This window comes from Perognathus longimembris, chromosome 2 (genome assembly GCF_023159225.1).
Source record: "Perognathus longimembris pacificus isolate PPM17 chromosome 2, ASM2315922v1, whole genome shotgun sequence".
Lineage (NCBI taxonomy): Eukaryota > Metazoa > Chordata > Mammalia > Rodentia > Heteromyidae > Perognathus > Perognathus longimembris.
Genome location: NC_063162.1, coordinates 82,505,918 through 82,616,052, shown reverse-complemented (window position 1 = coordinate 82,616,052; position 110,135 = coordinate 82,505,918). Strand labels below are relative to the sequence as shown.

At 41.7% G+C, this 110,135-nt stretch overlaps 1 protein-coding gene and 1 long non-coding RNA gene across 2 annotated transcripts; one reads left to right on the top strand and one right to left on the bottom strand.

The window, feature by feature from the left end:
• The first annotated feature begins 2,673 nt into the window (after positions 1-2,673).
• Positions 2,674-88,244, top strand: Vopp1 (VOPP1 WW domain binding protein). The gene is made up of 5 exons (XM_048339594.1): positions 2,674-2,895; positions 47,717-47,775; positions 68,358-68,435; positions 79,396-79,532; positions 86,608-88,244. Exons 1-5 carry the CDS (start codon positions 2,842-2,844, stop codon positions 86,796-86,798), a joined length of 519 nt encoding a protein of 172 aa, XP_048195551.1. The 5' UTR covers positions 2,674-2,841; the 3' UTR covers positions 86,799-88,244.
• On the bottom strand, positions 55,129-55,554 carry LOC125346763. The gene is made up of 2 exons (XR_007210029.1): positions 55,445-55,554; positions 55,129-55,204 (listed from the first exon to the last, which is right to left on the bottom strand). It is a non-coding gene; the product is annotated as an uncharacterized LOC125346763 (long non-coding RNA).
• Positions 88,245-110,135: the final 21,891 nt, after the last annotated feature.

Below are 110,135 nucleotides of genomic sequence, written 5' to 3'. Positions count from 1 at the left end.
TCTCAGAAATTAACACCAGAGAGGGGTTTGGTTTTCTTCTTTGGAGTAGATCTGCTTGAAACAAAAACTTATTGAAGACTGATTTCCCAGAAGTTACTGCTTTTAGTCAGACAAGGGGTTTTCTGAGAAGATAGCATTCCACATCCATTGAAATTATAAAAATCTAATACCTGGATAAATACTTTCACTCTCCTATCACCTCACCACACACACACACACACACAATTGGGAAGGCTTTTAAGGTGCTCTTGCCGGGCACTGTTGCTCATGCCTGTAATCCTAGCTACTGAGGAGGCTGAGATTTGAGGATGGCAGATCTGGACCTCATCTTTGGGTTCAGATCTCATCCTGGTGCCATTGGCTCATGCCTGTAATCCTGGCTAGTCAGGATCACACTTCATGACCTGGGACTTTTCTCCTCAATTTACCACCAAACAGCCCAAAGTGAAGTATTACTCAAGTGATAGAGTGCTAGCATTGAGCAGAAAATTTGAAAGCCCTGGATTTAAGTCATAGGTCCAGGGCACGTGCGAGCACACTTGGACACACATACACACACACACACACACAGTCATGGCTCTTCATAATAAAGATAATATATGAGAATGAAATGTAAGAGTTTCAAGCTTCTTTCTGCTAGTATTCCCATCAGTGTCATCATTTTTGTAATGCTAGAATACGTTTTAAAAGGGTTTTCTATGATTTTTCTTCAAAAAGTGATGAGTAATAACAAGAGATGGAATTTAAAAGAGCCATTTTCTTCCTACTTACTTTTTTAGTATAGAACCAGCATTTTTACTGTCACAGATACAATTTTCAAAAGTTCTGTCACGTCTCTGAATTCAACATCATTCAATACAAAAGCCCACACATCATCACAGAGCCACGTGTATTTGGAGAGACCCTCTGAGCCAATGCTGAATCTACACACAAAAAAAAACAAAAAACAAAAACAAACTTGAAGGGCAAGTTAGGGAGTGACCTGTTGTGATGTAAGATCTAATCTAGGCTCTCTTGAAGATTATTGCCCAAAGTGGTCTTTCTGGATAACTGGTATGAAGAGGAAGAAACTTTTTTTCTTCAGGCTAGCATAGATGTGCACTCGCTGAGGGAGAAGGCACTTCCACCATGGATGGTGGGTCTCAGATCTGGAAGGAATGGCGCTGCCATGGGCAGGGTGGAGGCATCTATCTCCTCTGCCCACCATATTGTCACCTGACACAGAAAACCATGGAGCCAGACTGGTAGCCCACAAGTGCAAAGGGTTTCTTTTAACACCAATTCAGTCAACTAGAAAGTTGTTTGAGTAAATTGATTTTTCATCTGCTTCTTGTTTCAGGAATACTTGGTGCCCTTTTAATTCGTACACAAGGAACCAGCCTGGCTAGGCCTTCTATTCGCATCCCATTCTCTGTGCAGCTACTGCCTCTTAAGGGCCCAGAGACTACAAAAGAGTTATGAGATTGGGAGAAAGCATAGTCAATTCTAACTTTATGCCAATTATAGGCAAAAGTAAAGCTCTCCATATAGTAAAACTCTCCAGTGAAACAGAAAATAAAAAGAAATTCAAGACATGAGATTGACAGGTTATATAGAGACCTATTTAAGGTTCTTAGGTGGGCAGTGATTATTTGTATTTTATTACTTTTTTTCTGCTATCCTGGTCTCTGCATTCAACACTATGTACCTTTGTTGTGTAAATGTTTGATTTTTTTTTCTCCCTTCAGGTTTTTTCTCACCCCCCACTCCATTCCTTTTTGTTCTTCACAAGAAGTTTTTTGTTTTTTTTTTTTTTGCCATTTGTACATACTCAGCCTACAGCTCAGGCTCTTGGCACGGTGTTATCAGTTCCACAAATGCTTTCCTAAAAACTTCATGAATGTAACATGGCATCTGACTTGTAAAAAAATTAGCGCATCGGCAAGGAAGTCCGTGGCTGAAGAGGGTCCTTCAAAGTGGGGTCAACTGTGGTTGAATTCACAGTCAGGCGGGAAGATGCTGGCATAGATACACCAGCATCTAAAATGAAAGATGAGGTGTAGAAAGCAGCTTTCCATTTCTCAGTTGGTCAGGCTTTGGGTCTTCCTGTGACACATCCCCCAAGAGGAGGACACAAACTGCAAGGGAGGTTCTTCTAGAAGCCCCAGGAAAGCTGTGTGTGCAAGTGTGTATGTGTTACTGTAGTGGGGCTTGAATTTAGGGCCTGGGTGCTCAATGTTGGTGGCTCTGCCATTTGAGCCAGAGCTCCACTTCTGGCTTTTTGGTAGTTTATTGGAGACAAGAGTTTCACAGACTTTCTTGCCTGGGCTGGCTTTGAACCTGGATCTTCAGATTCTCAGCCTTCTGCAGAGCTAGGATTACAGGCCTGAGCGGCATCCTGCTGATCCCGCATCTTAAAAAAACCTTCCTAGATCTTCCTGTGGTCAAGGGGTGAGATGATCTCCCTGCGAAGTGGAGACCCTGCGAATGGGCTCCTGCTCGCCGGGCGGTGGGATCCCTCCTGTCCTAGGGCACTCACCCCTGGGCTCCGACTCTCTGCTGGGGACTCCCTGCCTTCCTAGCACTCCGGGCTGCCTTCTGGGTTCCTGGACACTTAGGCTCCTGAGCTAGCGGCGGTCGGGCGCGCACAGAGGTCCGGCGCGCGCCACCGTGGCGGCAGGGCACGCGCAGAAGTCGGGCGCGCGCCTGGGCGGTAGAGGGCGGAGCGCCTCACAGCCACCGGCTCGCACGCACTGGGCTCTCGGCTTCGAGCCCTCCCGCTCGTCTGTCGCGCCGGGCACCCGGCCCCACTCCGCCCCGGCGACCGGGCAAGCAGCCTCCGGGGGAGGACGTGGAGGAGCCATGGGCCGCTGGCCCCGGAGGGCGGCGGCGCTGCTGCTCGGGCTGCTGGTGAAGGTAGGAGTCGCGCCGCTCCCGGCGCCGCCGCCAACAATGCGGGGATCCCTGGGGAAGCCGACCCGAGCACCCGGTTCCCGGGAGGAGCCGCGGTCCCCACATCCGCGTGTGTTTCCCGCTCCCAGGGAGGAGCCGCGAGCCCTCGGACCCGCGCGTGTCCGGTGATGGAAGGCGTCGGAACCCGGCGGCCGGGGTGCCCCCTGGAGCTTCCTCTTCCCCGCCCATCCTCCCGGGCGCCGGTTCCCCCGGCCCCCTGCCCCCCTGTGCTGCGCCCGGGAGTGACCTTTGTGCGGCCCGGGGCCGGAGATCCAAGTTCAAGGTTCCCAGGAGCGGCCCCGGTATTAAGGGCCGGAGCGCGCAGCCCGTCAGGCTGGTGTAGCCCGTAGGCGGCCTCCGTGGGAGCCGAGGTTCTAGTAGGGAGGGAAGTGAGAAACGTAAGGGAGGACTGAGAAATTGCCAAGATGGACGAACACAGACCTGCTTTGGAGAAGCAAGCGCAGTCCTTGACATGCCACCGGAGTCTCCGAGGCGCGCGAGTGTAAGTGCGCAGCGCCGATGCCGGGGAGCCCGGGGGCTGGCCGGGGGTGGCCGCCGCCTCGGCTGCAGAAGTTCCATCCCGGGATGCCGGCCACCCTTGGGGCTAAAAAGCGAGTTCTTTCAGATGATGGCAAGCGGATCTCTGGATTGGCTCTGCAGTACTCAGCCTCATTTTGGGGGGAAAGATTTGCATTGGTGGAGGCAGTGGCAATGGGCAGTGGTTAATTTACAATCTCTCTGCCCTCTGCTTTGGAGAATTGCTAAAAAAAAAAAAAAAAAAAAAAAGCACAAAAAAAGCCAACCAACCAAACACAACACCAAACTCCTTTAGCCGAGTAGTGCTGGAAATGATTGGCTTATTTCAGGTTTTCCAGGTATTATAAGGTAGTTGTTAGTCATTGCTGGAGAAGCTGGGTGCTAGTGGCTCACTCTTGTAATCCTAGCTACTCAGGAGGCTGAGATATGAGAACGGCAGGAAGACATATCCAAGAGTCTCTTGTCTTCAATCACTAAAGGCTTGAAGTAGAGTTGTGGATCAAGTTAATAGAGCACCAGTCTAGAGCAGCTAAAGCTAGGGTAGGGGACAGTGCTCAGGCCCCGAGTTTAAGCCCCCCAGTACAGGCACATATTCACAAAAATAAAAAAATTGTTGGAGAAAATCTTAGTTCTCTCTCTCTCTCTCTCTCTCTCTCTCTCTCTCTCTCTCACACACACACACACACACACACACACACACACACACACAACACACCCTCTCATTGTTGCTGGGGATGAACCTGTGAACATGCTGGACATGTACTGTGCTACCAAATCCAGCCTCTTGTTGTTTTATTTTGTCTCTGCTGGGCCTCCTGTGTATTGGTCAGACACTCTACCTCTGCGCTACATCCCAGCCTTAAAAATCTTTTAGTTGTCTGGAACCTGAAGTTGATGAAAGTTTGTCTTTCTCCAGACTCTGTCATAGCAAAGGTTTCCTGTTTCTGTTCAAACTGTTGCCCTTGATTGGTATTTAATGTTGTGGTGGTGGTGGTGGTTTTTTTTTAAGGTGATATTCAGAGGTGGGGTTATTTTTTTTAAGTGCCTCAACACTTGCATTCTTTTCATTTGTTCAGAATTCTAAAACTTTATGATTCACATCCCTTCCAAGATACTGGAGAACAGTGGAGAAGTGAGTCACTGGTAGCTATTTATATAAAAAACAATCATGTACGGCTGAACGTTGGTGGCACACATCTATAAACCTAGGCTGAGATCTGAGGATCATGGTTCAATTCCATCTGGGCAGATAGAGACTCTTCAGTTAACTAGCAAGAAGCTGGATGTATAGCTCAACTGGCAGAGCATCAGCCTTGAGCAGAAAAAGCTAAACCCTACAACAACAACAAAAAGTGCATGTTCATTCTGAGAGTACTTGTTGAATGTTTTGCCTTATGCCAGGAACTGTTGTAAACAGTTTAAACACTTTAACTCATTAATCCACTTAGCAAGACCTTTTGTTCCTATTGTTATTTCCAGTTGGAGATGTTAAGTAGCTTGTCACCAGCCTGACTGCTATAAAGTGAGACTATGCTGGGATGTAAACTCAAGCAGACTGGTTTTCTGTGCCCTCTCCATGCTCTACTTCCTCTCCAAACTGGGCCTGTATTTCAGGCTAGGAGGGAATTTGGACATTGCATATCCCTAGGCAGTGGTGGACTTGTGGAAGTGTGTGGCCCCAACCAGCAAAACCCCTAGAGAAACTCAACTACTCCTGACTAGAGGGCCCATCTAATTTAGCACTGAAAAGAATGCTGCGTGGGAAAGTTAAGTTGAATGTGTGCCTGATAGCAGACACCAAGGGACCTTGGGAAACCTGTGTATTCTTAATCCCCAAAGCCCAGACAGAAATCTTAAAGCAACAGCACTGTTCCTCTCTTAGGGCTGCCTCTTGGAATGCATTACAAGGGACCAGAGCCACAAATATGGGGAAGCTGGCCACAGGCTCTGATTCCATGAGTTAGAAGAAGCCCAAAGCCCTTTTGGAGACATAAAATTCACTTATTTATTATTTGTGCCAGGAGGGAGATTTGAGTACAGGACATTGCACTCTCGCTCAGATTGTTTGCTCCTACTTGGTGCTCTACTACTTGAACCATGTCTTTTTTTTTTTTTTTTTGGCCAGTCCTGGGGCTTGGACGCAGGGCCTAAGCACTGTCCCTGGCTTCTTCTTGCTCAAGGCTAGCACTCTGCCACTTGAGCCACAGCGCCACTTCTGGCCATTTTCTGTATATGTGGTGCTGGGGAATCAAACCCAGGGCCTCATGTATACAAGGCAAGCACTCTTGCCACTAGGCCATATCCCCAGCCCCTTGAACCATGTCTTTACTTCAGGCTTTTTGTTAGGTTATTGAGGTTAAGAGTCTCATGAATTTGTTTGCCCCAACTAGTTTCAAATCTCCATCCTCGGATCACAGCCTCCTTAGGAGCTAGGGTTATAGACCACAGGTGCCTGGCTTGAGTCATAAAATTCTAAGGTTCAGAGCTTCTGTTCTGCCAGCTGGCTGATGACAACTCCCATAAACAGTCCTTACAGGAAGCTAGCTCCTACAGGCCTGGAGGAGTAATTCCCAGCGGCCTTCACTGAGCCACAGCAGAAAATGAAAAACAACTGAGGGGAAAAAGCAAAACAAAAGTCACGTATGCACAACACACACACACACACACACATACACACACACACACACAAACAAAATGAAACTCCAGATTGGACTTTGGTTGAAATTGAAGAGTAATTAGATCCTGAGCATTTGGAGCTTCTACCATCTCCTCAGGGTCTTTTCCTCCCATCACATAGTTTTCTAAATGTCTCGTGAAGTCTCTTTCTAGGGGTTAGGTTGTTGACACTTTTGAAGTGTACTCATCCTGCTGAGAAGGGCTTTCTGCTACTGGAATAAACCTAGAAATTTTATTTTGTTATCTTATTTTCCTTTTATGATACTTGGGCTTGAGCAGAGTGCCTCAGTGCTTGACTAAACAAATGCCCTACCACATCTAGTTTGCTTTTAGTATTTTGTTCTAAGTAACATCTCAAGTTTTACCTGGCTGATTTTCTGACCTTTGCCTTCTGAATAACTTGGATTGAAGGCATTAATTACCATGCTTCTTTTAAAACAACAACAACAACAACAACCACCACTGGGTGTCACTGGGTTTTTGCTCTGAGTAGCCTCTTCTTTCCAGATACATGGAATTACAGATGTGTACTACCGCTCTTGAACAAGTGCCTTGTGTTTTCTACAACAAACCACCCTTATTGGACTGGAAAAGGTGTGGTTATCTATAGAAGAGAGAGCTAGGAAGTGAACATTATCTTTTATTTGAGGGTCAGCACTGAAGCTTGAGCTCATAGCCTGGGCCCTGTCCCTTAACTTTGTTGATCAAGATGAGTGCTTTGCCATTTGAACCACAGGTTGAGTTCTGGCTCTTTGGTGATTAATTGGAGCTGAGAGTCTCATAGACTTCCCTACTCAGGCTGGCTTCAGATCATGATCCTTGTATCTCAGCCTCCTGAATAGCTAGGATTATAGCATGAGCCACCAGGGCCCCGCTGAACATTGTTTTTTGAAGCTAGGAAAAATTAGAGGATTACTGTGTATTTTTCTACAGGCCTGTGTATTTTGATACCAAGGAATCTAGAAATTAGCACCAAACTCTGTTTAAGATATGCTTGCATGGCTCCTTCTTTCCTTCGTTCCCTCCTTTCTTCCTCCCTTCTTCCCTCCCTTCCTTCTCCCTTTCTCCCTTCCTCTTTCCCTTCCTCCCTTTTCCTTTGTCTTGCCAAATTTTTCATGCTCTAGAATTCCAACAAATGTGGCAGCCCTTGGCTGCCAAGTTTCTGAAATAAGCCTTTTCATCCCTCCTACTCCTAGAGTTTTTAGAATCTGTACAATCTGAATGAAAAAGGAGCCTGTGGAGATTTATCTCAGGAAGCAGCAAGGAGGCTGGGTGCTCATGGGTGAGGTGGCAGTGACAAATGAATCAATTGAAACGTAAGGCAGGGGCATCATTCTGAAGTGCAGAAAGCTGCTGGCCAGGTGTTTGGGAAGGGCCTGGAGGGTCATGCAAAGCCAGGGCTCTACTGAATCTTTGCTTTCATTTAGCTTGTGCAAATGAAGTCTAACTGGGGCAAAGTAACTCCAGAAATACATAACAAGGACAAGACTGGAGTAACAATCATTTATTTAATCCCAGGATGCAAGTAATTTTTGTAGAACCCATTTTTTCATGTCTTGTGGATCAACACTTTCAAATGCCTCAGTGAGGCCTATATGGAAGTCATTTAAACTTTCTGGACCAGCTCCTCTCCCAGTCTACCTAATTTTGATCAGTAAATAACCTCCGTTCCCAATTTCCCAGTATCTATCACTTTTAAGATTACAGTGTAGTGCAATTTACCTTCTGTCTTTGTTGCTTTTTATTTTTAGTGCCACGGCTTGTACTCAGTGCCTAGGCACTGTCCTTGAGCTTTTCCACTCAGGACTAGAACTCTACCACTTGAGCCAAACTTTTACTTCAAGCTTTCTGGTGGTTAATTACAGCTAAAAGTCCCATGGATTTTCCTGCCCAGGTTCACTTCAAACTTCAGTCTTCAGCATCCAGAGTAGCTAGGATTACAGAGGTGAGCCACTGGTGCCCAGCTTACCTTCTGTCTTTTTTCTGAATAATTACTTATTTATTGTCAAAGTGATGTACAGAGGGGTTATAGTTTCATACGTAAGTAAGGCAGTGGGTACAATTCTTGTACAATTTGTTACCTCCTCTATCATTCTCCCCTCCCCCTTACCTTCTGTCTTAAAAGCATTTTAGGAGCAAAGATTTTAATACTTTTTTTTTTTTAACCTGAAACACCCTCAGATCTTAGAATAGTGCCTAATATACTAAGGGACTCAGTGAATATTTGGGTGAATAAGTTGATCATTAGGAAATAGTGATTAGTAGTAAATAATTCTAAGGGAAAGAGCTGGGTAGAAATGTAATAGGAGAGTAGAAGTTGAATGATTAGTTATGGGCTGTCAAGAGGGGCCACTTGTGCTAGGTGCAAGCATAAATATAACTCAGAATCATTTCAGTTACAATTCCAGAGCTCTGTAAAACAAGTGTTACCATAAAGCAAGCCACATGATTTTTTGTTTTCCTAGTGCATATAAAGTTTGTGTTCATAACTATATTATTATAGTATATCAAGTATGCACATGTGTGTTTATGGACATGTGTGTCTTTAGTTTGTTTTTAGTTCTGTTAGAGTTTGGATCTAGAATGCCCCCCAAAGACCCATGTGTTGAAGGGTTGGTCCTTATCATGGTGCTACTGGCAGAATATTTAATAGGAGAGGTCTACTGGGAGTAATAGGCTCCTTCCAGGATGTATTGTATCACTATTTCCCAAGCATCAGGGACAAGTCACTATGGAATTAACCATTTGAAACCATGAAGCAATATAAAATTTTCCTTTTAAGTTTATTTACCTCAGGTATTTGTTACACAAATAGAAAACGGACTCACACAATGTCTTTTGGAGAGGAGAGGTGCTGTACTAGGGTTTGTGTCCTGGGCACAGTCCCTTTTTCATTCAAGGCTAATGCTCAAACACTTGAGCCACAGCTCCACTCTGGCTTTTTGGTGGTTAACTGGAAATAAGAGTTGTATGGACTTTTCTGCCTGGGCTGGCTTTGAGCCATGATCCTCTGATTTCAACCTCCTCAGGAGCTAGGGTTGCAGTTGTGAATCACCAGCAACCAACTAGGTGATCATTGGTGAATCATTTCACCAATCTCATAACTAAAGTTTGAAAATTTTCCAGCACTCAACTGTTGTCAGAGAATCCCAATTGTCTTGAAAGAATTGGTCCTAGGAAAAGGCTACTCAAAATGAGTCCTCTTGGACCCAGTTCAAAATGTGGTTAGTAGTTGAGCAAAAAATTAATTTGATCTTTAGTTTGAAAAAAACAAACAAAACCCATTAGTCATAAAACTAATTGCATCTTGATCACTCATTTGTAGGAGAATGGGTCAGTTTGTGGGCAGAGTCTCATTCTGTGGTGCAGAATACTTTAGTGGCATGCCACAGGGAACTTTCCCCACTGTCTCCAAGCACCTCTTAGAGAATATTCATATCATTATCCTTGGGGCACCTGTTGTGTTTTTTTTTTTTCTTTTTGCCGGTCCTGGGGCTTAAACTCAAGGCTTGGGTGTTGTCTGTGAGCCTCTTTTGCCCTGGGATAGCACTCTACCATTTGAGCTACAGCGCCCCTTCTGGCTTTTTTTTTTGCCAGTCCTGGGCCTGGATTCAGGGCCTGAGCGCTGAGCGCTGTCCCTGGCTTCCTTTTTGCTCAAGGCTAGCACTGTGCCACTTGAGCCACAGCGCCACTTCTGGCCGTTTTCTGTATATGTGGTGCTGGAGAATCAAACCCAGGGCCTCATGTATACGAGGCAAGCTCTCTCACCACTATGCCATATCCCCAGCAACACTTCTGGCTTCTTTTTTGAGTAGTTTATTAGAGATCAGAGCCTCACAGATGTTTCTGGCTTCGAACCATGGTTCTCCAAGCTCAGCCTCCTGAGTAGCTAGGATTACAGGCATGAGCCATTAGCACCCATGGCCTAGCTGCCATGTTAATTTGTCCTTTTGTTCACTTTGTGATTGTACTGTACCTTGGTGCTATCTGCAAGACTGCCTATGTCTGTTTGTCTTAGACTCTTTCATGACCCTGTGATTGTGTTTGCTTTTGGAGCTAAGGGCTACAGGGGAATTGCTGGTGAATTTTTAGAAGGAATAAGGGCATTGCCAAGCATATTTTGTTTAAGGAATTCCTGTGGGCACTTATTTGAATAAACACACTGTGTTCTGTAAGTAAGATCTGATTAACATTGTCATTATGAGGGAGAGGAAAAAATGGGAGAGATTAGGCAGAGAGGGAGAGGCACTGTCCCAGGCGTGGGACACCCTCTTCTCTTCCTGGGGACCCTCATGCAGATAACACCTCTTTTCTTCCAGAAGATTTCTAGGAAATTGAGATGAAAGCTCTAACAAAAGTAAAGTCCTAGAGCAGGGCACCAGTGTCTGACTCCAGTAATCCTAGTTACACAGAAGGCTGAGATCTGAGGATTGTGGTTTGAAGCCAGACTTGGCAGGAAAGTCTGTGAGACTCTTATTTACAATTAATTTAAAAAAAGCTGAAAGTGGCACTGTGAGCAGGGAAGGGCTTAGTGAAGTCAAGAAAGTAGGATTGTATACTTCAAAGCTTTTGATAAGAACACTCTTGATGAATTACTTTCTTGAAGCACAGGGGTTATCTGGGTAGTAGTAAAGTCCCATGTTTTGATGGCAACACAACCACATATTATAGGATTTCTGTTCTTTGTATATTGTCTGAGCCCTTACGTGTTGCTTAGGACAACAAGGTCTTTCCAACTTCATTGATTCTTTTATAAAAAGAGAAATGCCTTAGTATTGATGGAAGCTCTCAAGAAAATCCCCGACTTGGATTTTAACTGATGCCACAGGTTGGATTGAGAAATTAAGAATATAGGCAATCATTCCCAGCAGAATTCCTGTTCCTAATTCCCTGCCAAGACATAGCTGTACATCTGTGCAGAAAGGAAGCTTGAGTTACCCTATGGTTTAATGACTTTGTTTTTTCGAATGTCAGTGACTGAGAAGGGTGAGGGGAAGCCTGGTCTTACCTACCCATATCAAGGATTCTTAATTTCTGCTCTGGGTAAAACACTAAAAGAGTACCATTTAGGGCTGGGGATATGGCATATATAGAAAATGGCCAGAAGTGGCGCTGTGGCTCAAGTGGCAGAATGCTAGCCTTGAGCAAAAAAGAAGCCCAGGACAGTGCTCAGGCCCTGAGTTCACGGCCTAGGACTGGCCAAAAAAAAAAAAAAAAAAAAAAAAAAAGAATCAACATAGGAGGTTATAGAGAGAATGAGAACTGGTCTTAAATCTTTATGGGACTGAGTGGGGCAGGGGGATGGGGGTTGTTCTTGTGATACTGCTTCTGTGGAAAAGTTCTCATTCTTGGTTTCACTTCCTTTAAATGAATAAAAAAAGTTGAGTCTGGATTCCTACATATAGCCAAGGGCACATTTACTACTAAAACAGCAGCTTCCTTTAGATAAGTTGTTTAAGCTCTCTCCATTGCCCTCACCACAAATTCCAAACACTTCCACAGGTCTTAGAATCTGTTCAGAAGTCTCCCTCCCTTCCTCCTACCTTCCACTCCTCCCTTCCTCCTTCTTCCGTTCCTTTCTTTCTTCCTTCCTTTCTCCACCCCCCCTTCCTTCTTTCCTTTCCTCCTCCCTGCAACTCTCCTTCATTTTTCCTTCCCTCTTGCTCCCCTCCCTTCTTTCCCATTTCCTCTTTCCCCGTCTCTCCGCCTTCTTTCTTTCTTCTTTCCTTCCTTCTTTCTTCTTCCTTTCCCCCATTCCTTTTTTCTTTCTTCTTTTTCCTCCCCTTCTTCCTCCTTCCCATCTTCTTTCTTTTTTCCCTCAGAGCTTCCCCCCTTCTCTTTCTTCTTCCTTCCCCTCCTCCTCCATTGATCTCTCCCTTCCTTCTTTTAGTTCAGCTTTTATCAGCTTTTCTTTGGCTCTGAAGGGGTAAAAAGTTTTGTATATTCTCTTAAGTAATTTTCAGGTGTTCTATTCCCATGAACATAGCTTTAAGTTGAGTATGTAACCTTTTTTATCATTGATTTTTAAATGGTTGCAATGGATTTAATTCCACATGTAGAGACATGTTTGAAATTAAACTGTAACATCATTTTTTAAGTTTATTCTGTGTAATGTAAATGCCATTAGCAATTTGATGCTCATTATCCTTCCTTTAAAAATATGCAGACAGGGCTGGGAATATGGCCTAGTGGTAAAAAGTGCTCGCCTCGTGTATACAAAGCCCTGGGTTCGATTCCTCAGCACCACATATATAGAAAAAGCCAGAAGTGGCGCTGTGGCTCAAGTGGCAGAGTGCTAGACGTGAGCAAAAAGAAGCCAGGGACAGTGCTCAGGCCCTGAGTTCAAGCCCCAGGACTGGCAAAAAACAAAACAAAAGAAAAATATGCAGACATCTTCTGTAATACAGAACTATTATAGCATTTCCCTTACTAGTTGAACTTGTGCTTTCTCTACAGAATTTTATTCTGAGAAAATATATATTTATGCCTGAAAGTCTGTTTTTTTTTTTTTTTTTTTTGGCCAGTCCTGGGGCTTGGACTCAGGGCCGGAGCACTGTCCCTGGCTTCTTCTTGCTTAAGGCTAGCGCTCTGCCACTTGAGCCACAGCGCCACTTCTGGCCATTTTCTGTATATGTGGTGCTGGGGAATCGAACCCAGGGCCTCATGTATACGAGGCAAGCACTCTTGCCACTAGGCCATATCCCCAGCCCCTGAAAGTCTGTTTTTGATCTGTCAATTTTGTTAAAACATGTCTGAATTAGTTTTTAAGACATTTCTTCAAATAGTACTACCACGTGGTCAGCACTTTGTAGAAGTCTTGAGTCCTAAGGCAGGTGTGTTGTAGGCAAGATGACCCATCCTAGTAGAAAATCCATAAATGGAGTCCTTTGATAGCCTGCTATTAGAATGACCTGGAAAGGTTTTAACCAATGGCCTTGCCCTAGTCCCCAATTCAGATTAGTGGTATTCACATCTCTGGATATGGACAGTTTCCAGTTCATCTTTACTTTTTCACAGGTGAACAGATGAAGATTGAGGATCATTATCTAGCCCACCCAAACTAAACTGCTCATTGTGGGTTGCTGAAGGCACCACATTTTCTTTGACTATTTCCTTTTCTTCTGACTTTGCCATTTTATCTTGCATAATACCATAAAATCTTAGAAAATGATTTCCAGGAAGGCAAATCTGTTTTTCCCTCAGCTGTAACTCCATCTGCGCCAGCGACTCCCTGTATTCGTGGATATCTGCCTATTGTTAGCTGTAAACTCTTTCGACTGTAAGCTCCTAGAGGGCCTTCTTGGTTCAGAAAGTCTTGGGTGTGAAGGCCTCAGTCTCTGAGCCTCATCAGCCTTTCATTTCAATTCCCACAGTTTGTTTCTTTCCCTTTCTGCTACTTCTCCAAAGTCTGTAGGCAGACTGGTCATTTATTTTAAGGCTGGTTCTATTTTGAAAGTCTGTTTCACTGTGTAGCTTCAGTCTCAGGAGGGATTTACTTTGGGCTTAGAAACATATTCGAATGAAATGATTGGATTTGAAAGCAGCAAGGTCTGCCTCCTTAGTGGCTTCTCCTTCTCCTCAGTCCTCTGGTTTGAGCCTGGTTATGATGTTTCCTAGGCTTGGGTGAGGACTCGCTCTTCTTCTGTGATGATCCCTAAGGTATATCATCCACACCTAGAAATCCAATGACAATATTTATGCGATTGTCTTCTAAATCTGTATTTCTAATCCCCAATTCCTGCTGGATCTTTGTAGATCCAACTAACAAATGGAAGTCTACCAGGTGGGCTAGTAGCCTGCCTTCTCTGAAAGCCTATCTTAATTTCTTGGTCACTGATATTGATGCCCACCCAGAATGTGCTCCAGAAGTGAGGAATGTCCAATTCTACCGTCCCTGTACTCCCTGAAATCTGCTGTAGAACTGCCTTACTAAAGTTTCTAAAGGATTTCTCTCCTGGCCCCCATTTCTTTATACCTGTCTCCTGTGTATTGCTCTTGAGAATAGTTCTTTCCTCTATGTGCCTCCATAATCATTTGAAACTCTGATCACATTTGTCCCCTCCCTACTTGAATTCCATTAATGGTGTGTCCTATTCACCTAAGCAAAAATTTCCAACTAACCTTAGATTCGTTCAGGGTGGTCTTCCCTGGTCTGGGAATTCCTAGATGAATACTTTCTGATTGATTTCATGCACCTTTTCTTCTTGTCTTGTCCTCATCTAGGTGCTATGTTGATAGCAATGTGGTATAGCCTTGCCCTCAACCAAGTGCTATGTATACAAGCATCACAATAAACATTTTTTTTCAGCTGGTTGCTGGTGGCTCATTCTTGTAATCATAGCTACACAGGAGATTTGAGGATTGCAGTTTAAAGCCAACCCAGGCAGGAAAGTCTGTGAGAATCTTATCTTCAATTAAATACTAGAAAACTGGAAGTGGAGTTGTGGCTCAGAGTGGTAGAGTGCTATCCTTGAGCAGAAAAATCTCAGGGACAGTGCACAGGCCCTGAGTCCAAGCCATATGGCTGACAAAAAAAGTCAACTTACACAATAATTATACATACTTATGGGATACTGTGATGTGTCAGTACATGTGTACAATGTGTAATGATCAGATCACAGCAATTGGAATAATTACCAGTCTTAATTATAATTTCTTTACAATGTATTTTGAAATATACAAAAAATTATTGCCAACCATAGTATTCCTTCAGTGGTACAGAACATTAAAAATGTTCTCCTATCCAGCTTCATCTCTATACGAAATAACCATCTTCTCTCCAACTCCCCCTCCCCACCCCAGGCTCCAACTCCAGCACAGTTCTTAGGCTTTGGTAACAAATATTTTAGTCTCTACTTCTATGAGATCAATTTTCTACCTTTCATATGTATGTGTGAGAAGAGATAATATTTGTCTTCCTGTGCCAGCTTATATTACTTAAAAAAATCTTCCAGTTTCTTCCATGTTTCTGCAAATTATGAAGTTCCATTGTTTTTATGGCCAAATAGTACTCCATTGTGTTTCTGTTTCCTGTTTTCTCTGCTTGTTTGCTGGTGGGCACTGAGATCTGTTGTGTATTTTGGCTGTTGGGAGTAGTGCTGCAGTAGACATGCAGATGCCTAGGCTTGGCTTCCTTCCTTTTTGGGTAGGCTCAGCAGTGGAATGGCCATGTCATCTGGCTGTTGCTGTAGCTCTAGCTTTTGTGAGAACCTCTATATATTTGCCATAAAAGCTGTATCAGTTTACAGCCTCACCAACAGTGTGCTTTCAACACATCCTGTGCAGCATTTGCTGTTTATGTCTTTTTGATAACAGCTATTCTAACTGGGGTAAGTTGCTGTGTCATTATTATTGTTTTGCGTTTCCCTGATGATCATTAAGGAGCATTTTTTCATATACTTGTTGGCTGTTTGTCTTTTCTAAAAAAATGTCCATTCAGGCTATTTGCCTATTTTAAAAGTCTATTTTAAATTGGGTTTTGCATTTAGGTCGAGTAATATATAATACATATATAATATAATATGTAATAAATATAGATATATACACATAGTCATGATATAGATGAATAGTTTGCACATGTGTTATATATTATATAAATATATACATTTATGTGTATTATGTATAAATATGTAGTCAGAATGTTAATCCTTTATTAGACAAATAGTTTACAATGTGTTATATATGGGTATATAAATATATACATATTATATAAGTAAATACATAAATTTATACATTTATATTTATTATATCTATAAATATATAGTCAGGATATTGATCTTTCAGTAGATGCGTAGCTTATACATATGTTCTGCAGTCTATAAGTTCTCTTTTCATTCTCTGGATGGTTTCTTTTGCTACATCACTATTGTAACCTTGATGCATCTTATAAGAACTGGCCAGTAACTTTAATCAAAGTTTTAGGTTCTATTTTGTCAGCAGTAAATGGGCATGAAGAAGTATCCTGTGGGTAGTGCTGACTCTTTTTACTAGTAACATTAATTTTGGAGAGCTTTTGGATTTTGAAACTCACAGATGATGAAAACAACAGAGATTCAAGATCACAAGTCACCACTGGAGTGGCCAAGACTCCTTCATCATTTGAATCTTCCTAATTTAGTATTTGCAATTGGCACTGCCTGAGTCATGTAGCCTATGAGGCTGAGGCTGAAAAGAATAAACCTGAGTGTAGTAGATTGTTGGGGTTTGAGGACAGCAAATGGGAGTTTCTGGCAGGGTTCAGGGTTGAAAACATTTACTTTTTTTTTGTCAGTCATGAGGCTTGAACTCAGAGCCAAGGCGCTGTCCCTGAGCTCTTTTTGCTAAGCCCACTTTGAGCCACAGTGCCATTTCCGGTTTTCTGGTGGTTAATGGACTTTCTTGCCCAAGTTGGCTTTGACTGTGATCCTGAAACCTTAGCCTCCTGAGTAGCTAGGATTACAGATGTGAGTCACTGGTGTCCAGCTAAAAGCACTTACTTTTGAACCCTTCCCACTTTGCTTTATTGGTTTCTTTGCAATAAATATTTAAAATAAAATCTAATCATTAGCTTGGTTCTGTGGTGTAAATATTAAGTTTTGTAATCAGAGAGTTGGGTTCATCACCAAACAGTCATCTCTGTGTATCTAGCATTGGCGAACATTCCTTAGCTTTTTATGCTAATCTTATTTGGGAAACAGACCCTTTATAATGATTTTTACTAGTAACTCCTGTCTATAAGAGCTACAGAAGTAGAAATGAAAATGTATACTCAATGAGAAAATGAGGGGGTAACAGTGTTCAAAAAGAAATGGACTGATTACTTATGTAACTGTAACCCCCATTCATCACCATTACAATAAGTAATAATAATACTAATAATGAAAATGTAAAGAAGAAAATGTATCCCTGAGAAAATTTTGTTAGGTGGTAAAAATAATCACTAAGAATGATACTGAAAACTGTTCCTCCTAAACTTCTCATATTTGACAAAATCAATTAGTCCCATATTTAAAAATAGTTCATGTAACAGATGAACTGCAGTTTCTTTCTAACAATGCCTTATGCTAGGTTAATACATATATTGGGAATTAGGTTATGAGATACAAATTAACTTGTGTTACTATACTCTTCCCCTTTGAATGTTTCCAGGTTTATTTTAGGAAGATTGATACTTGTAATTATATTTTCAAAGTGTTGTCACTTTTGCTGCAGCAATAACAACCAGATTGATTAGAATAGTACTAGGGACAAATTTCGGATGTCTTCCCGAAGTATTTGAGCCTTTGTTGTCTCTTTGCATTCTTCAGTCTATCTAAATCCCAACCCTCCCCACCAGGCTCAAAAGTACAGACTAAGAAATCCTACTTTGTTTATATCTTTAAGTGGCTCAGCCCCCATGAGATCTCTTGGGGAGACAAAGCTCCAATGTGCAGCCTTATGTCTTGCCTCTGAGTCTTGGACACCTGGGAGTTCAGATTTCTGCCTTATGGGGGAGATGGGGTGATGTGACTCAAGTACCTACCTGCTATTTAGAGGTGGTATAATGTGGTAGGAAAAGGACAACTTTTATGCCACCTGTGTTAGGTTTTTAAAGTAGATAGCTGGTAAAGGAGAATGCCATGCGGTATTCAGGCAGGAAAGAAAGTTTATTACCGAACTGCTGGCCTGTGGCCAAGATGATCCATGGCCGGAGAGAAGGGAGAGAGAGAGAGTGACCCCCACCCAGCCCTGCCTTATATCTAGGGCAGGGGCAAGGGGTGTAGCCAGGTGGATTAGGATGTGACCTCAGAGAAAGGGGAGGTAACTGCCTCCAGGTCTGCAGGTTACCCAGGTAACTGGGTGGAGACTTAATGAGGTGGGGGCATCTACATGGAGCCCTCAGGAAGAGGACCTAACATTCCAGCCTTTTAATAGTTATGAAAAAGGACAAAGACTCTCTCTGGCTGCTTCCTGCTGGTAAGGGGCATTGGCATTAGGGGTAAAAGGCAGAAATGTGGCCTCTCCTGGAGAAGGCGAGCAGCAGGGTCCTTTGGTGGTAGATGCCAGTCCTTGAATGAAGCCTGGAAGAAGTCTCATGAGGCAGGGGCTGGGCAAAAAAAAATATTAAGGCAAAAGGAAGGGTTTAGGGCACAAAATTAAAAATTGGATGACTTGGACAGTTGTTATACTCAGGCATGGACATTAGATGGACAAGCTACTATCTCTTGATCCCCCGGCTCTGATTAATTTTGAAAGGGCGAGACAAAGTGACTCCATTTAGGATGTGATCATTCCTCTTACTCCTTTCCATGATACTTGTTCCTGGAACTGGCTGAGTCCCAGTGGTCTAGGTGCTTGTTGCTGGGATGGCTTGCCCCCGTTGGCATTCACAGGATTTGAACTCAGGGCCTGGGCACTGTCCCTGAGCACTTCTGCTCAAGGCTAGCGCTCTACCACTTGAGCTCCACTTCCAGCATTTGGCTGGTAAGAGAAGTCTCTTCAGCCATGCTTCCAGCCTGGCTCTTCGCTGATTAATTGGGAGATGGAGTTTGAGAGAGATTTTCAGCCCTGGCTGGCTTTGAACTGCAATCCAAGGAGTCTTTGCCACAAAAGCCCTTTTTGATTTCCAATTAAAACAAGGAGACCAAGGGGACTAGAGCTTACCTGTACCTTGTCAAGAACTGACCAAATACTTGCCAGAATTCTGCAATGACAAAACTCAGTATATGTGATGAGTTTTAGCACGGATATATAGCTAGATGGACATACTAACAAATGATGTTTACACATACATACACACGGAACACACATACACACTGTGCACATAGGTTTTACAGCATGCAAAAATGAATTTCAGCAGTAGACTCTTTCGGAATTCCAATAGTAAATGACATTTTGTCCAATATTTTAGAACCACGTGGTCGGTTAGAAAAGCAATTTTGCTAGCAAACAACAATTTTCAGATTATAAAATGGAGAAACCATATTTTGATAAACTCCAGTGGGATGCAATGTTGAGGGGAGTGGTAGGAGGACACAAACACACTAATAGAGAACACATGGCATGGCATAATGGCGCCTGAGCTGATGCCTGTTAAACCTAATATCCACCACGTGGTCAATGCTAGAGAAAAGAACTTTTAGATATCTTTGCTGACAAAGCACATTGGTGGTCAAGCCTCAGTTTCGGAGGTCTGTGAAAAGAGGCAGCTTTGTGAGCAAGGCACACAAGGATGGTACTACTTGGGAATTTTATAAAGTAAGCAAGTAAGCAGGAAGATGAGAGAGGGAGAAAAAGGAAGAGAAAGAGAGATAAAGAGAAAAAGAGAAAGAGCCTGAATATAAGTGACTTCTAACCATTTACCATTGCAGTGGTAAAAACTGTATCTGTTTGAATATTTCGAGCAGGCCTCATTGCTGTCAAGAGGCGTGCTAGCAGTGTCCCGGCTCGGGTGTGACTGTGATGCAAAACCCAAAAACCACGGGAGGGAGGCACCTGGTGAGTGGATGAGCTTACCGGGCAGAAGCAGCAGAAGCGGCGGACGGAGCAGCAGAGAACCAGAGAACCGGAGCAGCAGCAGTTTCACTCACCAGGATAGACAAGTGGTGTGGAGGTGGAGGTGGAGGTGAAGGCCAGCAATGGTATTAGTGAAAAGTCCCACGTGGTCACTCGCAGCAGTTCGGTTCTCAGAAAAAGGGCTGTCAGGACTGGGGATACTCCCAGAAAAAGGAGGAAAATAGAAGGGAATTCCACCTGTCCTAACTCTTAAGCCCTATCCTGGGTTTCGGCACCATATATGTTAGGTTTTTAAAGTAGGTAGCTGGTAAAGGAGAACACCACGCAGTATTCAGGCAGGAAAGAAAGTTTATTACCGAACTGCTGGCCTGTGGCCAAGATGATCCATGGCCTGAGAGAAGGGAGAGAGAGAGAGAGAGACCCCCCCACCCCAGCCTGCAAGGGGTGTGGCCAGGTGGATTAGGATGTGACCTCAGAGAAAGGGGAGGTAACTGCCTCCAGGTCTGCAGGTTACCCAGGTAACTGGGTGGAGACTTAATGAGGTGGGGGCATCTGCATGTAGCCCTCAGGGAGAGGACCTAACAACCTGGACCTGATTTTAGTACTTTCTTCTTGAGACACAAGTCACCTGTCTTTTTCCTGGACTTACTTGTAGCATTGGGAAAATGATGCCTGTCTTTCAGAGGCAAATCTTAGACATTGTTGATATGATAAATAATGGATACCTGGTCAATGATAGTTGTTGTCCTTTAATATGTGTCATGTACTTTCTAAGATCAGGCTCTTAATTTGAGGTGAGAATGGTGAAATATTTTCCACTTCATCCTTAGACAAAATGAAGAGAACAGCCCGTTAAAGCAATTAGTGACTCTTGGGAAAGGAGACATTTGAGGGTTTTAAAATCAGCTAACTTACTTGAACTTCCTTGTTGCCATGTCTAAATCCAAAAGGTACTGGTAGAAAGTAAACACTTTCTTTTTTCTTTTTTGCCAGTTCTGGAGCTTGGACTCAGGGCCTGAGCACTGTCCCTGGCTTCTTTTTGCTCAAGGCTAGGTACTCTGCCACTTGAACCACAGCGCCACTTCTGGGTTTTTCTATATATGTGGTGCTGAGGAATCGAACCCAGGGCTTCATGTATACGAGGCAAGCACTCTTGCTGCTAGGCCATATTCCCATTCCCAGAAAGTAAACACTGTGTAAATACTTTCAACCCCCTTTTGCTCACCAGAGTTATGGCCCCAGTCATGTTGGCCTAGACTACATCCTGTCTTTTCCAACTTAATCTCTCTCTCTGGTTTTTAAAATTAGTCTGAGATGGCTTTGAACTTAGAATCTTTCTGCCTTAGCTTCCCAACAAAACCCCTATGTTATATTTGAAGTAGAGTGGGGGTTCGCTACAATGAAACAGGGTTCCCCCCAAGGGAAGGGATTCCTGGTTCTCCCAAGAGTCCACCACACAGTCTCCAGCTACAAGGTGACAAAAAGACAGTTTTATTGGGGAAGTAAAAAGTGAACAAAAAGTGAACCGACAGGCCTTGGTCGCAGCCCGGACTCGGGAGCCGAAACTGCCAACCACGTGTGGAGCCCAGACTCGGGAGCTGGGCTTGTACACACCTGGGCGGCCCAGACTCGGAAGCTGGGACCGCCCCCGTGTGGCCTTCCAGCCTGGTTATAAGGCAAACATCACAGACAAACTTGTCACACGCAGGTGACCAATGAAGATACAACACTTACAGAGCATGCTAGGCCGCACGCAGGTGGCCAATAGAGTTACAGTCTGTCTCATAATATTCATTTGAACTAACCTATCATTCTAGTTAGAATGACGCATGGATTTGGCGGGGCACACATGATGCAGGCGGATATGCCTATTCATAGCTGGTTTCCTTGAAGCTCCCAGGCCTCAGGTGGTTAATCTACATAACTTATCATAATAAAGAGGAGGACACAGGTTCCCTTGAAGCTCCCAGGCCTCAGGTAGTCAATCTACATAGTAAAGGGAGCTTCCCTGAATAGGGTGGGGGAGGGCTTAGTGGAGATGGAGTTGGCTTCTGCTCTAATCTGAGCTGGAGTCAATCTGAAGTCCCTCCACAGCTATTGATGGCACTGGGCAGATCTGGCCTCCCCATTACAATATTCATTCTTCATGAATTTCAGTTTTCTCCTCCAGTGTTTTTTCTCCACTTCTGCTCTGATTGGTCAGCTCTTTGTTTCACATATACACAGTGTTTCTTCCCTTAGGAAGATGGATTTAGACCTCTCTCCTCCCTGTCATTGTTTATGTACATTTTTGCTTCAGATGGTGTGCTTGGGAGCACTCAGAATTTGATTTTGCTCTAAGCATATTTTGTGCTCTATCCACACTGTGGTATTTGTCGTGGGGCTTGAACTCAGGGCCTTGGCACTGAGCTTTTCTGCTCAAGCTAATACTTTATCACTTTGAGCCACAGCTCCACTTTCCGTTTACTCATGGTTACCTGAATAGTATCATGGACTTCCTTGCCCAGGTTGGCTTTGGTTGTGATCCTCTGATCTCTGCCTCTTGAGTAGTTAGGATTATAGGTATGCCTGCCAAGCCAGCCAGCAGTGAAAAGGAAAAATACAAGACAAGAGGAAAAAGACAAGAGGCAAAGATGGGGTACAGGAGGTCTGCATCTCGAGATTGAAACTCAAGACTGCAGCGATGTTTATTCTTAACTTCCAGCTTATATGCAGTTTGAAAACCAGGAAACAGCATAGGCTTAAAATTCCAGAACACAAAAAGGCTTGGAGTTAGCAATATCTGATGATAGCTAAGACAGGATGAGATTGGTTAACATAAGAATGGACTCCAGAGCAATATCTGATGGTAGCTAAGACAGGATGAGGTTGGTTAAAGTAAGAATGGGCTCATGGCAGACATAGTAAAGCATTTCCGATTTTCCATTAAGCCATGTCCTTGCATGTCCTTGAAAACACAGCCAGAGGTCAGGAAGAATTTAGCTGCTAGCTCGGCTCCCAACAGGTATGAGCCACCAGCACCTGGCTTATGGTTAATTTTTAAATTTAGAAATGGTATGTTTACTGTCCATGTTGGTATCGGGTGTTCTGAGCTCTAATATCCCAAGACATCACTTTGATCTAAATGAAAACTTTTGACTGGGTGCCGGTGGCTCATACTTACAAATCCTAGCTACTCAGGAGACTGAGATATGAGGATCCCAGGCCATAAGTGCTATCTCTTACCTTTTTTTGCTCAAGGAAGGCACTCTGCCACTTGAGATACAGCTCCCCTTGCATCTTTTTGGTAGTTAGTTGGAAATAAGAGTCTCATGGACTTTCTTGCCCAGGCTGGCTTCAAACCATAATTCTCAGATCTCAGCCTCCTGAGTAGCTAGGAATACAGGTGTTATAGGAATTAAATAAAACACATCCATGCATGGCTAGTTGGAGATCACCATCCAAATTCAGTTTCCAGTAGGTGTGTCAGTTCATCAAGGATGGAATTATTAATACACTTAGTTCTTTGTGTGCTGAGCTGTCTGGAAAAGTGTTTACCTGCTTTCTTGAGTTTATATGAGATTCCACAACTTCCCAGAGGTTGCAGATTTATAGGGACACAGAGGCTTAGGTTTAAACTGAAGGTCCCTATCCTTAAATGTCAGACATGTGTGAGGTTTTACTATAAAATGAGCTATCTTGGTGTTTGTATGTCTTTTATTTGGCTTCAGAAACTACCAGGCTGCCCTTCCACTCTCATTCTGCCCTGAGTGTAGGCAGGGAGAAGCCTTGGCCCTGCAAGCATCTTGTCTGGTTCCTGGAGTTTTCTTAGTCCACTGCCTCAGCCTCCACGGCAGGACAGGGTTGAGACTGGATGTGAGCACACTTTAGGTGAGAACGTGGAGTCAATATCCACTTCCCCACGACTTCTGATAATCACATGGACTTTTCTTGAGGCTCCACTGCTCACTTGGACCTGCTAGAACCCAGATTAAAAAGATAATCACGTGCCTATTCTTTGCCAGACTGTGCAGCTGGAGTAACCTGGTCAAGGACACGCTGCTCCTGGAGCAACTGCAGAATAATCTCTGCTTCCACCGTTTCATTCATTTGTAAGCTTTAAGCTTCTTCTGGGTTTCAGAGGCATGCTGGGTCAAGTGCCTGAAACCCGTATTTTTTGTCAGGGGAGCTGAGGAAGCCATCAGGCTTCTTCACACAATCTGTACACAATCTGTACATAATATTAGCAAATGTTACCAAATATTACCACATCTGCACCTAATATTACCTTCAAGGCACTAAGTGAACTCAGCTGTCAGCCTCTGCCGCCCCTTTGGTTTTCTGCATTTCAAAGCCAGTGGGTCTTTAATATTTAGTGAAGGAAGGGCATAATAGATATGGATTTATTTTTGTCTGTTTGTGTGTCAGTCCTGGGGCTTGAACTCAGGGCCTGAGCTTATTTTGTTTGTTTTCCTCAAGACTAGTGCTCTACCACTTGAGCCCAAAGCTCCACTTCAGGCTCTTTTGGTGGTTAATTGGCAACAAGTCTCACAGACTTTCCTGCCTAAGCTGGCTTTGAACCGTGATCCTCAGATCTCAGCCTCCTGAGTAGGCATGAGCCACTGGTGCCCAACATATGAATGTTTTTGTAATTAAGTTTTAATTTTAGACCTATGGAAAAATTAGCGTGCCTTACAGAATCCTTGTATGGCTATTACCCTACTTCTACTAATTGACATTTTACATTGCTAAGCTGTATCTGCTTAAAAAAAAAAAGAAACTAGTATCAGGAATGTACAGCTGTCTTTGTTTAAGGAAAAGAAAAAAATCCAAAGGAAATTATCTGTAGACTTGGAAATGATGACAGTAAAGCATTATACATTGTCAACTGAAACTACTTAACTGATGGCTGTAGTGATTTCTGTAAACATCACTAGCTTTCTTCAGATATTTTCTTCAACTGGCATCTTTACCATTATTGGTGGGGAACCTTCCCTGAGCTCATGAGATAATGGTTCATTAATGAGTCTATTATAACAATTAGAACATGGCTAGCTCCCGTGGTACTTTCCATTCCAGTATGGAGTCCATTTCGGGATCCTTTAGGGGTTTCTGTGACTAGAGCTTCTATGGTTCACAGAGAGGCTCTTCCAGAAGTATTCAATTGATCAGTTCTTACAGTCTTTGTGGATTAGGGAATCCTTTTTCAGTCATATTCACAGAATCTCCTGGCTAAGAGAATTTTGTTAGAATTTAAAATAATTGAAAATTTAGATAGTTGAATTTAGATAATTTTCTCAACTATCAAAGATCCTTTATCACTTGCTTCTCTCTCTTTCCTCTGTGTGTGTGTGTGCGCGCGCGCGCGTGTGTGTTTCTTTTACTGAGGATTGAGCCCGGAACTTTGTACTTGCTTACTTGCTGCATTCTACCACTGTAACTACACCTGTAGTCCTCTTGTTTTTATTTTGTTTCTGAGTCAAGGTTTAACTGCTAGAACTTGTGATCTTTCTGCCTCTGTCTCCTGTGGGCCACGCTCATAGGCATGTACTATTCCCCCTGCCAACATCTGCCTCCTTAGCAGGGTCATTGCGGGAATTTTGAGAGTTCCTTTGTAATTTCTGTCTTTATTAGCTGGAGTTAATGAGTCCAGGACTGAAATGCACCGAAGCAGGACACAAAACCTCTAAAAACAATCCTCTTCAGCAACTCTTACAGCTCTCAGAGTATCTATATTCCTGTCAGTTCAAGTACTTGACATCACTTGTCCTAAAAACCCACAGCACAGCAACTTATTTTCAACACAAGAGCTTCAACTGATACATCTGTCACCTTTGGAAATAAATACTGCTGAGAACAAATGCATGTGTGGCACTTGTCAGACCAGAAGGCTGAGAAGCAAGCCAGTCAAAGCAAGCCAGTGGGATATTCCAATATCAGAAATACTGTGTTGTTTTTTTTAATGTGATAAGATGCTATGATGCCATGACCCACAAGCACTGTCTGTTGTCACATTTGGTTCATTTTCTAATTGTACTGGGGTGCAATCACACCTGTATTTCCCTTCAGGTGAATTTGGCTATCTACGCTGGTCCAGAAAGATCCCAACAGTGAAAAATCCACTTCCTGCTTTCCAGGCAAGGCACTTTGGGGCGTGTCAGTTCTGACAAGTGTCAGTCATATACTGCTGTGTGTTTAGGGTGGTTAGACACTGATGCCAGGAGACAGGACTGATGGGAAGCATGTACTCCTTCTTCTAAACACCAGGGCCTGGTGAATGTCCCTGGATGGGTGTTTTTCTCCTGGGAAGGATTCAACAGGTACTGGATCAAAGAAATGGTGATCATAGATAATGTTGACATGAGCAACTTTTTCTGTATAACAAGTTAATTTTTGTGTGTGAATGTGGGCCAGTCCTGGGGCTGTGCCAGGGCCTGGGTTCTGTCCCTGACCTCCATTGGAGATTAGAGTCTCATGGACTTTCCTGCCCAGTCTGACTTCAAACCACAATCCTCAGATTTCAGTCTGAGTAGCTAGGATTACAGGTATGAGCCGCTGGTGCCTCTCTTTTAATTTAATTAAAAAATTACTTTTTAGTTTAAACACATGCATATATGTTGAAAATTTGATAGTACCAAAGTACAAACTATACACAGCATGTGAATAAATATAATAAAGTATAAACTACGTAGCATATAGTATAAACTATACATAGGAGTCCCTCTTCTATACCTTGCTTCTTAGAGCAACTATTTTCAATTATTTTAGCTGATTCTTGGAGATTTACCTCCAAAATTTAAAATAAGATATACACTCACTGTTATGCCAAGTCGCGAAACCACCACCAAGAAGACCATCGAGACTCAGACATTCCGAAATGCAAAAGCAAGGCAAGGCTTTATTTAAGCGAGCTGCAACTCGGGCCTCGTCCTACCCACCGACACAGCGGAGGTTAGGAGGGAGCCCCGAGCTGTGATTACACAGGGCTTATAAAGGCAAAGAACAAGGTTACAACAATCAGGTGTTCAAGCAAGCAAGATTAGGACACAGGTACAAATCTGATTGGCTCAGGGTTCAGTTCTAAAATGGGGTTCACGTGGTAAAATGGAGTTCACGTGGTAAAATGGTGCCTGACTTCAAAGTCTGGCACTTCACTCACTTATAGGTCTTGATTGAAGAGTGTCACTAAATCTTTCTTTTGTATTGTCCCTGTATATTTGATAATATCAATACAAATACAATAAACTACTATATACACTATAACATATACTATATTTATATGCATACATGTAAATAACATACCACATGAGTATATATAATTATGCACATATTTGTAATATGCATATATAATATTTTTTAAACCTATACTCATTATTATGAATTTAAACTTTGTTGACTCTTGAGCTATATATATTATTACTGTTTCTTTTCTTTTTGTATACAACCTTTTGGTATTTTCTTGACTTCAAAATGACCTCCTGTTTTCATTAACTGGCTATAACTCACATGTTTGGATGAGTTCCCAAAGTCTCCACTCGCTGCACAAAATCCTTCAATGTAGTTTTCCAAAGTTAAATGTCAGCTTATCTCTGGCAGTTCCAGTTTTCTTCTGGTGAGCTCCTTCCTGAAACCATTCACTCTTCCATGACATTTGGGACTATGTTCTCTTTGGGAAAACAAGGGAAATTTCCATTGCATTTCAAGATCACAAAGACTATTGTCTCTTTTTATGTTTTTCTTTCATGTGGTACATACTACGATGTTGATTGAAAGTGTTTCCTGTTTGAGTAACCTCCTTCCTCATGAGCCCTTCTGCCCTTAATGCTACAACCCTGCTGTTTCATGCTCTTAATTTTTCCCATTTTCATCATGTTTTCCCTTTTCTTATTGTCTCTTGGGTCAGTTGTCATCTTTTATAAAAAATAATGTATTTTATGTATTAACATAAAAATTAATGGTAGTTTTTCTTGTGTCTAAAAGATAGCTTTTTTATTAAAATTTTGTTTTGGTACCAGCCCTGGGGTTTGAACTCTGGGCTGGGTGTTGTCCTTAAGCTTTTTTTTGCTCAAGGTCAGTGCTCTACCACCCGAGCCACAGTTCTACTTCCAGCTTTTTGGTGGTTAATTGGAGATCAGAATCTCATGGTCTTTTCTTCCTAGGCTACCTTTGAACTATGACCTGCAGATCTTAGCCTCCTAAGTTGCTAAGTAAGGCATCAATTGCCAGCATTCAGCTAAAAGCTAGTTTTTTGGTGTTATTTTTTATTTATTTATTTATTTTTGCCAGTCCTGGGACTTGAAATCAGGGCCTGTCCCTGGCTTCTTTTTGCTCAAGGCTAGCACTTTACCACTTGAGCCACAGCGCCAATTCTGGCTTTTTTCTATATATGTGGTGCTGAGGAATCAAACCCAGGGCTTCATGTATATGAGGCAAGCACTTTTACCACTAGGCCATATTCCCAGCCCCAAAGCTAGCTTTTTATTTATTTTTATTTTTTAAATTAAATTTTATTGATAAGGTGATGTACAGAGAGGGTATAGTTACATAATAAGGTAGTGAGTACATTTCTTGTTATATTTGTTATACCCTACTTCATTTTTCTTTCCCCAAAGCTAGTTTTTTAAAGATATAATTTATTTTACCCATTTAAAATACACTCTTCAGAAGTTTTCAGTATATTCACATGATTGTGCTACCTTCACTGCAAATAATCTTTAAAACATGTTTCCCTTTGCGTATACCATGTGTCCATCAGCATTCACTACTTTGCCTACTTTTAGTGGGCCATATTTTATTATTCCATAGTAAAATTTCTTTAAATAAGGCCCCTTTTCAGCCATATGATTCTTTCATCATCCTGTTAGTTATTGTTTTATTTTTTCTTCCCTTTCCCTCTGGGCATCAAACCCAAGGATTCCTAAAATGCTGAGCAGGCCTTTTGCCGCTGAGCCCTAACCTTTTTTATTTTCCTAATGGTATTGTTTTCATCCTGTATTGTTGAATTCTTCTTATTTTTTACTTTATGAACTTCAAAAGGTTGTACAAGGCGATTATAATTGAACATGTTTATCTAAGTGTCCAGTGCTTTTTGATTAGTCATCTCTTATCATTCATCCCCATCATATCTGTTCCCTCCCACCCATCAGATTCCTTTTACATTTCCCACTTCCTTTATTACATATGTACATGGACTATTCTGGCTATATTTGTCTCCTATTTCCTTTCCTATTCAACCACCCCCTCCCACTAACCCCTCCTCAATGTCTATTCAGTTTCCTTATACTCATTTTGTTAAATAGTCTGTTAATTGTTCAAGGGGTTTACTGCATGGAGTTTCACTCCTGTGTGTACTATACTTTAGTCAACTAAATTGTGTTATAAGCATATGCCTCTCTGTGTGTTTACATGAGAGATTATATTTTGGCTCTAACATCTACACAGGAGAGAAAATGTACCCTTTGTCTTTTGAGGCCTTGCGTAACTTCACAGTATAATTTTCAAATCCATCTAGTTCTTTGCAAATGACAAAATTTCAGTCTTTCTAATGGCTGCATAAAATTCCACTGTGTATACATCTATCTCACTTTTTTTTTTTGATCCATTCACCCACTGTAAGATATCTGAGCTATTTCTGTTTGGTTATTTTGAACTATGCTGCAATGAACATAGGTATGCAGGTGCCTTTGCTGAAGCTTGTATTGTTTTCTGTATTGTCTTTTTTTTTTCAGTACTTTCATGATTAGTGTCATGTCTTTTTCCTTGTATTTTCAGTTGTTATTTGTATCTGTAAGCCTCCTTAGACCCTTTTGGAATGATAAGCCACACATTAAAATAAAATAAGATCATCTGCTGGGGATATGGCCTAGTGGCAAGAGTGTTTGCCTTGTATACATGAGGCCCTGGGTTCAATTCCCCAGCACCACATATACAGAAAAAACGGCCAGAAGTGGCGCTGTGGCTCAGGTGGCAGAGTGCTAGCCTTGAGCAAAAAGAAGCCAGGGACAGTGCTCAGGCCATGAGTCCAAGCCCCAGGACTGGCCAAAAAAAAAAGACCATCTAAGACTGGCCTTCAGTCTGTCTCAGAGTCACCCTGGCAGTGAACTCAGTAGTAGATTTCCCTATATTGTTGATTCAGTGGGTGTGAAGGTCTGATTGATGTTGTTGCACAGGGGCTTTCAATCCTGTGGCTTCAGAGCCCTTAACAATTGTAGCAGGCCAGATTGGAGAATAAAGGGATTAAACTGTGTAAACTCTCTGTGTATGTGTGTGTGTGTGTGTGTGTGTGTGTGTGTCTTGAAAGCAAGTATAACCTGGGATAAGGTTAAGTAAGCCCTTAAGCTTTAATCGTTATCCACCAACTTTAATCCTTGAGGCTGATGAAGACAGACCTGAGGTGACATCAGTGGCTGAGACTGGCCACAGCCTTCCTGAATCGCGGTCTCTCCCTTCTGCACAGAGATGGGCGGAAGGAATAAGTGCAGGCATAAGATCCCTCAGCCAACACTTCTGCTAGAAATGATAAGGCAGAATAGGATTTAAATTGCTTTAGGGCTAGACAGACATCTGGTAGATAACTAGAAATGTATACCATCATTTCTGTGAGAAAATGAGCACCAAATTCTAAGTCACAGATTTGAAAATGCATTTGTGTTAATTCATTAGTGTTCTTTTCAGTAGCTGTTTGTTTTCCCACATTGCGGGGGTGGGGGGGTATGAACCATGAGTATGTGTATCAGTACCCTGAATTTACATTATATAACAAGTACATGTCCACACATGTGCTTTTTAATTTGTCTCAGTTATTTTATAGTTAGCTTAGTATCCATTTTATTGAGCCTTTCATAGGCCTATGGCTCGGAAGCATACTGGTATGGGTACCTCACAACTCACATTTCTGTCAGGGTGAACATGTACCCCTTCGTGTCCAAGGGCTGGGTCCTTGTCAGGACTTAGCTCACTCATGATAGAGCTCATTATCCATTTGTGAATTGTTCAGATCTTTTTTCCCCTCTTCTTTTCAGCCTCACATCTGGCCTTTTCACAGCCCAGTAGTTCTGTTTTGTTGTTGATGATGATGATAGTGATGATGAAGAAGAGGAGGAGAATGACAATAGAGAGGAAGAGGGAAGAATAGGGCAAAACTGGATTTGGTTTATTTAAAGCTTTGTTGTAAAGGGGTATATGTAGAATTCAGTGCTACTGTTAGGTAGTCTAGGTATTTTACCCATGTTGATCTTGTGATTGTTTCTTTTTTCTATGATAATTAATTTGATTATTTTAATTTTTTAGACAACAGGAATTTATTTATATACTTTTTTTTTTAAGAAAAGAGGAATGACCAAAATGTGTGGGCCCTACTCTTTCCCAAAAACATATCCTTAACCTTAGACCCACACTGAAGAGGAAGCTCTTATCAAGCTTCTTGTGTAGCCCTCTGAAATTTTTGCATGTTTAAAATTCACAGATGGGAATATATTGTACATCATCTTCTTTCTTTCTTAAGAATTGTTGCTTGGAAATACTTTCATTTCTGTAGAACAAGACTACTACATTCTTCCACAAAAAATTTTGTTCCTTTATATATATATGGTCCTAACTTTTTAAAATCAGCCATCTCCTGATGGGCAGTTAAGTAGTTTGTAGTTTCTAGAACTTTCTTTTTTCTCTCTCTCTTTTTCTTTATCTCTTTCTCTCTTTCTTCCCTTCCCTTCCCTTCCCTGGGGCTTGGACTCAGGGCCTGAGCACTGTCCCTGCCTTCTTTTTGTTCAAGGTTAGCACTCTTTCTCTTGAGCCACAGTGCCACTTCTGTTTTTTTCTGGTTATGTGGCAAGCATTCTACCTCTAAGCCAGATTCCCAGCCTCTAGATCTTTTATATTATATGTAAAACCTTGTGAAACTCTTCGGAAAGTGTCTATTTTAGGTGACTGTTTTCTTGCAAGTTTGAATTGATGGATTCTTAGGTTTGCCACTAAGTGCAAAGGGTCAAAGTTGACGTACAGTGACTGTTAGCTGTGCTGAACTGTGAGCTTTCGACTGTAAGGTGCTTCATTGTGTGTTGTTTGTATACAGCCCAGCAAGAAAGGCTTGTGTTCAGCTTTTGGGAACATGTAAGCACTGTTAAGGAAAGGTCAGTTTTAGAAACCAGGCTAAATAAGGTATTCGATTTAGACACCTTTATGAAGATTTGATGGCTATAAGGACCATGACTAAATCTGCATCTGGACTTTGAAAAGGATTAGAGTGAGTAGCTAGTTTGGAGAAGAGAAATCCAAGTAACAAAGGGATTTCCAAAGTGTAAAGGACATAAGCAATAGTTATTATGCCCAAGTCGCAAGAAGACCACCAAGAAGACCACCGAGAGCCAGATGTTCCGAAATGCAAAAGCAAGGCTTTATTCAGGTGAGCTGCAAGTCGGGCCTCGTCCTACACTCCGACACAGCAGAGGTAAGGAGGAAGGCCCTGAGCTGAGATTTCACAGGGCTTATAAAGGCAAAAAACCAAGTTACAGCAATCAGGTGTTCAAGCAAAATTAGGATAAGGGTACAAATCTGATTGGCTCAGGGCTAGAGACATTCCGGGACGGTTAGAGTTAAGCATTCCCAGGCAGTTGGAGTTAGTTTTCTGACCGTCTGGGCCTTGTTCTGCTAGCCGGGATAATTGGTGGCCTGGGTTACTCATAGTTTAAACAATCAACAAAATGGGGGCTGCCTGAAAATGGGGTTTACTTTAACTCTTCATAGTATTTGAAAATGTCTCTCCATCCTGGTTTATAGCAAAAGGGACTTTGCAATAGCTTGTATTCCAGAAACAATTTTGCTATGAAAGGGGCTTGGAGATGTGTTTGTAAGAGTGGATGAGCTGCAAAAGTTCTCCCCACATCTGTGGGAGAAAGAGACCCTTGAAGTCCTAGCCGAAGAAGGCAGCTGGATGTCACAGGTAGGCAAATGTGGCGACATTGTGTCTACCTGTGTCTACCTTCAGTGCAGTGTACCTCCCTGCTCTGTGCTTTCTGCTGGCTATGGGCAGGTGCTGATTTATTAGTGGCCCTGGCATTTTTTAGTATTCAGTAGATAGATTTTGGGAAAATGAACTTTTACATGTGGTTTGAAAACTGGAATTTTGTCTCAGTAGTTTTTGTTTTTGTTTTGTTTTTTTGCCAGTCCTGGGCCTTGGACTCAGGGCCTGCGCACTGTCCCTGGCTTCCTTTTGCTCAAGGCTAGCACTCTGCCACTTGAGCCACAGCGCCACTTCTGGCCATTTTCCATATATGTGGTACTGGGGAATTGAACCCAGGGCTTCATGTATACGAGGCAGGCTCTCTTGCCACTAGGCCATATTCCCAGCCCCAGTAGTTTTTAATAGTTGAAATGGGAAGGGAAAGGCTATGGGAGAGGTGATGCATTTCATAATAAGCTGGGAAAGAAGGGAGGACAGGTGTGTGTGTGTGTGTGTGTGAGAGAGAGAGAGAGAGAGAGAGAGAGAGAGAGAGAGAGAGAGAGATTTGGATTCTTGAAGCAGCCTCAGTGAGAGAGATGATAGTATCAGCATTTAGGTCAGAGTTTTCCTTGTATATGTTTGTATTATAATTGGATTGGTGAGAAACACATTCATCCTCCCAAAGCTCAAAGAATGGACTCAGAGACATGGAGCACAGTGAAAGTGAGAATTTAATTGTTGACTCAGTCTTGCAAGACTGGGTTTCTTGTGAACAAGCCTATCCAGTGCAGTCACTGTACGTGTTATCCTCATTCTGTGCAGGCCTCTCCCCTGATTCCTCAATGATGGACTACTATGGGGTGTCTAGTCTTCCTGGATGTTGCCTAAGTTTCATTATTTTCTATTGGGTCACTTTTCTTAAAATTCTTACAGTTCTTAAAATTGGTTGCATTTTCAAAATGGGCTCTCCTTGTCCCACCCACTCTCAGTTCTCTTTTGAATGAAAGGCTTTTGTAGGTTTTTGCTTTGGGGCATATACACAGTTTTTACTTTCTCATCTTATCCCTCTGCTAGCTGGCCCCCTTCTAGGGTCCAGTTTGTTTTGATTGCCACTATGAACTCAGGGTCAGATCAGATCCACAGCTTTGCAAATGGAATGCCAACAATTCTTCCTTGCAGTTTCATTCCTGTGGCTGAGTCAGTGGCACATAACAAGAGGTTCTGGTCGCTCTCCTTGGCTTGTAAGTTTCCTAGAACCCTTGTGACACTGAGCAGAACACAAAGAATATTCTCACATACTTCAATGGTTGGCTGATGGTTGAACTTTCTGAAGCCTGGCTCAGAGTTTAGGATATGGTTCTAAAAAAGAAAAGTGCTATTGGGGGTGTCCAATGTGATGTTATAGAAAACTAAGACATGAAACATTTTTAAACTGTATGCCTCTACTGCTCAAAAGCAAGGAGGTCTTGGGGCTCCTTGGAATGCTGGAGCTTTCCCATGTCTCCTGGTCTCTAATTGTATCTTCTTCCTCTTTCACCAGCCACTTTCATCTTCTGGCCACTGATGCCATCAAGGGTGATTTCCTTAATGGCAAGACAGGACAGTGAGGAAAGAGATAGGATGTAGTAGAAAGAGGAGGGGATACAGATGCCATTTGGCTGGATGGTATAAGGAAGTATGTAGCATGCTTTTCCCTGAAGGGAGAGCATTTGATTGGGTGGAAGCTGCCAGTTTTGGTGATGTCTGGTATGGAGTTCCTGTTAGAAGATTCCACATACCTGGAATAAAGGTCCCTTTTCATACCTGGAAAAAGGTCTCTTTGGCTCAACAAAAGGACTAAGCCATAGGTGACCATCACTAGATTGTGCACTGACCAAGGCTAGACGTGTAAAAACCTCTTACAAGAAGTGAAGCAATAGGACTAGGCACTTTGGCTCATGCCTATAATCCCAGCAAATAGGGAAGCAGAAATAGGAGGATTGCAGTATAAGGCCAGCTCTGGCAAAAGGTGATAAGACTATATCTCAAACAAGTCAGGTGTGGTGTTTCACACCTGTAATCCTGTTATATGAGAAGCATACACAGGAGGAGAATCTTGGTCTGAGGCCAGCCCAAACAAAAGCATGAAGCCTAATCTGAAAAATAACTAAAGCAAAAAGGGCTGGAGGTGTGGCTTAAATGGGAAGCTCTAAGTTAAAAAAAAAATACTAGTAAGGCCAAGTGCCTTGGCTCACACTATAATACAATCTAATCTGAAGGTGGAGGTCAGTGAGATTTTAGGCCAGTCTGGAAAAAAGCTTAGTAAGACAGCTGTGGTGGTGTAGGCCTGTAATCTCAACTATTCAGAAGGTCATAGATGTGAGAGGATCATTGTCCAAGGCTAGCCCTAGGCAAAAATATGAGACTGGAGACAGCAGCAGACAGACAGATAGATAATGGGCTGGGTGCATGGCTTATGTGGTAGAATGTCTGCCTAGCAAGAATGAGACTCTTAAGTTGAGACCCCAGTACTGTCAAAAATAAATAAATAAACAAACAAAGAAGCAAATGATTATCTTTTCACATCTTTGTCAACAGAATCTAGTATGTAACTAGCAAAAGCCAATGGATGTCTATCTAATGTGTTTCTAGAAAGTTTTGTAATCTTTATATTTTCATTTTCACTTTGCTGCCATGTTAGCCTTTTTCCTCTCCATCCCTTAAAGAAAAGCAGTGAAAATAATTTCCACCTCAGATTTTAACAAGGTAGATACAGTGACTACTATTAGAACGATTAGCAAATGGAGCTGAGAGAGTTATGGTCTTTGAGAAATGGCTTGTTTGGGGCATCACAAACCATTGCTTATTTATATCAAAGCAAACTTCCTGAGGATTGTCTCCCTCTTCCCTATGTACCCACCACACGCACTCAGTAGGAGAAAAAGTGAAACAGGGGAGGGTTAGAGAGAACCAAGGTCAGTAACCAAAACAGTTACAAGTGGGCAAGATCATGAGGCTCAGAAATGTGAGTGGGAAGGGGTGGAGAAGGGCCCTTTGGCTATGTGTTCAGGATGACATGACTTTTTTTCATTCTTCAAACACTGGTCATTGGTTTCCTTTTTTGGAGAATAAGAGGAAAGAGCAGAAATGAACACCTTTTATTAGTGCATTTTCTGTTGCTATAACAAATGACTTAAGGCTGAATATGTATCTAGCTCACAGCTTCGAGGCCAAAAGTGCAGGACCAGGCAGCCCTATCTTTTCAAACTCAGTGGAGAAGGCTCCTTTGTCCATAACACAAATAGTGACAACAAAGGCTCCCTTGTGTACATCAGGACATAATGGCAAAGTAGGGAGAGAAACAGATGTGTGCAGAAGTGGCCACATAGTGAGACAGGAAGCCATATAGGGCTTCAGGGACCAGAGTTGATCTTTGCGAATAACCTACTCTCATGGGAACTAATGGGGTACTATGAGTATATTTATAACTACATTAATTTCTTATGAAGGTAGTGCCCCAAATGACCTAATTATCTACTTCTATACTCCATGTCTTCAAAGGTCCACTACTTCTCACATCACCACTGTGGGGATCCAACTACCTCTCACGAACTTTTGGACGATAAATGTATACCATATTCAAACCAGTGCAACACTCAGCTGCTGAATGCATAGCAATTATAGGAAATTTTTAAATGTTTCAAATGTTAGGGACCCAGATGGCTTGAGGGAAGGAAAGTGGTCATTAATATTCTTGGTAGATTTATGTTTACAAAGAAATTTGATGAGTACAAAGCAGTTAGATGAAATTGATGTGTGGTACAATTGATGGTTTGATATAGAGGTGCATTCATAACTCTAAGGTCTAGGAAACAAGAGTTTTTGGGGAGACGGGGAAGCGTCTGGAAGTGTGTAGCCTGAGATGAGGCATCTGAAGTATCCACACAGGCCAGTCTTGTATCCAGGAGTCCTGAGAAACCCTAGAGATAGGTGTCAGGCCAGTGGTACATGGGAGTGAACATCTTGAGGATTGCTTTTTTTTTTTTTTTTTTTGTTAGTTGGGCTTGGATTCGGGGCCTGGGCCTTGTACCTGAGCTCTTTTGATCAAGGCTAGTGCTCTACCACTTCTGGCATTTTGGGTGGTTATTTGGAGATGAGAATTTCCTGCCTGGGCCGGATTCAAACCTCTATCCTTAGACCTCAGCCTCCTGAGTAGCTAGGATTACAGGTGTGAGCCACTGATGCTTGGTTTAGCTAGTTTTTAGGAAGCACTCCTGTGAGTTTATGTCAAACAGAAATGATTCCATTGATGTGTTCAAGATCCAGACAGAACTGGCACTGGATGTGTTCAGTCTTCATATTGAGGCATCTGTATGCACAACACTTAAGAAATGACTCAAGGAAGGTGTCTGTCCCCCTGTCTCTTTTCTGCAATTCCACTGTGCATAGGTTCAGACACCTTGTAGCACAGGAGTGTGAAAGAGCCACATAGTACAGTAAGGTTTTTTGAGAGAGAAAGGAGTAAACTAAATTCACATGTTTATTCCAGTGCACTGTTATAATTGTTTTATTCTATTATTAGTTGTTGTAAATCTTTCATGTTTCCACATTGATCAGTTGAACTCTTTCATAGACATAGGAAAAACACACTATATCTAGAGTATATATTGTATATTCCACTAGCATATATATCTTGGAACTTTACCATGGTTTCAGGCATCCCCTGGAAGTCTTGACTTATAACCACAGAGAAATGAGAATGATTCTATTTTCAAATCCATAGTATTTGAGGACGACATTGAACTGACCCTTTCTTTTCCCCCAAATCTGTTTGTGAAAACATATTCCCTTAACATTTATACTTAAATCAATTTAAGGTAGGAAGTATCTCAGGTCCCAGGAAATAGCTTTCTATCTTCGGTTTAGATATTACCAGATACCGTCCCTTCCTAGCCTTTAGGCTAAGATCTAGTGTAGGTAATATTACCCGATTTTCAGAATTGAGGGGATATAGAGCTTGTTAGTAGTGAAAAAGAAAGAGGATGCCATGTGTTTCCCACACCTTCTTGGGAAGATGGTAGTAGCAAGGTGTGTCATAAACCAACGCAAGTTTTATTGAAATGGAAATGGAACTTTGAGTCACATTTTTCCCATATGGGGATGAATGGGATCTGTTACTGTGCTAGAGGCTGCCTAAGCCGTGTGGTAACTAGCACAACTCCTTCTAATTCACTATAGTGGCCCTTGCACGTTCTGTGCTACTGCTATTCATGGAGACAGTAGCAAGTTTTAATTTCAACAGGTAGGATTTTACTTAACCATGATTCTCATAATCCTTCCAGTGAGAGGATTTATTATGAATTTATATGTCAGCAGAGACTCTGATATACTTTCTGAAATAGAAGCCACATGATTAGGGCAGTGCACATCTTGTTAGGAACCTTCATACTTTTTTTTGTTTTGTTTTGTTTTCTTTTTTGGCATTTTCTTCTTGGATCTGTAGTACTTCTTAATCTTTCTAGGTATTTCTGTTTACCAAAAATGGAAAGTTGATAATTGTCCCTTAGTCTGACGATGAAGATTTAGATTTGCTGGCAGGGCTCAAAGGCCCAACTGGAGAGGAGTGGATATGTAGTATTCTATTTTGGGGACACAGTAGATGGAAATAAATAGCCTTGTTAATATCTTCCTGCCCTTTAATGACAAATCCAGATTTATCAAGTTTTCAAATAAGCCTTCTTGGACTTTTCAGTCTCTTTCTGTGGTATCACCAAAGATCATGTCAGGTGTTTACAGAGTGAGATCTTTTCCTTAATGTGTCCTTATACTCATGCCATAAAACTCAAAAGGGGAGGGGCTTTCTAGTTCTTAGGGAGACATCTGAAAGTTTGGTCTCTGTTCAGTGCTTTTGTCCAGTTGGGTGCATAATTAAGGTTGATTATATTTATTTATTGCCAGCAAATAATAACAGTAACACTATCATTTCCATCTGTTATTACTGTTTGCAGACCATTTTAATTAAATCTTCCAGTCATCAGGATTTGAATGAATGACATTTTGCAGCATTTGGAAAAATTGTCACATAAACCCTTTTGGCTGAAGCTCATACATTCATTTCACATTGTTCTGTGACCTAAGTTGTATTTCTAAGTATTTTTAGCAATTTAAAACTTTTTCTGAGAGTTTCTGAGAGATGATTTTTTTTTCATGAGTTGCCTCATGCACGAGCTTTAGACTTTTCTTTAGACTTTTCTTCTGTTCATTTGTGATATAGTCATTTTGAGCAGAGATGTAGCCTTTTTAGTGAAGATTTTAGGCACCCACGTGAGCCTTGTTTTTGTACTTGAAGATACAGTAGAAATGATAACAGTAAGAATTGAAGGGTGCTGCATGATCATTTCTAATAAGCCAAAAGGATTATATTGTGTGGTTCAGAGGTGTTGGGTTTTTTATATAGATATGAACATCATTTTTAGGTACTGAAAATATAATTATAGTAAATCTCAGTTTCCTATGCAAGATTTAGCAGACATTCCAAAGGTCAACATTATGGATTATGATGACACAGGAGATTGCAACATACATTTCCTGTCAGAGAAAATACACACAGACATTGAAAACCACAGACCTTAAATCTAATCCCAGTTGTGCATGCTTCCTATGTTATCTTTGGCAGTTATTTCACCTTTCTGAGATCTTTATTTATACATGGATGTTCTAAATAGTTTCTAGGATGGTCATGAAATCTCATATAAAAGCATCTGTGGATAATAGACATTCTGTATTTAAAGCAGCTACTATTTTTTTTTAATCTACTAGAAAGAGAGGAGGGCTAAGGAACAGGGTAAATGAGGATGACTATAGCGAACATAGTTGATATGCATGCATGAAATTAGAATAATGAAACCTGTTGAAGTTATTTCAAGAAGAGAGTGGAGGGGGCTGGGGATATAGCCTAGTGGCAAGAGTGCCTGCCTCGGATACACGAGGCCCTAAGTTCGATTCCCCAGCACCACATATACAGAAAACGGCCAGAAGCGGCGCTGTGGCTCAAGTGGCAGAGTGCTAGCCTTGAGCGGGAAGAAGCCAGGGACAGTGCTCAGGCCCTGAGTCCAAGGCCCAGGACTGGCCAAAAAAAAAAAAAAAATAAGAGAGCGGAAGAGCAGAGAGTAATAGAGGGGGTGAAGTAGACTGGGATATATTGCAAACATATGCAGGAATGTCACAGTGAACCCTGCTCTTGTACAACTAAGGTATGCTAATAAAAAGCAGACTGTCCATAAATCCCAGGATCAAGTAATTAACATTTAGCAAACTGATAAGAATTCCAGTATGAGAATTTAAGGCATGATTACTCCTATTTATTAATTGAAGTTTGGAGATCCTGAGACAATTATGTGCCATCCCCTGCATAAATTCTTGTCTTCTGTCTCTATTCCTCCAATGACTAAGTGTTTGTCATGTGTTTGGGTCATGGGGAGGAAGGACCCTTCCTAATGGAGCTGGAACTGAGTGCAGCTGGGATCTCCTTGCCTTTGTGTCAGGTTCAGCTTTTGATGGATGGGAAAATGGTTGTGTGGCACAGCAAGGAGCTGCTGCCCTTGGACAATGCCTGTGTCAGGGGGACGTCCCCTCTGGGGCTGTCCCACCATCTCAAAGCAAATCATGGACTCCCTAGTCTAGGACAGACTGTGGCTAAAATGATTGCCATAATCAGTAAAATAAGAAGCCTTTCTTTCTAAATGCCAGAGGGCCCCATTCTTTAATGAACCACTGTTTTTTTTAGTTTGTCTGCTATTCATCTGTAGGTCCTACCTCATCTCATGCACTGAATCAAAGGAGAAAAGGTGGAATTTAGATTTAAATCTACTTTGGTTTGAATTTCTTAGACCTGACTCTTCAGTCTTGTGTGTCCCAAAGTCACAGGCTTCAGTTCTCACAAAGTCAGTTAATCATGTCTTACTGTGGAAGAACTGTTTGTGTGTGTATGCACATGCGTGTGAGTGTGAGTGTGTGCTGGTACTAAGGCTTGAACTCACAATCTAAGCACTGTCAACTTAGCTTTTTAATTCAAGGCTGGCACTCTACCACTTTAGCCACAACTCCACTTAATGGCTTTTTGTTTGTTCTTTGGACTTTGCTGTCCAGAATAGTTCAAACTCACGATTCTTATATCTCAGCCTCCTGAGTAGCTAGGATTACAGGTAGGTGTGAGCCGTCATTACTGCCTTATTCTCTTAATTGGGGATTGGGAGAGGACTCACTGTTTTATGACATTGACATCATGGGTCCTCACATATTCTGCACACACAGATGGAGAAGAGTTTCTGTCAATATGAGGATTACTGTTGGAGATGAGCAAGGATTTTTCTTCGGGGTTTATTTAGATCCTACCTAAATATGGAAAGCTATCTTTAGGATGGCTTATCTACATCTCTGGATATCCCAGTTCTTTCTTCCCTGCATACAAGCATATTTGAAAGACCATCCCAGGTGAAACTGTAGATTCCTTCAGTTGAGTTGCTCCTGACCAGAGGATTCCCTCAGGATCCTGGATGATTTGTTAATAATTAATGTGTTGGAAACCGCTATGCTAGGATTATGTCCATAGTAAAAGTAAAGAAATATTACACTGTTTTACCCAGAGCCTATTTCAATGTGGTAGCCACTGACACTGCCCCCTAAGTAACAGAGACAGACAAATCTATGCTCTGTTTATGTAGCTGGGCAGTCCTTTAGGAAATGCTGGTAGTATCTTATAAAAGGTGTGGATTTTGGAGAGTAAGCCAAATACCTAGAAATTGACTGAATTTCTTCTTAGCTTATATAATTTTTAATTTTTTGTGGAAAGGGGTTTGTTCTTTTTAGAAATACTTGGAAAATTGAATACTAAATAAATGTAAAGTGTGTGGTTAAACTTTTTATCCAATCAAAATAACAATTTCTTTTTTTAATTGTCAGAGTGATGTACAGAGAGGTTACAGTTTCATACGTTAGGCATTGGATACATTTCTTGTACTGTTTGTTGCCTCCTCCCTCATTCCTCAAAATAAGTTCTTAAGTTTCTAGTTAAATAGGAGCTGCTAAGGCTGTTCTGATAGCTCTTTGAAACTTATCTGTGAGCAATTGTACATAGGATTTGCCATTTAACAAAGCCGTTTATGAATACAGTGCATCTTGATTAATGTCACCCCTTTCAATCTTTGTCCTTTAAAAAAAAAGCAACTTAGGGGGGCTGGGAATGTGGCCTAGTGGCTAGAGTGCTTGCCTCAGATACATGAAGCCCTGGGTTCGATTCCTCAGCACCACATATATAGAAAACGGCCAGAAGTGGCGCTGTGGCTCAAGTGGTAGAGTGCTAGCAAAAAGAAGCCAGGGACAGTGCTCAGGCCCTGAGTTCAAGCCCCAGGACTGGCCAAAAAGAAAAAAAAAAAAAAACAACTTAGAAGCATGTCTTCTGTGTATATGATAGATGCTCTCAACAAAATGAGCCTTAGTGATCACTTGTTCCAGACTTAAGAAAGCTTTCTGAGGATCACGGCTCAAAGCCAGCCAAGGCAGGATAGCCCAGAAGACTCTTATCTCCAATTAACCACCAGAAAACTGGAAGTGGTGCTGTGGCTTTGAGCGGTAGAGCACTAGCCTTGAGCACCCATGCCCTGAGTTCAAGCCCCATGACTGACTAAAGAAAAAGAAAAGAAAGCTTACTTCAAGATTCACGTGGAGGAACCAAGGTTTTAGCTGGTTGGAACCAAGGTTTTAGCTGGTTGAAGGATTGGATGAACTAGAGCCATCCAGGCGAGGCATATTTTCATATCGTTTTCTTCATGAAGTTAAAATTTAAGAAAGTAAGAGTGTGTTCTATTTTAAGAGCAAGAAAGCAGTGAGATGCTGGTGTCTAGTTATTTGGTTCATCTTTTTTCGGAGTCCTTTGCTCTGTGTGTGTTTTTTCAGGGGAATCTCACAGTGTTTTCTTTCTGCCTATTCTTAGCCCACATACTTGCCACCTCTAAGCCCCCTATTATCGGCTAATATTCTGGAAATTCTCCTTGCTTGTCCTTCTCAAACTTCTCTATGGATCTGATCCTCATGGCTATGTCTATCTGGCTTTGCCTTCATCCTGATGCTTCTGCTAGACTTGGACTTGGCAGGCAAATACTATCGTTCTTGGAGGATATGGACTATATTCAAAGCCAAAGTGTGGCTCTTAATGCTGATTGTTCCCTGCAGGATTCTCCCTCCCTTTTTCTCTGTCTCCATCTCTCTCTCTCTGTCTCTCTGTCTCTCACTATTTCTCTCTGTCACTGTCTCCATCTCTGTTTTCCTCTCTGTGTCTTTCTGTCTCTCCCCTGCCCCCCCCCCCCCCGCCTTCTAGAGCATTCTGTCCATTTTGATTTCAAGGGCTGGTCCTCTTGTGCAGTGATACCTGGTGTTGAACTGTTTATTGAAAGAAAGAGTTAACAGCAAAAATTACCAGAACTTCTGATGCCTCATTCAGTATTTTTCAGTGCATTAATGTGACTTCACAATTTGTATTCTTCATATTACATAGCTGTCAGCAAAAACAATGCCCTGTATTCACTTCAGTAAGATACTATAGTTACACACATATATTGTTACATGTATATATTGTGCTAGCTGTCTATTTCTATCCTCTATATCTACTATCATCTATCCCATATATCTAACTCTCAAAAAACAGCTGTTTTAATAGTTTAACTACCAAAAAAATTAAGAATTTTCTAAATATTAGAAAATTTCAAAAGTTTACATGAGGCAGGCCTACTGGCATGTACCTGTAATCCTAGCACATGGGAGTCTGAGACAGAAGCATAGTGAGTTTGAGGCCAGCTTGACACACATAGGGAGACTCTATCTCAAGTAAATCAAGACCTTGGGTTTTAAATCTATGATACTCGGTCTTCACATAGTCTAGAGACAATGAAAATTCAAAGTATAAAAATACTTCCTTTCTAGATGAAAAGAATCCTTTGTAAAATGTAAAATATTCTGGTGCTTCTTTTTATTTATTTTTCAGTTGGTCATGGGGCTTGAACTCAGCCTAGGTACTGCCCCTGAGCTTTTGTACTCAAGGCGAGGGCTCTACCACTTTGAGCCACAGAGCTACTTCCAGTTTTCTGGTAGTTAATTGAGGTAAGAGTCTCACTGACTTCTTTGCCTGGGCTAGCTTCAAACCTTAATCCTCAGGTCTCAGCCTCTTGAGTTGCTAGGACTACAGGTATAAACCAACAGTGCCCAGTTCCAGTCTTTTTTTGTTGTTGTTGTCCTGAAAGTCAGGAGGTGTATCAAACAGGTAGCTGGTGCACTATTTATAATAGCCATGAGATGGAAACAGCCTAGCTGCCCCACAATAAATGAGTGGATCCCAAAAATGTGGTACCTACACACAATGGAATTTCATATAGAAAGAATAAAATTATGTCATTTGCAGGGAAGTGGATGGAACTAGAACAAATCATGTTAAGTGAGGTAAGCTAAGCTCAGAGAGACAAACAGCACATGTCTAAAATACACTGGGATATGATAAATTATACAGGATTCTTTTTTTTTTTGTCAGTCCTGGTCCTTGAACTCAGGGCCTGAGCACTGTACTTGGCTTGTACTTGCTCAAGGCTAGCACTCTACCACTTGAGCCACAGTACCACTTCTGGCTTTTTCTATATATGTGGTGTTAAGGAATCAAACTCAGGGCTTCATGTATATGAGGCAAGCACTCTTGCCACTAAGCCATATTCCCAGCCCCACAGGATTCTATATACACAGAGTGAGATCAAAAGAGGATACTCTTAGGAGAGCAACACAATGAAGCAATGCCTATGTGCCTTTTTATATTTATGTAAAATTATATATATATAGAAACGACCTCCAAGATATGGAAACAAGATCAATTCTTCTCTCTCTTTTTAAAATTTTTGATGATTCTGTCTTCTTTTTCTATGTATGATGTATTCACATGTATATCTTCTGGAGGATAGAGGGAGGATATAGAACTCCAGGGAAAAATGATGAAAAAGTGCCCCAGTGGAGTTCACTGGACACTGAGGAAAGTGGATTATACAACTCATGGGTAGAGATGGGTGGGAGAGACTAGGAGAATGTGAGGGAAGGAAAGACACCATATGAAAGGAAATGTACTTATTACCCAACTCGTAATTATACAGATATATATCATCTTAATACCAGCAATAAAGTAATTAAAAAGCTAACAAGTCCTGCTTAGGTTTAGGGAGCCCCGTACATTAAAAGAAGTACCAAAGCAGGTATCTTTATGTACAGTACCACTTAAAAAAATTTTTTTTTGCCAGTCCTGGGGCTTGCTTGGACTCAGGGCCTGAGCACTGTCCTTGGCATCTTTTGCTCAAGGCTAGCACTCTGCCATTTTAGCCACAGTGCCACTTCTGGCCTTTTCTATATATGTGGTGCTGAGGAATTGAACCCATGGCTTCATGTATACGAGGCAAGCACTCTATCACTAGGCCGTATTCCCAGCCTGTACAGTACCACTTTTATAAGCCACTAGCCCCATATCTTTGGTCTGGGGATTGTCTCTACAGAACTGCCTGTAGGAGCAGCCAGGGCTACAGAAAAAAGGGGGTGGGGCCAGCAGCCACCAAGGAAGCCTGTTTGCCAGTTATGTAGACCTTGGGTGTCAAATTCTGAGGAGTTTGCCTGTCTCTTTTTTGGTGGTGATAGGTAATTAAGAAGATCCATTTAAAATGCCACAAGGAATAAACACTTGTTCCTCAGTTTAGCCCCAGTGGGCTGGTGAAATAAATTATAAGCTGGGTCAGAGACCTAAATTGCTCTTTCCTACCCAAATAAATTGATTTCTTTGGCTGTCTGAACCTCATTTCTTGAAGTAGACAGGAGCTAACCTAGGCTAAATTGAACTCATTTCTCATTAATAAAACTGGGTCACTGTAGGCCAACTGACTTTGCTTGTGAGTGTCTTAAAGCACATTCCATAAAGCTTACTGTTTCATGCTAGTTTTCTAACCCATCTAATTTAGCCAGAGTAACACAGAATATTTGAATTTACTTCTGCCTTGGCATGCTACTGTAGGGTTTGGGTCTGTTTCTCTTGTGGTTAGACTGTAGCAGGAGGGAGGCTCCTCATATACCTGCTGATGCTGGGAAAAACAAAGGAGGGCCTGACCATCTGGGTGCCTTCTGTCTTTGAGTGAGGGGGCGACACAAGACAGCCCTTGTGGGGCCCAAAGCAAACTTTTTCTTTGCCTTTTTTTTTTTTTTAACCTGAGTTCTGCTTCTTGCTTTGTACTACAGTGCTTTAAAGGTTTATTTACAGGTGCTGGGAATGTGGCTTAGTGGTGGAGTTCATGAAGCCCTGGGTTCTATTCCTCAGTACCACATCAACAGAAAATGCCACAGGTAGTGCTGTGGCTCAAGTCGTAGAGCACTAGCTTTGAGCAAATGAGACTCAGAGACAGAGCCCAGTTGCTGAGTTTAAGCCCCAGGACTGGCAAAAAAAAAAAAAAAAAAAAGGTTTATTTACACACTCAGAGGCCACTAACTTGGACCGTAGAGCTAAGAAGTGGTAAATTACAAAAATAAGATGAGTGGAATTATTTCAGATAATCATTGCTCAGATAAGGCGAGAGCATTTCTGCTTTGGGATCTCCCTGAGCAGCCAGTAGGTTTGACTTGTCTTCTTCACTGTGGGTAGGAGATAAGAACCAGAAGGGTGGCATCTGCTCCAAGATCTGCTCAGACTCCTCTGCCCTTCTTTACCCTGCATTGGGTTTGGGGCTCTCACATCCACCATGTCAGGAGTAAGATAAAGCGGAAAGCCCTGAGCAGGCATTCATTGCCTTTCCTTGTCCCCTCCCTCTCCTTTCTCTTCCCGTGCTTGAGAGCATATCTGAGCCAGGTGTGGCTGAGGGAATCCTGACTTAGGCAGACATAGGACTCCCAGAATACTGTGAAACATAAAGACTTAAAAATGATAACACCAGGGGAAATGTCTTCCAAAAACACAAATTGAAGGAAATAGAAGTCTTTGTGCTTTATTTCACAAATCTTTTATAAATCTGAGGTTGAGATCTGAGGATCGCAGATTGAAGCCAGCCTGGGCAGGAAAGCCCATGAAAGTCATCTCAATTAACCACCAGAAAACTGGAAGTAGCACTGTGGCTTAAATTGGTAGAGCACTAGCCTTGAGCAAAAATACTCAGGAACCGCATCTGGGCTCTGAGTTCTAGATACCCCTCTCAAAAAAAAAAAGATCGTCATTTAACTAAAAAATTACTTCTTTTGCAGTTTCATAGCTTTATTTGACACTCACTGATTAGTCTTTATTCACATTGACAGTCTGTAGAGTTTTGAACATGGGTAGCAAGGACATAGTTTAACCATAGCTTGTTTGGTACATCTTCATCCTCATTATGTTTTCTGGATAACCACACAACAATCTGATAGGGGACATTCTTTCTTCCTTTGGCCTGGACTGTTTTGTGGAGCTGGATATATCTGATGCACACTACTGGGTCCCCATCTCCTTCATGGCAAACTTCCAGTTCTCTTTGTGTGCACAGTGGTCATGCTTCTTAACCGCGGATACGCTTGTGAATGTTGATGGTGTATTCTCAGGTCACCACCTTGTTGATGGCAGCACAGTTCTTCCTCTCACCTTTGTGGGAACCATTCTGCTGGGCCCAAGTTGAAAAATTTATTACAAATTTTATACTCAGCTTATTTAAAAGTATGAAAAGCTAGAAAAATAGATGTTTTCCTCCCTTATGAAAACCTATTTTTTGGTTTGGTGCCAGTACTGGGGCTTGAACTCAGAGCCTGGATGCTGCTCCTTAGCTTTATTTCACTCAAGGCTGGAGCTCCATCATTTGAGTCACAGCTCTACTTCCAGCTTTTTGGTGATTAATTGGAGATAAGAATCTCACAGACTTTCATGCTCAGGCTAGTTTTACATCATGATCCTCAGATCTCAGCCCCCTGAGTAGTCTAGGATTACAAGCATGAACCACTGGTGCCTAGCTTATGCAAACTTTTGAAGAAAGAAGCTCATGAAAAAGTAGGGTGCCTCTCCCTCTAGTACTGCCTTCCCTTACTCCACAACTTTTTATGTTTTGAACAACATCCTTCCTTGTAACCTTTGTAAGATCTTCTCAGCAACACGCACTAACAAAATTCTCTTCCTTCTATTTCTAGTGCTCAGAAGCCAAAAAACATTGCTGGTATTTTGAAGGACTCTACCCAACATATTATATGTAAGTATTCGCACATTGCTACTGGTTTGACTCTATGGTCATGTTAGTGCCTAGGAATTATTTCCTTAAAAGGTAGAGGGTTGAGCTCTAAGATGGGGAAAGCTTCCACCCTAGGCTTCAAGCCTGTTTCTGTTCCTGGACAGTAGGCCACCCTCACAGGGTGTTGGACCCAGTCAGATCATGATATGAATACTGCATGCTCTGTTCTGTGTGGCAGCCTAGCTCCAATGTGATTTGTAAAAAGGAACAAGATGTCCAGTTTGTTAAATTTCCCTAAGCAAAGAGAGCAAAGATAATAGGAAGCGACTTATGACCTTGAACAGGACACGCTAGAGCCTTACGCAAGCTCCCATATCTCCCTCTCCCTCTCCCTTTCCCTCTTTCCTCTCCTTCTCTCTCTTACTCTGTCTTTTTCCCTCTTTTTCTCTCCCCTGTATCCTTCTCTCCTTCTGTCTTTTTATTTTTTGTTCCAGTACTGGAGCTGAAATACACAGCCTGTGCCCTGTCCTTTACTCATTATTGCTCAAGGCCTAGTACTCTACCACTTGAATCATAGGCCCACTTCTGGATTATTTTTGGTGGTTAACTGGAGATAAGAGTCTCACAGGGAAGGGAAAGAAAAACAGGGTGTAAGATATCACAAGAAATGTACACACTGCCCTACTATGTAAGTGTACCCTTTTTGCACAACACCTTGTCAAAAAAATTTTGTTTAATTAATAAATAAATTACAAAAAAAAAAGAACTAGTTTGGCCTGGTGATTTCTGTAACTCTCTAGAAAGAATCCATAACTTTAAATGTATGGTCACAGCCAATCACATTACATTATTTAGTCACTTAACAGAACCAAGTGGAAAATTTCACATTGTATAACAAAAGCATAAATTATTGCTTAATGCATTTACTATAATAATTAGTCTAGACATCATAAACTATCTTGACAGAGTCAATTTTCCTCTTTAGTCTGTATAAAGCATCATGCAGTATGTGTGAAAATTTGTATGGTGAACTATAAACCACTCTTTAAAAGTAAAATTTGTCCAAATTTTAGGGCAAGCATATAGGACAGTGAGTAAAAAAAAAGGAATTGAGTTGTGAAAGTAGAAAGATTCAAATCACACATTTGATACTGTTCAGAGACATCCTACTTGCCCTCAACAGGCTGCCCTCAAGAGGAACACAATGTGACTTTAAAATTTTGAGTCCTTTGTCTCTTCTGAAATACCCATTACTTTGTCAATTTACTGTTTCTGGCATGTTGGTAAATAAACATGTTTTCTCTGGCCTGGAGAAAAAAAAAAGAGTCTCACAGACTTTTCTGCCCATCCTGACTTCAAACTACCATCCTCAGATCTTACCCTCCTGAGTAGCTAGGATTGCAAGTGTGAGTCACCAGTACCCCATGTGTGCACGTGCGCTCTCTCTCTCTCTTTCTGTATGTGTGCTTATACATGCATGTGTCACCTTCCCTGAAGTCCCCTCCCTCAGACAGATGTAGTTGTACTCTTGTGTGGCTATTTTCTTAGAGCTCTTGTCAACTGTAGTATTTGCCAGGCTTGCTCTAATTGAAGTATTCACTGTGCATTATTTTTATGTATTTTTGATATTTGTTATGTTAGCTACTAGCTATACAGAGAGCAGCATACCTCTCTGCCTAAATGGCCACTTCAGATTTTCAGTTACTGGTTTTTATTGTGTTTTGAAGTGGTAATTTCTTTTTCTTTTATTTGGTGCCAATTCTGAGGCTTGAACTCGGGGCCTGGGTGCTATCCCTGAGCTTTTTAATTTTTTTTTTGGCCAGTCCTGGGCTTGGACTCAGGGTCTGAGCACTGTCCCTGGCTTCTTTTTGCTCAAGGCTAGCACTCTGCCGCTTGAGCCACAGCGCCACTTCTGGCCATTTTCTGTATATGTGGTGCTGGGGAATTGAACCCAGGGCCTCATGTATACGAGGCAAGTGCTCTTGCCACTAGGCCATATCCCCAGCCCCTCCCTGAGCTTTTTAAAAAGCTCAAGGCTAAGCATTCTACCACTTGAGCTGCAGCTCCACTTCTGGCTTTTTTTGATAGTTAATTGCAGATCAGAGTCTCATGGGCTTTCTTGAATGGGTTGGCTTTGAACCCTGGGGATCAGATCTTAGCCTTCTGAGTAGCTAGGATTATAAGTATGCACCAGCAGCACCCAGTGAAGTTGATAGGTTTTCAGTGGAGCACTTCAATCCAGTTTTCCCCAAAGTCTCTGATGTTTTTAGTATAGACTCTTGCAAAATGTGAGTTTTTTCAGGAACTCACAAAAACTGTATTATAGCAGAAACATTGTATATACTAGCATATCAGGTAATTGGACAGGAAATGTATAAGATAGCTGGCCCTCCCTATTTGTAAGTTCTGCATCTATAACTATATCCATAACTGGGTGCCAGTGGCTCATGCCTCTCAACTTCACTGGGTGCTGCTGGCTCACACCTGTAATCCTAGCTACTCAGGAGGCTGAGATCTGAGGATCATGGTTTGAAGTCCAAGCAGAAAACTCTTTGACTAAACTACAAAAAACTAAACTAAACTAAACTACAAAAAAAAAAAAAAAAAAAGCCAGAAGTGGGACTGTGGCTCAAGTAGTAGTGTGCTATCCTTGAGCACAAAAGTTTAAGGACAGCATCCAGGCCTAGAGTTCAAGCCCCAGGACCAGAAAAAAAAAATCCATATAATATAACTATTATTTATATGGCATTTCCATTGTGTTAGACATTATAAGTAATGCAGAGATGATTTAAAGTTTACTCGAAGATATATATGACATATGTAAATACTAGGCCATTTTATTTAAAGAATTGAGGTTTCCAAAAGAATTCTTTGGTTTCCAAAGGGATGCTGACGTCAATCCTCTCAGGTATTCAGGGACAGGAAAAAGAAAAAGACTATTTAAAAAAAAAATTATGGCTATACACTTTCCTTATCTATCAGTCATTTTTTTTTTTGTCGGTCCTAGGGCTTGAACTCAGGACCTGGGTGCTGTCTCTGTGCCTCCTTGTACTCAAAGCTAGTGCTCTACCACTTCTGGTATTTTCTGAGTAGTTTATTGGAAATAAGAGTCTCAGGGACTTGGCTGCTCAGGCTGGCTTGAGCCGTGATCCTCACATCTCAGCCTCCTGAGTAGCTTGGATTATAGGTATGAACCACCAGTGCCCATTGTTACCTATCATTCTTGAGGAGACCAGTATAAGAGGAGAAATGGTACTCATATCTGAAACACAGCAAGTTAGCAGAATCTTTTCTTGGTTCTGTACTGACAGGCAGGAATTCTCAAAGCCCTTCCCTGCAGGGGTCCTGGCAGGAAAGCCTTTTGCAGCTGCAAAACAAACAACAACAACAACAAAAACCCACATGGAAAATGAAGCAGAAGCATTAAGACCTTGAGTCTAATTACAGAGTTGTCAGGTTGGTTAATAATGGTTATGTGATAGAGAAATAAAATATTTTGGGTTTTTTTTTCAGTATAATAGGCTGCATTAGTAAGTCATTTCTTTTTGTTCATTCTCTTGAGGCAATGCATATCAACTCCTTCTAACAATGTGCTCATCTTTGGGACAGATATTTTTTCCCCTTGTTTTGTTGATCAGCTTTGTCAGATGATAGGAGTAGGGTCTGTTCTTGTTCATTTATTCATAATATAGTTTAAGAGTGTTTCTGCATTGAATTAGCAATAAAGAATACAAAGACAAGCCAGGTGCCAGGCATCCAGGGCTCATGGTTGTAATTCTAGCTATTCAGGAGGCTAAGATCTGATGGTTACTATTTGAAGCTGGGGGAGGGTGGTGGTGGCAGGTGGGTGTGCCCTTGAGACTCTATCTCCAATTAACAACTGAAAATCTAGAAAGAGAGCTGAAGCTCAAATGGTAGAGTGCTAACCATGAGCAAAAAAGCTCAGGGACAGCACCCAAGCCCTGGGTTCAAGCCTCAGTAGAGGCACAAAAAATGAAAGAAGGGAGGAAGAGAGGGAGGAAAAATAATATATGAAGAAAAACCATGTCACCCAGACCTTCTCATTTCCTTGTGGTTTTCCTTTTCCCTGTCATTTTTTCCAATGGTGAGAGAAGGATCTAGAACTCCCCAAATGTGCTAATTATGTGGGGGGAAAAAGGCTGAGTCACTGTAGTGAAAACCTCAGGATAGAAATGATGATAGGCAGCCATTATTGAGAGTTTTGCATAGGGTAATAATTGCCCTATGCCATGACATGAATTTGTGGTCTTTAATATCATAGTCCCTGGAAAGCCGAAAGCACTCTGGATATCATATTGTATGTCCCTGAGTGCTCCCAGGAAGAGCCATATTTATAGCCTGTAAATTTATTGAATCCCAGTGCTGGGCACAGGGATTATTGCTTCATACCTGTTTATGTTTGTGCAGCTTATTTTCTATCAGCTTGCTCTCCTTGTCTTTATTAATTGTATCCTGGCACTCTTTCATTAAGTATGGCTTCTTCAAGTGTGTAAAAAAAAAAAAAGATCAGTGCTCAAATATTTGCTCTATCACTGTTTTGTTTGTTTTGTTTTTTTTGTTTTGGCCAGTCCTGGGGCTTGGACTCAGGGCCTGAGCACTGTCCCTGGCTTCTTCTTGCTCAAGGCTAGCACTCTGCCACTTGAGCCACAGTGCCACTTCTGGTCATTTTCTGTATATGTGGTGCTGGGGAATCGAACCCAGGGCCTCATGTATACGAGGCAAGCACTGTTGCCACTAGGCCATATCCCCAGCCCTCTATCACTGTTTTGTTATTCAAAGTGAAATTCAGCAAAATGAGCAATTACCAGGTGAACCAACTGGCCTGCTGGTGGCTTGCACCTATGATCCGGTTTACTTAGGAGGCTGAGATCTGAGAATCCAGATTCAGTTCCAGCCCTCCAAAGACTCTTATCTCCAATTAACTAGCAAAAAGAGAGCCAAAAGTGGAGACACAGCTCAAGAGTAGAGCACCAGTGATGAGCAAAGAAGCTGAGCAAGAGATGGAGGCCCTGAGTGCCAACACACTAAGTATGAATAAATGAATAAATTGAACCAATTGCTCTTGCTAGTTACCTGTTTTTTACCTTGTCAGGTAGTTTCTTCCTTTGTAAAGTAGAGCACTGAAACCACATATGAATCTGCATACCCAAGGCTAATATGCATATTCAAATTTTCCATTTTCCTGCATGTGCAAAGGATGTTTGTATCCTGGTCTCCTGAGCCTAATGAAGTGCGAAGGAGTAGAGATGCTTTCTTCAGGCAGACAGCATGCATATCCACACCCTAGGCTACAAGGATAATTAGCATTTTAACATTGAGAGGCTTTTCTTACTGCTGCTCATCAAGTTGGGGTAGTGGAAAATTTTTATTCTAGGGGAATGAGAATTACTTAGCTGTATTCTACTCTATCCATGTTTGTCTCTCCCAAGGCTCAAGGATAGATTTTCTGCTGGCCATGGAGTAGCCACAGGAAGATTACAGCTCCCAGTAGAAGTGCTGGGCCTGAAGAAGGCAATCCCCAGCCCCCCCACCCCACAGACACCCGTGGAGGGAACCACCTGTGTGGCTTCTACAGTTAGCACTGAAGGTTGTGCAGATGAAAATCAAGCCTAGGCTCTGTTTGTTGTCCAGCACCTGGTCAAGGGTCAAGTACCAGGCTGATAATGTGACGTGTTTGTACTGCTCAGCCCTGGCATCTCCAAGCACATTAGTTTACATGGTGCTGCCCTACGGGCATTGACCAGTGCACTTAATTTACTCAATCCATAGGTATTTGCTGTGTGCCTGCCACAAGTCTGTGAATAAGACTAAGGAATGAATAAGACTAAGGAATGGGAGATAGTTGGGTCTTACATGGTTGTAGCATGGTAATTTGAGATTGCCTAGCCTTTTTTTTTTGTTTGTTTTGCCAGTCCTGGGGCTTGAACTTAGGGCCTGAGCACTGTCCCTGGCTTCTTTTTGCCCAAGGCTGGCACTTTACTATTTGAACCACAGTGCCATTTCTGGCTTTTTCTATATATGTGGTGCTGAGGAATCAAACCCAGGGCTTCATGTATATGAGGCGATCACTCTACCACTAGGCCATATTCCCAGCTTGCCTAGCTATTTTTGAAGCATATATAAAATTGTATTACATTATAAAACATGTCATAACAGATCTCATTAAAAAAATAAACTTCACAAAGAAGTCAAAAGTGGTGCTGTGTTCAAGTGGTAGGGCACCAGCCTTAAACAAGAAAAGTTAAGGAACAGGATCCAGGACCTGAATTGAAGTCCCCCTACTAGGACAAAAAAAAAAAAGTACTAGATTTGAATTTTAAAAATATACTTCAAATCTCTCTCGCTTTTTCATTTCTTCTGGGTACTTTAGACAGGATTCTTCAAAATAGATAATTCCCTAGAGATATTGATTCAAAATGTATAGATTCTTCTATGTACAGATTTTTGTTGTTGTTGTTGGTCATGGGACTTGAACTCTAGGCCTGGGCAATATCCCTGAGCTCTTCAGCTCAAGGCTATCCTAACTATAGAGAGCTACTCTAACACTTGAGCCATGGTGCCACTTCCAGTTTTCTGGTTTTTAATTGGAGATAAGAGTCTCATGGAATTTGACTTGAAGAAGTAACCAATTAATTTTATAGTGTACTTATTTCCTAGAAGTTTCAAGGTCAAAAAATCCTAACTACCGTTTAGCCTCTTGTAATGTTTTTAGGTAAGGAAAAAGTATGTTTGGATTTTTCTTTGGAGAGAGATATGTAGTTGAATTGTCAAGTATTTGGAAAGGATCATCAAGTTATAAGAAGCCATTTTGATTTTTTAAATAATCTGTAAACCTTAAATAAGTGACAGAGTGGTAGTTTATTATGATCCAGTTAGTGAACATGAGGATAAGAGTTTCTGATGTATTTTCACTAAGTGGTTAACCTAGTAGTCACTGATAGCCTTGGATCTTTCATTTTAAAGAAATAAACCACTTTTGCATCTGTGTGGGACATTCTAGTACTAACCAAATAAGGTGAGATAAACACCTTGGAAAGGTCTACACAGGCTTAATGGTTATTCAAGTCTGGTGATCCTGAGAAATGATGTTTGGTGGAATAAAATGCGTGTGATAAGTGAAGGCTAGGGCAGAGTACATTTAGAAAAGAAAAAGATAGAAGGTAGTGGTGACTAACAGACCCTGTTAAACTAAATACTTTAGTGTGTTGGTATAGGGATTTATATTTAGTTTAATTTAGGCTGAGTAATTCATAACAGATTTATAGTCTAATTAAGACTGCATTAAATGTAGTTTATTTTAGCTGAAAGGTAGCAATTCTTGAGACTGAAATAAATGCAAATCCTATTTTTTTCCTCTATTGAATGAATGTACTAAAATGATAGAAAATACTCTGAAGGGCATTTGACTCAATGTAAAGAAAGTGCTGAACTTCTCATTTTTCTTTCCTTTTCTTCCCCCCCCCCCCCCCCCCGCAGTCCTGGGCCTTGGACTCAGGGCCTGAGCACTGTCCCTGGCTTCTTTTGGCTTAAGGCTAGCACTCTGCCACTTGAGCCACACAGCGCCACTTCTGGCCATTTTCTATATATGTGGTGCTGGGGAATCGAACCCAGGGCTTCATGTATAGGAGGAGAGCACTCTTGCCACTAAGCCATATTCCCAGCCCAGAACTTCTCATTTTTATAAAGTTCAGATAACAGTAGTTGTTCTCTTTCCTTAGGCACTGTAAACTGGCAAGTCCACACACTAAATTTAAACTATTTGAGTACTATATGAGACTATTTGTATATATGTTCTATATAATGTCTAGAATAAACATTAAGTATTATGTACCAAGAAAACAAAAGTCTCATGGAGTTTCCTGCCTGGGCTGGTTTTGAACCATGATTCTCAGATCTCAGCCCCCTGAGTAGCTAGGATTACAGGCATGAGCCACTGACACCTGGCTAGATTTTTTTTTTCCCTTGTAGAAAATACATTTCAAAACACCTCTCTCTGTTTTGTGATTAAAACTTGCCACATGGAATTCATTGGGGAGAGAACATGTAGGTTGAGAATGTCTTATAATGTACCCTGACATTTCAAAGTCTAATTTTATTTGTCTCACCAGAAATCCCAGATGACATCCCTTCTCCTAAGACTGTGTGTATTTCTGGATTTCATTTCAACATTCTGATTCTTAAACTCATGTAGGTTTCTCTCAGACAAGAGATGAGAAGAAAGGGGTTGGAAACGTCGCTCAGATGGTAGAGCGTCAGCCAAGCACTAGGTACCAAGTTCAAGTTCTTATGAAAAAAGAACAAAATAAAAAAGAGAAGACAGCGGAGGAGCTGGCCATGTAGCATATCCTATGGCTCTTCAGATACCAATTGAAAGAACTTCTCTTCTTGCCAGTTCAGAAAGTGTCATAAACACAGGTGGCATTTGTCAAGAGGCTGAATGCAGTGTCATCTCTGTGAGCTCACTGAGACACACAGGTGTCTTGAAGCAAGTGCTGTGACCATCTCAGGTGATATCTGATGACAGAGAGCTCCTACCTGTTGTAGATTCTGTACCCAGTATTGCTTTGGGTATGGAGGGAACGTCCCATGCTACCACCGGACAGGAGGAAGTCATTCTCAGCCTCACCCTGCAGTCCCCAGCTCAGTGATCCTCAGGCTTTACTGATCTGCATGAAGTAGATAGAGTCTTAGCACTTACTGGTTGCGTTTCTGTGAGGAGAAAGTACTGTCATCCATATGACATAAGAGATATGACTCAATAACGGTGTGGAATGTCTATATTGTGATTAACATTTGCAATGTCATTGTAGATTTTTTTTTTTATCAAGAAGAAGCTTAGATAAAGTCAGTAGGTGATCCTGTGTGACAGTGTAAGATCTTTGGTGAGGGTCTTTGCCCCTTTCCAGGAAAGAGGTGTGATCCTCCTGTTTCTTCTTGGGGATTTACTGTTGCTGCAATAATAATTGGTGTTATGTTCTTCCTGGACTGAGGGTTTATCCAGGACACAGGTTTTCTGTTCCTGTTTTTTTTCACTGTATTCTGTGTTAACACAGAGCCAGGCTCATAGAAGGTATTCAGTATATATTTAGTAACTGAAACAAATGATGGCCTATAGGAGGGTTGGAAAAGAAAAGAGAGATCGGACAGTATTCTTTGCTGATGTGAAGTGTTTTCAAAATACCTTCTCTGGCCCAACTCTATCATCTGTTTGCTAATCTCCTAACCTTTTAAGTGCTCCAGTTCCCTCCTTAGACTGGATAATTGTTCAGGATGTATCCTGCGTGTATCTTCCATGAGACTCTTCACTGGCTGTTCAGAATAATTCATAGCCTAGAGAATAAAAGATAAATGACTGAACAGGCTCATTTGTCACAGTAGAGATAAGAAACAAAATGTGAGATGGAGTTTAGCTTCTTCAGGGTCCATCCTGTTTGCCAAATTGAAAGCAACTAAGTTACTTGGTATTTCCTTTCAAAGCAAGGAATCTTTTACAGATCGAGGTACTAAATTGGACATTGGCAAAGGTGCTAATCCCATAGTTAGGCACTGAGGGTGTGATCTAGGATCCTGCGCCTATTCACTGGGCTTTAGACATTCTGGTAGGGCTGGGCTGGAGCCTTTTCACTATTATAGGACATTTATCCATTCCAGAGAAAGCTAATGGACTGAACATGCCAGTTTCTCTTCCTTCCGTCTCCTTCCTTCCTTCCTTCCTTCCTTCCTTCCTTCCTTCCTTCCTTCCTTCCTTCCTTCCTTCCTTCCTTCCTTCCTTCCTTCCTTCCTTCCTTCCTCCTTCCCTCCCTCCCTCCCTCCCTCCTTCCCTCCTTCCCTCCCCTCCCTCCCTCCCTCCCTCCCTTCCTCCCTTCCTCCCTCCTTCCCTCCCCTCCCTCCCCCCCTCTCTCCTCCTTTTCAGTGGCAGTACTGGGGCTTGAACTCAGGGCTTCAAGCTCTTGCATGGCTTTTTTTTACTCAAGGCTACTACTTGAGCCCCCACCCCCACTTCCAGTTTTTTGCTGATTAATTGAAAGAAGAATCTCATGAACTTTTCTGCATGGGCTGGCTTTGAACCTCAGTCTTCAGATCTCAGTCTTCTGAAGAACTGGGATTATAGGCATAAGCTACCAGCACCCAGCTAGTTTCTTACTCTTTATGACTAGAAATGATTCTGATTTCCTCCAGAAAGCTGAAGATAGGTTAGAAGTGGTTGATTCTTTTTTCCCTCATGAAATAGGGTTTCACTATGTTGGACTCCAGCCTGCCCTTAAGTTTTGAATCCTCTTACTTCATCTTTACAAGTACTGAGGTTATAGGTATGTACACAATGCCCAGCTAGTTATTGAGACTTCTTGACTGGACATAGATGATTTAAAAGAGCCCTAAAGAGCTGGCAGTGAAATGATTGACACACATAGAGACTCAGCCATTCCCTTGGGCCTGTAATATCTTCAGAGTTCTTTTGCATGATTGAGTCACATCACCACTGTCTGCCACATGTTTGGAGCAGAGGCAAAGAGCAAGAGCACTGGCCTTCTTTGGGCTTGTTTTTCTTAGTTGGTGATTCTGATCTCAGTGTCTTTGAAGGAAAGAATGCATAGCATCTTATTTGAAGTCAAGGGAGTGACACTTTAGGGAATCTATTATCTGTATCCCTAAAGGGAGAGAATGGAAAGAACAGGTAGATGGGTAGCATTTTGATGAAAGATAAGAGGGAGATAAGATACATAATATGAAAGTGGTATGTCCCTCAGCACCTGCCTCTGAGGTCATGGTCCCTGGCCTGTCTTTGCACTGGCAAAGCATGTTTATTCTAGTGCTTCTCTGCCTATCAGTTTTGGTCAGTTCCTATACCTAAGCCCTGTTTAAACTGTCAAGCCTTTTACTATTATTTAGTGGTTGTACAAAGAGGTGACAATTCAGGCTATGAGTAGAGTGCATCTTGATCAATGTCACCCCGTCTATTATTCTCCTACATTATTGTTTCCATCCCTACCTTCAAGTTACATAGTTCTATTTTTATGTAATATACATTGAATATAATGATGACATTGCTCACCCTTCATTCTTCCTTCCTTTTGTCCACCCCCCCCAAGGAAAAAAACAAAACATGTTGCTGCTTCCTGGTATTCATTTTATTTATCAGCAGCTCAGTAGTTGTTCCTTTGGATTCCTCCCCTAAGAATACCATCCTTTAGGTAGTTTGTGTGTATATGCATAAAACCCTATATATGTTACCCTGTATGTTTGTACATTTCTTTTAAAGGACTTACATTACCCTATGTGGTTCTCTCTCTCTTTCTCTCTCTTTCTCTCTCTCTCTCTGGGTTCATTTCTCTGCTGTGAATAATTAATGCTGTAAGTGAGCAAAGTATTGTTCATAGGTGTCAGATTTAGATTCCAGAGAGAAGCTTTGCAGAGCTGAAGTGCCCAAATGGGACCCTTTGCCTGTTAAGAATGGGAGGTACCAGTATCAGACCCAGCATCCATTTCCAGCACAGGCCCTCCTTTGTCAAGACATTGGGCCTGAAGGATGCCAGCTGCAAAGGCCTTCCCTGTCAGCAGCACTGGAGACCTGAGGGCCACACAGGGTGAAGAACGTTATGATTCCTTCTTACTCCCTTTTCTAAGCCCTGCCTCTCTGCTGTGAGGGATGAGACATCTGAACACAGACTTTGGTTAGCAGCCCGAAGGGACTACAGGGAGTCTGGTCTGATGATGCACAGTTTCTTTTGTCCCTATATTCTGGTTGAGTTTATCATTAAAGATTTCTGGTATAAGTTAGAGATCTTTTCTCTCCCCCCCCCCTCCCTTAACATGAAGAAATAATTTACTGATTTACATAAGAGTCATTGGTAGCCAGGCACCAGTGGCTCATGCCGATAATCCTAGCTACTCAGGAGGCTGAGATCTCAACATGGAAGTTCGAAGCCAGCCTTTGGCAGGAAAGCCCAGAAACTCTCGTCTCCAATAAACTACTCAGAAAAAGCCACAAATGGCCCTTATGGCTCAAGTGGTAGAGTACAAAGAGGCTCAGGGACAACCCGGGCCGGGGAGGTTGTCCTTGATAGATCTCTGAAATGTGATATTATGTAAACACATTTGTGGCTTTGGAAAAATTGACTATGTATCATAAAATTCTTCTAAATATTTATGCAAAGCAACCATACTCTTTTTGATAGTGACAGGATAATCCCTGGGGATGCATCATCAGTCATTCTCACTTTCCCTTATAATTGTCAATTGAGACTCTAGTTTGGGGGATTTTTATTTGTTATTGCTGTTTTCTGTTGAATGCTCACAACTGGTAACCGACATTTCCAGAGTTTAATGTCAGTGCTCATGAACAGCTTTTCAGTTTACTTGGCAGCAAGAGCAGATTGAAGCAGACATGAAGCTGTTTATACACTTTTCAAAATTCCAGGTGTTAGGATACTTTATGTGTCTACACAGGTGTTTTATGTAATACATAGTGGTCTATATCTTATCATTCAGGAATGCAAACAGTTCTGAGTCCCAGCAGTTTGGAAGGGATTACAATGTACTTCCAGAACTTTACAAACATCGTCCTACATATTGTGCCTTTATGTGCTAGAAATTATTTTTGTTGTAGGATGAACTGGCAGAGATTGCCAAATCAAAGATTATGCTTCTTTGATCTCTTAGTACTGCCAGCATGCTTTCTTTTGAGAGTATCATAATGTAATAGGCTGTCACCAAGTGAGATCAACATGGCTCACACCATCTCTTACCAGCTGTGTAGTTTGAACCTTTGTATTCTTGTGGTTCATGTACGTTAGTGAATTGTTACCAGCTGTGGTGAGGCTCTGCCTCCTATAGCATCACTTCTGCTTAAGGTAAAGCATTTATAGCATGTGCCAGAAACTAGGCTAGGCAGTTGAGCTAGAAATAGAGGAAATAAATGGGCTAGCTATTCAGTTCCTTTTGTGTAAAACAGATGCCTTTAAAAATTCATGACAATATTGTGAATGTGCAGAACTGTGTGAATGGAGACCCTGTCAAGGGAGGAGGAGGATGCATAGGGGAGGACTTGGAGCTGGTAGTGGGAAAGAGCTCACAGAGCTGATTTTTGAAAGGTGAAGGGCAGGTCCAGAGATACAGTGATACCATCTAGGAGTCTGGAGTTCTTTCTCTCCACCCAGTACAGAATGCAGATGCAGGAGAAATGGGATTGATGGTTTCACTTCTGGCTTTTTGTTGTTGTTTTGTTTTGATGGTTAATTAGGGATAAAAATCTCACAATCTTTCCTGCCTTTGAACTGCTCCTTCTGAATAGCTAGGATTTTAGGAATGAGCCACCAATGTCTGGCTTTAAAACTGATTTTAGTGATTTACTAAGAGGAGTAAAGAAGAAAACAATCACCCTAGGAACACGAGGGTAGTTTTGAAAGCCTTGGAGTTAGTGACGGCCGCAGTAATCTGAGGGACTTCAGGCCCTCATCCCACTCATCTCATCCCTGACTGCAGCTGGGCTATTCAAAGTTACAATGGCAAGAAAACTAGCACTTTTAAATCCATTTGGCTTGTTAGATATATGATTTATAACATACATTTATAATATTTTTTTCTCATGGTAGAAACTCTAGTAAATTTTTCTTAGACAAATCTCATATGACACCATTATACATACAAACATTATTGGTTTATGCAAGTGTGAAGTGTCTCCTACTAATGAAATAGGTCTCTAAATGAATGACCCCTCGGCAATCTTAAGCACTTTGAAATGATTAAGTACCAAAGTTTGCCAAATCAAAGTTAAAGGGTCATCTCAATATGAGTGTCTCAACAGACAAGTCCATCCCTAATCACTGCCTGTTGGGAAAAACCACATCAGGTCAGAGAGGAAGGTTCTGATACATGAAATTGTCAACTGAGACTGAGAGGAAAAAAAAACACACAAAAAAAGGCGTAATGTTTTTTATTTGATAGCCAGACAGAAAGGCCTAAAACTTTGTGTTTGCAGAGATTACAGTTTAACACACACACACACACACACACACACACACAAAGTGTTAAATATTCACAGATGTAAAATGTTAAGGTGATCAAAGTATGTCTATTTCCTTCACTACAGTGATCCTATGGTGTCAGCATACGTCAAAACTCATCAAATTGCAAGCATTAAATACATAAAGCTCTTTGTGTATCAATTATGCCTCAATAAATTATTTTTAAAATGGCTTAGAAAAAACAAACAACTCTCTCCTCCCATTCCCAGGCCCTCATACACACCTACTGTTTGTCAAGGAAAGATACCTGGCTCCACAGGTTTAGGCAAGTCACAGCAGAGGATCACAAGAGCCCAATAGCTATACCCTTATGATCACATAAGATGATGCTAAGTGAAATGAACTCCATGTTATGGAAATGATTGTTATATCACAGTTGTAACTACTTTCAACATCCCATGTGTATCTGTAGCTTCTACTATTGATGATGTTCTTGTATCACCTTCCTGTGATTGTATCTACACTATCTCTGTAATCTTATCTGAGTATATTGGAAACAGTGTATACTGGTATTAGAACTAGGAAATTGAAAGGGAATACCAAAATTGAGAGACAAAGGGTAAAAAAAGAGAAACAACTACAAAAGCAATACTTGCAAAACTGTTTGGTGTAAGTGAACTGAACACCTCAGGGGGGGAAAGGGTAAGGGGGAGGGGGGAGGGGGTTATGAGGGACAAGGTAACAAACAGTACAAGAAATGTATCCAATGCCTAACATATGAAACTGTAACCTCTCTGTACATCAGTTTTATAATAAAAACTTAAAAAAAAAAGATACCTGGCTCCAAATTTAGGTCATTTAGGTTTGTATGCCTGGCTGTGTCCTAGGACCACGTATGGTATGACTCTAACCAACAGGCCCAAGTACTATTTAAAGCTGTCAGCAATTTTATTCTAAGACAATGACGATAACCACTGCTTTCCCAGTGTGTGTGCTCTAATGCTACCACACTTGAAGCTGTGAGGTGCTAAGTGACTACTGCCATCCTGCTTGAGTTACGACTAATATAAAGTGTTCTGAGGGGATGAGACTTACTGCTACCTTATTCAAATGGAAAGAATTTTCCAAGGGTAGTTCAGAGTCCCAGAGCCAAGGACAGAGATGTAATCTATCAGATTATGCTGTAATAAGGCTGGAAGTAATTACTTTAGGTAGTACAAACTCCAAATGTTTCATACATGGAGAGGCAGAATGGGAAGTGAGAGTTAGGTTTGTGGATGTTCGACTTCAAGTTGAGAAAGATGTATGTGACACACTGACGTGAATCTGAAAGGGAAGAGTATGTGAGTAAGAGGAGAAATGTTACAGACATCACAGATGACCTTGATTTCAGGGTAAGAACAGGGAGGAATACCTAGAGCATTTAAAGACTCCGAAGTAAGCAGTTCACCAAGCTGAGATCTTAGCTGGACTTGTGCTAAAAATGGAAAGGTTCATTTCCTCAGCCACTCATCAGAGTATCAGGGTCCTCATTGAAGCCTTCTAACTTTCAAACAGATGCTTCATGATTATTTGAAACTCATTTGGGTTTGTCCCTTTCACATTCTGTCACTTTAGTCTTATTTCCTTCAGTGGGACAAGGAAAACCATCAGTGACTTACCTGTTTATTTAGGGTGTAGGCCACCTGGTAATAGTTGCAGCTTTTAATTAAGCATGAAATTATAGTTAACATATTGTTTAGAATTGCAGTTGTTTGGAATGTCAGTGGGTATGTGCATGGTATCTCAATTTACCAGCGGTTGCATTGGGAAAAAAATAGCAGAGGGAAAAGGGGTGAGAGTCTCATCCCCACAGGTGATTGTGTGTTCTTCGAATGCCAAAGAGCCAGGCCAGAACTGCAGGTGAGCCTGGGTGTGCTTAGAGTGAGTGGCTCTTGAGCTGATGAAGGAAGCACTAAGGAGGCTCTGTGCTTTGAGGGAAGGGTGCAGATAATCAGTTGACACTTACCAATGTGTATATGTGGCTGATGCTTCAAGATGGATCTTGAAAAGTGAGCGTGAGCACTTCCGTGGCAGTAATCATTAACCAAACCCTGTGTTACCCAGGCAGAAGACATGGGAACTAGAAAGAGATCTTAGTCCAACATTGCTAACCATAAAAGAAATGATGACATATTCAGGAGAGTTAGACATGAGGTCAACTCAAACTTCCAAGTGAATGAGAGAAGCCACTTTTCAACACAACAGAGCCTTAGCATATCTGCAATGGGCATGGGGGCTGCACCAACAGAAGAGAGGAAATACGCCTTGTAATGTAATTAACTGCATATTAAACCTTGTATATATATATGTGCTGTCTCTGAGCTTTTTTTACTTAAGGCTAGTGCTCTAGCACTTACAGCTCCATTTCTGGTTTTCTTTTTCTCCTCCTCCTCCTCCTCCTCCTCCTCCTCCTCCTCCTCCTCCTCCTCCTCCTCCTCCTCCTCCTCCTCCCTCCTCCCTCCTCCCTCCTCCCTCCTCCCTCCTCCCTCCTCCTTTCTTCTTTCTTCTTTCTTCTTTCTTCTTCTTCTTTTTTTGCCAGTCCTGGGCCTTGGACTCAGAGCCTGAGCACTTTCCCTTTTGCTCAAGGCTAGCACTCTGCCACTTGAGCCACAGCGCCACTTCTGGCCATTTTCTGTATATGTGGTGCATGTATAAGAAGCAAGCACTCTTGCCACTAGGCCAAATCCCCAGCTCTCTTCTTCTTTTTTAAATGGTTAATTACAAATAAGAGTCTTTCCTGCTGGGAATATGGCCTAGTGGCAAGAGTGCTTACCTCATGAAGCCCTGGGTTTGATTCCTTAACACCACATATATAGAAAAGGCCAGAAGAGCCACTGAGCAAAAAGAAGCCAGGGACAGTGCTCAGGCCCTGAGTCCAAGCGCCAGGACTGGCAACAACAAAAAAAGGAAAAAAAAAAAGTCTTTCCTGCCCTGTCTGGCTTCAAACTGCAATCCTCCTGAGTAGCTATGATTACAGGTGTGAGCCACTGGCGCCTGGCCTCCCTGATATTCTTAATCTACTGGATCTGCTTCATTTTTCATGCAGCATAATTTATTGCCATCAAGTGCAGTTTCTACTTTTTTAGGTTTGTTGGTTCTCTCCCCTCTCCCTCCCCCACCTTTTTTTTTTTTTTAAGAAAGGAAGCTCTTCCCAGGCAAGGGTTGTAATCTGGATTTGATTGTGTCACCCCCCAGGACCCAGCACTGGCTCCTAGCATCTCCTTAATGGCAGTTTGGGGGCTGTGTAAGTTAAGAGAATCAGTAGTATTTTAAAGCTGTTTACATGGCTCTGCAAGGTATTGCCTGATTGAAGCCAGTTAAACTGAATATTTCTTATGTGATCATCTTCTCAAAGTAATAACAATTCAGGTATTAGCAGAGAAAACCATGTCTATGGGTCGTGAAAAAACTTGATATGAGAAAACTAGATACTGGCTGTAAAATGACTGTGTGTGTGTGTGTGTGTGTGTGTGTGTGTGTGTGTGTGTTGTTTGTGCAGGTAGTTTCTCAACAAAGCCCAGAACCTTGCTGACCTAACCCACTCTGATTTTCCATATGCGTCTGTTGAAATCTGCTTTGAATCTTAATACATATTAATAAAAAAAATAGCCAGTGCTGGTGACTTATGCCTATGCTTCTGTTTAGGAGGCTGAAATCTGAGGATTGTGGTTCAAAGTCAGCCTAGGCAGAAAATTCTGTGAGATTCTTATCTCCAATTAGCCAGTAAAAAGCTGAAAGTGGAGCCATGTTTCAAAGTGTAGGGGAAAAAAAAAAGAAAGAAAACGAGAAAGAGTACAAGTCCCTGAGTTCAAGCCACAGGACCAGCACAAAAAGAGTTAAACTAAGAAATGAGGGGCTGGGAGTATGGCCTAGTGGCAAGAGTGCTTGCCTCGTATACATGAAGCCATGGGTTCAATTCCCCAGCACCACATATATAGAAAATGGCCAGAAGTGTTGCTGTGGTTCAAGTGGCAGAGTGCTAGCCTTGAGCAAAAAGAAGCCAGGGACGGTGCTCAGGCCCTTAGTCCAAGGCCTAGGACTGGCAAAAAAAAAAAAAGAAAAGAAAAGAAAAAAGAAATGAGGGAGGTGGTAACAAATTGTACAAGAAATGTACCCACTGCCTTACATATGAAACTGTAACCCCGCTCTCTACATCACTTTGACAATAAATAAGTAATTATTTCGAATTAAAGAATTAAAATAGAACTCAATTTTTTAAAAAAGGAAATCTGAACTTAAGAAATAAAAACAAAATAACAAAATCTAATCAGAAAGAAGATAGCTTTGTCTCTTAGCATCCAGACCTCTGTTTTTGTTTTGTGTGTATGCCTGTACTGGGGCTTGAATTCAGAGCTTGGTACCTTTTTTGCTCAAGGCAGGTGCACCGCGGAGAACACATTTCCATTTCTGGCCTTTTCCTGGGTATTTGAAGATAAAAGTCTCACAACTTTCCTGCCCCAGCTGGCTTTGAGACGTGATCCTCAGATCTCACCTCTTGAGTGGCTAGAATTATAGGTGTGAGCTGGTACCTTGTTCAGGCCTCTATTCTTATTGTTGCTCACCATTTTTATTAATGTCTCATATTTTCTACACTTTTTTTTTTGTAGTGGATCTTGCTCAGGGTCTAGGTGCTGTCCCTGAGCTCTTTTGCCCAAGGCTCTATCACTTTGAGCCACAGCTCCACATAGTTTTTGAGTGTTTAATTGGAGATAAGAGTCTCATGGGGACTTTTTCTGCCTGGGCTGGCTTTGAACTGCCATCCTCAGATCTCAGCCTCCTGAGTAACTAGGATTACAGGTGTGTGCCACTAGCACCTAGCCTACACTTATTTTTTAACCTGAAAGGCCTATTCAAACTTCAGTAATCTACAAATTTAGTGCCAAAAATAGGTCAAATTATATATTTCTTCCATATGCTTTAATAGAAAAAATGGCTAGAGGCTTACCTCACAGTCATGTGATCATGTCATAGTATTGAGAACAATGCTTTCCCTCAACCATGCCCATCTGGACTCAAATTGTATTTGTGAAAGTTTCTCTGTAAATACCCAGGTGCAGAATAAAAGAGTTTGAGTTATCATAACATTTTTCTCTTTAAAAAGAGGTAAAATTTTTCTTTAAAAAATAAAATGTTGGGGCTGGGAATATGGCCTAGTGGCAAGAGTGCTTGCCTCCTACACATGAAGCTCTCGGTTCGATTCCCCAGCACCACATATATGGAAAACGGCCAGAAGGGGCACTGTGGCTCAGGTGGCAGAGTGCTAGCCTTGAGCGGGAAGAAGCCAGGGACAGTGCTCAGGCCCTGAGTCCAAGGCACAGGACTGGCCAAAAAAAAAAAAAATGTTGCTTCAAAAATAAAATTAGCTTACATCTGTAATCCTAGCTACTCAGGAGGCTGAGATCTGAATTAAGATCACAGTTCAAAGCCAGCCTAGGAAAGGAAGATCAGGAGATTCTTATCTCCAATAAATCACCAAAACTAACTAACTAACTAAATACATACATACATAAATACATAAATGCCAGAAGTGGCTTAAAGTGGTAGAGCACTAGCCTTGAGTACAAAAACCCAGCAACAGCATCCAGGCCCTGAGTTCAAGCCACAAGACAGGCAATAAATAAATTTTAAAAACACCATCAGCCATGTTGGGGAAGGGTAGAAATTTGGAAGGCACTCAATGAGCCATTGAGGCCTGTAGTAGGCTCATCCTCAGCCCTCCTTAAGTGGCACCTCTGGGACATGCACCTGGGCATGTCATGTGAGTCTGGGCCCTGTCAAGGATGGTGAAGCCTTAAGCATGGTCAGGGATGGAGGAGAGGAAGGGGACAGCATAAGCCTTAACAATTCTATCAACATTTTATGTAAGGATGACAGTCTGCAAATTAAATGATTCTACCATTTGGCTATTAAGTGAACTAAGGCTCTCAATAGAAGTCAGTAACTTGCCACAAATTATTTTCTTTCCAGAAGCTAGTAAGTGGCAAGACTAGGCCACTGCCTAGGTAAGCTGCCTGATCACTGGTTGACTCCATAACTGCTGGGGTTTTTTTTTTGCCAGTCCTTGGGCTTGAACTCAGGGCCTGAGCACTGTACTGTCCCTGGCTTCTTTTGCTCAAGGCTAGCACTCTACCACTTGAGCCACAGCTCCAATTCTGTCTTTTTCCTGGGTAGTTGAAAATAAGTCTTTCCTGCCTGGGCAGCTTTGAACCACGACCCTCAGATCTCAGTCTCCTGAGTGGCTAGGATTACAGACATGAGCCATTGACACCTGACTTTTATAACCTTTGTTTTAACATTGATGGGTTTGGTGGGCAGATCTAGCTATTCCATTCTAGGGATTGAAGATAGCAGAGATCAGCTAGACACTGGTACCTGTCTACTGCAGAGTGCCCTTCCTGATACAAAGTTGGCAGTTTTAATGCCATCTCTGGTGGTGAGGTCTCCCCCCAATGGAATCCACTATGATTTTCTTCCTTCTAAGAAAGCTTACACCAAAATGTGGGTTGCATCACATGATTGGCCCAGTGCCTTCTTTCGATGCAGAGTGGTGACCAGCCTGTACTCTCTCTCCTGCAGATGCCGCTCCTATGAAGATTGCTGTGGCTCCAGGTGCTGTGTGCGCGCCCTCTCCATACAGAGACTGTGGTATTTTTGGTAGGTCATCATTCCCTCTTGTTCCCCATACCCTATTCTAACAAGGTCCCCACCTCCCAAGATATCTTTTTCCCTCAGTAATCACCACCTTAGTTCCAGCGCCTTCACTCTGACTTTTGGACACACTGGACCAGGAAAATAGGAACATATGAGTTGGCTTCCTAAGAGGTACTGTGCTCAGAGTTTGCAGACAACTCCTTCTCATTCCCACAGACTTCTGTCTAGGGAAGAAGAACTGTCTTTTTGGAAAAATGATTGGATGCCAGCCTTGCCCTGTGGCAAGGCTGCTTAGCCAGTTTGAAATGGAGCCAAGGCTGATTGTCTTGAAGAATCAGTCAGGAAACTGAGCCATGTGATAAAGTTTCTGCTGTCTGGCAGTCTTCCTCATATACTTTGTGACTATTGAATCTTAGCCATTATGAGAGTCAGCCTGCTTTCTTGTCCCTCTTCCAGCTCCTCAGGTGTCTGGAGAACCATCTGCGATCTATGAAATTGTGCTTTGAGAAAAGGGTGGGATGCAGATTCCTTAGAGAGAGCTGCCTTCTGTGAATCGTGATCCCTAGAGGATCCTGTAGAGGCCTCTAAGTCTAGTTGCCTGAGATAAAAGTTTTCCTTTCAAGGATGGGAAGGAAGGAATTCTTTAAAACTCAAAGAACATTTCTTACACCTACTCACTTTGCTTCTAAGTGATAGCCTCAACTAAACTCCACTAACGGTTAAAACGTCATACTTTTCATTACTTACATGTCTTTATTACTTTAAAATTCTGACTTTGAACTGGGTGCTAGTAGCTCACAACTGTAGTTCTAGCTAATTAGAAGGCTGAGATCTGAGGATTGAGAGTCAAAGCCAGCCTCCGCAGTAAAGTGTATGAGACTCTTATCTGTAGTTAACCACAAGAAAAAAGGAAGTGTCTTAAAAAGGTAGGGTACTAGCCTTGAAAAAAAAGAGCTCAAGGAGAGTGCCCAGGCCCAGAATTCAAGTCCTAGGACTAGCAAAAAACAAAACAAAACCTCTCTGGGCACGTTACATTAGTCACTTGCATTGTTCTGTGAGGTCTTGTCTTGTCTTCTTAACAGTGTTCCCAGTGATTGGTAAGATAAACCAGTAGGGTGAGTGTAGTGGCTCTGTGTATCACAGGACCAAGGTTTTCTTTAGTAGCAATGCCTCCTTTCCCCACCCCATCACCAGTTCCTTGAATAAGCATTGCAAATGTGAAGGCTGGCTGTCACTAGTATGAGCCCTAGAGCCTTGTGGGAACTGTGACTGGTTGCAGATGTGACTCTGTCTTTGAAGTATGAATGATACCAGTGGAAAACCACTGGCTGAATAGTTGTTTATCCTGTGTCTAAAGACTGAGGATTATGAATGTTTGATCTTTTGCTTTCATTCCTGTCAAAAGACAGCCCCCACAGGCTGGGGATATAGCCTAGTGGCACGAGGCCCTAGGTTCGATTCCCCAGCACCACATATGCAGAAAAAGGCCAGAAGCGACGCTGTGGCTCAAGTGGCAGAGTGCTAGCCTTGAGCGGGAAGAAGCCAGGACAGTGCTCAGGCCCTGAGTCCAAGGCCCAGGACTGGCAAAAAAAAAAAAAGACAGCCCCTGTGTAGACTTATCTTACCGAGGAAATCCATGGGTCCCTTACTGAAACTGCTTATGTGCTTCCTGACTTTTTGTCATTTGCCTCTTGCAATTTACGCATTTATTTATTTTCCTGTTCCCCCCACCCTTCCTCCTTAAGTTTGCCCTGCACTGATTTGAACCTATGATAGCAGAGGTTGGGAGAAAGAAGAGCAGCTTAAACTCATTCCTCACCCCCATGTCGGTCATTGGAATATTAATTATTTAATAAACAATGTTTTGAATATCACTTCATGAACATCTGTTTATTCATAGTGCTGGAATCTACTGGTCTGAACCAGTAACCTATATCCTCAGCCCCTGACCAGGACTTCCTTAGGACCTGCATAGGCAGCGCTGCCTAGGTGGCTACCTCTTCTGAACAAGGAAGATTAATGTTCTCTTTGCCCCACCTCATATTAGCTGGTGTTCCCTCTGTAAGAGAACATGAACTGGTTTTTTTTTTTCCCCCTCAATATTTCAAATGTCACACCACTGTGTATGTGTGAAGGTAGAGTGTACTGGAACTAAAGTAGGAAAAGGAAAGACAAAATTGGAAGGTGAAATTGCAGAGTATGGCTTATCGTTAGGGTAGGCAGGGCTCTCTCAGGAGTGTCTTCATTGGGGCCTTCTGGCAGAAAGAGCAAGGGTGTGGATGGCTGACACTCTGAACCCTAAGAAGGTTCAGAAGCATGATGGCTTGCTTTGATACACCAGGTAACTGCTAAAAATAAAATAAAATAAAAAGTTTTCCAGGTATAGTCTTAGCTACTTGGGAGGTAGAGATTTGGGGATTATGATTTGAAGTCAGCCATGGCATAAAAGTTTGTAAGACTTCATCTCAACAAATGGCAGGGCACACACCTGTTAGTCCAGTTGCTGAGGAAGCACAATGAGTGGGTACATTAACTTGGACCTGTTCTCTGCAGTGACATGAGTAAATACAAGTAGGAGGATCACAATCTAGGCACTTACATAGACCTAAAGCAAGACGGTTTTTCAAATGTTACCTCTCAAATAGCCAATGCAAAAAGATGGTTCTAGTTGTAGATCACCTGCCTAGCAAGTGAGAGACCCTAAATTTGATTGCCAGTGCTGGAAACAAAAGGAATGAGATTGGGAGGGCAAATTTTCAAAGACTAGACATTATATAGCTAAAAAGGAAAACAGTGAGAAATCCCAGATCTTTCTCATCAGTCAGCATTACCTGAACAGGTTTTGCTAGGTGCTTCTGTCGTTGGCTAAGATCACCTATTGTCATCTTTCAGTGATCTAAGTCAGCAGAAGACATATTTAATCCCTAACCTCACGGCTTATGCACCAAATATACTACTAGAAACCTAGGAAAGCAAAGTTGACCTTAGTTCTTGAGTCTGGCAAGAGAAGAATTCAGACAAGATACAAACGTAAGTAAAGGTAATGGGAAAGTTTATTAGAAAAGAAATATGGAAAAGAAAGCAAGCACGCGGCATAGACATGCCATAGGAAGCCACAGCTCTTTGGCCCATTTCAGCTTCGTCTTGTGAGAATTGGAGTCTCTGAGAGGACTTTCTGGTTGGTTGGGCAGGTCTTCTTTCAGTTTCCTATAAGGTCATGACTCTAAAGATTTAGTGCCCCATCCTAATTTCCTCATTCTTTTTTTCTTCCTCATTCTTTTGTAGCCTCCTGTCTCCATTTCATTGTCAGGCAGGTCTTGGCTTATTCTGCTATCTGCAAGTTGTGTAAGCCCATAGTCCCCAACTTGCCTGCTCGTGCTTTCCTATTAATTTATATCACGCTCTGAGGCAGGTAACATAGTGAGGTCAATACTGATGAAGCAGGGTCTCACACAGAGAAACTCTCTTGAGTCCCATCGGTGTAGTTAGGCTCATGCTGGCAAGGTCAGAGGGTCAGCTTCTTGATCAAGTTACTGGAGTTAGACTTCTTTTTTTTTTTTGGCACTGTTTGAAATCAAGGCCTTACAGTTGCCAAATTCAGGTTTTTCTCTTTTTTTGTAATTTATTTATTAATTAAACAAAAATTTTTTGACAAGGTATTGTGCAAAAAGGGTACAGTTACATAGTAGGGCAGTGTGTACATTTCTTGTGATATCTTACACCCTGTTTTTCCTTCCCTTCCCTAGGTCAGGTAGACATATATACAATACACAATGTACCAAGAACATATACAGTAGCCACATGGCCTACGCCCAAGAAAATTCGCCTAGGGCTTTAAATGTAATGTCGACATTAGACAATATGTTGACAGTAGTCTTATATGAACGTACATACATAGCTTTTGAGCTATTGTATTCCACTGAGAGGTCAATTTTTGACCTTTATATTTTGAGTAGTTGTTTGGTTTTACTTACATAATGTTGGGTCGCTGCCCCAATCCTGTGGGAAATACCATTTGACAAGCAGTTTTTGGTTTCACAGACCTGGTCGCTACTGTCTCTCTGTCACCCCATCGTAACAGTCATATATCAGGGAGATCATGCCCCTTTGTTTTCGGTGTTCTAGGCTTGTCTCGCTCAACATTATTTGTTCGAGTTCTGACCATTTCCCTGCGAATAACAATATTTCACCATTCCTAATCGCTATGTAGTATTCCATTGTGTATAGGTACCATATTTTTTGGATCCATTCATCTGTGGAGGGGCATCTGGATTGTTTCCATATTTTGGCTATTGTGAATTGTGCAGCGATAAACATGGAAGTACAAATGTCTTTTTTTGGCACTGTTTGAAATCAAGGCCTTATGGTTGCCAAATTCAGGTTTTTCACTACTTAAGCCACCTCTCCTCTGTTTTTTTGCTTTAGTTAATAGTTAAGGTCATGATTTTTGCCTTGGATCAACCTCAGGTTGGCATGCTACCTATGCATGTGTGTCGTCACTGCCTGACCTATTTGCTGAGATGGGAATCTCGCTAAATTTCTGCCCAAGCTGGCTTTGAACCTCAACTGCCACTCCTTGTCTAAAGCTAAGACTCGTTAATACAACTTTCAATTGGTGGTGCAGCCAGGTTACACCTTGAGGTGTGAATTTGAGGTGCCTTAGCTGAAATACAAAGGATGCTTTGACTGTTTCATCCATTCTCTCACTAAACCTCCCATGCCTAATCCAGGTATGCTGTTCTGCTGGAGGTCCCTTAGAGAGGCACTTACGGTAGTTGAGTTTTGGAAGGAGACATGTCACGCTAATAATTATAAGTATATAAGTTTAGATTCTTTTGAGTATGTCTTTCAGAGTGTGTGCTCCCAGCGAAAGGCTAGAATACAGGGAGAAGGGAGGAGTTAGGGGGTAGGGACAGCTGTTCTAGACCCCTCATCTGACTCGAGGACTTCCTTCTAATCAAAGAGCAGAAAGTTTGGGGAAGAGTATTTTTTTACAAGCTCTACCAGCTCTAAAATATTGAGTGATTGTTAGCCCAGAAGGTTTGAAAGATATCTTCAAGGTTAGAAAAGATAGATCGGTAGCTTTCTTATTGAGCACTGGAAAACACTTGAGTGAAAGAAGACTGATGAGGGTAGTTTTCTGTGGGTGAGCCTTCTAGTCAAGCAGGGTCTGGAGTCTGCCCTCACCAGAAGGTTTCCATTGTAACTGCACTCTTCTCCAGGATATGCAGAGTTGAGAACTGCTATACTATAAGGTCTGAGAATGAAATTCTCAATTGAAATACACACACATACACACATACACCAAATTGGATCCAATAAACCTAATTATTACTACTTCTTCCTCCTCCTCCTCCTTCTCCTCTTTTTTTTGGTGCTGGTCCTGGGACTTGAACTTGAACTTGAACTCAGAGCTTAGGTGTTGTCCTGGAACTTTTTTTGCTCAAGGCTAGTGCTCTACCACTTGAACCACAGCTCCACTTCTGGCTTTTTGTGGTGCCTAATTGGAGATGAGTCTCATGGCTAGCTTTAAACCTTGATTTTCAGGTCTCAGCCTCCTTTGTAGCTAGGATTTTAGGCATGAACCACTGGTGCTGGGCTCATGATTACTTCTGATAATCAAAAGAAAACACAGCATCCTCTCTTAGTTCTTCAGCTTGGAGCCAGTGGCTCACACCTGTAATACTAGCTACTCAGAAGGTTGAGAGCTGAGGATTATGGTTTGAAGTCAGCCTAGGCAGGAAAGGTCATGAGACACTTTTTTTTTGTTTTTTTTGTTTTTTGCCGGTCCTGGGCCTTGGACTCAGGACCTGAGCACTGTCCCTGGCTTCTTTTTGCTCAAGGCTAGCAATCTGCCTCTTGAGCCACAGCGCCACCTCTGGCCTTTTCTATATATGTGGTGCTGAGGAATCGAATCCAGGGCTTCATGTGTACAAGGCAAGCACTCTTGCCACTAGGCTATATTCTCAGCCGTCATGAGACTCTTGTCTCCAAATAACTACCAGAAAACTGGAAGTGGTGTTGTGGCTCAAAGTGATAGAGCACTAGCCTTAAGCAAAAGAGCTCAGGGATAGTGCCCAGGCCCTGAGTTCAAGTCCCACAACTGACACAAAAGAAAGAAAAAAAAAAGGAAAACTACTTTTCTCATATTAATGACACATGCTGCTGCTTCACCTTACTTACTATTATTATTTTTTAATCCTGTTCTACTCCTGTTCCATCTTGTTCCTACCCCAGTGCATCTTTTTTTTTTTTTTTTTGGCCAGTCCTGGGCCTTGGACTCAGGGCCTGAGTACTGTCCCTGGCTTCTTCCCGCTCAAGGCTAGCACTCTGCCACTTGAGCCACAGCGCCGCTTCTGGCCGTTTTCTGTATATGTGGTGCTGGGGAATCGAACCTAGGGCCTCATGTATCCGAGGCAGGCACTCTTGCCACTAGGCTATATCCCCAGCCCCCCAGTGCATCTTTTAAAATAAATTCTTAGACTAGTCTTTCAGTAAGGACTGAGTCAGATGATAAATGATACCTGAGCCAGGATTTGGTTTCCTGCCAGGTAATTGTTATCTTTGCCTCATTTGTTGTCTAAGAATCTGAATAGAAGGCTCAATGTCATCCTAGAAAAAAAACCAAGGGGCTTGGGATATGGCCTAGTGGCAAGAGTGCTTGCCTCGTATACATGAGGCCCTGGGTTCAATTCCCCAGCACCACATATATAGAAAACGGCCAGAAGGGGCGCTTTGGCTCAAGTGACAGAGTGCTAGCCTTGAGCAAAAAGAAGCCAGGGACAGTGCTCAGGCCCTGAGTCCAAGGCCCAGGACTGGCAAAAAAAAACAAAACACAAACCTAAAGCATCTTAGCATTTCTCACCAGACCAGGAGGTGGGTCTCTTGGGAGTGACCACTAGCATCATTTGAGAAGGAAACTTTTGCACACATTCATATCCCAACATAGATTCTTAAGAGTACCACTTTGTATTGAAGGTAAAATTCTTGGTCTCCACCTTAAAGAAAATTGTTGGGGGGTTTTGGCCAGTCCTGGGGCTTGAACTCTAGGCGTGGGTGCAACAGCTCCACTTCTGACTTTTTGTAGGCAATTGGAAACACAGTCTTTTCTGCTCAGGCTGGCTTCAAACTGCAATCTTCAGATATCAGCCTCCTGAGTAGCAGGGATTACAGGTGTGAGCCACTGGCACCTGGCTAAAAAAATAGGTTTGATAGACATACCTGTTACCTTTTGATTCCAAAATTCTTATTGATGAGAGTTACTTGATTTTGTCAAGTCCTTGCAGTTCTGATTTTTCTGGCTGTCAGAATACCACTCTTTGTCCCTTCTCAGAGCCCTTTTCACTCCTCTTACAGAGCTCTTCCTGCTCTGAAACTTTGTCCTTTTGCTGTTGTCTCAAGAATGATACTACTTCTTTCTCTTCTTTCCAGCTTGTGTTTTCCTTTTCCTCCTTCAGAACCCAATTCAGATGTCCCTGAGGAAAGATTGCCCTTTCATTTCACTGTAACAGACATCCTTGTGTAGACTCCTTGGTGCACCAAAGAGTAATTAAAGGGATGCTTTTAACATTATTATGTGAATTCTCTCTCTCTCTCTCTCTCTCTCTCTCTCTCTCTCTTTCTCTCTCTCTCCCCCTCACTCACACACAAACTTAATCTTACATCCCCTATTTTTCTATGTTAGCACTTACCAAAGTTATAAATATAAGTGTGTATATTTGTTGTTTATTGTCTTCCTTCTGTATTAGACATGAAGTTCATTGGGTGGGTGGACTCCATCTGTTTATCCCTCTAAAATAGGCAGCATGGTTTTAGGGGTGTTAAGTACTTAGCAGTAAGTTAACAATTAGTTGTGGAGGGAATCATGTATTAGAAGACAGAACACAAAGACCACAGTTGCAGTCCTTTTCTGACCCATTCTTATCTTCAGCCTCTTTTTTCTCCTTGCTCAGTGTTCCAGAGTTATCTAGTAAATAGATACCACTAACTGATGGCTTTGCTTAATATTACATTAATATTCCCAAAGCATAATCATCCAATCATCTCTTAGTTTTTCTAATGTGTAGTCTGATGCCACCAGCAATAACCAAGTCTGTTGTGTATTCATCCTGCACAAGGCAATGGATTACTTTCCTAGAAGTGGGAGGTTATGGATGGTTCCATGATTCTTATTTTTAAATTTAATTTTTTTGTCAAGGTGATGAACACAGGGGTTACAGTGAGTACATTTCTTGTCAAACTTATTACCACCTCCCTCATTTTTCCCCACTTTCCCTTCCCCCCTCAACCTTCCCTCCCACCAGGTTATACAGTTAGTTTCTAAACATAGGCTCCCCTATGACCTAGCAATCCCACTTCTGGGCATTACGAAGGATCACAAACAAGGCCATACTAAAGCTCCCAGCACAACCATGTTCATAGCAGCATTATTTACCATAGCTAAAATATGGAACAAACCCAGATGCCCCTTGGTAGATGAATGGATCAAGAAAATGTGGCATATATACACAATGTAATTCTATGCTTCCATTAGAAAGAATGACATCGCCCCATTTGTAAGGAAAAGGAAAGACTTGGAAAAAAAATCATACTAAGTGAAGTGAGCCATACCCAAAGAAACATAAATTCTTTTATTTTATTTATTTATTTATTTATTTTGCCAGTCCTGGGCCTTGGACTCAGGGCCTGAGCACTGTCCCTGGCTTCCTTTTGCTCAAGGCTAGCACTCTGCCACTTGAGCCACAGCGCCACTTCTGGCCGTTTTCCATATATGTGGTACTGGGGAATTGAACCCAGGGCTTCATGTATATGAGGCAAGCTCTCTTGCCACTAGGCCATATTCCCAGCCCCAAAGAAACATAAATTCTATGGTTTCTCTCATTGATAATAATTAGTGTGTGTCAAGCATAGTTCTAACAGAGGATCACAATAGCTCGGTAGCTAGGTTCATATGATCATATAAGATGATGATAAGTGAAATGAACTTTAAGATATAGAAACAAAATGTTTTTCATTACTGTTATTTTTAATGTATTGTGTGAAATGTATTATTTTTTTCATTTGTCTTTCCTATTCCCTGTTGTCACTGTATTTGATTGTGGTGAGTATTATATATATGGTTCCATGATTCTATGAGGTTCTGGAAAGTTCCATTGGTCCCACACGTTTAGAGATGGACAAGAGTTTCTCAGTTTTGCTTGTCAGTTTGATCTACCATTATTGACCCTTCGAAAAAGTAACTATGCTTTTTTCAAGAAACAAAAGGTATAATATAAATGGGAAATGAAACCAAGTCATGCATCCATCCATTCTTTCATTATTTCTTTCAATCTTTCTACGAGTATTTTCTTGAATGCTAATGATGTAAGTTGTTATTAGAAAGTCAGCATAGCTTGCTGACTACCTTGCTCTTTGTATCCAAAGAGAGAGAGAGAGAGAGAGGCAAGTTATGAAACATAGTGAAAAGCATAAGGAAGCTTATTAGAAAAGGGATAGAATACAAAAAGGAGGTTATTACATGGCATGATGCCATAGGAAGATGGCATCAATTCATCTTTATCCATATTCATAATACAGGCATAAGCATTAAGCTTAAACTAAGGGGGAAATTAGGGATGGGGGCAAAGGTGTGCATAGAGTCTCAATTATGAGTTCTAGTTCTAGAAGAATAAGAACCAGATCTAATTCTTAGCCGTTCCTGAGAAGTTATCATCATTATCATCACTTCCGGGGAGCAGTCTGGCTCCCAGGAGATAATTTCTCCTGCTCTAAGATGCAGCCTCATTGTTAAAGGTGTTCATCTTCATTTGGGAGTTGATCTGTCCTGCAAAACTCTGCTGTTCTTTAGGGATAATTGCAGTCCCTTGTCACAAAGATGTTATTGAACTGACCTGTCTTTTCTGGAAGCCAAGGTGGTTACAAAGTGACTCTGTAGAGAATGGCTTAGAGGAAAGACATACAAAATGGAGAATGGAGACAGAGACACTAATATTTCCCCTTGCTTTTTGCTAATCTTGAGAGCAGAAAACAATTTCATGTACCTGTTACAAATACATTTTCACTAAACTGAAGGATATAATCATTGTCCCAAAGGTTGAGGTAGGTTTTCTAAAGTACATTTGACCTCTAGAAAGTGGTTTACTGGTCATAAGTTACAGAGCTATGTAATAATTCTAGGAACTATTCTTTACCTCACCTTAGGCTGGAGTGAAGCCTTTCAGTAATCCTCAGGTGAGTGGAACACTCGAACCTTCCTTTTGTGACATTCCATGACTTTATTCACATTTAAGTTTTGTCTGAAAGATGCTGTGATTTCATACAATTTAAATTTCCTTTACATTGCCCCCTTGCTATGGCTAATTGCTCCTTATCAATATTGTCAATGAGAGTCCTTAGAGGAATCTATAGTTTTAGGGTTTTTTTTTATTGTATTTTCTCTATTCTTCCAAGTTATCTGTAATTAAGATGTTCTGTAGGAAGGGTATTTATGTACCTTTATAGATGTTTATATAATTATGAGCACCACTGCTAGGAAGTATAAATGCATGGCTTTATGTCCTTGACAGTAGAGAATGGGAAATGGAAGAAACAATAAGGATAGCTGGATTCACTATTTGAAACAGGATTTAGGCAGCATTTTATGTTTAAGATTAAAATATTGAGTTGAGGTCAGAGCCATGGACCAGCTAATAGTTGCAGGAGTCCTTTGAAAGCAGGTAGCTCTTTGTAGATATTTGAACCAAAGGACTCACAAATCTTCTCAGTGTCATGTCTGCCTGGTGTCATCCACTAGTGCAAAGCCCCGGTATGCAGTGGTATAGGACTAAGATCAAGGTGCATGTACACCTAGCTTATGGTGTTCCAAGATCCTTGAGGAGTCTTGAGCACAGGGCTGGGTCCATGGGACCTCATCTCTTCCGTATGTCTTTTCTCTGAGCTCCAGCCTTGTCTCTGCTCTCCTCAGGTTCCTCCTGATGATGGGTGTGCTCTTCTGCTGTGGCGCTGGCTTCTTCATCCGCAGGCGCATGTATCCACCACCACTGATCGAAGAGCCTGCATTCAATGTGTCCTACACCCGGCAACCCCCAAACCCCACTCCAGGTCAGACAGTCCTCTTTCTCTGTCACTCTTCCCTGCAGTACATGTATCATCTGTAAACATTTGTCATGGGTATGACTATAGCATATACTGGAAGAAAGAACATTTTGGCCATTTTATTCATTTAAATTCCAGTGACTAACTTTATAAATCATTTGTGCTTGTCACAAACATATATAGGATTGTGTGATCCTTGCCTTATATAACCCTCATATTCTGTTTTGTTGGGGGTTGGGAGATTTTTTTCGTCTGTGTCTTCCAGTACTAGAACTTTCTTGGTTGGTTTTTTTCCACTCAGGCTAGCACTTGAGTCACACCTCCACTTTGGTCGTTTTGCTGATTAAATTGGAGAAAAGAGTCTTGGAGACTTTTCTGTTCAGGCTGACTTCAATAATTCTCAGATCTCATCCTCCTGAGTAGCTAGGATTACAGGCATGATCACAGGAGCCTGGTTAAATTATGATTGGTGTACCTTAAGTGAATGTTTTATAATTCATACATGCATACTGTTTTTTCTCTGCCTTTTCCTTTAAAAGTTATTTTATGTGGAAATTTACATAAAGGCATAGTAATGTTCCTGCCATTCTTAACACCTCTGGATTAAATATTATGTTTGCAAATGATAATTTGCTCAGATATTCTAAGATTGATGATCTTTGTTTTGCTCTCTTTTGTTCTACCTTTTATTTATTCATTTTTTTCAAAAAATATTCATTGTAAAATTACTAGTCTTTCTATTTTTTTTCTTGTTTTTGTTTTGTTTATTTTTTGCCAGTCCTGGGGCTTGGACTCAGGGCCTGAGCACTGTCCTTGGCTTCTTTTTTTTTTTTTTCTCAACTCTTAACACTCTACCACCTGAGCCACAGCACCGCTTCTGGATTTTTCTGTTTATGCAATGGTGAGGAATCGAACCCAGTGCTTCATGCATGCAAGGCAAGCACTCTACTGCTAAGCCATATCCCCAGCCCTATTTCTTCTTCTTCTCTTTTTTTTTTTTTTGTCAGTCCTGGAGCTTGAGCTCGTGGCCTGTGCACTGGCCCTGGTTTCTTTTTCCTCAAGGTTAGTACTTTACCACTTGAGCCACAGTGCCACCTCTGGCTTTTTCTATATATGTGGTGCTGAGGAATTGAACTCAGGGCTTCATGTACATGAGGCAAACACTCTACCACTAGGCCATATTCCCAGTCCCCTACTTCTTTTTTTAATTTTTAAAATTTTATTATAAAGGTGATATACAGAGGGGTAGTTACATAAATCAGGTAAAGAGTACATTTCTTTTTGGACAATGTTACCCCTTCCCTCTTACTAGTTTTCTTTCCTCCCTCCCTCCCTCCCTCCCTCCCTCCCTCCCTCCCTCCCTCCCTCCCTCCCTCCCTCCCTCCCTCCCTCCCTCCCTCCCTCCCTTCCTTTCCTTTTTGTGCCAGTCCTAGGGCTTGAACTCAGGGCCTAGGCTCTGTCCCTGAACTCCTTTTTTGCTCAAGGCTAGCACTCTAACACTTGAGCAAAACTCCACTTCTGGCTTTTTAGTTAGATTAGTGGAAATAAGAGTCCCACAGACGTTAATGCCTGGGATGGTTAAACCTTGATCCTCAGATCTCAGCTTCCAGAATAGCTAGGATTACATGTGTAATCACCAGAACTCAGCAAATTACTAGTTTTCTGAGTACTCAGGAACAATGTTGACAACTTTATAGATAGTTCTATAGGCATTATATTTGTCTTCACTTTCTTTTGGAACTCACTTTCCTTAGAAACTCAAAGACTAAGAGTTGCATTTCTGAGCCAGGTGCCAGTGGCTCATAATTGTGATCCTAGCTACTCAGGAGTATGAGATCTGAGGGTCTCGGTTCAAAACTAGCCAGGGCAGAAAGGTTGGTGAGACTGTTATCTCCGGTTAACTGTCAGAAAACTGGAAATGGTGCTGTGGCTCAAAGTGGTAGAGTGCTAGCCTTGAGCGCAGAAGCTCAAGGACGCTGCCAAGGGACTCACAAATCTGAATTCAAGCCTCACTATGGGGCAAATAGAGTTTCATTTTTGAAAGAGCTGAGAGTCAAGCTCTAAGGAAATCAGTGCTCTTATGATTGAATGATTCAGGGAACCAGTTCAAAAGCTTCCAAGTAAAGGCAATTAAACCATTGCCTGTGTTCTTTATGGTATACTACATAATAGTAAAAATTTGTCAAAATCAACGCTATAAAATTGTCTGACAAGACAATCTTAAGGAGCATTTAGTGAAGAGCTAGTTATGTATTTGGCAGAATGGCTATGCTTCTAATAATTGGAAGAATAGGTAGTAATGAAGGCTATGGCTATAGTGTTACACTTTAAAACATGTTTTCCTTGGATGTATCTAATACTGATTTCTTTTTTGTAAAAATTAAGTAGGTCAAGTAAGCAGAATATTCCTATTGGTAAGATGTAGTTTTGGCCACACTTTTTTTAGTGAGTTTGTTGATGGTTTGCTGACTGTTTGATGTCTCAGTCCTATAATAAATCTGTCAGTCTGTAGTGATGGTGGCTGTCTGGCTGAATGAAACCAGCTAGGAGAGTGGGAGGGGTTTTGGCAGTTTAATTACTCACCATTCCTAGCGGAAGCATGAGCAGGGCTGCTTCAGCTTCAGTAGTACAGACATGTGGACAGTCTTTTTTTTTTTTGGTGCTGATCCTGTGGCTTAAACTCAGAGTCTGGGTAGTGCCCCTGAGCTTTTGTGCTTTTGTGCTCAAACCATGGCTCTACCACTTGGGTCACAGTTCCATTTCTGGCTTCTTTTGGGTGGTTAATTGAGATGAGAGTCTCACAAACTTTCCTTCCTGGGCTTCCTCTGAACCATGATCCTCAGATCTCAGCCTAAGTAGCTAGGATTATAGGCGTGAGCCACTGATGGCTGGCCAGTCTGACTTTTTGAGCTGGGTAGAATAAGTGTACTATTGTCCCATGGTATCCATAAAGAGAATGGCCTCTTGGATCTAAGACTATCCAAATCCTTACATAAAATGGCGTGGTATTTGCATATAACCTGCACATTTCTTCTTGTATATTTCAACTCATCCTAGATAACTTAAAATCCGTAAGATAACACAAATACTTTGAATAGTTGTTATCCCATTTTGTTAGGGAATCATAACAAGGAAAAGATACATACATGTTTGCTGCAGATGCAGTGTTTCTCAATAATTGTGCTCTATACTTGACTAAATCTGAAGATGTGGAAGCTGTAAGTTAATCATTAAATTACCTCACCTTATCTCTACCCCTGTGCCTCTAACATTTCCCATTTGTTGTTCTTCTTTATTGCTTCTCCCCCTGGAAAGATCAGTGAGATGAGGGAGCCCTGGGTGGGGCTGTGGTAGTCCTGTGCTTTTAGAGGTCTCTTGTCCATGGCCTTCTTTTGCACTTGCTCCCAGTGACCACTTTAGGACAGCATTACATTAAGAACCTAGAATTTCTCAAAGAAACTAACCAGAAATGCTTAAAATCACTTTGTTTGAAAAGCAATAGTGCCAATCTGTTACTAGCCATCTTATGGTGACTAGTTGGCCAAAGTACTAGGGAGGAGTGTGGCTGTCAGAGTAACATCATCTAGACAAGCCCAAAGTTGTCACTGCCTTATACCATGTCTCCTGCTGCCTATGGTCATCCCTCCACAGTTTACATGCTTTTAGATGACAATAAAAGATACTTCATTTCAGCAAGCTTAAAAAATAAGGAGTAGTTAGCTGTTGTGATAAAGTCACAGCGATGATGGCTTAGCAGCATTCTCAAAGACTCCATTTCCTTTAAGCTGTCCATGCTGCCCTAACTTGTGTATCCTTCCTATTTTTCACTGCCTAGAGGATGTCTGCCTCAGTGCTTCGCTATCTAACAACGACTTTCAGTTTTTAAATCTATACAATGAGAATATGTAATGGGACTCTCATGGTATTACTGTAGGACTTGAATAGCTTTGTTTTGGAGAGGGAGGGTGCTCTATTTTTTTTTTTTCCATTGTTCACACTTCGTATTTTCCCTGATTTCAATCTCAATTTCTGGTGTCAATTCCTCTTTGCCACTGTATCCTTTAGAATGGATTACATGGATTTCATTGGGAACCTCAAGTTTTGTTATTTGGAGGATTTTAAGGTGCTTTTGATTCCAGAGTGTCATGCCATGCAATTATGTGCAATTTGTTTTGGTTTGGTTTTTTGCCAATCCTGGGACTTGAACTCAGGGCCTGAGCACCGTCCCTGGTTTGTTTTTTCTCAAGGCTAGCACTCTACCACTTGAGCCACAGAGCCACTTCTGGCTTTTTCTATATATGTGGTGCCAAGGAATCGAACCCAAGGCTTCATGTATACGAGCCGAGCACTTTACCACTAGGCCATATTCCCAGCCCCAATTATGTGCAATTTGGAAGGAAGGTCTCTGATGGCTGGGGCACCTATCTGGCCTTCCTGCTTCCCACTGGCCTTATCAATTGGGTTTCACACTTGGGATGAAGACTTCCTGCTTTCTCTTCCTATTTGAGTCTCCCTGCCTCACTGTCCATCTCCGCTTACATTGGCCAATGTCTTGCCAAGGGCTCTCCTTTTAGCTAAACAAGTAGAAATCTGGCTTAGGTCTGAACTGTGCCTGTCTTCTGTAAGAGCCATCTGGCCTGGCATTGTTTGGCCTCATTTGGTGGGGGAGCCTTTGGCTACTTACCACAAGGCAGTAGTGTCTGTTCCCGATGCCCCATTGCCTTAGTTAACCACACAGGCAGAGCTCAAAGGATGTTCTCGGCCAGCTGTTGCCAACTTTTTTTTCACCACAGTTCATGTTCTTAATACATAATTCATTAACTGCATGTCTGTTCTATTGTGGTTCTTTTGTATTTGAATTGATAATCAAAAGCCTGAAATAGAGTCATGTATGTAAGATAATCTCCAAATGCAATGAGCAATTATTTCTGATTTTTGAAACAGTTTCCTCTCCCTTTCCCACCCTCTCTTTTCATATCTGTCTATTTATCTATCCATACATCCATCTTATCTATCTATCACCCATTTATCATCTATCTCTTCTTCGTTCAATTTTTTTTTTTTTTTTTTGTCAGTCCTGGGCCTTGGACTCAGGGCCTGAGCACTGTCCCTGGCTTCTTTTTGCTCAAGGCTAGCACTCTTCCACTTGAGCCACAGCGCCACTTCTGGCCGTTTTCTATGTTTGTGATGCTGAATTGAACCCAGGGCTTCATGTATGCTAGGCAAGCACTCTACCACTAGGCCATATTCTCAGCCCTATTTTCTATCCGTATCTTCTTAATTCTATAACACATTAATTGTATAGCACATTTTATTATAACACATTTGAGATATTCATGGCCATTGATGGTAAACACATGCCAAGGCAGTGGATAAGATGCCCTGACAGAAGCAGGCGCCTTCTGTGGGATCACACAGGGATGAGATGCTGCAGCATTGAATAAGTGGCATCCGTGGCTGACTTCTGCCCTGCTGGCACCAGGAATGCAGGCCTACTTTTTGCTGCTGTTTCACTTCCCTTTGTAGATTTGTAGATTTTCAAGATTTGACTTATACCTGCCTGCGAGGTTTGAAATACCTTACCCAAATGAATGGGCATCTTCCTAGGAATCAGGTCTTTACTTAAGTATACTCACAGAGGGAAGAAAACAAAAATAGATGATCATCAGCAGTCCAACCTTGTAATCCTACCTACTTAGAAATTGAAGATCAAGAGATCATAGGTTCAAAGCCATCCAGACACTAAGAAAAAAGAAAAAAGTTACAAGACTCCATCTTAACCAGTGGTTGGCTGGGTGTGGTGGTATATGCATATTATTCCAGTTGAGGAGATGATTGATGAAACCAAACCTAAAAATAAGCTATGAAATCACAAGTCAGAAGTTTGGCCAATTTGGGACAGGAGAGCTATTCTCTTATCCCCTGTCAGCTTTTCTGAAACCCTCCATGTCCAACACGCTAGCCTGCATCTTAGATCCTCAGACTTGGAGAAGAGCATCCCTGATGGCTTTTAGGACAATTAGGGTGCATAGCAATAGATCAACTCTAGCTCTGCTATTAGCATAGGTCTTAATGATTTTCACCTACCTGTGACCTTGGGCTTACAGTGAATGACAGGGATTCCCTGATCGTACAAAACACTAACTCAGCAGGTTGGACCTAAGACTTTTTCCCCCCTTTTCCTTTCTTTCTTTTTTTTTGTCCAGTCCTGGGCCTTGGACTCAGGGCCTGAGAACTGTCCCTGGCTTCTTCCCGCTCAAGGCTAGCACTCTGCCACTTGAGCCACAGGGCCGCTTCTGGCCGTTTTCTGTATATGTGGTGCTGGGGAATCGAACCTAGGGTCTCGTGTATCCGAGGCAGGCACTCTTGCCACTAGGCTATATCCCCAGCCCCTCCTTTCTTTTTTTGATCAATCGTGGGGCTTGAACTCTGGGCCTGGGCGCTGTCCCTGAGCTCTTCAGCTCAAGGATAGCACACACTCTGCCACTTTGAGCCAGAGTACCTTTTCTGGTGGTTAATTGGAGATAAGAGTCACATGAACTTTCTTGACCAAGCTGATTTGAACTGAGATCCTCTGATCTCAGCCTCCTGAGAAGCTAGGATTATGGGCGTGAACCACTGGCTGCCGCTGAACCTGAGAATTTATATTAGAAAGCCTTTAGCAAACTCTTCCATGTATTGTTCTTGAGTATTCCCTTGAACTCACTGTCTTTGGGTGTGTTGGATCCTTGATGCAAATTAATGGAGTGAATCATGATGTGAAAGGTCCAACTTTGACAGCCCTGTGACTGGCTCACACCTGTAATCCTAGCTACTTCAGAGGCTGAGATCTGAGGATCACATTTGGAAGCTAGCCCTGGCAGCTAAGTCTGTGAGACTCTTATCTCCAATTAACCACCAGAAAAATAGAAGTGGTGCTGTGGCTCCAAATGGTTGGGGATAAAGTTCAAGCTCTGAGTTCAAGCCCCATGATTGATGAGAAAAACAAAAAGGTCCAATTTTGAAATGCCAGGGACTGCCTAATGGTGTATGTTTGTTTGTTTTTTCTTTTGAACTCATGTATGATTGTCTTGTTTTACAGGAGCCCAGCAGCCGGGGCCACCATATTATACCGACCCTGGAGGATTGGGAGTGAATCCAGTGGGGAATACCATGGCAATGGCTTTCCAAGTCCAACCTAATTCACCCCAGGGAGCCATGACCTACCCACCTCCTCCTTCCTACTGCAACACTCCCCCACCCCCATATGAACAGGTGGTGAAGGACAAGTAGTGACACATGGTGGGGGAAGGTAGAAAGACCGGATGGGCCTCTCAAGGCCCTCCACATCCCCATGGACATTGGCTTCCAGGAATGGCCCAAGGGCAAACTCCTTTGATATCTTCAAAGCAAGTACAGCTCCCTTTCAAGTTTTCCATGGAGGACAATATTTGAACTCACAGGGGCTCCTCTGTTGCTTTTGTTTCTGATATAGTTTGGTGGAATGTGGCAACAGTCCCCAAGGGTTGGCATTCTTAGGGTGACACAACCATATCCTCATGAGAGAGGCTAAGAGGAGAGGAGAGCAGAGCCTGAACGTGAGGAAGAATGGATGGAGGGTGGCTAACTGAGCTGAGTCCAGTAGACAGCACAGCCTGTGAAGAAGCAGCTGGGCAGAGAGGAGCCCACAGGGTGCCTGTCAACTGACCCAACCCATTCTTCCAGAAGCTTTTAGAGATGTGCAGAGGGGAATGAGTCTCCTTTCTGTGTCACTCACATCCTAAAGATAAAACAAACCCTTTAACAGGCTTCAATCTCCACTCCCATCCCCAAAGTAGGCTTCCCTCTGCATAGACTTACAAAAGCTCAGTGTGTACCACATCTGCTGCCAGATGAAGATCAGAATCAGGACCAAGTGGACATCTGCAGTTATTGGAAGATCACTAAGGAAAGTCATTGAAATGCATGGGAAATCACTCCTGGCCCAAACCGACACTATTTGATGAGCTCTTGTTCTGATTTGGAGAAGAAAAAAAAAAAGTCCTCCCCTTTTAGTGCATTTCTGGAAATGTATGTGTCCTGTCCTTTGAGATCAGAGGTTCTCCATGGATTTCACTGCCTAAAGGCTTCTACTGTTTTCTCTGAAGCTCTGATAATGTGTTTGATAGATACTTTCAGAGCAGAAGGATATATTTCCATCAGTCCTTTAGAAAGAGAGAATGAGGCCAAGATGGCCCAGTAGGGCACCACAGCCTTGCCAAACCAGAACCGGTAGTGATGTTTTTAGTCCCAGTAAGAGTCTGCTGGGCTTTGAAGAGAAGGAGCCTGCTTAGAGAAAGAAGGAAACTGACCATTTGATCTAAAGTAGAATCCAGATGTAGTTGGAGATATAAATCCTTGGAGTAAGAATCATAGCTCACCCCATAGACTTACAAGTAATCAAGAAGAGTTGTTGACAATTAGTGGGGAGTTCTATTGCTCTGTGTAGTTAGTTGCATTGATGTGTATTTAAACCCAGAATGAGACCTGATCATGTTGTGTGTATGAGGAGCAAAGCAGCATAGCCAAGATGCCTAGATTGCATGTAGTATTGTCAGGAGCAGAACTATAAGTAGAGATGGTTCTTTTTTCTTTTTCTTTTTTTCTCTCAAGGTTAGAGCTCTGCCACTTGAGCCATACCTTCCCTTTGGCTTTTTGGTAGTTCACTGGAAATAAGAGTCTCATGGACTTTCCTGCACATTTCCTACTATAATCCTCGGATCTCAGTATCTTGAGTAGCTAGGACTGTAGGTATAGGCCACCAGTGCTGGGGCAGGGGTCTTTTTTTTTTAATGAATGAATTCATAGTCTTTGAGAAATTGTTATTCACTGACTTTGAGTACCCAGACTCACTCAAGTGGACATTGAGTGTTTTCTCTTCCTCCTGCCATGGCACCAAGAGGCATGATGTCCATGTTCTGCTGGGAGAGGGCTATGTATATGAGATAGGGGTGGTCTGAGGAATATGGCCTAGTGGCAAGAGTGCTTAACTCGTATACAGGAAGCCCTGGGTTCGATTCTTCAGCACCACTCATATAGAAAAGGCCAGAAGTGGCGCTGTGGTTCAAGTGGCTGAGTGCTAGCCTTGAGCAAAAAAATAAGCCGGGGACAGTGCTCAGGCCCTGAGTCCAAGCCTCAGGACTGGCAAAAGAGATAGAGAGAGAGAGAGAGAGAGAGAGAGAGAGAGAGAGAGAGAGAGAGAGAGAGAGAGAGAGGTGGGGTGAGAAGTAGAGATAGGCCCAGGGTAGCTGCAAAGAATTTCTTTAAGGATAGGGATTGTGAGAACTTCCTAGACAGTTCCACAGAAAATGCTGAAAGAGACAAAACCCTTGGAAACAGTTTGTGAACCCAAATGCTGCCACCGGAGTAACTAACAACCCTTTTGTGACCTCTGACTCTTGGTCCCTGTCTGCAGTACCTCCCCATGCTCAGTCCATGTTTTAAATGAGATGATAAAGCACAATGTCTGCTGTTTACAAACAAGACAACTACATGGGTCCAAATAGTTCCTCTTCTATCTAGGTCATTTGTTTTACATTTGAAACTTCAATTTCTTCTACTTTTCTAACACAAAGAAGCACATTCAGAGCTGCTGCTGGGAATTGGATCAGGGTACAGCCTAATCAAGGGGCCCAATGTCTATGACTAAATTTTGCCTAAGTTTTTTTCTATAACAAATCTTAAGAGACTCAACAATTTTATAATCCCATGTCTGTGTAAAAATAAATTGTGTTTCCCATTAATCTGGGTTTGGAATCTTGCCACCAAGAACATAGACACTGCCAGTGAAAATTTGCCTCTGGGGACATTTCCCAAATGTTCTTATCTCCTTTGGGCCTCCAATGGGTCCCACCCACCTCTTTGGACAGTTCCAGCTCCTGTGTGAAGTTCTGTAGAGCCTGAGGTTAGGAGCAAACTCCAAGTAGATCTGTGCACGCACTTCCTTGGCAACAGTTGGCTCATGTCTCTTTTACTCTCTTTTGATAGGGTATTGTTTCCTATGTATGCAAAATAAAAAGAAATTTGGTCATGTGTCCTATTGTTTTTCTGGAGAAGGGGAAAAGGAGTAGAGGTGAAATTCCTAGCAAGAAAAAGTACACAGTGAACCATAAATTCATCTGGGAAGTGGACTGGAACGGAGGACACACCCATCAAGGCAGAACTGGAAAGTAGATGTTACCCCTCAGGAATATATGGTACTTAGGGTTCACCAACATGTTTTCCTAGTCAAGGTAGGAAAAAAAGTTGTCTAAGGGAAGAGGAGAGAGAAGCTTTAAACTCACAGCTGACATTGACGTTATCGGAGCTGTGGCTCTGTTCTTCAGGAGGTCAATCTTCATGTTAAAATCCCACTTCAGAGCCCAAGCTCATTGGCACACACCTATAGACCTTTAGCTACTTTGGGAACTGAAGCAGGAAGATCACCTGAGCCCATAAATTCAGAACCAGCCTCAATAACATGAAAACATCAAAGGAAAAAAAAAATCCCTTTCTGTATAGTGAGAAATTAGATTTGTGTTTCTCAAAGATGGCTGCTAAAATTAAACTGCATTTTAAATGAGTAATTAGTTGTGCTGATGTCTGTAAGGAAACAGAGTATTTTTTCCTTCTTAAAACACTTGTCCTAGAACTCAGGCCGCTCTCCCCTGTATGGACGCAGTTCATTGTAACTGTCTCTTGAGACTGACAGAAAATAATGATATATTGAACATTCTTGGAAACACCTTAGTGCTATACCATCCAGCAATTGTAAACCCAGTAGACGACCTAATCTTTCTGGGGAAGCTGGGGTTGAGCACTGTTGGAAGTGGACACACTCCTGCTCAGCCCATATTTGAGAATGGCTGCCCTAAAAGACAAGGAAAAAAGTCAGTGACCATCCTGGTTTACCCTGCATTCTTGTGACTAAAGTGCTTCTTTGGTACACACCAAATGGCAAATCTGCTGGATACCTGAAAACACATGGCAATTTCCAAGGTTTATTTGTACCATCTAGATTTTATACTGCTTTATTTCTGTCTTTAAAGGAAGGCTGAAATGGTAAAACTAACTTAGGGCACTTGCGCAGTCCCCAGTTAACATACAGATATAAAATGGCCTTAAGACTATAAATCAGAGTAGCTAGGGAGTATAATGTACTGCTGTAGTCCCAGTTGCTCAGGAAACTGAGTATAAGGATTGCAGTTAAAGCCAGCCTAGGCAGTAAAGTGTCGAGCTATGCCTCAATTGATAGAGCACCAACCCTGAGTGGAAAAGCTAAGAGACAGTGCCCAGGTCCTGAATTCAAGTGCCAGTACCAGTATAAATATTTTCAACAGCCAATGTGATGTTTCTTACATGTTGTGTTTTATTTTGTTTTGCCAGTAGTGGAGCTTGAACTCAGGGCCTGAGCACTGTCCCTGGCTTCTTTTTGCTCAAGGCTAGCACTCTACCACTTTAGCCACAGCGCCACTTCCTTCTTTTTCCATATATGTGATGCTGAAGAATCAAACTCAGGCTTCATGTATACGAGTCAAGCACTCTTACCACTAGGCTATATTCCCAGCCGCTTGTGTTGTGTTTTAAAGCATTAATAATCACTTTGGCCCTAGAATAAAGAAATGGTTTATATTTGAACATAAAATTAATTTTTATTCAACTACTGAGTCATAGACCCTTTTAGTAAGTCTTAGGCACAAATCTAGTATATTTTCTCCAAATAGTACTGTAAGATTAGTGCGTTTTTCTCTCACTGTGACAAAATACTTAAGATAATCAACCTATTTTGGCTCATGCTTTCAGAAGTTTCAATTTTTGGTTACTTGACCTAGCTATTTTTGACCTGTAGTGGTCCTATTATCTTTTTTTTTTGGGGGGGGGCAGTCCTGGTGCTTGAACTCAGGGCCTGGGCACTGTTCCTGAGCTTTTGCACAAGGCTAGCACTCTACCACTTGAGCCACAGAGTCACTTCCAGCTTTTTCTGTTTATGCAGTACAGAGGAATTGTGCATGTTAGGCACACACTCTACCACTAAAGCCATATTCCCATCTCAATCCTATTATTCTCTTTAAGACCATCTCTGCACCACCATCTCCCAATAAAATCACAATGTGATGGTGACTGATACTTGTAATCCTGGCTTCTCAGGTGGCAGAGATCTGAGGATCATGGTTCCAAAGCCAGTCTAGGCAGGAAAGTCAGCGAGACTTAACTCCAGTTAATGAGCAAAAAGCCAGATCTGGAGTTCTGACTCAAGTGGTAGAGTCCTAGCCTTGATTAGAAAAAGCTCAGGGATGATGTGTAGGCCTTGAGTTGAAGCCCCAGAACCAGATAAAGAAAAGAAAAGGAACAAAGGAAAAAAACCACCCCCATACAATGCCCTGCCTCCAACACCTAGGCCTGTGGGAAACATTACTGATACAATTGTAGCCCTGCTTGAATTGCAAGCCACCCATAGCAGCAGGAAATACCTTCCTTTCAGACCCACAGCACTCAGCCCTTAAGAATACAGGCTTGTCTCCAAGCTGAAATCTCCCTCTGCAGCTTCTCCTGTGCCATCCCATGCATGCACACCTCTAAGTGTGGCTACATGGCCTCCCCTATGATGCTTTGCTGTGTGGCTTGATCTGAGCCCATTCAATACCCATAGTTTAGTTCTGACACCTTTTCTTGAAGCCCTTTGAGGCACTATCAGAAACAGAGCCCAGGTTTGTCGGGAAATTTCTAACATTGCACCTAGCTGGAAAGACATCTGTCCTCAATCTGTCTTCCTTGGCACCTCTGCAGATGTGCCTACCTCCTTACCCTGCAGCAGGTGCTGCACCCCTGGGCTATTTGGAGGTGAGCTGTAGGCCCCAATGGCTCTGTAATGCCCTTTTCTAGGACCTTTTATTTGACCGTATTTTAATTACTCTTCATCACTTTACATGTTTTGAAGGAAAATTGGTCATTTTAATTGTTTTGTATATGGGGGGGGCTGCTTTCAGTTTTACTTGATAGAAGAGTTACAGGACATATTTGATTAATATTAATCTCATTCAAGATCCTTCTGATGTAGACAGGAAGTAAGTCAGAACAGGTCAAGCTGCTTATCAAGCGCCACAGCCCTTCTGGATGGGAAAGAAACCTCTTTTGGTCAAATTCTTCCAGAAAAGTACAAGCATGGATCAATTACAAGTCAGTGTTTTGTTTTGTTTTTGCCAGTCCTGGGGCTTGGACTCAAGGCCTGAGCACTGTCCCTGGCTTCTTTTTGCTCAAGGCTAGCACTCTACCTCTTGAGCCACAGCACCACTTCTGACTTTTTCTGTATATGTGGTGCTGAGGAATAGAACCCATGCATGCTCCATGCATGCTAGGCAAGCACTCTACCACTAAGCCACATCCCCAGCCCCACAAGTCAGTGTTTGAGGGGAAAAAAGTAAGTCCCAGATAGGCAAACCAACCCACCATCCTGTGGTTATTGTTCAGGAGAGAGTCTTAACTGTTTTAGATAAGCCAATCACAATCTGACTTAATTGCTTAAAGTGGGGAGGAAAAGAAGGACACCACAATGTCTCAGACAACCCACATTTTCAAGCCACTATCCAGGAGAGGGTCTTGCCTGCTTCAAATGCACCAGTCATGAGCCCAGGCCAGCCCACTATCCTGTGGCCACTGCCCAGGGAACTGACTTATCTGCTTCAAATACACCAATCATAAGTTGGCTGCTGGTGGCTCACTCCCGTAATCCTAGCTACTCAGGAGGCTGAGATCTGAGCATCACAGTTCAAAGCCAGCTCAGGCAAGGAAGTCGTGAGACTCTTCTCGAATTATTCACACAAAAAAGCCAGAAGTGGTGCTGTGGCTCAAGTGGTAGGGCACCAGCATTGAGCAAAAGTCGCTCAGGGACAGCACTGAGGCCCAGAGTTCAAGCCCCAGGACTGGCCAAAAACAAACAACAGTAGAAAAAAAAAAACCCACGGATCATTATCTGACCAATTGCCTGGAGGGAGTAAAGAAATGAGAAGGTAGAGGCAACATAAAACAACAGCCCAGGAACACAAGTTAGACCACCAGTTTCTGGGTCCCACTGCTCATTCTTCTGAGTGGCCTTGACTTTCTTCTTGTTAAATATACTTCTTTTACTGGGCTTGCTATTCCTAACCTTTATTTCTATATTGTCAGAGAAAAGCCTATGGCACCCATGCATCCAGGTTCTGATGTGAGATGACAAATCCAGTGTTCATTTTAACCTGATCTTATCAAATTTCACTGGAATTCCAAAGCTAAAGCAGCACAAAGTACTAGAACAAAAAAATGTTAAGTGATGTCTGAAGTAGGGGAAGGTTGGTGGGATTGATGGACAAGAAGGAAGTCACACCTGTGTACCCAAGGTCATCATGGTGAGAGGGAGAAGAGCTGCTCCTCAGACATGCTCTCGGATTCTCTGCCCCTGCCCTGCACCAAGTATGCCGGCAGCTGGCTAGAGAATGTGCAGAAGCTTCCTTCCTCAGTGAGCTTGCTCTCGGTGTAAGGCTCCTTCATGGGTGTTGGGAGGCAGGATGCGGCCATCGTTACCTAATTTTAATGCGCCGTTTTGCACTCTGTACATCACCTTCATAGTAAGTTTTTAAAAGTTGTTTCAGCATATTCTAATGTGTCAATTATTTAATTCAGAGTGCAGGGTTTCAATGACTTTCCATGACCTTCTGCTATAGTTGGATCTAGAATGTGCTCCCAAAGCTCATGTATTAAAAGCTCAGTGTCTGGTTTGGAAATATTAGGAGGTGATGACAGCTTCAAGAAGTATGATATATCTGGGCCTCGGAGGATCACGCCTGTAATCCTCGCTACTCAGGAGGTTGAGATTTGAGGATTACAGTTTGAAGCCAGCCCAATCAGGAAAGCATGTGAGACTCTGATCTCCAATTCGCTACTAAAACAAAGCTGGAAGTAGAGTTGTGGCTCAAGTGGTAGAGTGCTAGCCTTGAGCAAGAAAGCTGAAGGACAGCACCCAGGTCCTGAGTTCAAGCCCCAGGACCAACACACAATCAGTCAATCGATCAGTCAATAAACGTGGGATCTAGCAGGAGGTCGTCTTCATGTACTTAATTGTTCAAGGTAAAATTACCTTCCTATTTTAAAGATTGGTCTTTCAGTCCATTTAAAATTCCACAACAGAGACTGGATGACTTCTAAGAACAAAAAATGTATCCCTCATCATTCTGGAGGCAAGAAAGTGACAGGCCAAGGTGGCTATAAATGTTTCCTCTGCGTGTCAGCCATCGAGAGGGAAGGAAGACTTCTCCATCTTCTGATAGCCACTTTCTGGCCACTCTGGCACAGGCACAGTAGGACTTTGCATTCATTGGAGTCACAGGCACAATGCTGCTCCACACCAAACACAGTCAAGACTTTCCTAAGGAGACCAGCCAGGTAGTGAGGGAAAGACATGCCCACCTTAGGATCACCTCTAGCTGCAGGTTATGGGACCCCCTGATATTTTTGTTTGCTCTTCTAAAAGTAGAGAAAAAGAGGCCCACAAGGTGGGAGGGAATGGAGACATGGGGCCAGGTTTGCCATGCACAGCTGGAGACTGGTTGGGAGGAGCTGGTGAGCATGTCTTTTTCTATATATGTAGTGCTGAGGAATCAAACCCAGGGTTTCATGTATACGAGGCGAGTACTCTACCACTAGGCCATATTCCTAGCCCTTTACTTTTAATCTAATTATGCAAAGAACACATTCTCATTGCAGAAAATATAGAATGTACAGAAAAGAATGTGAAAAAGAAAGGTAACTTTGGTGTTTCAATTGCTTTCTGGCTTTCTTGGTCCTAAGACACGGGATCAAAATGGGAGTCTTTTTTTTTTTTTTTTTTTGCCAGTCCTGGGCTTGGACTCAGGGCCTGAGCACTGTCCCTGGCTTCTTTTTGCTCAAGGCTAGCTAGCACTCTGCCACTTGAGCTACAGCGCTCCTTCTGGTATGTGGTACTGGGGAATCGAACTCAGGTCTTCATGTATGTGAGGCAAGCACTCTTGCCACTAGGCCATATTCCCAGCCCAAAATGGGAGTCTTTTATAACCCATGTTCCTCCAACATTTTTGTGAATGCTGGGGCTTGAACTCAGGGTCTGGGCACTATCCCTTGATTATCACTTGAGCCACAGTTCCACTTCCAGCATTTTGCTGGTTAATTGGAGAGGAGAGTCCCACAGACTTTGCTGCCTGGGCTGCTTCAAACTGCAACCCTTAGGTCTCAGCCTCCTGAGTACCTAGGATTACAGACATGAACCACCAGCACCCAGTTATTTTGGGACTTTTGATACATTCTTGCCAGAAGGCATATAGGCATTAATTCTACCAACTTTTGTCAGCAAAGTGTCATTCAGAATTATATATAGAAAATCAGTGCGATTATAGTGATTATGGTAGAATCATAATGAATAATAATGATTTGGGGTGAGTTATAATGATCATAATTATGTTTATATAATTATAAAGATTTAGTTTGTGAATGATTGCCAATGTGAATGGAGAAAAAAGAGTCCCATTTCTTTCTTTCTTACTTGAATCCATCACTACATGCGAGAACCACTTTCTTGAAAAGAATAGACTCTCTGGGGAGTACAGATAGTGAAATTCTTTACAAAAACAAACAAACAAACAATAAAAAACCCTCATAAAATCACCAAGTCAAAGCACAACAAAATAAGTTGCAGAAAATGGTTACTTGAAAGAGGGTAGCATGGGGCCAAGGGGAGAGGGCTAGAAGAATGAAGTGGGGAAGGAGGGGAATACGGGAAGGAGTTCATTGTATATATTATAGAATGGAGAAATATAAGGGAAGGGGTAAGTTGGAGAGGGGTGAATATTTTTCAGTGATGACACAGATCATGATGCATTGTACACATAAACTGCTTTGTTAAAAGGCAAAAATAACCTAAAAAGAAGAAAATGTCTGTGATTGATACCACAAAATTAAGCTCTCACAGAGAAGTATTATGGTTTGATAGAAAATAAACCCTCAATGCCACATGCTAAAGACACAATTACACATGATGGCTTTTGGGAAGTGACTGGATTATGAGGATTCTGGTTTCAGCAGTGGATATCTATTGATATGTGAGTAGGTAGGGTTTTTTTTGGGGGGAGGAGGGAGGGAATACTGAGGTTTAAAGTCAGAGCCTCCAATCTACCACTTGAGCCTGACCTTAGTCCTTTTGCTTTAGTTGACTTTTCAGATAGTGTCTTCGGTTATATATCAGACAACTAACTGTTCAGGTAAACAAAAGGAGCTGAGGGGAATGAGTAGCCAAGGAAGTGAGAATTCAGGCAATGGCTAATACCAGAATGAACACTGGTCTGCCAGCTGGGGAGGATTGAATGCTATGAAATCACACATTGGGTAGCTTCAGTGGTCTTTGCCTCCTGTACAGTCACTTCCACACTAAACATACACTACAGAGGCAAGAGTGTGTAGCTTCTCAGGTTAGGCTGTAAGAGCCCCTGCTGTTCCTACTATGGGAGCTCTTTGATCCTTGCTCTAATGCTCCCTAGTTGACATGTCCTATAGATTCTCAAGATGTCTACATGAAGAATGAATTGGACCAAATAGGTACCACTCAATATCCTACCACATTCATGTCCTTTCTGGCCTCTTACAATGTGACCTTATTGGGAATAGTCAGTAGCTATTCTTATAAAGAAGTGGAAAAGAGGGGCTGGGAATGTTGCTTAGTGGTAGAGTGTTTGCCTAGCATGCATAAAGCCCTGGGTTCAGTTCCTCAGCACCACATAAAAAAGAAAGAGCTGGAAGTGGTGCGTGGCTTAAGAGATACAGTGCTAGCTTTAAGCAAAAAGAAGCTAGGGACAGTGCTCAGGCCCTGAGTTCAAGCCCCAGGACTGGCAAAAAAAAAAAAAAAGAAAGAAAAAGTGGGAAAGGAGAATGCCCTGTGATGACTGAGGCCAGCTGGAGCCACAGCCATGCTATGCAAGAAGCACCAGGGATTGCTGGCAACACAATTAAGAGAAAGTCACTAGGAAGATTCTCTTCAGGGCATTCAGAGACAGCATGATCTTGTTGACCTGTATTTCAAATTTCTAACCCTCAGAGCTGAAAGAATAAATTTGATATTTCAAGCCACCTCATTTTGTGGCAGCCTTAGGAAACAGAGGCAGAAAAGAATGATGCCCCTGATACCAGCAGGACCAAAGATGCCAAGCCAATGAATAAGCCATCTTGGATATGACCTGCCCCCACACCCTCCCCCACCCCCCAGCTCCAATGACATTGTGCCTTCAATGAGCCAGCACTTCCCAGATGAACTTCTTCTAAATGTCCTTCACACAAAAGCATTGTTATTTTAACTCACTACTTTGAGGGGTAATTTGTTACAGAGCAAAACATTATTACTAAGGATCCCAGGGGAAGACTGTAAATTAGAATGAATGAATAAGTCAGCCTTTTACCTCCCAATTTATCTACTGTGGTCTAGAGCTCTGGTGGTGGGTGGGGAGTGTGTCCCCTGTCATCACTGACTGATGATGGCTAGATTGAAATGATGGGTTGGGAAAGTGGCATGGCTTTTGATGAAGTTGAAAGACTGCTCTTTCAGTTCCAGAGAACCTTTGCAGCTTGGATCTCTTCTCCTTTTTTTTTTTTTTTTTTTGTGCCATGCCCGTCCTGGGGCTTGAAGTCAAGGCCTGAGTACTATCTTAGAGCTTTTTTTTTTTTTTTTTTTTTGGCTCAAGGCTAGCATTCTATCACTTGAACCACAGCTCCATTCTGACTTTTGGAAGTTCATTGGAGATTAGAGTCTCACCGACTTTCCTGCCCCAGCTGGTTTGGAACCTTGGTCCTCAGATCTTAGTAACCTAGGTAGCTAGGATTACAGATGAGAGCCACCAAAGCTTGGTGGATTTCTCTTCTTTTTCTTCCATGTCCTCCCTCATCACTGTTGCTGTCCCCCCTCGTCCTGCTATCTGAGGGTGGCTTTCATAAATCTTTTCTAGAACATTGCATCTGCATTATTCCAATCTCAGTAAGATCCAAGTCTGTGGAAATTTCAAAGATGCTTTTCACAAGCCTTAACATGATGAATTCATGGTTTATTGATCTTGTTTCATTTGCATACATTCTAGCCCTTCCTGCATTATTTGGCAGTAAGGATGAACTTTCTGCTATAACGATTTCTTTTTTTTTTTTTTTTTTTTTTTGGCCAGTCCTGGGCCTTGGACTCAGGGCCTGAGCACTGTCCCTGGCTTCTTCCCGCTCAAGGCTAGCACTCTACCACTTGAGCCACAGCGCCGCTTCTGGCCGTTTTCTGTATATGTGGTGCTGGGGAATCGAACCTAGGGCCTCATGTATCCGAGGCAGGCACTCTTGCCACTAGGCTATATCCCCAGCCCTGCTATAACTATTTCAATGTGCAGCATATCACACTTAATTAAAATAAGCAATAATTATTTAATATCTTTAAAGATCCCATATCTATATTGCTCTTGATTACCTGTGTAAAGTTCATACCATAAAATTAATTCCTGTCTCTTAGAATCTATAGGTTTATCTTCCATTTCTCTTTCATAACTTTGCTTGAATCCTTTTTTTCCTAAAAAAAATATTGGGTGATTTTTCTGGCATATTTATTGATAGTCTAGAATTTTCTGGTTGCATTCATGGTTATAGTTTTCTTCAACATATTCCTCTGTCTTATGCTGTGTTTCTTGTGTACTGGGTAGTTTACAAAGCTATCACATATTCATATTCAGGTTATTTCCTTTTTCATTTTCAAGGAAGGTTTCAATACTGTTATATGTTTTCATCATAGGATACATAATATCTACCTGTATTCAGAGAGCTATTGAAGGGAATTTCTGAACTAATTCATTAATTAGAGAATGATGCAATGCCATGTACATTCTACTAATCCTCCCAACGCGTCATAGATTGAAACTCATAGAGTAGTTAGTGCTTTTTTGAACAAAGACTATTATTTGTATAAAATAATATAAATTTCATGTGGATAATTTAATGCAGTTTAAATTTTTTATTATTACAAAGGTGACCTACTGAGGGGTAATGGTTACATAAGTCAAGTAATAAATGCATTTCTTTTTGGGCAATGTCATCCTTCCATCACTCTTTTCCTGTTTTTCCCTCCCATGCTTACCTATAAGTTGTATAGTTCATTTTCAACAAAATGTCTAGTGAGTACCATTGCTACATAGGTTTGCCCTTTATCCCTCAATGTCTATGCCCCTTTTGCCCTCACAAAGACAGATAAGTGAATAAACAAGATTAAAAGGAAAGAAAAACGATAAGAAAGAAATAAAACCTCTTGTTTCCATTTCCTGAAGTTCATTTCAATAAGTATTATTTTATATGATCAGAGCCACATGGGCATTGTGTCTTTGTGTTTCTTTCCTAAGAGTATCCTCCTTTGGTCTCACTGTGTGTAAATGCTTAGAGTCCTGTCTAATTTATCATGTCTTGGTATATTTTAGATCTAACTTCTGCATATGAGAGAAAACATGCACCGTTTTTCTTTCTGAGCTTGTCTTACCTCACTTAATATGATTTGTTTTACATTCATCCATTTCCCAGCAAATGACATCTAGTGACTGTGTAAAATTCCTTTGTATATAGGCACCACATTTTTTTTTTTAACCACTCATCTATTAAGGGACATCTGGGCTGTTCCCACAACTTTGCTATTGTGAATAGTGCAGCAATGAATATGGATGTGCAAATGTCTTTATGGAATCCTGGCTTGTGATATTCTGGATAGATGCCCAGGAGTGGTATGACTGGGTCGTAGGGAAGATCCATGTACAATTTTAATGTAGATTTCAGCCATCATTTCACTGTTTTGCTGTCCCAGTACTATAAGCTCTAGACATTGTAATGCTATTCCACTGCCTATTCTAAAGGCTTTCTTGCTACCTTCACTTTAAGAAGAGCAGAGATTAGTTTCATTTTTATTTTTACCCCACAACTCACTGGTTGTATGACCTCAGGCAAATCTGCAATCCTGAGGTAGGTAAAAGTAATAAACTGTGGCAGAGAAGCCCATGCATAGGCTTAAAATGGGAACAAGTGGAATAATCGAATATCATAATACTAGTAAGAGCTTTGCATAGTGCCCAGATCAGTAAATGGCTACTACTACTACTATTACTATTTTTTTTGCCAGTCCTGAGGCTTGAACTCAGGGCCTGGGAACTGCTCCTGGGCTTCTTTTGCTCAAGGCTAGCATGCTACTACTTGAGCCACAGCATCACTTCTGGATTTTTTTTTTGACATGCAATTTTTTTTTTTTTACTATTTTCTAAATCTATTTGTACGTTTAGTACTCCAGCATTAATTCCACAAACAGCATGAGAATGAATTATATATTCTCCAACAAGGAAGAAGCCGCAACCTGAAAAGGAAAACACTGACTCTGAAATATTTGCTAATTGCAGCACATTGCACACTAATAAATATCATAAATAGTTAAATGCTAACACAACAATATATAAATGTCAGTAACACCTTGCCTTTTTAATGATAAAACATTTGTGAAAGGTCATGCAAAGTAAACTGTATAAAATGCTCCATTATACTCAAACGTCAAGGCAGTGAGACATGAAAAAGACACTTCTGGATTTTTCTGTTCAGATGGTACTGAAGAATCGAGCTTCAGCATCGGGCTTCATGCATGCTAGGCAAGTGCTCTACCTCTAAGCCACATTCCCAGCCCTACTACTACAATTATTATTATTATACATTAGGACTGAAATGAACTTCAGCAGCTAAACCACTAAAAGTATGTAAGTTTAAAATAAAGCAAGTGAAGAATCCCTGTTGCTGTATTCCCTGAGTGGGCCCTTGGGAACATTACTGATGACTCAAAATGTGCTAATTTTAAAATAAATACCACCTTTCTCCAAAAAATGCTAGCCATATGTTGGGGGTGTATGTGCTAAAGCTGTAGCATCTAAGTAGAAAGAACTGTTCCCTGAAGGAAAAGGTTGTTATTCCCAGGGGAAAAAAAATGAAAGTGGGGCTGGATAGGTAGAAAACAAACAAGCAAACAGACAAATAATAGCGCTCATTTACTTGGGGGCTGTGTGCTGCCCCAGTGATCTGGGTCCTAAGTCCCACCTATAGAAGCAATCAGTTCTATCATTTAAAAAAATTCTTAGAAAACCAACTAGTATTTGTTAATTTCTAATTTAGTAGTGAATGTGATACTTAGTGGACATTTGTACTGTGCGGACATTTGAACTGTGTCAGGTATATTGCCTGGGTTACTATTGAACCCTCCCACCCACCTGAAAGTGGTAAAGCCCAGACTGGAACCCAGAGAGTGTGATGCCAAGGACCATTCTTAGTAGTCTCCATAATCATTGATGGGTTTTAGAATAAATTATCTGCATCTCCCTTCCATACTTGTCTTTGTATAATCTGAGTGTATAATCTGTCCTTGAGACCTAATACTTTGCAAGTTGAAGAAAATAGAGTATTATTATTATTATTATTATTATTATTATTATTATAGTACTGAAGACCATTTCCTTTTACTTCCCTCCTTACCAGTGACTTTCTTCTGATCATGATACCTCTAAGGTCATTGTCTTCAGAGGTAGCTAAGAGAAACACAGAACCAGCCAACTACAAAACAGTCAGGATTCTTAAGAGGAGGGGAGGCAAGACAATTGAGAAATTATGGTATCTTCTAATAATCTGAACTTGTAAAAATTTTCCATTTGACCAAAAATAATAGGCTTCCCAGATAACAAAAAATTCACATGAAGTTGTCAGAAAAATAATTCAATTGGAGAAAAAAATTAAATAACAGAATGCTTGTGAATGGTTAACACAACCAATACTGCCTGCTCCTCACTAGTGCCTGGCATAGTTTCAACACGTGACCTTGATGTTGATAATAGTAATGACTAACAGAGTGATGTTTAAATTCTGCTCAATGTGTGATAATAATGCTGGCTATGCAGTACTTAGTATAATGCAGGAAGGAAATTATAGAGAATTGGAAGAATTACTGAGAGAAAACCTATGGGTTCAAAAATATCCAAAAATAATCATTGGACCTTCAATCCCAGCTGGTAGCCTGTTTGTGGGGCCTGAGGGAATTTAAGGTTAAACACGCTTGGGCTTCCTTCTCTCTAGGTCCTCTACTGTGCAGGCATTTCCACACAGAGAGCATGGTATGGACCGGAAAGCCACAGCCAATGACTGAGCAGAAGGAGAGGGAGGAGCACAGACCAACCTTGAACCTAATAAGGTGCACGCAGCTACTGTACCAACTACCAGATTCTAGGCTAGAGGCTGACCACCAGGAGGCAGTGTGGAGTTTGGGTTAAAATGCATTTAGACCCTAGTCACCTCTCTAGATGTCATCTCCAACTATATGTAAAACTGTCTGATGATAAAATTAAAACACATGATATCATGGGGGCTAAGGATGTGGCTTGGTGACAGAGCACTTGATTAGTATGTCTAATGTGTGCACACATAAAGAATGACTCCCAGGGGCTGTGAATGTGGCTTAGTGGTAGAGTGCTTGCCTAGCATGCACGAAGCCCACGGTTTGATTCCTCAGCACCACATAAACAGAAAAAAAAGCTGGAAGTGGCTCTGTTGCTCAAGTGGTAGTGTGCTAGCCTTGAGCAAAAAGATGCCAGGGACAGTGCCCAGGCCCTGAGTTCAAGCCCCAGGACTGGCAAAAACAACAACAACAATAACAACAAAGAACGATTTCCAGAGCAGGGCAGGTGGCTCATGCTTGTAATCTTAGCTACTCAGAAGGCTGAGATCTAAGCACTGCAGTTTGAAGCTATCCTGGCCAGATAAGTCTGCGAAACTCTTATTCCCAATAAACAACTCAGAAAAAGCCATAATTGGCCCTGTGGCTCAAGTGGTAGAGCATTAGCCTGAGCAAAAGAACCTCAGGGACAGTGCCCAGGCCTTGAGTTCAGGCCACAGGCCTGGCCAAAAAGAAAAAGAAAAAGAATGCCTCCAAGATACGGAGTGACCTCCTACCTCTCCTCTTTACCTCCTGGCAGGTAGCGAGTTAAGTTGGGTTAATAGAAACTGACTCCATTGGCTCCCTACCTAAAAGGACCAGTCAGATCACACCATGGCCAGAACTTCCAACCCATTCCAGTCGTCCACTCATAACACTAGAGCCTTCCGCAGCCTGGTGTGACATGAAAGAAAAATGAATATGTATAGAAACAGATATTGGATGAACATTTATGGACAAAACTAAAGCTAACAAAAAGGAAAAGGCCATTTAGACACACTAAAAAGTAAGCTCCGCCTGGAGGGAAACACAAAACCTGGTCTCTATGAGTCATGGAGACATCTTCACTTCCAAGAAACCTGGCTCCAGCAGGCTGTTCTGTTGCAACAAGAGGACCCAAAGATGAACCTATCCATATTTTCAGGCAGGTTCTTGAATCCATTACTTCAATTTGAGAACCACTTACCCATCCTCCTATTCTGGGCAGTATTCGCACAGTCTCGTCTTGCTTCTAATCTCAACACTTCCTCCTCCTCCACCCTCATTTGGCAGATGCTGCCTGGCACACTCTGACTTCACTGAGAAAACTGAAGTGATCAGAAAGAGAACTTCCATGGTTCCTACTGCCATTGCCACCCACCAGCATCTGTTAACTAAACTTGAATTAGATATCCATACCCCATCGAAGGCATTGCCACTTAGTCTTTCTCACTCCTGCCCTTTGTGCAGAAGGACATCTACTCTAGTACTTCCTCTTTTCTGTTCTACAACATCATTTATTCCTTTTTTTCTGCTCTCCTATAAATTTATATATAAGCTGTTCTTTTTCAAAACTTAAGAAAACAGCTATAGTTTAGTGATAACAGCTGCTTTCCTCTCTTTTGCAACAAAACTCCTTTTTTTTTTTTTTTTTCTGTTAGTAATGGTACTTGAACTCAGGGGGTTTGAGTATTGTCCCTGAGCTGTTTCACTCAAGGCTAATTAATGCTCTACCACTTTGGGCCACAACACCACTTCCTGTTTCCTAGTGGTTAACTGGAGATAAGAGTCTTATAAACTTTCGTGCCCAGGCTCTCTTTGAACTAGGATCCTCAGATCTCAGCCTCCTGAGATTACAGTTCTGAGCTACCAGTACCTGACTAAAACTCCTTTTAAGTGTTGGCTAGACCACTAATCAATTGACCAAAACCTCTATGAGGTCAAATCATACAGTCAAATTTTAGGTTTTATCTTTATCAGAAACATCTGGAACATAGATTGATTACTCTTTCCTGCACATATAGGCACTCCTTTTACTTCCCCTCAAATCTTCAATGTTGAGGAAGCAAGGCTCTATCTCTTTCTATTTTTACCCCATTTCTATCTGTTGCTATCTTTACTTATCTCCTTGGTGATTTTTTCTTGGATCATGGCTTTAAGAAGTGTAAATAGCCAATATACAAAGAAAGCCAAAGTGACTGTACCACTCCAGATTTCTCTCCACATTCCAGACTGGTTTATAAAGTTAATCAAACTCAATCTGCATAAAATGGAACCCTAGATCTTCTCTTTCCATCCACCCATGACCTTTCACATTTCAGTGTATGAAATCCCCTTCCAGTTGCTGGGTCAACACTTAGTTTTAGGATTATGTATGTAATAGTATATATGTTATACTTAAAACAAGAAAACAAAGAATCTCTTTGGTTAATATAATGAAATATATACTTTTTTGTTCTTGGGGTGGGGTGCTACTCCTAATGCTTGAAGTCAGTGCCTGGGTGCTGCCCCTGGGCTTCTTTGCTCAAGGCTAGCACTCTACCACTTGAGCCACATCTTCACTTACAAAAGTTAGTTGGAGATAGTCTCACAGACTTTTCTGCCTGGGCTGGCTTTGAACTGCAATCCTCAGATCTCAGCCTCTTGAGGAATCATATAATTCTATGCTGAATGATTTTCAGCTTGTGGAGGTTAACAGATTGAAAAATATTTGTATCAGTCTAGTCAGACCTACACAGGTGACTTTGAAAAATATTGTCATGGTAAAGTTATACGTTACTTATAGAATTATGTGTAATGATTATATTCATGGAATATATGGGGAGCAAATATTTAAAAGCTTTTGTGCAGTAAATATATTGTTTTTTGAGAAACCTTTGCCTTTTGAATTAGTATATATTTGTAGTATGAAGGGAGGTTTTATTGTGATATTTCCAAATATGTACACAGTGCAATTTAAACAAGTTTACCTCTGCCACCATATTTCCATTCCTCCCTCTGCACATTTATACCTTTTCAAACTCTGTTTGGTGGGGTTCATGATATATGTAATGCTTTCTGATCCTCATCACCCTTTAGTATCCCCTACTTTCTTCTGCCACTGATCTCCTTCTAAACAGTCCCCCTTTAATTACCATTATCATTACTATAATCGTTATCACCACCACCACCATCATCCATTAATCATTTCAGGAAAATACTTCACAGATGAATAAGAACATACAATATTTGTTTTTTGTTGGTTTGTTACTTTTGTATGCTTGGCTTTTCTTGGTCTACATGATGATCTCCAGTTCCATCAATTTTCTTTCAAATGACTTTTTTTTTAAATGGCTGATCATCATTCTACTGAATATATGACATATTTTCTTTATCTATTCATCAATTGTTGGACATCTTAGCTGGTTTCAGTTTGGTTATTGTGAACAGAAAGCTTTGGTAAATATGAATATACAGGTATCTTTCTTGCCTATTGATTTGTTTGGGGTATATATCCAAGAATGCAAGAGTGGTATGGTGGAATCATAAGGTTGGTCTGGTTTGCTGAGGACACTTCATAGTGATTTCCATAGTGGTTGCACCAATTTACATTCCTAAAAACAGCATATGAGGGTTCTTTTCCCCTAAATTTTCATCAGTTTCTGTTTTCTTGATGATTCATTTCTAACAGGAATAAGGTTGAATTTTAATGGTCTTGATTTTCATTTTCTTTATGGCTAATGAAGTTGGCATGTCTTCAAATATTTACTAGCCATGTATACATTTTTTTTCCTGGGAACTACCTGCTCCATTTGTCTGCCCACTTATTAATTGATTACGCTTTTGCTGTTCTAGTCTTTGAGCTTCTGTATACTCTAGGTATTAATCATCTATCCATCTGATGTCTGCCAAAGGTTTTTCTCTCGGTGGGTTGTGTCCTGATTCTGGTAATTGCTTCTTCATGGTGAGCAAAACTTTTAAAATTTGATGTAGCTTCAGTTGTCAATTCTTGGTCTTACATCCTAGGGCAATTGAAGTGCTATTCAGAAAATAATTGCTGATACTTTTCTTCAAGTGTTTCTCCTAGATTTTTTTCTGTACTATTTTCAAAATTTCAAGCTTGAGTTTATTTTTGAACAGAGAGATAAGAGTTCTAGTTTCAGCCATTTGCATATAGATAACCGGTATCCCCAGTACCATTTGTTTAAGAAGATTCCTTTTCTCCAGTAATGTATATGCATTTGGCTCCTTGCTCAAAGACCAGCTAGATGACTGTAGTCATGTGGTTTTACTTCTGGGTCTACTCTTGTCTGTTACTCTTGTCTACTTTTATGCCAGTATCATGCTCTTTTGTTACTATAGCTCTATAGTATAATTTGAAGTCCAGAATTAACAGAGGATAACTCCAGCAATGCTCTCTTTGATCAGGATTTTCTATTCCGGATGTTGTATTCTTCCATGTGAATTTTAGGATGCATTCTTCTTTCTGTGAAAAGTAACACTGGGATTTTAATAAGCATTGTACATATGTAGAGTGCTTTCAGTAGTACAGACATTTTCACAATGTTAATTTTGCCAATCCATGAATATGGGAGGTTTTTCCATCTTCGTGTGTCATTTTCAATTTCTTTCTTCAAGGTTTTATAAATACCTTCATAGACATCTTTCACTTCATTGGCCAAGTTTACATAAAAGTGGAGGCTATTGTAAGCGGAATTATTTCTCTGAACTTTTTTTGCTAACCTGTTCATTGTGGGTATATAGAAAAGATACTGAATTTTATATGTTTAATTTTTGCCCTGGTACATTGTCAAAAGTGTTTAGCAGATACAAGAGTTTTTGGTGGAATCTTTAGAGTCTTTAAAGTATAAAATTTCATCATCTGTGAATAGGGGATTGAGTTTATCCTTCCCTAATTATATTTCTTTCTTTCTCCATCTTTGTTGCTCTGGCTAGGCAATCCAGCTATATTGAATAAGAGTGGGGGAAATAGATTGTCTCATACTTGACTTTAAAGGAAATGGTATCCAATTTCCATCATTAACTATGCTGATAAGGGATGTATAATGCTGGTTGTGGAACGTTTCATGTATTCCTAGTTTCTTTAGGGTCTTATCATAAAAAGATGTTGAATTTCTCAAAGCATTTTTTTTGCATCAAGATGTTCAATTCTTGTGTTTGATTCTGTTTATGTGCAGCACTACATTTATTGATTTATGTATGTTAGACCATCCTTATATCCCTGGAATAAGATCAACTTGATAATGGTACACCTGATTATCAGAAACTCTTACTGGCTCTAGCATTAATTTGTACTTCATATTCAACTACCTCACCACCTCTGCTGCTAAAAATACCTGGTGAACTGCTACAATTTTTTTAACGAACTAGTCTTCTGGTTTCCCTGCGTCAATCTGTGCTCCCAGGTTGATTCCTTTAAAACCTAAGTCAGAGTTTACCTTTCTTGCTTCACTATTAGCTCCTAGTTTTACCTAGAGTAAAAGCCAAATTCCTAAAAATGGCTTTCAAAAGCTAGGTTCAGTGGCACATTGTAATCTCAGCTATGAAGGAGGTACAGCTAGGGAAGTAAACAGATACATAAATAGGAAGACTGTGGTCTGAGGCTGCATGAGCAAAAGCATTAGACTTGATCTGAAAACCTAAAGCATAAAGGGGGCTGGAGGCATAGTTCAAGTGGCAGAGCTCCAACCAAGCATGATGAACAAGCCTAGGCTCTCAGTTCAAACCCTGATATCAAGGAAAAGAAGAAAAGAAAAGGAAAGAAGCATAAACGGTGCAGCATTACATAAGTGGGAAAGCACTCAAGGCCAAGTTGAGTTCAAATCAGAGTATGGCCACCACATAAAACAACAACAACAGCAAAAACAGGGCCAGGAGTTTGGCCTAGTGGTAGATTGCTTGCCTTGTATGCATGAAGCCCTGGGTCCTATTCCTCGGTACCATATACATAGAAAAAAGCCAGAAATGGTGCCGTGGCTCAGTTGTAGAGTGCTAGCCTTGAGCAAAAGAAGCTTAGGGACAGTGCCCAGGCCCTGAGTTCAAGCCCTAGGACTGGCACAATTTTTTTCTTTTTCTTTTGAAGCTCCCTTTGATTTCTTCCAAGGTCTGATCTCTCCATGTTTCTTTCATCTCTTCATTCACTTCATTCCAACCATTCTTTCCTATTATTCCCTTCCAAAGCCATAAACATGTTTTCCTCTCTGCTGGGAAATCTCTTTCCACAAATCTTTAGCATTTCTGGAGTGAAATGGCTTCACTTTCTTTAAGTTCTGGTTCATTGTTAGGCTCATTATGCTGTTCAAAGTAGCAATCTATGAGTCATTCACTACTGTCAGTCCCATTATTCTTTTTTCTCCATCATTTATTACTTTAGATGATATGAAAAAAAATTCCCATTTAGATTTGTTATTTATGTCTGGCATTAGACTATAAACTCTAGGCAAGGATATCTGATTGATTCCAAATGCTTGCCAAATGAATCAGTATCTTCAGGAGAGAAGATATTGCAAACAAATGATAAGAACACCTCCCAATTATAGAGCACTTAAATATGCTAAATGCCCTTCCATTTGTTATACTATTTCAATTCTCCTGGCAAGAAAATACAGTAGATATCATCATTAGCCTGATTTCATAAGAGAAAAATCGCTTAGGTTCATGATGTGTAGTTGAACTATGAAACAAGCAGAGCATCAACACTCCAGAGCCTCTGCTCCTGATGTTTGCTAGCCTAGCCTGCCTTCTCTGCTGATCACATGCTCTCTGAAGGCAGGGACCTCCCTTCACCATCACTCTGCCAGGCTGGGCTGAAAACCACTAATATTTGGTCTTTCTCCTGCTATCATCTGGAACACTCATATAATACTACTTACCCATAAACTCAATGTCCCTTAACTCTAATTTCAGAGGAGCTATCTTAGGATCCAGACAAGGAAAGGCTAGCTTTAAGTCTGAGCTCAAAACTGCTCATTTCCAGAAAGTTTTTAATTACTCAATCAAGCAGGGCTGAAAGCAGCACAAGACCCATAATTTCTCCTTGTCATTTCAATCTCAGCAGTACACTGTAGTGCTCAATAAAGAGCTGATGAGAGACTCAGCCTCTCATCTCCTGATGGGCGAGGGTAACAGAGACAATGGCACTGTTGAAGCACACTGATCTCATCATACCCACAGCCACCTGAGCAAATCTGTTCTTCAGTGATCTAACTCCAGTAAGCCTGATTCATGGTAACAATGGACTACAAAGGAGCCCACAACCTTGTTTTGATCAAGAGAGGCAAAAAAAAAAAAAAAATGGAGTAAATCCTTCCAGTAATTCATAGTTCAGCTGAAAAGAGGACTGTGAG

Bases quoted from the DNA above. Each gene is read 5' to 3' on its own strand.
- Vopp1 (XM_048339594.1), top strand. From the start codon at position 2,842: ATGGGCCGCTGGCCCCGGAGGGCGGCGGCGCTGCTGCTCGGGCTGCTG. The intron at 47,776-68,357 runs GTAAGTATTCGC...TCTCTCCTGCAG, and splicing joins CTCTACCCAACATATTATAT to ATGCCGCTCCTATGAAGATT. The intron at 68,436-79,395 runs GTAGGTCATCAT...TGCTCTCCTCAG, and splicing joins CAGAGACTGTGGTATTTTTG to GTTCCTCCTGATGATGGGTG.